Source organism: Schistocerca gregaria, chromosome 3, assembly GCF_023897955.1.
Source record: "Schistocerca gregaria isolate iqSchGreg1 chromosome 3, iqSchGreg1.2, whole genome shotgun sequence".
NCBI classification, from domain to species: domain Eukaryota; kingdom Metazoa; phylum Arthropoda; class Insecta; order Orthoptera; family Acrididae; genus Schistocerca; species Schistocerca gregaria.
Genome location: NC_064922.1, coordinates 467,996,695 through 468,140,873, shown reverse-complemented (window position 1 = coordinate 468,140,873; position 144,179 = coordinate 467,996,695). Strand labels below are relative to the sequence as shown.

Here is a 144,179-nt window from a genome sequence, read left to right as displayed (position 1 = left end):
CCATTTCATTTTCATCTACATTCTCTTCCATTTCCATTTTCCTAGACGCATAGGACATTCCATTTCGGCAATCGGTAGGAAATTCAATATTCCGCGACCCACAGTTTCAAGAGTGTGTCGAGAATACCAAATTTCATGCACTACCTCTCACAACGGAAAATGCAATGGCCAACGGCCTTCACTTAGCGACCGAGAGCAGCGCCGTTTGCGTAGAGTTGTCAGTGCTAAACACAAGAAACACTCAGTAAAAAAGCCGCAGAAATCAATGCGACACGTACGACGAACATATCCATTTGTAGTCTGGTGAAATGTAGCAGAGCTGTAGCAGAAGACGGCCGATGCGAGTGCCTTTGCTGTCAGCACGACGTCGTCTGCAGCGCCTCTCCTGTGATCGTGACAAATGGAAAACCGTAGCCTGGTCAGATGAGTCCCGATTTCGGTTGGTAAGAGCGAGTGATAGGGTTCTAATGTGGTGCAGACCCGACAGAGCCATGGACCCAAGTCATCAACAAGGCAGTGTGTAAGCTGAAGGTGGCTCCATAATAGTGTGGGCTGTGTTTGTGTGAAATTGCCTGGGTCCTGTGGTCCAACTGAACCGCTCATTTACTGCAAAGGGTTATGTTCTGCTACTTGGAGACCATTTTCAGCCATTCATGGACTATATTTTCCCAAACAACGATGGCAGTTTTATTAATGACAGTTCGCTATGTCATCGAGCCACAATTTTTTGATTCGTTTGAAGAACATTCTGGTCAGTTCGAGCTAAGGATTTGGCCATCCAGATCGTCTGGCAGGAATCTCATCCATCATTTACGGGACATAGGCGAGAGATCAGTCCGTGCACAAAATCTTTCATCGTCAACACTTTCGCAACTATGGGCGGCTGTAGAGCCAGCTTGGCTCAATATTTCTGCAGGGGACGTCCAGTGACTTGTTGTGTCCATGCCACGTGGAGTTGCTGCCCTACTCCAGGCAGAAGGAGGTCCTAAACGATATTAGCAGGTATTCCATGACTTTTGTCGCCTCAGTGTATACACAGTGGAGTTCTGGCCAACCGAATTCAGCGATCGCTCAGTAAGAAAGGAATTGGTGGTACGCCGCATCAAAGCAATCAGAAGTCTGAGGGCACTATTACAGGCAGCTCATATTTGACGTAACAACAACTGTTAGTGACTAAACGATCACCCGACTTTTTTTTTTTAAAGTAATGCGTCTTTGGATTGGTCGGATGTCTTCCTCCATCTCTTTTTATTTAGTAATAACATACCGTCTGTATCCGACACTCCCATATTTAACTATACAGGGTGTTACAAAAAGGTACGGCCGAACTTTCAGGAAACATTCCTCACACACAAAGAGAGAAAATATGTTATGTGGACATGTGTCTGGAAACGCTTACTTTCCATGTTAGAGCTCATTTTATTACTTCTCCTCAAATCACATTAATCATGGAATGGAAACACACAGCAACAGAACGTACCAGCGTGACTTCAAACACTTTGTTACAGGAAATGCTCAAAATGTCCTCCGTTAGCGAGGATACACGCATCCACCCTCCGTCGCATGGAATCCCTGATGCGCTGATGCAGCCCTGGAGAATGGCGTATTGTATCACAGCCGTCCACAATACGAGCACGAAGAGTCTCTACATTTGGTACCGGGGTTGCGTAGACAAGAGCTTTCAAATGCCCCCATAAATGAAAGTCAAGAGGGTTGAGGTCAGGAGAGCGTGGAGGCCATGGAACTGGTCCGCCTCTACCAATCCAACGGTCACCGAATCTGTTGTTGAGAAGCGTACGAACACTTCGACTGAAATGTGCAGGAGCTCCATCGTGCATGAACCACATGTTGTGTCGTACTCGTAAAGGCACATGTTCTTGCAGCACAGGTAGAGTATCCCGTATGAAATCATGATAACGTGCTCCATTGAGCGTAGTTGGAAGAACATGGGGCCCAATCAAGACATCACCAACAATGCCTGCCCAAACGTTCACAGAAAATCTGTGTTGATGACGTGATTGCACAATTGCGTGCGGATTCTCGTTAGCCCACACATGTTGATTGTGAAAATTTACAATTTGATCACGTTGGAATGAAGCCTCATCCGTAAAGAGAACATTTGCACTGAAATGAGGATTGACACATAGTTGGATGAACCATTCGCAGAAGTGTACCCGTGGAGGTCAATTAGCTGCTGATAGTGCCTGCACACGCTGTACATGGTACGGAAACAACTGGTTATCCCGTAGCACTCTCCATACAGTGACGTGGTCAACGTTTCCTTGTACAGCAGCAGCTTCTCTGACGCTGACATTAGGGTTATCGTCAACTGCACGAAGAATTGCCTCGTCCATTGCAGGTGTCCTCGTCGTTCTAGGTCTTCCCCAGTCGCGAGTCATCCGCTGGAATGTTCCGTGCTCCCTAAGACGCCGATCAATTGCTTCAAACGTCTTCCTGTAGGGACACCTTCGTTCTGGAATTCTGTCTCGATACAAACGTACCGTGCCACGGCTATTGCCCGTGCTAATCCATACATCAAATGGGCTACTTCCAACTCCGCATTTGTAAACATTGCACTGACTGCAAAACCACGTTCGTGATGAACACTAACCTGTTGATGCTACGTACTGATGTGCTTGATGCTAGTACTGTAGAGCAATGAGTCGCATGTCAACACAAGCACCGAAGTCAATATTACCTTCCTTCAATTGGGCCAACTGGCGGTGAATCGAGGAAGTACAGTACATACTGACGAAACTAAAATGAGCTCGAACATGGAAATTAAGCGTTTCCGGACACATGTCCATGTAACATCTTTTCTTTATTTGTGTGTGAGGAATGTTTCCTGAAAGTTTGGCTGTACCTTTTTGTAATACCCTCTATACTTAGTAGTACTGTCTGCAACGACAGTTTGTTCCTGCACACTACCGCCCTGTTACATGGAAACTGTTCCTTGATGCCTTAGCAGAAGTCCCACTAACTTATATTTGTTGAGAGTTTCTATGTACAGTACTTTTTCCTGTCCTGTTATTATTAGTAGTTGTTTACTCCGTGCGTAATCTGCTGAGTTTGCTTCTTCTTATTCTTTAAATCTCCCATATAATGTTAAGCTCCTTACATATAGCTTCACCCACCTTTTTCTTCAACTTTAATCAATATTTGATCGCTTACGACACTTTCTCATGAAATAAAGCCTTCGCCAGTTTATTTCTGATATATTCCTTGATTCACACATCTTATATTATTTTCAAGAATGAATATTTGCTCACTTTTTCCATTGTATGTTTGCCAAGCGCTCACGCTTTGACCGGGACAGCGTGCGGAGTTCCTGTACTGTTCCAAACTCTTACTGGTCAAGCATGAGACTGGTCTTGACTTTGGATCCAGTAAGTAGCTACATTGATGACGACAGATACTCCGTTGCGAAACAGAAACTGGCTTCCTGATATGGTAGGTGCGACATTTCAGTTCTCAGCGCCGTTTGCAGTTCACTCCTGCAAAATGGGTAAATACTGTTGCTAAATTTTTTGTTTCATTCATTAATTTAAATGTAAAAACGACGTAATACAAGCTTGGAATTTGTTCGCCCTACGAATTTAATTTTTAAATTTAATATACACACTGAACATGAGTAATCTGCTTACCGAAAAACACAAATGTGAATATCTGGGAGTCTGCAGTACTGATTATCACGCGAATTAAAAGCGGAGCAAGTGTGCGAAAATTTCCCATTAATTTTTAATTCTTCACGTCAGTAACATTACATAACATTCTACACACAGCAAGGGCACTCTGCTTTAACTAACCTCATATAGCTCCACATTGAAAATAACGTTAGTTACGCGCAGTCTCAATGAAGTCTGTAAATTTCAGAACAATTATATATTATAAATTCTATAAATTACTCGTCGTTCAGTTATAACTGCTTACTCAAGCCAACATTTATAAATTTAAATGCCTTTTTCTTGCTACTGTTTGGTTACACTCCAGATGGTTTCACTTTTTATGTTAAAGGCATTTTCCGTGGACCCTTTTAATTAGTTTTATACACGTCGAAACGCGGTGGAATGTAAATAAATACTATATTTCAAAAAGAAAAAGACGTCCGAAGTTGTAAAAAAATATTTACATACTTCCAGTGAAAAATGGCCTTCTTAAGACATTTGTTTCAACAGAACATATGCTGTAACTGCACTTTTGGATGTTCGATTTGCTATCTTACCTTATACATTTCAGATGGTATTTATACACAGTTTATCATCTTCAGCTAATATGGATTTTTTTATTTTCTTGTACTTTCTATTAAACGACCTGCTATATTAATTTACTTTTTTCTCACTTGTTATAAGGTTTTACTATCTGTAAAAAATGTGCCTGCTTTTGAGGTATTATGCAGTGTTGCGTGAGTTGGGGTTTGAAAAGTTTTGAGTTTTTTAGTTGTTCGTTTAATTTGATTTTATTGTTGGCGGTGGTTTTCATGGAACCACAACTCTACAAATTGTATTCACAACGTGCACTGTTTCAGTGTTTACTACAGTGACCATACAGCTTTACAGTACTAATGTTTGCAGGTGCAAAATAAATGTTAAGAAAGTAGTAAAATTTCGATCTGGGAGGCCAGCTTCTTCCATTACGGACAACGACAAGAAGGCGGTTAATGATGCGACTGGGGCATACCAGCGCATAACCAAAGGATCTCAGCACCATCTTCGATAGCATGCAGCACATTATCCGATAGCAGTTTGGCTATCGTCGCGTCTGCAACCAGTGGATACCACGGGGGTTGAATGCCAAACAAAAAGCAAACTGGATGACTGTTTGCCTACACCATTTGACGCGTTTGATTGTTGGAAGGCAACACGTTCCCTGAGCATATTGCTGCAAGCAATGAAAGCCGGTGCCACCATGGGGAACCGGAGTCGAAAGCGTCGACGATGCAGTGGTGGCATCCATCGGTCCCTCGTCCCAAGAAGTTCAAGAGCAAGCAGTCTGCTGGAAAGGAAATGCTCATGCTGTTTTTGACTACCGGGGCCAGTTCCTTATTGATTTCAAGGAACCTGGTGTCTCCATTAGTGGCGAATGGTATTGCACAACGGTGGAGAAATTGTGGTGTGCAGTTAAGGTGAAGCATCCGGGGAAAACGCGACAGTGGGTGCTGCTGCTTCGTGACAACGCACTCCTCTTATCGCCAATGTCGCAATGCAGAAGTTACAACACTAGTGGGAGACACTCGAGTACCCGCCCTATAGTCCTGATCTGTTCCCATGCGATTATCACGCCTTCAGTCCCTAAAAGGCCATTGACGGGTCAACGATCGTGTCGGACGAGGATGCGCAGCATGCAGTTGCGGGCTCCTTCATACAGTGGGACACTGCGTTTTACCGAACGGATCTGTTCAACCTGGTGCGTCGGAGGAATGTTTACCTCAATGCGCACGGCGATTTTGCCTGATTGGCGTACCGATTCTGGACCGTACGGTCTTCGAACAGAAATTTTTTGATCGCTCCTTTTAAAACCGAGCCGGCCTGTGTGGCCGTGCGGTTCTAGGCGCTTCAGTCTGGAACCGCGTGACCGTTACGGTCGCAGGTTCGAATCCTGCCTAGGGCATGGATGTGTGTGATGTCCTTAGGTTAGTTAGTTTAAGTAGTTCTAAGTTCTAGGGGACTAAGATATTGGTTTACCGTAGCCATTGTTCGTGGTGGTACAGGAGTACCAAGTGTTGCTGGACTTGAAAGTTTTGTTGACAGAGACGTTATTGCATTTCGCACTTACCATATTTCTGAATTGGCTAATAAGGATTTTGGAAAATCAGCTTATGTTTCTCCATCTTCTTTGTCATTATATACTCGTAACAGGAGAAAAATATCTGTAAACGAATCTGTATTTATTCGGGTTAAAGGCAAAGGTGTATGTGAATATGTAAAGTTTGTAGGTGATTGTACCGTATATTTTCATAAATAAATTGTTTTTTGCAAACTGATCTGTAGCCAAGCTCTCTGAGCACTATGGGACTTAACATCTATGGTCATCAGTCCCCTATAACTTAGAACTACTTAAACCTAACTAACCTAAGGACATAACACAACACCCAGCCATCACGACGCAGAGAAAATCCCTAACGCCGCCGGGAATCGAACCCGGGAACCCGGGAGTGGGAAGCGAGAACGCTACCGCACGACCACGAGATGCGAGCTTTTAAACCGAGTGAACATCCCGACTTGTCTGGTTTTAAGGGTAATTGTCATACGTCATATTTAACACCTGTCAGGTGCATATTTTGCTGTCTTTCTGAGTACGGATCGCCTTGCACGAAAGCTGTACCAGGCAGATGTTTCAATTGTCGACGCTGGGGTCATTCGGCACGATATCGTAGTGAATGAGTGAATGTAGACGTGCTACGATACGCCGCGAGAACAAGAGTAACTTGTATATTGTGTACTCTGTTGTGTGAAACTGGTGTTCATTTCATTTTGTACTGTACATTCTTTTGTTTGGACAGTAGCAGAATGCACAAGACGCCGGCAGAAACACGTTCTGCTGATACGGGTGATTCTGTTACCGCTACGACAGAGCAGATTGTTTGGTAGAAGCTGCTCTTGAAGAGAAAGCTGGTGAAGTACTACATTCACAAGTACCAGGAACAGGTACTAGCGAAGAGTGTGAATATGCTTAATATGATACAGGCTGCGAAGGCACATAATGTAGCTTTAGAGGAGGGAAAAAAAAGACCAATAAGGAGACGAAGTATAATTAATGGTATACTGCAGAAGAGTGGTGAGGAAGAATGGGATGCCTTGTGGATGATACACGCTGATATATATTCCTTACATGGTCAACCTGGAGGCGATCGGCAATGCATGGTAACTGAAGAAAACTTCACAAGCTAATATCGCTGAGACATAATTTTCTTGTATGGCTGTTGCGACAGAGCTATGCTGCCTTCATAGGATCTTATGCTTTAGCATTTTTACAACACTGACGCATACTTTGTTGTAAAAATGCAAAAGCATAAGTTCCGATTATGGCATCATAGCACTGTTGAAACTGGTCATTCAATAAAACCCTTTTCAACGGTATTCGCTTGTGAAGATTCCTTCAGTTATCAAACACGGCTAACCCAGGAGCAAGACACACTACCGTTCTGAGACAGCAGGAGGATTAAAAAGTGATCGTCTGCGTCTAGACCATGTGAAGAGACGTCAGGAATCAAAAGTTGTGAAGGTTCATGTAAGTTTATTTGCGACGCAAGTACTCACGTTGTGGAGGTAACAGAGAGTAGTGTAGAAGTGTCAGCTCCAATATCTCGCGAAAATACGGACTCTAAAATGCCAAAAGAAGTAAATGTGTGCTGTAGGGAAGTAAACGGGTGTTTTAGTGGCAACATGGATGATTTCGAATTAGGTGCGATAGTCTACGCCATTGGGTGACAATGGTTGTTGTTTCGAGGCTGTGATGCCTAGGTCAGATATACAGGGATGTACAAGTGCTACTGATGTTTGCGCAGTGCAGGGTGGAACTGCAAACGACGATTTTAGGGTAGATACAATAGACAACACACAGGGACCTATTGAGGATGTTGAGCTGTTTGTGGCTCCTACAGACACATTTATTTTTGAAAGACACAGTTTCGTCGCCACTTGAAGTTGCAACACCTTCTCCAAAAGGGACGGAGGGAGAAAGGGAAGGACGAGGATCGGGCTGGCAAGACTGAATTCCTTCAGGAATGTGTGCCTGAAGAATAGGGTAACTTTGACGACACCTGCAATGTTACAGGTAATAACGACAAGAAAAAAAACTCCGCGTCATAGTTCTTAAACGGACTGTAATACTCGGGAGACCGTTTAAGCGGAAGGAGATGGATGCTTTTGTTACTTTGTCACAAAGGGTCTATTATCGTGAAAGCCGAACCACATAAACTGCATACGGCATCACTAAGAGTCAAAGCAAAAAATTGTTCAAATGGCTCTGAGCACTTTGGAAATTAACATCTGAGGTCATCAGTCCCCTAGAACTTAGAACTACTTAAACCCAACTAAGCTAAGGACGCCACATATATTCATGCCCGAGGTAGGATTCGAACCTGCTACCGTTGCAGTCGAGCGGTTTCTGACTGAAGCGCCTAGAACCGCTTGGCCACATAGGCCGGCGAGTCAAAGCACAAGGTACATCGTTGAAAAGCACAAAGGAGTTGGTTGTAAAAGGGGAAGGTACACCAAGTCGTGGCATTACATGGTATAGTCAATCTGTTAGTAAATGTGGAATAAGCGAAGTAACTGGAGCTACCGACCAGTATATTGGATGCGGTAATATTATAAGTAGTTGTAGCGTAAGTATAATTTCAGGGATGTGTGTTTTAAGAAAATGTAAGGGAAACTTTTGTTTCGAAGGCGGAGTTCATGATGATATATCAAAACAGTGGGTTAAAAAGCCTCCTGGCAGAATAAGAAAAATTGTAAATTGGTGACAACTGATAAGGACAAAAATGGATACAGCACAGCCGTGTTTCTTACAGCAACTAGTGTACTCTACCTGTGCCTGAGGTGTAAAGCTGTCACTCCTCCGGACCTACCTTTGCACACCCATCGAATGGCTTGATGCTGTAACCAAGAAGAAGAGACTGAAACCAATTGCACCGATACATGTAATTAAATTTTAGCAAGTAGAACGAGAAAGATCATGACCATATTAGAGAGCAAAACCTAGTTTTAAATGGAAACGGGTAAGGTAACTCAAACACGTGATGTAAACCGAGAGTATACAGTATAAACCTGTGTAAATATAATCTATGAAAAGTGAAGGTGTTCTAGGGTGACGCCACGGTAAAACTGTGAATGTATTTTTTTTTTTTTTTTTTAAGATTTCCCCACAGTCGTTTACTGAACAAAGTAAGAGCATATGGACTATCAGACCCTATTTTGTGATTGGGTTGAAGAGTTCCTAGATAACAGAACGCAACATGTTATTCTCAATGGAGAGAAGTCTTCCGAAGTAAGAATGATTTCAGGTGTGCCACAGGGGACTGTCGTAGGACCGTTGCTATTCACAATATACATAAATGACCTTGTGGATAACATCGGAAGTTCACTGAAGCTTTTTGCACATGATGCTGTAGTATATCGAGAGGTTGTAACAATGGAAAATTGAACTGAAATGCAGGAAAATCTCCAACGAATTGACACATGGTGCAGGGAATGGCAACTGAATCTCAATGTAGACGAGTGTAATGTGCTACGAATGTATAGAAAGGAAGATCCTTTATCATTAAGCTACAATATAGCAGGTCAGTAACTGGAAGCAGTTAATTTCATAAATTATCTGGGAGTAGGCATTAGGAGTGATTTAAAGTGGAATGACCATATAAAATTAATCGTCGGTAAAGTAGATGCCAGACTGAGATTCATTGGAAGAATCCTAAGGAAAAGCAATCCGAAAATAAAGGAAGTAGGTTACAGTACACTTGTTCGCCCACTGCTTGAATACTGCTCACTGGTGTGGGATCCGTACCAGATAGGGTTGATAGAAGAGATAGAGAAGATCCAACGGAGAGCAGCGCGCTTCGTTACAGGATCATTTAGTAATCTTGAAAGCGTAATGGAGATGATAGATAAACTCCAGTGGAAGACTCTGCAGGAGAGACGCTCAGTAGCTCGGTACGGGCTTTTGTTGAAGTTTCGAGAATATACCTTCACCGAGGAGTCGAGCAGTATATTGCTCCCTCCTACGTATATCTCGCGAAGAGACCATGAGGATAAAATCAGAGAGATTAGAGCCCACGCAGAGGCATACCGACAATCTCTCTTTCCACAAACAATAAGAGACTGGAATAGAAGGGAAAACCGATAGAGGTACTCCGCCACACACCGTCAGGTGGCTTGCGGAGTATGGATGTAGCTGTTGATGTAAAGGACTCTAGCATTCGCAGGTGCGCATATAAATTTTTAACCAACAGAGAGAATCGTATCCGGCTCATATCGTGAGCCACAGTCGTTACCAGAGGCAAAAGAAAAGTGTCAGTGTTGCAGAAGGCAAGGCGCAGCTCATAATAAATTTCCACACAGACCAGAGTTGTAATCAAGCAGTGAAAACGGTGCAGTAATGCACCACCTAGTGTGTTATTCAGCGAGCCTTGCAATACGGAGCCATAACATGTAAGCTCCGAACTCGGCCGCCCCATGGCATCCTATCACTGACGGAAAATGTAAAGGCAAGTTGAAGGCAGTAATCACGCTGTACCCTGTAGCAATTCGATGGAAGGCTCTGGGTTTCCGGATTGCCTGTGGAATTATACCTGCCAAGTGAGACGCGAATGCGGAAGGATATGAACTCCTTTTACAGCATTATACACTGCATACAGTTGAGGAACAGTTAGGAGACAATAAGTATTTGTGTCAGCATTACAGTGCACCCTGTCATACAGGATGACTCCAATGGACCACCTCTGGGATGACTTTCTAGAACGTCGACCTCGCTCCAGACCTCAGTGCCCAACATCACTACGTTCTCTAGTTGCAGCTGTTGAGAGCTGCCATTTTTCCACAGACATTCAAAAACGTCATTAAAAGCGTCGCCAACAGAATACAAGCCGTTAGAAAGATAAAGGGTGAACACTCGCCATATTAACGTCCACAGTAGATGCCCAGATAGATCAGATCAGATGTTGTAGTTGGTTAGAAATGAATCGAGGGTAGTACGATCGTAAGAGATACCAAACGAAAATTTGAGGCTAGACTGACGGTATCTTGATAGGAATGACACAGCATTTTACCCTAAAAGCTGAGTTATCAGTGTGACATCGACCTGATCTTCATCGTCCCATCGAGCGCTGTGCGCAGCTCACAGCTAGACGAAAGAGACCACTTTTGAATCTCCCCCGGCTCGCTGCAGGTGAGCTTCCTCTTCCATTGCTCACTGCCTCCGACTGGATGCGCCACATGTACACACCACCAGAGGGCGCTAAATTCACATTGCCTCACTGCTTGCTACCCTGATTCGCCTGCTTGTCTTTTTAAGCAACAGAGTTCTGCGCAGACAGTCAGTGATTCTACAGACTTACCAACCTTAGTACGAAAGGCTACAGTGAGTAAAATTACATTGATTTAGCGAAACACTACCGTGCCTTAAAGCTATCAGTGACTCATACACTGAAGAGCCAAAGAAACTGGTACACACTCTTGTAGGGCCCACGCGAGCACACAGAAGTGCCATTACACAACGTGGCATGGACTCGACTAATGTCTGAAATAGTGCTGGAGGGATTGACAGCATGAATCCTGCAGGGCTGCCCATAAATCAATAGGAGTACTAGGGGGTGGAGATCTCTTCTGAACAGCATGTTGCAAGGCATCCCAGATGTGCTCAATAATGTTCATGTCTGGGGAGTTTGGTGGCCAGCAGAAGTGTTTAAACACAGAAGAGTGTTCCTGGAAACTGCACGTGTGGAGTGTTGCATTGTCCAGCCGAAATTGCCTAAATCCGTCGGAATGCACAATGAACATGAATGAATACAGGTGATCAACAGGATACTTACGTATGTGTCACCTGTCAGAGTCGTATCTAGACGTATCAGGGGTCCCATATCACTCCTCCTGCACACGCCTCACATCATTACAGAGCCTCCACCAGCTTGAACAGTCTCCTGTTGACATGCAGTGTCCATGGATTCATGAGTTTCTCTCCATACCCGTACATGTTCATCGGCTCGATACAATCTGAAACGAGACTCGTTCGACCAGGCAACATATTTCCAGTCATCAAGAGTCCAATGCCGATGTTGACGGGCCCAGGCGAGGCGTAAGGCTTTGTGTCGTGCAGTCGTCAAGGGCAAACGTGTGGGCCTTCGGCTCCGAAAGCCTATATCGATGATGTTTCGTTGAATGGTTCGCACGCTGATAGTTGTTGATGGCCCTGCATTGAAATCTGCAGCAATTTGCGGAAGGGTTGCACTTTGTCACGCTGAACGATTCTCTTCAGTCGTCGTTGGTCTCTTTCGTCCACGGTCTTTTTCTGGCCGGAGCGATGTCGGAGATTTTATGTTTTACACTCGTGATATGGTCATACGGGAAAATCACCACTTCACCGCTACCTCGGAGGTGCTGTGTCTGATCTCTCGTGGGCCGACTATAACACCAGGTGCAAACTCACTTAAATCTTGATAACCTGCCATTGTAGCAGCAGTAACCGATCTAACAACCGCTTCAGACACTTGTTGTCTCTTATAGCCGTTGCCGACCGCAGCGCCTTATCTCTGTATTTGAATACGCATGCCTATAACAATTTCTTTGACGCTTCAGTGTATAACAGTATCAGCATTCAAGACTACTTGTTTCTATCAAGAATTGGGCGTTTAAAACTAATTGGCACTGCAGTTTTTTTGTTGACAGGAACTGTTTACTGAAATAACGAATACAGAATATATGACAAATATTGGCCATCAATGTCTATGCGCTTTCGCCACCGTTCTGGCAGCTTCCGTATTTGTGTAACAAACCATTCTTTGGGGATATCCCAGTGTCACCGGTGGACAACTGCATGAAGTTCGTCATTGGTGGTGAACTTCTTACCCCATAAGAGGTCTTTCATTGCATGTAATGGCGAATAGTTTTAAGGGGCCAGATCTATCAAATATGGAGTACGTGGCAGCACAGAAAACCCTAGTTCATGCATAGTCGCAATGAAATGGCAACTGGCACGTGGCTGCGCATTATCGCTTTTGTGCAGGGTGCCATGGACCCATTTCCTGCTGCGGCGTTGGTGCAGTGAACTGCAGAACCGATCACTGCTGATAAGTAGCACGGAGAGGGAGTTGGCCCATCAGCAGCATCTCTTCCTGATTCCAGAACACAGTTTCCATTTGTTTCTGCACAGATAGTCGCAGCCATGACTTCTTGAGACGATAACTCCCAGTAGGTTTCCACTCCACAGAATCTCGTGGAAGAACCATGATTCATCAATGGTGACCCAACACTCAAAGAACTGTGTTGGATCTGCACTGTTATGCTGCATAAACTGTTACCATATTTTCACAAACTTCCGTTTCAGCCCAGTGGTGAGGAAATGGGCACCCACTGGGCACGCGCCTTCTTCATCTTCAAATCCTCGTGGATTATGTTGTCGAGGGTTGCCCATGATAGACTTGTTGCCTTCTCTAAATCATCAAACGTGATTCGCCTGTGCCCTATTATCAAGTCATTGATACTCTCGGTATTGTTTGGTTTCCGTGCAGTTCTCTGGAAGTCCATAGTGTTTGTGTCCTTCAACCAGTCCCTGCACTGTCTGAACTTTGATAGTCAACGAATCTGTGACTTGGTGCTGTTCCCCAATGTATCGCTACTAACCTGCTGTGGATGTCTGAAGCAGTCACTCCTTCCCTCTAAAGAAACTACACTCTCCACTGCTGCCCAAGCTTGTCTGCTTCAATGTCGTCTTATCGATGTCCTCCAGTGTGCTCGCAAGCCGGAACAAGTGCTACTGCAATTCGCCAACTTTTGGAAGCACTAATACCATCTGGTAGCAGTAGATAGTACTACAGTCTATCTTTACGCATACGTTGGCACACATTTCAAGCTGCTGCGTAAGTACCAGTCAGTACTGAACGAACTAAATACATAACTCAGCTCCATTGAAGAACCTACAGCTATACAAAGCTACGTATATCTCTGTTATTATGTGTCCATAAAGTAATTAAATTTATTAACGTGCTACCTTTTTGTAGACGTCTGATTGTCTTTAACCGGCCACCTCAACAACCAACACACCAGACAATAGACATAGAAGTAATTTCAAACCTTTTGCAATGAAGTGTGTTGGGACCCTTGCTGTTTATTTTATAAGTTAATAATCTAGCAGATAATGCTGATTGTAACCTCAGACTTTTTGTAGATATGCAGTCATCCACAGTGGAGCAATTATGTTATATAATTTTCATAAATATCTAGTAATTTGATTTTAAATGTTTCAGCTATGGGTTCTTGGTGAAACATTGTATTTTGTTTAAATTAAACGAAACACCTTTTTTGCTTTGTTTCACAAATCTTAATTTTCGTACGATCTATGTTTCGGTTTGTAAGCCAATTTACTATAGAACAACTGATTATAATAATAGCATCCAAACAAAGATAAAAACATGTCCTCTTCTTCACATATCGCTTCTTGAGTTAAACTATAACATAGATCAGACCTTGGTATGATTTTAAAGTGGTATTAAGATTAGCAACTTCCTTCAAATATTCAGAAACTTACAACTTCGCACTTCACCAAGCACAGAAAAGCACTGTTCTATGACTACAATATCGATGAGTCACAACTGGAAACAGTCAACGCTTACAAGTAACCTTGTATAATAACTTGTGGTCACATGAAATGGAATGATCGCATGACCTCAGTCGATGTTAAAGTAGGTAGCATACAGGGGAGAACCAAAAACATGAAAAGACTAAAAATATAAGACATTAACTTTCCTAAATACGGTGTAGAAATGAAAATGAAATGATCATATGGCATTTATTGGTCGGGATACCACCTTTGAGGTTCGGTCGCCGTATTGCAAGTCTTTTTAGCTGACGCCACTTCGGGGACTTGCATGTCAATTCAGTTCAATTCAATTCAATTTATTAGCATCCTTGTAGTACATCATCAAAATGACATAGGACTTGTCAATAAACATTACAATTTAAATACATGTACATGAAAATTTATAATTGAATTTACTTGTCACTTAGACATTACAATTTTAATAGAACTACAAGAACCTTGACATAAAATATACAAGTAGGATAACAATGTACAAAAAACGCTAGTGATTCTCACATCAAAGATTATTTCCATTCTTACATTAACACTGTTTCACACTTTCTGTGAAACAGTAAATATTTAAATGTGAGCCATTACACATATTTATTATGTCAGGGAAATATTAACTGCTCTTTTATTGTCAACGATTTATAAACTCTTCAATACTGTAAAAACTATTGGTCAATAACATGTTTTTGAATTCTCTTTTAAATATGTGCAGTTTTGGTATTATTTTTAGTTCTTTGGGGAGAGCACTGTAGAGGATTTTGGGTTGGTATAGTACACTTTTGTGATACATAGCTGCTTTATGAATTTTTCTGTGGAAATCATTCCTAGTCCTTGTTTCGTAATTGCGAAATTCTCTGTTTAATCTAGAGAATTCCTCGTGTTCTTTTAAGAAACATATGCTTTCATATATGTATAAGAATGGTAGTGTCATGATTTTTAATTCTTTGAAAGCATGCCTACAAGAGTCTCTACACCCTATACCTTTTATTATTCTGACTGCCCTCTTTTGTAGTCTACATGACTGTTTTATTAGACTGATGTTCCCCCAAAACTGTACACCTTATCTTAATAAACTGTGCATGAATGAGAAATAAACACATAACACTGTTTTAATATTACATGAGCTTTTAAGCATTCTAAGTATATAACATCTTTGACTTAATTTTTTGTTCAATGGTATTACATGCTTTTCCCATCTTAAGTGTTCATCAAACCATGTTCCCAAGAATTTAGTGTATGATGCTTGTTCAATCTTACACGTGCCCAGTTCTACTGTAAGGTTAGTTTTTATTTTATTTGTAATATGTCTGAAGTTGATCCACATTGGTTTTTTTGGCATTCACAATGAGTCTGTTTTCATTAAACCATCTGTCTGCTTCGTCTGTTGCTAATGTGACTTTTTCCTGTAAGTCAGCTTCACTATTAGCTTTAACAAACAAACTTGTATCATCAGCAAACAGTACTGCCTCTGCTTCAGATAGTTGACTTGGTAGGTCATCGATAAATATTAAAAACAGTAATGGCCCTAATACAGATCCCTGGGGTACACCATACAAAACTCTCTCGAATATTGATGGTTGTGTCCTATCTGCATGGCTTATCTCCACCTTCTGATACCTGTCCGACAGATATGAAGGACTCACAACAGCCAGTCGCTGCCAGGAATCGAACCCGGGCCCCCTTGTTTGGTACGTGGTAACGCTACCGCTGCGCTATGGAGGCGGACACGCGAAGTAGAAAAACTGTTGCCACTCAAAACAGTTTCCAGTAGTCTCGGAGTGGAGAAATACAAGTCCTGTATGGTTTTCAAGAGAATCTTATATCATTCTTCCTGCAAAATAGTGGCAAGTTCAGGTAATGATGGTGGAGGACAGCGATCACAATCCTTCTCTCCAAAGCAGACAAAAAGGCTCAATAATATTGAGATCTGATAACTAGTGGAAAGGGAGATGCGACATTTCATCTTCGTAAACACAGAACCAGTCCTGGACGATGCGAGCTATGTCAACAGGGACACTGTCGTCTTGGACTGCATCATCACCATTGATGAGTAAACAGTGTACCATGCGATGGAGCTGACCAGCCAAAATGGTCACATAATCCCTGGCAAAGTAACCATGGGTCCATGGAATACCACCGTATGGCTGCCCAAATCATAATGGAACGCCAGCCATGTTTCACTCTTGGGACGTAAACTCGGTCAAAAGTTGGAAACAGTGTGAAACAAAATTCGTGCGTCCAAGTGATATCCTACCATTGTTCCACAGTCCCGGTTTCTTGACTTAGACACCACGTTATCCTGTTACGGGCAATTGTAGCACTGATGAGTGGGTTTGGAATTCTTATTCGCCCTGTATTTACCCACTTGTAGAGCTCTTTCCGTCTTGTTATGTGCTGCAGGGTTCGCGAGTACGACATTCAGCTATGCCGTGATTTTTGCAGTTGTTGACCTCTACAATGACAACCTGTCACTATCATTCAACACACATTTTCGTCCATGTTTCTCTGCTTTCCTTGTATGCGGTATAAATCTTCGATACGGTGCCTCTTCGAAACACCAAACTCTTCGTTGCCCTTGGTTGCGGAAGCACCCACCATACGAGCTCCAACGGTTTGCCCACTCGTTCAAATGCACTGAGTTCCGACATAATGCACTCACAACTACACAGAACAAGTTTCTGACCACGATGTGTTGAGTACATGGCACAGGGGCTGTTCATGGCCAAATACAACAGGGTAATCTGCACGCTTGGCTAGCCTCTGAGTCATGTATTTATAGCAGTGTTTTCGCATTTTTGTCCACCCCCTGTACTTCTTTCATTGGTAGGATACTGGATAAAGGAGGACTATACAAATGGTCACAGGTTTGTTTGAGGCAAGGGGAGCGTCACGGAAAAGCTTGAAATAACTGAGCTGACAGACGACTGAAGGGAGACGGTGGCTATCCCACCAAAGGCTACTTACGAAATTTTAGGAACCGCTGTTAAGGGATATTCTAAAGCCCGCTAGGTCTCGCGGCCGTACAGGACCACAAGGACAAAATGGTTCACATGGCTCTGGGCACTATGGGACTTAACTTCTGAGATCATCAGTCCCCTAGAACTTAGAACTACTTAAACCTAACTAACCTAAGGAAAACACAGACATCATTTCCTGAGGCGGGATTCGAACCTGCGACCGTAGTGGTCGCGCGGTTCCAGACTGTAGCGCCTAGAACCGCTCGGCCACCCTGGACGGCTTCCTCGAGGACAAGATAAGACTAATTACACTGCACGAAGGGGCGTTTAAGCAGTCATTCTTCCTTTGTTCCGTACTTGGACGGCGAGGGAATAAATCTGAATATGTGATAGAATGCTGATACTCCTTAACATGAATTTCACAGTGGTTTGCACAGTATGAACGTATATGTAGAACTGAAACAATTACGAGCCGCACAGTAAAGTGACATCGCTCTTTCAAACATCAGACCCGAGAGAATATCACGCCCTTCCTGTAGCGCGGATATCTTTCGTTTTCGAACATCGGAGCATGTTTAAATAATTATATACCAAAAGACCTGCGCAAGTCCTAGGGAATTTAGAAACGTATAAACAACTTTCGTGAAACTTCCAGTGAAAATTTTAATTGTTTAGTAGGCTGATTTGGGGGAGGAGACCAAACAGCGAGGTCATCGGTCCTATCGGATTAGGGAAGGATGGGGAAGGAAGTCTGCAGTGCGCATTTAAAGGGATCATCCCAGCATTTGCCTGAAGTGATTTAGGGAAATCATTGGAAACCTAAATCAGGATGGCCGGATGCGAATTTGAATCGTCGTCCTCCCCAATGCGAGTCCAGTGAGCTAACCACTGCACCACTCCGCTCGGTGAAATGTAATTATAGATACCCAGTACCTATAAACGAGCTCAGGACAAAACACATTCAGGCAATAAACTAACATTAAGCTATACAGTGTTTTTAACGCTGACGACGATAAACTTTACATGTTTAAACGTTACATTTTGGAAAGGAAACACTGACAACGATAGACGCCACAAGTTTAAGCTTTTCGTTTTGAACAAAAGAGGAAGCGAAACAGCCATATGCCAGACACTTTCACTACGTGATAATGCAAAGTTTGCGGAAGGCGAAGAGTATACTCTGCCTTGTTTTAAAAGATGAGTTCTGTGCGACATTATAGTATGACATTCAATTTGGTATTTACTTCGATTTTACAAGAAACTCTTTCTGTGCCCATGATTAAATTAAAATTTTCGATGGACCAGATGTAAATTGGACTGTAAATATTTGGTAATAAAGTCGTTTTAAATTCAAGGAAAAATAATTTCCCTTAGAAGGCGTAGAGAACCACAGACAACTATGATAGATGCCTCGGCGCCCTTGCCATTACGTTTTCATAATAACAAGAGATGTTAATGTGCTAAAATATTTTTTTTTTCTGCGGCCAATCACGATATGTTTTCAAGCAAGTCTAAACGTTTACAAAGCTTCTCCTTCAATCTTTCCCACTCTATCTCTTTTTCACTCCTACTCTGACTTCACTAGAATTTATAATTCAAGGAAGCTTATGAAAATAAAATTGTAACAACGAACAGTGAGCAACTGAAATAGAATAGCAAAACAACAGTGCGAAATTCGGAAGGGTTGTGTACTGTCGTCAGAAAGGCGAAGATCTGCTTCGTTTCACTTATATTTTAATTTCTTACTTTTGATATTTCTCGCCAGAGAGATTAACGTGCTTCAACATGCAGACTGGCAACAGTTTAGTTTCTCCTATGCTGAAGCCAAACTTCACGCGCAGCATTCGTTGCGTTACAAAATGATCGCGGTACATTTGATCCTCACCTTCGGTAGCGAAAATTGCTCTAGGATTGCGTTACGGTTTAACCTGTCTTAGAACAGAACGTTCACCTTGTCAACAGCCTGTGCTATCGTGCGGGCCGCTAGCTGCCAACGCTTCTGTGGCACGAACGCCTGCCAAATACAGGAGCGGGCGTGCTCGCCATCTCAAACCGTCTGTGTGCTTCGGACGTTAGCGGAACTTAGTCTGCCGTCCTGTTTCGCAATATCGCCCATGTTTCTGCCTCTACACAACATTCATACTACAAAAATTCTATAGACGGTGTTCCCCGGCAAAGTTAACTGTCAGCGCAGCCGTTGCAGCAACTAAACGTAAGAATGTTAGTCGCCTCAATACGTTATTTAACATCCACCAGGTGAAACGAGGGAGAGCCAGTGGAAAAGGTGACGATGTGCATCTAGTACACGGGGTGATGATTTTTGATTTGTTCGGTCTGACGTTGTTCGTGTGCACTTCCAGCCTTCCAGATTCGTTTAATCGAACGTACTCATGCTTGAACTGAATGACCCAAGTTCCTGTTGAATCTGCCACCTGAAAAAGACATCTAGTTTCCCTGTCAACACTGCTTCCATTGCATTCTAAGCTGTTCCTGAATACCGCGCGTTCTGCACAAAAATCACTGAAAACATATCTTGTCAGTCTATCTATTTAACAATCAGTCCACCTAATTTTCAACATTCGTCTACAGCACCATATCTCAAACGCTTCCATTCTCTTCTTTTCCGATTTCCCCACTGTACATTATACAATGCTGTGCTCCAAACGTACATTCTTAGAAATTTCTTACTCAAATTAAGGCCGATGTTCGATACTAAGTAGATGTGTTTTGGATAGGAATGACCTCTTCGCGTGTGCTGGTCTGCTTTTTATTTCCTTCTCACTTCGTCAGTCATGCGTTATTTTGCTTGCGAAGTAGCAGAAATCGTATACTTCGCTTCCTTTGTTGTCTCCAATTTTGGTGCTAAGGTTCACTCTAATTTAATTTCTCCTTCTCTTCATTACTTTCGTCTTTGTTCGGTTTACCTTCAATCCATATTCTATTCTCTTTAGGCTGTGCATTTCATTCAACAGGTCTTATAGCTCTTGTTCACTTTCTCTGAGGATAGCAATATTTCAGCGAATTTTATCACTGATATCCTTTCACCTGGAATTTTAATGCCTCTTTCGAAATTTTCGTTTATTTCCACCATTGCTTTCTCGACGTATGTATTGAATAGAGGGAGCGAAAGACTGCATCCCTGTCTTTTTAATCCAAACACTTTGTCCTAGTCTCCCATTCTTATTATTCTCTGTTAGTACTTATACACATTGTGTATAACTCAGGTACTTATACACATTGTGTATAACTCACCTTTCCCTATAACTTATTCCTATATTCCTAACAATTTCGAACATCTTGGGTCATTTTACACTGTCTAATGTTTCTTCTGCGTCAAGATAAAACGTAAAGATCATTCATGGGCTGTGCCATATGCCTGTTCCGACTGGCCGAGTGCTGCAAACAAGACAGTATGAGGAGTGGCCTATCATGGTGGGACATGTGATGAGCATGCCGCCAATGCCTCCAGCTGTTAATGCTTTCTAGGTCGACAAGTCTTGATTTTTCTTAACTCTTGTTCCCAATAGTAAGTTAGTCACTTGTTCCACAGATCATTTGAACGATTATTTTATAGAAATGATGTGGAACGAGTCAGGTTGCGGGATATGTAGAGATGACTGATATTAACATTAATAAATACATTATTTTTATGTCTACTCACGTAACAACACTAAAAAAAGTTTTTCTGGCTACCGGTTTTTAAATGGAAATTCGTCCATGGAATAGGAGAAGCTGTCCATAAGAAATGATTTTAGGTTAGATTTAAAACTTCCTTTAGTGGGTAATAAAGGTCATTTCTTCTCCTCACAAACGAAATGATTGGTCAGAGGCAGTAGCACACGTACACTGGTGTTGATACGTTCTTGGAAGTAGGTCCTACTTATGTATTAGGCGTATTATTACTAAGTTAGGTCAAATGAAACTTTAAGAAACTCAAATGTATCAACAGTCATCAACGTTTTTCTTAATCACGCTTTAGATAGGTAGTTTTTATTTCAAAAATCGAGAACAATCGCAGACTCTTTACTATTGTGCTCTGATTGTCACGCCATTAATGCGTAGTATGAAAACGGTTGAGGATGCTTCCCGTTCCTTAGTAATACACGCGCGTGAAACACGGTTAAAATGAGCCGAGAAATAGGTTGTTCTTAATGTTTGTCATGAATTTCATGAATTTAAAGAGATGATCCCAGGACTGTACTACAAACAATTGAAACAAACATTCGTCGTGGGCGTTTAGCGGAATCGGTAACGTAATGCATAGACTTCTGACAGTTCATATTTTGTTGGTTCAAATCTCGTTTGAGTAATTTTATTTCTCGCTTGGTTTGAAATACCTCCCTCACGTAATTGTAAGTTTCATGATCATTTTTTATGAATAATGCACGTCTTCTTGTTTCTAATTACATATTGCGCACGAAATTCCTGTTTTCATTTCAAATATAAATTCTTAATTATCATTGTTTTGTGAAAGACTGTTCATAAAAGTTGCTTAAATTAAGAAAACATAACAATTTAATTTTTTAAGGCAAAATGAAAAACCAATACTCTTTATTTGGACTATGTGCATCGTTTTATACCATGGATGTAGATAAGTGTGGTAGAAAAATGAAAAACAATCATTCTCACAGCATCGAGCACACCACCATACAAATGCTGCATTTTTACATTTGCCACTGTAGCATTACGATATGTGAACCCAACAGAACTGACCTGGAGCCAATTTAAGGGATTTGGTCCGAGAAGTAACAACACTGTTAAGCTGCCATGCGTACTGCAACTAACGCACGCAGCTTCTTCACATGTCACTGCCGAACATTTGCGAGATATAGAACGGTTCGTCATAAGAGGAGAATAATACGGCTCCTGGTTGGCTTCGTGGATTCTGTTGTGGTTGGTTGTTTTGGAGAAGGAGGCCAGACAGCTTGGTCATCGGTCTCGTCGGATTAGGGAAGGATGGGGAAGGAAGTCGGCCGTGCCCTTTCAGAGGAACCTTCCCGGCATTTGCCTGGAGTGATTTAGGGAAATCACGGAAAACCTAAATCAGGATGGCCGGACGCGAGATTGAACCGTCGTCCTCCCGAATGCGAGTCCAGTGTCTAACCACTGCGCCACCTCGCTCGGTCTGTTGTGGATAAGCTCATTATCAACGTAGCAGATGGCACTTCCAGAACTGAAATGTGCTTTCTCGGATTCGGATAAGGAAGGAGCTAAGAGATTACCAGACAGCTGACAAAAATTAATACCTTCAGTGGCTTCAGTATTCAACATTACGGTGAAATCCCTGTAATAAGCATTTACATCACACGCGGCTTGCTCGGAAAAACTACCCAGTGTTAGAAATTTTCATCACTCATTTTTGTAATTAGAATACTATATCAGATGAGAACGAGAGCATTCTATGCTTTACGACTGGCCTCCGAAGAAGCTCGCGGTATTTCATTCTCTTTAAAAATTAAATGATATTCGAAGCTATATTGCTGCTTTGCTCGTCTCTTTTTACACCTGAATTGCAACTGCTCACGTCATTGCAAGTTAGCAACGTCAGACCTGCCTGTGTGGTGCTTTTTACTTCCCCTAAAGCTAAACTGATCGTCATGTAACAGGATCTCAGTTTTATTTTCTGTTGTCTATTCTTCTTGCTAACATCTTTGATGTGTAAGCTGTTAAGCTGATTGCATGACAGTTTTCTCTCTTATTTGCCCTCGCTATCTTATGGACCGTGTGAACGATTTTTTCCCGAAAGTCTGACGGTATTTCTCCAGCCTCATATATTCTAAAAACTAAGCTGAGTAGTCGACTGGTTGCCACTTCACCTAATTCTGAGGGAATTTATCCAACGCTTCTGCCTAATTTCATCACACGTCTTCCAGTGCTCTGTCAAAAGCTGACTATAGTGCATCCACTGTCTTCCATTTTGACTTCTGAGACAAGTCCTCCCACTCATACAGAGGCCTTCAGCGTGCTCTTTCTACTTACTCGCTTCCTCCTTTGTGTTTGGTGATGGAATTCCCACTGCGTTCTTAATATTGACACCCTTGTTTTTAATTTCACCTAAGGTTGTTTTGTCTTTTTTAGACGTTGACTCAGTCCTTCCGATAACCATGTCTTTTCCGATTTGTTCACGTTTTTCTTGCCGGCTTTTCAAAAAAATGGTTCAAATGGCTCTGAGCACTATGGAACTTAACTTCTGAGGTCATCAGTCCCCTAGAACTTACAACTACTTAAACCTAAGGACATTACAAACATCCATGCCCGAGGCAGGATTCGAACCTGCGACCGTAGCGGTCGCGCGGTTCCAGACTGAAGCGCCTGGAGCCGCTCAGCCACCGGGCCGGCCCCGGCTTTTCATTTCCTTTCCCTGCACTTCCTGTTTATTCCAGTCCTAAGTGCCTTCTCTGCTGTATTTCGGTCTTCCCTAATCGACGTTCTGTTTCCCTCTGTCGCCGTTGCTGTATTTCTGTCTTTCCTAATCGATGTTCTGTCGCCGTAAGCTGAAGTATTTTTTAGTTAACTAAGTTTTTTTCGCAGTTACCTTCGTTGTACTTATATTTGTCTGTCCAGTTTCTGTGATTGCAGTGTTTATTTATACCCATTCCCCTTCACCTGAAATGCCTACCGTCGTATTTACTACCACACTGTCTACAGCTTCAGAGAACTTCAACACAAAAATTTTCGTTTGATAAAAACAAAATAAAATAAATATGTCTCACTTGCTTTTATCAAAAGTAATGAACTATTAAAACACTGAGATGGAATTTAAAATTCCAGACCTCGGAAACATATCTGTTTGTTTCAGGTGCAAAGGCAACCAAGCAACACACTCCCCCGTTTCTTGTCTTTCTCTGGCCAGGTCAAAGGTACTCCCCAGAATAACAGTCGCACTATACTGTGAATGAAATCCCGTCTTTTAGGCTTGCTCTCATGTTTCCTTACAAGTGACACGCTATAATACACGCTACAGTATGTCCACTACATTTGTCAACAATTGTTTTAAAATATTTGCATTCTAATATCGAGCAATTATAAAGAATAATCTGCGACACAACTAAGCCGACTGTTACAGACTACCTCAATACTTTTTTTTTCTATGTAACAGCGGTGTGGTTTAAGATTTCAGTAAAATTGTTTTCACGTAATCTGAATTGCTAGCGATTTGTTGGTTGAGACAATGGCTTTGAAAGACGCGGGAGCTTGTATTCTAGACAGAAGGGTTGTTACCGCATTAATAGCTAACAGAAAGAAGAGGGACAACTGCCGGGATGCGTACAGCAAAAACTCTTCGTCGGGCAAAAATTTTCGTCGCTTTCAAACGTTGCCCGGTTACTGGACGAGTGAGCAAAGCTGGAACACCCTATTGATTGTCGCTTCTATACATAATTTCGAATTCGAACGGTTTCCTAGTGGCTATAGATAAATTTGTCATACTTTGTCGTCATCGTCACAGGTCATACCAAGAGGGATCTAAAAACACATTTCCTTGGATTCATTACGACAAAAGAATTGGACAAAGCGTTCTGTAGTGTACGTAAAAACGCATTTGATTCCAGTAGCTATAGTCCTTCCGTCGGCAGTTGTTACTTCCCCAGACAGAGAATCGTGTAACGCATTTGTTGGAAATGGATTTTCCCAGTGGCAAAAGGCAGTTGAACGCTTCAGAGTTCGTGAATAATGTACAAGTCACCGTTCGTCCGTAACTGCTCTCGCAACTACGAAATAAGGTACGAATGATCCCTTGTCTCAACACCTAAATTAGAATATATGAAAAATGTCTGCAAGGTAATTTTAGAGATAATAACGTCAGTCCAATTTTTAAGTCAACAAGGAATAGAAATTCGTGGTCACAACAAATATTCATCAGTTGCTTCTGCTTAGAGCAGAAGATGCTCCTAACTTGAAATCTTGGCTACAGCAAACTTCATATAAGTGGGTTTCTCACAATATATTGAATGAAACTGTCTCGTTACTTCTAGCTATATACAGCAAAACAGTGTGAAATCTATTAAGGAGGCACTATATTTTTCTCCTAGTGCAGATGAGACTTCGGACATGCTAGTGAAGGAACACTCCGTATGTTTGAGATATGTCGACAAAAATCTTCAAGGTGAAGAAGTTTTTACGGGTTTCTATAAAGTAGCTTCAACATGTTCTAGGACATTGTTGGAAGTTGTCCGGGATGTCATTAGGCGTTTATCCCTCGACGTAAAACACTGTCGTGTCCAATGCGCGAGCAAAGTTAGTGGACGTTTAACAGGACTACAAAGTAGGACTACTTAGTTGGAGCCGAGAGCTATATTAGTTCACTGTTCGGCACGTAATTTGAATATGGTAGTACAAGATGCTATACAAGGTATTAGTTAGGTGCGAGACTTTCTGGTGATTTTTCGTTAATTAATATCTTTTGTAAGACATTTGCCAAAGACCCCTAGCGGTGTTTCAATCGCTACAAGAAGACAAGGAAGATAGTGTTGTAAAAAGCGTCCATAGACCGACTTTGCGACCATCAAATCCATCAGCTTGGAGGGAAATGGTTCGAGACAGGAGGTGGCTAACTAGAAACATAGTGTGACACGAAACTATATGCAAGTCTGAAGGCAACGGTGTATTCAGTTTGTGCTGTAAGTAAACCACAGTTGATACCGATGTGTATTCATAACTAAGGAGGTGTGAAAAAGTGTAAAAATAGGTGCTCGAGTTTATTTTGAATTTGACGATAACACTGGAATCCATTAGTCCAGCTTTTTGGGAACATAGGGATAAAATAAGAAAACCAAATACTGGAAACTCTACACCAACCATCAAAATTCTCGCAAAGTGCAATCTGGTATTACGTGATCTAATAAATAAACAAAGTAAGTTTACACGCAAAAATACCTTAGCCCTTCAATTTAAACTGTCCTGGCCCGTGCAGTTGAAAACGAAATTACTAATGACATTAACACTGCCTCATTACATTCTATTACTATACATGCAACATAGGATATTGCAATTAACTCCTTTAAGATATGATACAGTGGAAAGCCTTGTGACGTGAAGATAAATGAAAGCTTTTTAAGATTTCGTGAAGCAAAAGATCAAAGTGCATTAGGAACAGAAAAGGAAATACTAAGTAGAATAGATGAAAAGGGACTTTGTAACCAAATGCTGAGGTCAGGGTTATGACGGTTATGTCTATATGTCAGGCATACACAAAGCTATCAGAACGAGAATTCAACGAAGACAAAAGACTGTATGTATGTGCATTGTGCAGTGCGTGCATTAAGTCCAGCACTTACCAATGCTACGTATGGAATTAAAGAAATCAGGTCCTTTTATGAAGCTGTAGAAATGTTGTATCATTTCGTCAGTCATAAAATTAAAGGGTGGGAACTTTGGTATCTTTCGTGTACCTTAAAAACGCTTGATCCAGCACGTTCATCTTCGAGAGACTAGTCTGTAAAAGCCCTTCGTTATGCTCACGTCCATTAGGCCACTTTAAGGCTCTGTAAAAAAATAATATTGACATCTAAGTACTGGGAAGTAAGAGAGCAAGCTATTGTTTTGAAAAACCATTAGAGAAATGTAATTTCATTTTTCAGATAGCGCTGCTATCAAAGTTTTGCTGTTTAGCATCTCAAATTATGCAACCGGAAAATGTAGAGCTTGATAAAGCGTGTTGTATTGCTCAGATGTAGCTGACAATTTATCTTGCTATAGACACAGCTTTTAAGAAGCAATGTCATCGGTTGCATCTTTGGCAAAGAAATGGGACATGTTAATGGCTGTTTGCATATGATTGTTGCCAAGTAAATGAGCAAATCTGGTAGTATGCATAACGTTAACCATTTCTTCAAAATTATTTTCCCAAAATTTATAAATTCTGCTTCCAACGAAGAGAGTCACATTGTAGTAATAATTCTTCAAAATGAATATGAGGAGGATTTATCCAGTACATTCCCAGACCAAAAAAGCTGTGAAAAAAGAAATGGCCTCATTAGCCTTGGTAGTTGAGTACCAAAATACCGTAAATCAGGGTGACTTTGAACGGCGAGGCGACTTTGAACAGTAATTTAGCATATTTTTAAAGTAAATGCTGACCTCTGTTGTGTAAATGTGGAACTAAGAGCAAAATCATTAAATATTGCCAAAAGTCGATACCTCCAGATGTTATGACAGTCAATACGAAATAACATTGTATACCAATGCCAGACAATAAAATAATTTTCTGGAAATGTAAGTTCCTTCGTAACAACAAAAACATTTGCCTATTATTATAAGCATTTTTGAGTTAAGAATTTGAAATGAGTTTTTATGGGCAAGGGTAACACTTGCATGAACATTTACAGAAATCATAAACACCGGCACGGTAGCTGAGCGTGTTCGCTAGGATGGTTTGCTACCCTCTGTAATAAAAGAACTGAGTGAACTGATTAACGAATAACCTGAACGGGTGCCATCGGACGTCCGGATCGAACGAATTGAACTAACATTATGGAACAAAATGAGATCTACCAACAAAAAAAAAGAAGGAAAGATACCCTCTGTAATAAAAAAACCTGACAAGGGGCGGCCGCCAATTGTGAAATTCAGATTCGATTCATACTGCTCATAATAAAAGCTCATGACCAGAGGTGAAATGTGGCAAAGCAGCAAGATGCACTTCTCAGCCTTTGGCGAGGAAGTCGACAGTTGAAAGAAACCGTTCCGGTGAAATACTCTCTACGATTAATAATGTTCTACAGCGTCGTGGCGCAGCGGTAAGCGCTCGGGTTCGTAACCTGAAGGTCGCCTGATCGAATCTCGTGCCACACAACCTTTTTTTTTTTTTAGTATTTCTTTTTTGTAATTCAAATGTATACACACACACACACACACACACACACACATATATATATATATATATATATATATATATATATATATATATATATAATTCCCGGCAATCAGTTGCAACAATTGTGCATATAATAAGTTGTTGAAAGTCGTTTGTCGTGGAAAAACTGGCAACTTCGAACATCATTATGTTTTCCGCAAACAAAGTTGTACTTTCACAAATGTTATTAATTGTCTTTATAATAATAATAATTCTATTCCGAAACGAATACGTATAGTGTAAGTCGAACATTCGAATTCGAATAGAGACCCGACGAACACAAATTTGCTGTGTCAGCTATGAAATATAAACTCCGTTACTCGCTCGTTACACTTTAAGGACAGATATTGAATGGGCCGAAACGAGGCGCCGCATAACAGCGTAGTTGCCTGCTAACTTCGAAAGAAGGTAGATGCGGTCCCTAGCGCAACTTACAACATCGTCGAAAATCAGTGCGTACGTGAGAACTTTGGTACACCCTGTTAAACCAACGGGAAAATGGAGGCGGTACAATTGGAGAGCGATCCGGGCCCTCCGCATGAAAGTGATGTGATCGAAGAAGATTCTATGCACAGTGAAGTGGCGAAACAACAATTGAAAGATGCGTTGGTGTATTTTGAAAGCCTCCTTCGTAACAGTAATCCCATCGCAGCAGAACCGTCATCATCAATCAACGAAGAAGCCATGGTAATTGGGGAAGAAATGTTCCAGAATATGCTGCAAATGCTCGCCGAAAAAACCCTCGTTCATGATGAGGAACTGATAGACATTAATGAAATCGACGATAATAATGGCTACGAAGACGTTGAAACGAGTCCCATTGCCAACGAATCATCAGACGAATACGAGAGGGACGAGAAAAAGAAGGGGTACGACTATATTTCTTTGGATTACAAAATTAGAGCTGTCAATCTGGCCAAAGAACATCCAGGCTCGAGTCCCAAAACTCTACAAAAAAGAAGAGGTGCTCTCGTTCGACAAATATGGGCTATTTTTCCAGGTGGGAAGAGCAAATCAAACGTTGCGGTAGCAAATTTGATGAATATTGTACCATCGATTCATGGGTGCACGATAGCTTCGTAGAAGCTCGATAAAACTTCCAGCAGGTTACTACCAGCAAAATGCAGCAGTGGGCCTTGGGCGCTGCAAGTCAGTTCCCAGATTTCATCTTCAAAGTTTCGAAAACATGGGTCACCGAATTTAAAAAGAAGCATGGGATTCGGCAACGGAAAATTACAAAATTTTCTCCCGGAAAGAGACGGCTACTCAAGACGAAATTTTGGTCGCAGCGGACACATTTCGGATCCAGACGCGAACGTTGATAACTAACTTCGACAAAGATAAATACTGATCAAACAGGTACGTAAAGAGCTGTTCACAAATGTCATATGACATGATGATAGAATATGATAATCTGATATATGATAGACAACACAGATTTCGTATATTTCTTATATAAACGATATTTTTATATTTTGTTTGTCAGGTTGTCAGTACCAGTCCACGTTCAACAGAACTCTCGCCGAAAAAGGGTCAAAGGCTGTCCTGGTAACCCGACAAGACAGGAACAAGGTGACGCATTCGTATACGGCACAATATTCAATCACGATGTCTGGACGAGTCGTGCCTCCTGTTTTCGTATGCCTCCAAGAGTGCACAGGTACGTTTGGACCCAGAGTACAGAAGACAATCGACGAGTACGCCAAGAAGTGTACCAACGTTGTTATTACATCCTCCAAATCCGGTAAACTAACAACGGGTTTGTTCATGGACTTCTTGCGTAATGCTTTGCAACCATACGTACAAAAGAAAGAATGTCTCCTTCTGATCGACTCTTGGGGTGGGCAAACGAACCCGGCGTTATACGATGAGATGTTCCAGGACGATAAGAAGATACCAACGTGCTCTATAAAAGTCATTCCTCCAAAGTGCACTCCTCTCATCCAACCGTGTGACGTGTATTTTTACCGGCAGATAAAAAAATTTGATCAAGCGATTTCAAAATTGTGCTTCTTTACTCGAGCGAAACCGTGACATCAACTCCAGAGACGATTGTATAAAAATCCAATCCATCGTCCACCACCGTCGTCTTCTCCGATTTTTGCCGATATGATACGATACGCGTGGTATGCATCAAACCTGACGAACGATAGAACAATTTTTCAGAATGTCAATCACGTGTGTTTCCCAAAAGATAATTTAAAAAACAATTGTTCTTGTAAAAACGCATCGTTTATCAGATGTGCTCGATGTCGTGCTGTTTTCTGCTTTCCATGTTTCTATGAAAGCTATCACTCTGGTTCGTGCGATACTCCCGCTACTTCTGGTCACTAATTGTTAATTATGTTCGTGTGTATACCGAACCGTTCAATAAATTGTATCCACTTGAATATTATTTGTGATATTGTGTTTTATTTCAAGTATTATTTTTCGTGTGTGTGTATACGTTTGAATTACTAAAAACAAATAATAAAAAAAAGTTGTAAGGCGCGAGATTCGATTCGGCTGCCTTCGGATTAATTTTTTTTTAATTTTTTTTTTTTAATCCGAGCGCTTACCGCTACGCCACGACACTGTGGAAAATTATTAATCGTAGAGAGTATTTCACCAGAACGGTTTCTTTTAACTGTCGATTTTCTCGACAACGGCTGAGAAATGCATCTTGGTGCTTTGCCATATTACACCTCTGGCCATGAGCTTTTATTATTTTCAGTATGATTCGAATCTGAATTTCACAATTGGTGGCCTCCACTTGTGAGTTAATGGATCAACGATAAACTTAAAGAAGCGTCATTGTATACCCGCCGCGAATAAATACAACGAACAATAATGAACAAAATAGGTGTCTTGAACAGCGCCTTCCGTATTCTTTGACACATCAGCTCAATGGAAAATATGTTTTAGTGGAGTTTCCTTCAAAGGAACGTGTAAAATATTATGTTGGACATGTTCTCACTGAGATGAAATTACATTTCTGAGGAAATGGCATTCCAAGGTGGAATCTGCTAGAGTGGACACTCTTTCCTGGCAGCACCGTTCCCTGTAGAGTGTTTACAAATGTATTTCTTTAAAATGTGATAACTTTTTTCCATTACTTTTATTAAAGTCATACAGACTGTTTTGAAAAGACCTGTTTTTAAATAATTTTCTCATTTCATAAGTAGCTCAGCACTCATTTCCATTACGGTATTAGCAAAATTAAGCTGTAATCACACAAACAGTTTCAGATGATTATAGAAAACTCATAAAAAATACTCAAAGTTTTCTGAATAAGTTACTTTGGAAATTATATTTATATACAAAAGACCATACTGTTTCATTGTTGTTGTGGTCTTCAGTCCTGAGACTGGTTTGATGCAGCTCTCCGTGCTACTCTATCCTGTGCAAGTTTCTTCATCTCCCAATACATACTGCAGCCTACCTCCTTCTGAATCTGTTTAGTATATTCATCTCTCGGTCTCCCTCTACAATTTTTACCCTCCACGCTGCCCTCCAATACTAAATTGGTGATCCCTTGACATCTCAGAACATGTCCTACCAACCGATCCCTTCTTCTTGTCAAGTTGTGCCACAAACTCCTCTTCTCCCCAATCCTAATCAATACTTCCTCATTAGTTACGTGATCTACCCATTAAATCTTCAGCATTCTTCTGTAGCACCACATAACACAGGGTTCTATTCTCTTCTTGTCCAAACTATTTATCGTCCATGTTTCACTTCCATACATGGCTACACTCCATACAAATACTTTCAAAAACGACTTCCTGACGTTTAAATCTATACTCTATGTTAACAAATATCTCTTCTTCAGAAACGCTTTCCTTGCTATTGCCAGTCTACATTTTATATCCTCTCTACTTCGACCATCATCAGTTACTTTGCTCCCCAAATAGCAAAACTCATTTACTACTTTTAGTGTCTTATTTCCTAATCTAATTCCCTCAGCATCGCCTGACTTAATTTGATTACATTCCATTATCCTCGTTTTGCTTTTGTTGATGTTCATCTTATGTCCTCTCTTCAAGACACTGTCCATTTTGTTCAACTGCTCTTCCATGTCCTTTGCTGTCTCTGACAGAATTACAACGTCATTGGCGAATCTTAAAGTTTTTATTTCCCCTCCATGGACTTTAATACCTACTCCGAATTTTTCTTTCGTTTCCTTCACTGCTTGCTCAATATACAGATTGAATAACATTAGGGGGGGGGGGGGAGGCTACAACCCTGTCTCACTCCCTTCCCAACCACTGCTTCCCTTTCATGTCCCTCGACTCCTATAACTGCCATCTGGTTTCTGTACAAATTGTAAATAGCCTTTCACTCCCTGTATTTTACCCCTGCCACCTACAAAATTTGAAAGAGATTATTCCAGTCAACATTGTCAAAAGCTTTCTCTAAGTCTACAAATGCTAGAAACGTAGGTTTGCCTTTTCTTAATCTAGCTTTTAAGTTGTAGCTTTTAAGTTGTAGGCTCAGTGTTGCCTCACGTGTTACCATATTTCTGCAGAATCCAAACTGATCTTCCCCGAGGTAGGATTCTACCAGTTTTTCCATTCGACTGAACAGAATTCGGGTTAGTATTTTGTGACTTATTAAACTGACTGTTCGGTAATTTTCACATCTGTCAATGCCTGCTTTCTTTGGGATTAGAATTATTATATTCTTCTTGAAGTCTGAGGGTATTTCGCCTGTCTCATACATTTTGCTCACCAGATGGTAGAGTTTTGTCAGGACTGGCTCTCCCAAGGTTGTCAGCAGTTTTAATGGAATGTTGTCTACTCCTGGGGCCTTGTTTTGACTTGAGTCTTTCAGTGTTCTATCAGATTCTTCACACAGTATCATATCTCCCATTTCATCTTCATCTACATCCTCTTCCATTTCCATAATATTGTTCTCAAGAATATTGCCCTTGTATAGTCCCTCTATATACTCCTTCCACCTTTCTGCTTTCCCTTCTTTGCTTAGAACTGGGTTTCCATCTGAGCCCTTGATATTCATACAAGTGGTTCTCTTTTCTCCAAAGGTCTCTTTAATTTTCCTGTAGGCAGTATCTATCTTACCCCTAGTGAGGTAAGCCTCTACATCATTACATTTGTCCTCTAGCCATGCCTGCTGAGCCATTTTGCACTTCCTGTCGATCTCTTTTTTTTTTTTTTAGACATTTGTATTCCTTTTTGCCTGCTTCATTTACTGCATTTTTATATTTTGTCCTTTCATCAATTAAATTCAGTATTTTTTCTGTCACTCAAGGATTTCTACTAGCCCTCGTTTTTTTATCTACTTGATCCTCTGCTGCCTTCACCACTTCATCCCTCAAAGCTATCCATTCTTCTTCTACTGTATTTCTTTCCCCCATTCTTGTCAATTGTTCCTTTATGCTCTTCCAGAAACCTTCTACAACCTCTGGTTCTTTCAGTTTAACCAGGTCCCATCTCCTCAAATTTCCACTTTTTTGCAGTTTCTTCAGTTTTAATCTACAGTTCATAACCAATAGATTGTGGCCAGAGTCCACATCTGCCCCTGGAAATGTCTTAGAATTTAAAACCTGGTTCCTAAATCTCTGTCTTACCATTATACAATCTATCTGATATCTTCTAGTATACCCAGGGTACTTTCATGTACCCAGCCTTCTTTCATGATTCTTGAACCAAGTATTAGCTATGAATAAGTTATGCTCTGCACTAAATTCTTCCAGGCGGCTTCCTCTTTCATTTCTTACTCCCAATCCATATTCACCTACTATGTTTCCTTCTCTCCCTTTTCCTACTCTCGAATTCCAATCACCCATGACTATTAAATTTTTGTCTCCCTTCACTACCTGAATAATTTCTTTCATTTCATCAATAATGTCATCAATTTCTTCATCATCTGCAGAGCTAGTTGGCATATAAACTTGTACTACTGTTGTAGGCATGGGCTTCATGCCTATCTTGGCCACAATAATGTGTTCACTATGATGTTTGTAGTAGCTTACCCGCACTCCTATTTTTTTATTCATTATTAAACCTACTCCTGCATTACCCCTATTTGATTTTATATTTATAACCCAGTATTCACCTGACCAGAAGTCTTGTTCCTCCTGCCACCGAACTTTGCTAATTCCCACTATATCTAACTTTAACCTATCCATTTCCCTTTTTAAATTTTCTAATCTACCTGCCCGATTAAGGGAACTGATATTCCACGCTCCGATCCGTAGAACGCCATTTTTCTTTCTCCTGATAATGACGTCCTCCTGAGTAGTCCCCGCCTGGATGTCCGAATGGGGGACTATTTTACCTCCAGAATATTTTACCCAAGAGGACGCCATCATCATTTATCCATACAGCAAAGCTGCATGCCCTCGGGAAAAATTACAGCTGTAGTTTCCCCTTGCTTTCAGTGGTTCACAGTACCAGCACACCAAGGCTGTTTTGGTTAATGTTACAAGGCCAGATCAGTCAATCATACAGACTGTTGCCCTGCGACTACTGAAAAGGCTGCTGCCCCTCTTCAGGAACCATACATTTTTCTGGCCTCTCAACAGATACCCCTCCGCTGTGGTTGCACCTACGGTACGGCTATTTGTGTCACTGAGGCACGCAAGCCTCCCCACCAATGGCAAGGTCTATGGTTCATATGATAGGGGTGTCATTTAACAGTAATTGACATGACCCCCACAAAATAGGCAAATGTTTCCATGTTCAAAGTAACCCCCACTCTGGGGATGAAACGAAACAGTACAAAATTAAAAAACATAAACTAAGCATGGGAGATAAAAATGTATAATGTTTCTTATCATCTTCAGTAACACGTCTTGCAACTTCCCAAAAAGTTTCATGGCAATGCCTTGAGAAGTTTCTGTTTACTTTACAAAAATAAATTTAAAACGTTCAAAGTCACCCCACTTTACAGTATTAGTAACAGAGAATTCAATTGAAGCTTTAGAGTTCCAAATTAATGCACAAAATTTTTCCTGTTTTTAATATCCCTGTTGCTGTTTCTTCATCTGAACACTTATTTTCTAAGCTCATACTTAAAAAAGAACTATATGTAGAAATCTATGACCCAACCATTGATGTCAGTGAAAGCATCAATACCTTTCACCACAGAAGTAAGTTACCGGTACACTGCATGGTCCAATTTCACTAGAGTTCAAGGTGGGTTTCTCTAGGTACAAATCAGTCAAATAACAGATATAACTATAGATCTGTTCTTATTGATAATGACTGTCAATCATTATAATGTTTTTCAGTTTAATAACATTTATCGGTATTAATAATTTTTGTTTAATACTTTGAATACAATAAATGAATGAGGTCTTTGTTTATATTACATGGGATTTTACAAAACAGTCAATTAAATATGTATTTCTGACTGGTGTAATGAAAGTTATGTTAGTTATACATTTTATGTTGGGGTGGGGGGTCAAGATCTTTATTTTTGCACGTGGGTTCGTATCGTGTACCCACCTCTGGCTTAGTGGCCTCTCCCAGTTACATTTGATCCTGAGTTTGATCTCATTTCTGTTGCTTTTAAGTCAGCTCTCTTACTGACTGACCTAGGGCAGTCTCAATGTATGCTTAGAGTACCTGTAGGCTATATTTTACTTTATCACAGCACAGATCTTTGTGACACAAGCAGTGTCCATAAGAGATGTAAAGGAAAGATAATCGTTTTAAAAATATTGAGGCTCCCCAGAAAACATATAGTACATTCCGCCATTGATAGTTACCCACAGAAATTTTGGAAAGTCAATAACCAAGTTCATATCCCACTTCGTCCCACGCTGGTTATTCCAGGAGAGTTTTTTTCAGTTACAGCCTGTTCTTCATCTGTGTCTGCTCCTGGCACATCTTACAATCACATATCTGTTTCCAGAATCACTGCCTCACCATGATCTAAACGAGCTGAAATCTTACCTTATCTTTAGCCTGTTCCCAAGTGTGCCACCTCCTCTTGTGATTTTTGAACAATAATTCTATTTATTCTTTTATATGCAATGCAAAGTACATATTTCTCAGTGCAGATTTGACTGGGCATAAACACATCTCAGTCAGCAGAGGAATAACTATTATATCTTACCATAGGGTAGAGTTAGTAGTACTTGAGGGGTTTAGGTGGATGGTGTGGTGTCACATGGCTGTCAGTCAACAGCTAGCAGCTTGTATTTCTGCATCTCCATCTCTATCTGCATCTCCATGTAACCGCACCTTTATGAAGGACAGTCGGAACATCCTAATGCACTCTCTGACCAATGTTTCCATCTTAATTACTCTCCTGGTAAAACCAACGCCTGACAGTCAGCACTGCACTATTCATCTTGCCCCAGCAGATGTTTGCTGTCTTCTGATGTTCATGTAACTTCTTTTGTCTGTATTATTTTACACTTTTGAAGCAGCCACCAAGTCATATTTGGTGATGTGGGTAAGATAGCAGGAATGCACTTGAATGTTCATGGACCATCCAACTTGGAACAGAAACTGAGGATGCCATAAAATGACAGTAGACACTGGGAGAAATATAGAAAAAAGTCCAAAAACTGAGCACAAAACAGACTTGACATGCATTGAGAATACAAAGTCAGAATGCCATATGTGAAAAAGTGTGCAAATCACTTAGAACGGCGTCAAATGAATTCCTAAATGCTGCTGCTTGAGAGTTTTGTTCTTTCTCTCCCATTCTCATTCCTCAGGACACTGAATTGCTCATTGTATGGTCTTATCATTAGTGGAGTCAGTTTATGATGTTCCCCAATGAACAATTGATGCTGGATAACTCCAGTCTGCCAGACTGGTTTGCAGGCAGTGGTATGTACTTTTTGTTAAGGTAAGCAGTTACAATAGAATTAAGATGTCATTTTTAAATATCTAATTTGATGAATTTCAAAATCATCAGGTCATAAGACTCAGAGTTGAACTGCTCCAGGAGATAGCTTTCAGTTAGTAATAGAACTAAGTTTGTAAGCTGTTCAGAGTGTGAACTTCATACATCTTTTTATCTTTTTGTGGCTGAAAAGTTTCTCTCAGCAGAAGTACTGGATGCTGAAATATCAAAATGAGAACAAAGAGTTTTACAGTGTCATCATACACAGTCTGGAGGCCATTTGACAATAAACTTCAGCAAATCATCAACACTTTTGTGGCACATTTCTCCAGGAATATATGCAATCACTCACTCTGGTATGAAACAAAAAATATGATTCATTGCAGCCTTTCAGTGATTGTAATGCAAGTTCAGGGTAACATTTTTATAATGTTCAAAATTATGCACATAAGTTAAAACAAAAGTGTGTCCAAGTATCTAACTGAATCCATCTTGTAATTAACACATCACTGCATATCAAATTTCACAGTAGATTCTTCCAAACTTGTTTACCAAATTGACTGTGGTATTATTCCTAGGACATTTAATTACTGGTTCACTTGTATACTGACTGTGAATGACTCTTTCCCATATTATTTCAAATTGCCTGACTTGACATCTGTAACCATCGCGCTTGGTTTTCAACATTTACTCAAATTCATTAATTTTGTCACACTTTAGCCAGTATCGTAAGTTCTGTTTCGAAATATATCAAATAAACCAGCAGTGACGGGAAAAAAATGGAATGAAATTTAAACTGGCATCTAGATTTCAAATCCCTGCAGTATTAGATTTTCACCAAACGCAGACCTCCACTGCATAGTGCACACTTTAGGCAGCCATTTCTTTACTTTTTGTTCTAGAGCCAAGTTTATTTTTGTTGACCAGTAAGAAAGGCTGCATGACTATTCAAAGTGAGGAGAAAAATTTTATGTTCTTAGATTATTGATAAGGCTTGAGACAGCACTGAGTTCAGTCTTCGAGCAAAACAGTGCACGAGCTCTGCAGTAGGAAACATTCAGTTTTGACTGCAGTACATTCAATGATTAGACAAAAGCAGTTCCATCGTATCCCTGAACAAGTTCATGAATTTTAGTAACCTTTAATGGATGAGACTAAAAGCTGTGTCTTAGCAAAGTAGTGATGAGACACCTGAGCAATTACACACACCTTTGCTTCATCCAGAACAATCAAGGGAAAATTGGCTTCTCTTTTCTCCTCTCTTATTTTATTCATGAATGTGTTTGAAATCTGGGCAGGCAAGTCATTTTGTATTAAATTTGACACACCTGTAAACACAGAAGATTATATTAAATAATGTTTCGACTTTTCATCACAATCACCGAAAAGTAGTATATGTTCAGCATAATTGTGTTAGTTCACATTTTGCTTATTAGGACATGCTGATAGCCACTCATTCTTGTTGTAAAGTTGTTGAAATCTATATTCAATATTTCTGATTATGATGCATGATTCAATTGTAGGTCTACCCATCCGTATTATGTTCTTCTCCTTTTGGAAAATGTAGGCAGCAAAGTTGTGCAGTGGAGACGAACATTCACACTGGCACCCCACTCTTCTGATTTCCATGATTTTTGTCTCTCAATGATACAATACACCACAGGCCCAGTTGCTTACCTTCCCGCCAACTGTAGGCTGCCTACAAATCGTTTACTATAAACTGTTAAGGCTGTTTATAGCATTGAGATAACATAAAAATATACAGGGTGTTAGGGGTATAAATTCAGATATTATTATTGGTGATGGAGGATGGTGTTGTGAACAACATTGCACAGTATTTACTTCATTTTGCAGTTAGTAACTACAGATATTAGGAGGAGTGTGTTTTGAGATTAGTTAGTACTTCCAAGTACATGTGCCAAGAGCAAGCAATTAATGTTTATTTTCCCCTGGGCAGCAGGCCATATCTGAAATGTGGATGCGTAGGCACAAAACAGTTAGTCTATTCTGACAGCCAGAGTCCACTTACTGGTGCAGTTTCAACTGTGTAGAAAACAACAGATATGAAATTATATGATGTGTTTGCAGGAAGACTGTTATACTCGAGGAAAAACAACTAACACACTGCAGTGAATACATATTAAGGTAGGGGATCACAATATCTGCACTTATACACATAACACCCTGTACGTAATTAGTCATGAGTACATTTCCTATAGCCCTAGAAAATAAATTATAACTTTTAGTTGTTATTACCTCAACTAAGGTCCACAGCTGGTGGCTGTTGTAGCAGCCTGCCTAGCCACCCCTCACAGAGCTCCAGATGCTGCTTGTATAGCCAATTCAGAGATCAGTCCTTGCCTGAATCATAACTCAGAGAATGTGAACTTATGAATTTTGCTGACAATCGTGAAAAATCAGCTGGGCTAATCCAGAAATATTGTATAATTTTGCATTTGTCAGACCATTTAATGATGCTTTTAAACTTCAATGTTTGTATTAGTTTCAGCGTTGTTTCCAGTTTATGCTAGTTAAGCAGTGCTTAGAGTGCATCCATGGAATACACACCTTTGGTTACAGGGTACCAAATGCTTTTGATCATTCTTTGAAAAATCCCTAGACAGTGGCCGACGTGGTGTATTTGAACTCGACAGTGTTTGCACAGTGGTCTCATGCTGTTTCAAGTCATGGTGCCAAACACTGCCCACAGTAAGTTCCCTACAGATACGCATACCAGAGTTTCTCGAAAACATCTGTGAATTCATCCAGGTGTCCATTCACTGCATTCCTGAGCCACCAAGAAAGCTGCATCTTAATCGCAGGTTCATTTGTTTGAAATGGAAAGGCATTTAAGCCTCAATCTTAAATATCTCAGGTTCCCAATCAGGACCTAAGGAATGTTGCTCAGCTGTCAGTCAGTCTTCAAACAGGGCACACTTTTCAGGTATAAACCACACACATCTGTATTCTGTGACTTTAGGGAAACTCTCATGATATCAAAGCATGGCTTAGTTCAGAGCATCAGCACTAAAGTATTACCTTGTTCCTTGGCATGACTTCAACTTTTAGTACAGAAGGTTAAGATTCGTAGTAATGTGACCCACCTATTGCTCACTAGGATCACAAATGCTACACATGACTTACATATGCACTTGACATTTCATCTCTTCACATCCATACTAATACATTGTTTTTGCCATGTATACAACAATAAATACATGCCAACCACTACTATGAGAGGACTTCAAAAAGTAAATTACACATTATTGTTGCAGGCCTCATAACTTTTATTGAATAGTGCACTGTGCTTCAAATTGACACAGATACATGACACTATTTTTCAACAGAATTACCAAGACTCTGTAAACAGCGGTCAGGACATTCTATGAATCGTTTCGTTATGCAATGACAGATGCCTGCTCCTTAGTAACAGAGCCAAATTGTTGGCTCTGTTTCAGTATGGCTGGATACAGCATTTAATTTAGTCTATAATCTGCCAGAATTTCACAGAGAATCTGTGTGCAATTTAGTTGTCTTGCCCAAAATAATGGTAGTCTTCTGCATACTTCAAGTTTGGAATAGATTTCCAGTTGCTATGTCATTTCACTCCCACACTGTGATGCACTTGATAACTGTACCACAGGGGAACTGTGTCTGCAGAAAACCCAAAACATGCACAATCTTCTGATAAAATGCCTTCCTTGTTGCACAATGGTCTTAGCATGAGATGATATGTACCTCCTGAAGTTACCTCATAAATGTAATATGTAGAAAATGCTGGGTATTTGCAACCTCCACAATTATTTATACATCTACTACTATAAATTGATCTACTGAGAGACGTATCATCTCAGGCTGTGGATGTTAAATACCCACACGTTGAGCTTCCCATCATAATGCAGGCATTTAGTAGATCATCCTTATTCTTGCTGTCATCCAACAGGCAATAATCCCTGTCCAAGTGAGATATCAGTAGCTCCTGCTGACACTGACTCATCGAGAAACTTGCTCTCACAACAGTCTAATGTGATCAACATTTTCCTCCATGGACAGATCAACATTGACTTCTATATATACTATACTTTTGAAGAGCACCTGAGAGTGTTTCTGCATGACACTGTGATCTCTCTAAGATTCTCAGCCTTATATGAATGGCTCCACTGTTATGGGTGCTTGCTTCCAATAGTCAGTTTATGAGCTTTTCCCCCCACAATTTGAGTAGCACATACTAGCTTGTTTTTCTTAGTCTGTGGCTTCTGTGTTCACAATAGTGGTGTAGGGTGTCATGTGAGCATACTCATTAATGGCCTCTGGAACTAAAAACTCCACTGAGTGAGGTGGCACAGTGGTTAGCACAACAGACTCGCATTCGGGAGGATGACGGTTCAATCCCGCGTCCAGCCACCCCGATTTAGGTTTTCTGTGATTTCCCTAAATCGCTCCAGGCAAATGCTGGGATGGTTCCTCTGAAAGGGCACAGCCGACTTCCTTCCCTGATCCGACGAGACCGATGAGCTCGCAGTTTGGTCTCTTCCCACAAACAACAACAACTAAAAACTCTTTAAGTACAGATGGAAGACTACTTAGCCATGAGCAGTCACAACATGTCTGTCAGATTTCCCTTCTTCAGTCAGATGTGTGGAACAATCATTGCACCCGCAGATGGTAAACTGGCCTCATCTGGAACCCTTGTTCCATCTAATACAAGATTACCTTTTAGCTCCCATGGCCCATCTGTAACATTTTTGCTTGCCTCTGTACACCACTGCTTGCATTTCATTTGTCTGGATCTTTAAACAAGTTAGTCACAGTTTTTGTGGTCCAGTCCATGACCATTGCTCTGCCCAATAATTGCAATTACTAGAATGTTGCTTCTTCTGTTGCTCAGTGATACAAAGAACTGTTTTTCTATGCATTTATTTTTTGCTCAAAATGTGGGAATCTGTTAGAGCCCTTTAATGAGTATCTCAGCCAATTTACTGACACACTCCACCAGTTTGTAGTTTTTTATTTTTATTAGAAATTTATTTATGAATGATTATGTTTTAAAGAGTTATATTTATGTATTAAGCATCCATTTCTTCAAATCACTGATACATAACATGGCATATTTTACACTTAAATATGCAATTTTAAATACATGATAAATTACAGTAAAATAATTCTAAGTATGTAATATAATACAGTAAAATAGTGAAACAGAACATCTTACAATAATAATACAATCTGTTATGCTATTCAATAGATACCAAATCAATTTCAGATACATAATAAGAATGGGGAAACAATTTAATATGTGCTAGCAGATATTCACTTACAGTATAATAACATAAACATTGCAAATTAGTTTTGGGAGCAATTTTGAATTTTTGGGTATTTTTCATTGTCTTGATATGTTGGGATAGTTTATTGTTACATTTTACCCCAGCTTGCAGTGTTCCATTTTTTCTAAGAGTTGTGTTTTCATACTCATTGTGAAGTGTCAATTTTTGCCATGTGTTTTATACAAGTAGTTTCAAAGTCTTCCCATAAAGTGTCTAGAGATGATATATCGTATCATGGAGAACAACTTTTGTTGGAGACAAAATGTTCCACTGATGACCTCAGATGTTAATTGCCGTAGTGCTTAGAGCCATTTGAACATAATGTTCACTGACATTACCCAACAACACTAGGCACCTAGTATTTGCTGGTCCTGAGACAATGACATATCGTCAAACTATCAGGGTCTGTTAACCAGATGTGGTGCATACTACTTATCTTAGTAAACTGCTAGAGTTATCATAATGAAAAGTGTTTAGGATTCCGGAAATCTGGAGTTTATTTCATACCGTGCAAATGTGGGAAAGCATATGTGGGGCAAACCATTCGCACCGTCGAGGAAAGGTGTACTGAACACAAACGGCACACCGATCTCCAACAGCCTACAAAATCTGCAATCGCAGAACATTGCCTCAAGACAAATCATCGTATGGAATACGAGAACACAGAAGTCCTGCACAACACATCAAGCTTTTGGGACTGTGTACACAAGGAAGCAATTGATATCTGGCTGCACAAGAACCTTATTAACAAGGACAATGGATTTCAACTCAACCAAGCGTGGAATCCAGCAATAAAAGTTCTGCAGGAGCAGAGGAAACGGGGCACCACACCCGCCGAAGGCAGCATGCGGGCTGACGCCCATCAGTCATCTCGCGCAAGCTACCCCCAACACCACAACCTGCACATTCCTCGGTCCATTCGTGGAGTCAGTGGAGGGGAGAGGCGACAGGTATATATACCACACCACCCACTGGCCTAGGACATCAGTCAACAGGAGTAACCTGATGATGATGGCACTTGCACCGTCGAAAATTCGTTCAACAACGACCAGTCAACCCGGCTGCATGCCCGAGAGACCTCCAAGCATCTCATTCGCCGGGAAAATCTACGAACACACATAAGTGATATGCTAATCTACATAATCAGTTCTATCATGAAATATTACACATTATCAAAGAATTCCTGTAAAGAATAGAAAGAATTATCCAAAATATGAAGTTTTAGCTCTGTTTCGAATTTAGTAAGATCCTCAATGACTGATTTGATATGGAAAGGAAGTTTATTAAACACTTTTATACTTGAATAATGAACTCCTTTCTGTAGCATGCTGAGATTTTTTAAAATCTTTGTGAAGATCATGTTTTCTTCCTGTATTGTGATCATGATATGCACTATTCATTTTGTAAATTGCATAATTTTTGCTCACGAAGCACATTAGTGACAAGAGGAATGGACAAGGCATGGTGAGGATGCCCAGCTGTTTGAATAAATTTCTGCACTCTGCAAACTTTATTTGTTTGTAGTTGATTTCCCCAGAATATTATGCCATATGTCACAAGTGAATGGAAATAACCAACATATGCAGTTTTGATTGTTTCCATGTCACAAACAGAAGGAATTGAGCAGATGGCAAATGCTGCTGAATTCAGTCTTTTACATAGGTCAGTGATGTGGACAGACCAGTTTAGTTTGTTATCAATATGTAAACCCAGAAATTTGGAAGATACAACTTTAACTATTTCTTGTCTCCACATTTTATTTCAACATTTTCCAATTTTGTATTTACTGTTTGAAACTGAATGAAATGAGTCTTATTAACATTGAGGAACATACCATTTGCAGTGAACCAATCTAGAACTTCTTGGAATATAGTGGTCACAGTGTTCTCTAGACTGCAGTTGGGTACCTTGTCAATCATAATGGTTGTGTCATCTGCAAATAGGGTGAAGTGTGCTTCTTGGATCACACACCATGGGAGGTCATTTACAAAGATTAAGAAAAGTAAGGGACCAAGCACCGAGCCATGTGGCACTCCACATTTTAATGTACCCCAATCAGAGCTGGCAGGTGCCTTTGCACAGTTGTTTAATACTACCTTCTGATTACTGTCATCTAGATACAACTCAAACCACTTTGTTACTTTATCTTTTAAGCCATAATGCTCAGCCTTTCTTAGTAGATTCTTGTGATCTACACAGTCAAATGCTTTGGCAGATCACAAAAGATTCCAACTGGTGACATTTTCTTGTTTATTGATTCAAGGAGTTGGTTGACAAATGAGAAAATGGCTTGTTCAGTTAAAACACCCTTTTGGAATCCAAACTGATTTTTATTAAGGATGTTATATTTATTCAGGTGAGCCATGATTCTATTGTACATAAGTTTCTCAAGGATTTTTGAAAGGCTTGTTAACAATGAAATTGGGTGGTAGTTAGAAACCTCTGCTTTATCATCCTTTTTGAAGAGTGGTTTAACATCTGCAAATTTTAGTCTATTAGGGACAGTATCTCGATTTAGAGACTCATTAAATATGTGACACAGAACTTCAAGAATATATTTGTGGCAATGCCTGAGTACTTTGATGGATATATTGTCCACACTAGTGGAATTTTTGTTTTTATTTGCCATATCACCTTCTCAATCTCATCTGTGATGTAGGGTACATACATCAGGCTAATTTTTCTCTGCACTGCTTTTTGTAGAAGTTCATGGCTTCATCCATAGACCCTTTACATCCCATTTGATCCGCTGCTGTCAGAAAATGATTGTTGAAGATAATGGCAACTATTTCCCCATCTTCCATGCTTCCATTGTGACACATTTGGACACTGTCTGTATCACTGAAACTTTTCTGTCTCCCTTTTTACCACCTTCCAGATCTTTTATATTTTATTATTTGATCTGTCAATATAAGACTTGATAAACATACTCTTGGATTTTAATAACACTCTTTAGGATGTTACAGTACAATCTGTAGTGTTCCCTAAGCTGAGGTATATCAGAATTTCTGAGTGAAACATAAAACGTACTCTTTTTTCTACATGAAGTTTTTATTCCCTTAGTGAGTCACTGTCTCCTACAATCATTCCGGTTTGTGCTTTTTGAAATTTTCTTAGGAAATACAGCTTCAAAAAGGGTAACAAATTCATTTAGGAAAAGGTTGACTTTATCATTTACATTTTTAGCCTGATATACTGCCTCTCAATCTAACTGCTCCAAATGCCTACTGAAGGTTTCCAGATTCTCGCTGTTGATTAACCTGTATGGCTTACTGATAGAACAGCTCTTGTTAGCAGCGCTTACATCACGAATTTCCAACAGCTGCACATCATGGTGAGAGAGACCATTTAAGATTTTATTACAAACATATTTTCGATTCTGTTATTATCTACACAAATATTGTCAATCAGACTTGTACAGTTCTTTGTTACCCTAGTGGGAAAGTCAACAACTGCCCTCAGATTGAAAAAAATCATTACATTCTCAAACTCTGTTCTATCATTGTTTAACCCGCTTACTGTATTCATTTCTTGGTCTCCAGTTACAATTTTTACTCCCCACACTTCCCTCTATTACTGAATTGATGATCCTTTGATGTATCAGAATGTGCCCTATCAACTGATCCCCTCTTTTAATCAAGTTGTGCTACAAATTTCTTGTCTCTGCAATTCTGTTCAGTACCTCCTCTTTAGTTATATGACCTACCAATCTAATCTTGACCATTCTTCTGCAGCACCAAATTTCAAATGCTTCCATTTTTTCTTGTCAGAAGTCTTTATCACCCATGTTTTACTGCCCTACAGACAAACATCTTCAGAAAAGACCTCCTAATACTTAAATTGATGTTGAATGTACACAAATTTCTCTTCTTCAGAAGCACTTTTGTTGCCATTGTCAGTCTGTATTTTATATCCTCTCTACCCAAGGCATCATCAGTTGTTTTACTCCCTCAGTAACAAAATTCATCTACTACCTTTAGTGTCTAATTTCCTAAAATAATTCTCTCAGCATCACCTGATTTAATTTGTCTATGTTCCATTACACTTTTTTGTTTTTGCTGATGTTCATCTTATATCCTTCTTTCAAGATACTGCCCATTCCCTTCTGTTCCTCTTCCAAGTCCTTTGCTATCTCTGAAGTATTTTGTCATTGACAAAACTCAAAGTTTTTATTTATTCTTCCTGAACTGTGATTTCTTCTTCAAGGATTTCTTTAGCTTATGTTACTGCTTGCCCAATCCACAGATTGAATAACATTGGAGACAGGCTACAACCCTTTCTCACTCCCTTACCAACCATTGCTTCTCTTTCATGCCCTTCAACTCTTCTAACTGCTCTCTGGTTTCTTTACAAGTTGTAAACAACATTTTCCCCTCTGTATTTTACACCTGCTGCCTTCAGAATTTCAAAGAGCATATTCTAGTTAACATTGTCAGAAGCTTTCTTTATTTCTACTTATGTTATAAACATAGGTTTGATAAATGTAGGTGTGCCTTTCGTTAACCTATCTTTAAGAGAAGTCGTAGAGTCACTACTGCCTTACATGTTCCTACATTTCTCTGGAATCCAAACTGATCATACCCAAGGTTGGCTTCTACCAGTTTTTCCACTCATCAGTAAATAATTTGTGACAATATTTTGCAACCATGACTTATTAAACTGACAGTTCAGTAATATTCACACCTGTCAGAACCTGCTTCCTTTGGAAATAGAATTATTACATTCTTCTTTAAGTCTGAGAATATATTGCCTGTCTCACATACCTTGCTCACCATGTGGAATAGTTTCATCAAGGCTGGCTCTCCCAAGGATATTAGTAGTTCAGATGGAATGTCGCTACTCCAAGGGCCCTCTTTCTGCACAGGTCATTCAGTGCTCTGGTCAATTCTTTTCCCAATGTCATATCTCCTGTTTCATTTTCAACTACATCATCTTACCTTCTATCAGCATCAACTGCATAGTACTGGTTTTCCATCTGAGCTCATTATATTTAGACAGGCACAGCTTTAATTTCCCTGTAGCCAGTACCTATTTTTCCTCTCATTATATACACCTCTGTAGCCTTGCATATGTCCACTAGCCCTCACTGCATATTTGTTTTGCACTTTTTGTTAATACCATTTTTCCATTTTGCTGCTTCATTTTCTGCATTTTGATATTTTCTCCTGTCTTATTTTTTCTTCTAGGTCAGCTTCACTAACTCGTTTGATAAAAAGGCTCATATTGTCTGCAAAAAGTACTGATTCTGCTCTTGTTAGATGGTTGGGAAAATCATTAATAAAAACTAAGAAGAGTAAAAGGCCTAGAACAGAACCCATGGGGTACACCACAGTTGACTTTCAGATATGTTGAGTAATATTTTGTGCCATTATATATTATTAGTTCAACATTTTGATATCTGTTGCACATACAATTGAAACCAGCTGTCTGCTTTTCCATGTACTCCATAGCAATACAGTTTCTGTAGCAAAGTATCATAGCTGATGAGGTCAAATGCCTTGGATGGATCTAAAAATATTCCACAGATTAAGTCCTCATTATCCATTGCAGTTAAAACCTGTTCCAAGAAGTGATATACAGCTGTTTCTGTAGACCAGTTTTTCCTGAACCCATTCTGTGCATTGGTTAGAATTTTGCATTTGTTTAGGAAACTCAACAGTCTCTCATACATAATCCTCTCAATTACTTTAGCAAAATCTGACAGTTGTGACAATGGTCTATAATTTTGTATGGTATATGGACAGTCTTTTTCATAAAGTGGCTTTATTATTTATTTTTTTAATTGCAGAAGGGAATTCACCAGTTTTAAATGATGTATTAATAATATCAACTAATTCAATTACTATTTTGTTTGCACTATATTTTATGACCTTATTGGGAATGCAATCACATCCACAGGACATTTTATTTTTCAGCTTATTAATTGCATTTCTTACTTCTGACTGCATAATTGGGTACAAAAGCATTGTCTTTTCATTTGCTGGAACTTTTGACTTACTACCATTTGAGTTCCCCAGGTTCTTGATAAGATTTTGAGCACTGTTAATGTAGTAGTCCTTTAACATATTGGCAGCATATCAAGGGTCTTCAACAACGTTTCCTTCCTTTTTTATGATAAGATTATTGTTTGTCACTTTTGATTTACCAATGTTATGGTTTATGACTTTCCAAACTGATTTGGTTTTATTGCTGCCTTTTCTGATAATTAAATCATTGTTGAGGTTTTTTTTTCTCCATGAATAACTTTTATGTAGCATCTAACATATGGCTTCATGCTGCATTATGCTTTGAATGCCAACCCAGTTCTAAGAGTACCTGCAAATTTCTTAATTCCCGCAGTTAACCATGAATTAGATTTGAGAGAGATTTTTACTTTTTTGAGGGGGAAAATGACATCAAAGCAGCATTTATAATCAGAAAAAATGGCTCATATTTAGAGTCTACAGTTTTCTTTGGGTCTCTGTCCCATTCAACACTATGCAACATGCTATGAAAATTGTAAAGGCTAATTTCATTAATGTATATTGTTTCTATATAGTTTCCACTGCCATGTTTGTTCCTATTCATATTTTTTTTAGTAAAAGCTTGATTGCCATGTGGCCAGAGAAACCAATATCTGTTATTTCAACCTCATAACTAAAGGTCTCTTTGTTAATAAACACCTGATCAGTTGTTGTCTCACACCCATCTCCATACCTGATGATATCAGTTACTGTGGCTTCTAAATTATATGAGGTGAAGAGATTTAGCAATTGATTCTTGTCTGCATTATTATTACTTCTAAAACTGATGTTGAAATCACCCAGTACAACTGTTGATTTTGACCTAAGTCTCAATTCATTCATTAGATCCTCGAGATTTTTTAAAAATAGGGGAATATTCCCAGAAGGTGACCTATACATACAGACAATTACCAAACCACAGTCAGTCAGTTCACAGACACAGTATTCAAATTCTTTTTCTATACACTTTACATTGCTTAACTTTACTTCTTTATGATTAAGATTGTCTCTGACATAAATCCAAACACCTCCACATCTGTACTTTTCTCTGCAAAAACTGCTTATGATTTTAAATTTGGGATGGGCTGTTGTACATATTTGAGAGTTTTGTAACCAGTGTTCACTGATACATACAACAGATACTTGGTTAACACTGTCACTTCACAAGACTTCAAATTCACCCAACTTATTATGTGAACCTTGTACTTTCTGATATAGGACTGAAAAAAACTGATTATGAGACGCAAAGTTAAATAAATTATTACTTATCTTAATGCTGCTTTCTTGAAGCTCTTTGACACTAAAAAAATCCTTAAGGTGATTTTGCTGCCTCACACTACTTCTAATTGGTAGCCCAGAAATTATTGCTACTGCTGCTGCTATAGGTTCCGATGAAGTGGTTACTGAAGCTGGTTGTGGTGTTGGTTGGGCTTCTGCTGTTGTTGCTAAGACTGTTGTGGTGGTTCCTGGTTTACTCACTGCTGACACTGTTGCTACCTTGGTAGGCCATAATAATGGGAAGACATATGGAAAAACATGGAAAAGAATCTGCTTAACGTAGAGGAAGAAAAAAATCATTGCATAACACCTGATTGTTGTTTCAAAGTGAGGATTTCCATTTTCGAAATTCAGTGTTCAGTTATTAGCACATAAATAATTGTGATAATATTGTGTGCTCAACTCATGAGTGTGAATCCATATAATGTATTTTCTTAACAAAATGTATTAAAGTCCGCATTGTCTGAGCCTAAAATTCCTTTAAAAAATTAAAAATAAATAACAAAGTACACCAACAGAGAGGCCAGTATCAACTGGCATGTGTGTGAACATTTATTTCTACGTAGCCTACTTTCGTATGATGGTCAACTTAACATGGAGTACTGGGTTGCTTAAAATATGTTTTCCTCAGAGACAGTGGACATTAATAAAAATAAAATAACAGAAAACAATCCCTTGGTTATGAACTATAAGATACTACTTTCAGATTGCTTTGTTTTTGGAGTAATGTTAAAAAATACAAAGAAAATCTGTCAAATCTGGATTGGTTGATGGTACATAAAAGAATCCCAGAAAGTCAGGTTACCTTCCATTCAGAAGAACTGTATTCAAAGAACTGTGACTGACACTGGAACAACAGGGATTTACATGCATTGAGAATAAAAAGTAGTGCACTGAGAATGGCTAGCTACTAGCTGAAATCTGGATTTGCATAACAAAATTTAAAAAGGACGACTGACTGCTGCACTCTATAATTTATAATTCCAGAGAGTTTAAAAAATATTCAGAAAAATTTGACTCTTGGTTCAACATCTACACCCAAAAACCACCATGAAGTGCATGGAGGGTACGTCCCACTGTACTGGTTATTAGGGTTTCTTCCCATTCCATTCACATGAGGAGCACAGCAAGAATGATTGCCTCTGTGCATGCTGTAATTATTCTAATCTTTTCCTCATAATTGCTGTGTGAGAGATATGTAGGTTGTTGTAAAATATTCACAGAATCATCATTTAAGCCAGTTCTTGAAACTTTGCTAGTAGACTTTCTCGGGGTAATTTAAGTCTATCTTCAAGAGTCTGATAGTTCAACTTCATCAGCATCTCTGTAACACTTTCCCATGAGTCAAACAAACTTGTTACCATTCATTCTGCCCTTTGCTGTATATGTTCAATATTTCTTGTTAGTCCTCCTTGGTATGGGTCCCAAACACTTGAGCAATGTTCTAGAATCAGCCTCACAAGTGATTTTTAAGCAATCACCTTTGTAGACTGATTGCACTTCCCAAGTACTCTACCACTAAAACATAGCCTACCACATACTTTATGCACTACTGAGCCTGTGATCATTCCGTTTCATATAGGCCTAAATCTTGATAAAAATCTAAATTGGAAGATACACATGACTACTTAGCTAATAAACTTAACATCTTAGCATTTGCAGTGGAAAAGCAGGCCAACACAGCTACTTTGAGTCATTTATTCATTATGACATAATCTTGTGGGGAAATTCATCAAATGTAATGTTACTCCTAATATTACAAAAGAAAATAATTGGGAACATGTTTGTCACCATACAGTAGATATCCTGTTGATCACTGTTAAAAGATTTAAAAATACTGTATGTTCCCATTCTTTATATATATGAGGTGTTGTTAATCTTATGTAAAAATCAGTATACAGTAAATAAAATAGAAAGAAACTTCCACATGGGAAAAATATATTAAAAACAAAGATTCCAAGACTTACCAAGCGTGAAAGCGCCGGCAGACAGGCACATGAACAAAACACACAGACACACACACAGAATTACTAGCTTTCGCAACCGATGGTTTCTTCTTCAGGAAGGAGAGGGAAAGACGAAAGGATGTGGGTTTTAAGGGAGAGGGTGTTTTCAGTATACAGTAAACACTTTTTGTTTCGATCACAACTGCAGAATTTATCACAGACAACATTTTCAGCTCCTGACACACCACTTAGAACTCTACTCCCAAGCACCAGATTATTTCAGGTTTAAAATTTACAATAAAATAAAAAGCAGTAATATATTAAACATGAAGCTTGGCACAGGGAAAAGATTACTCTTCACACTTCCAATGGAAAAGTGTTATTAGTCTAGTTAAGAATTCATTGAGGTCAGTTTCACAGTTTAAAAAAGGTAATTATATATTTTATTTTAAATTGAAACTACAGTACCAGTATGTATTTGTATAGTAGTAGCTCAGTAATGTGTGTAAAGTGGTGTGAACTATTTTCTCTTAAAAAATGTTTCTTACTGTAAGTTTTCACTAGTCTCCTATACACCAAATCAAATGATTTGAAAATTGTATGTTAGGAAATGAATAAATCACATTTTTGTATACACTTTATCCACTGTTAACATCACCTTGTCCAAAAAAGATATGTTTAATATGAGGATAGAACTTGTGAAAATCCAAGATGGAATGTAACAATATTATGAAAAGAGTAGTTGGTACTCATCATATAGCAGAAATGATGAGTTGTAGATAGGCCTTGCTGACTGAAAGCTCACTTTCCAACAGTCTTCTTATTGTGCCTATCTGTGACTCAGCATCTCCACTATGCGGTGAGTAACAACTATCCTTTTCATAATACTGAGTACAGAACTGTGCAACAGATTATCCTTATCTGTAAAATCTGTGTGTGTGAGCTACATATTTTAACAAATCTGTGGCATCCTGCCTGATACAAAACTGCTTCAACTCAGTCTCATGACCAAAAGTATACAACTCAACCATGATATCATACACATAAGTTTTGAGTGTACAATGTATATTAGCCAATTCTTCACTCAATAAATTTTAAATGACTCACATCTGCACATTGTATAAGTAACTTCTAAAAAGATTATCTATGCATCAGGTTGTGTAAAATATATACACGAAAAAGATTAATGGACAGACACAAAATAAATATCAAGATGTTTCCCTAAAGAGCCTAAATCACAGGTAACTGAATCCTAAACATGACTTTAAATTGCTGGTTACCAGATGTCATCACTCAAGAGTTCTATTGTCCATATTTCAGTTGTAATCAGCATTTAGCAACAAACCTCATTACTTTTGCTTTTAGTAATATTTGTATTTATACATTATCTTCTGTCTATGCCATAAGTATATCATTACCTGCAAATAAAATACTATTCAATCCATTTGGTGGTGACAGTTATGTATCTTTGTTACATTTTTTCCCTCTGGTATCAAATTATTGTTGTTGTTGTAGTTGTTGTTGTTGTTGTTGATTATGATTATCCATAGACTCATTTGATACAGCTCTCCGTGTTAGTCTATCTTGTGAAAGCCTCTTCATCTGCAAACAACCACTGCAACCTACTTCCATTGTAACCTGTTTACTGTATTCATCCTTTTTATCCTTCTAATGTATTCATCCTGCACACTCCTCTCCATTACCAAACTGACAATTCCTTGGTGCTTGCGTAGCATGTGTCCCATTAACTAAACCCTTCTCTTAGGAAAGTTGTACCATGAATTACTTTTTTTCCCTGTTTATTTCAATACTTCTGAATTAGTTACTCAGTTTACCCATCTCATTTTCAGCAATCTTTTTTAGCACCACATTTCAATAACTTCTTGTCTGGGCTATGTATTATCCATGTGTCACTTCGATACAATGCTACACTCCAGACAAATACTTTCAGAAAAGACAACCAAAAATTTGTGTTGGGTGTTAACAAAGACCTCATTTTCAGAATTCTTTTCTTGCTATTGCCAGTTGACATTTTATATCCCCTCAACTTCAAAGATTATCAGTTATTTTTCTGCTCATATAGCAAAACTCATTTATTGATTTTAGAGTCTCAGTTCCTAATCTAATTCCCTCAGCCTCACCTGATGTAGTTCGACTATATTTCATTACCTTCTTTACACTTTTGTTGATATTCATCTTGTAACCTCTTTGCAACACTATACCTTCTGTTCACTTGCTCTTCAAAGTCCTTTGCTGCCTCTGACAAATCACTATGTCATCAGCAAACCTCAATGATTGTACTGGACTTGAGATCCACCTGCTATGCAAACATCATCTTTTCATATAACCACAGACATGTTTCAGCACTGTTCTGCCATCATCTGTGGGTATTCTTTACTCAAATTTGCAAAATGTGGACATATTTTCAGCAATAATTATTCTACAAAAATTAGGCCTAAAAACAATTTCTGTCTGTTGTTATAATTACCTTATATTTTTACATTATTGGTGTGTAGAGCCTGGTGTACATTATCAGATATTGGTATTGTGTCATCTGCAATTAAATGATGTTAATGTGAGTTTCTTTGGAAGTTTTTTTGTAAAACATAGGTTCATAGCCTTCCTCTTGGTGTAATGAAGTTATCTTGGCCACAAAGAGCCAGAATCCACATTTACTACAGCAAAGTCATTGAGTAATCAAAAAATGTGATTCTTCCTTGAAGTCCCAGGCTCTTGTTCACTGAATATCGAGTCATATCTGTATCTGAACTACTGTCATGGCCTGAGAAGTCTGAATCTGACTCTGGATGAACTAGTTGCTTGACCTGTTTTCTCTTTTTCTGGCATTGCTGTTGTAAAATCTAGTGCATGTCATTTTGTTTCTATAGCACACACTTTTCTTCCTTTGGCATGTCTTTTGTTCCCAGCAGCAAGCTTTTCTCTTCCCATGGATTCTCATTCCATTTGTTCTTTATTGGGTATCGACATTAGAAGCACAGATTACAATGCTTATTCAGAATTTTCCTCTAAATCTCTATTTTAGGCAGTGGAATTATATCTTAAGGTGAAATAATCTCACACCGTGTGGACTGTGTGAGAGTCTCGGTCGGGCACACAGTTTTAATCTGCCAGGAAGTTTCAGTCTTCACATTGTTGGGGCCGTGGAGATTTACTCCAAATACCTGTGGGACCTTGTCTAATTTCGTCTTTTCTGACAAAAAGTGCCATGTTGCTTTTGGGGACCAACTGGAACAATTACTTCCTTGTGAAAGTGAAGCTCAAATGCATTAGTGACAATGAATAGCTTGTCAGTTCTTCTTTTCAAACCCTCCATTAAAAATGTTCAAGTGAAACAGCAGAAAAGTTATATGTAAATGGTATAGGTGTCAGCACGGGAAAGGAGACAGGTGTATGTGCTTTAGGGGGAGGGGGTCAACATATATCCCCTGCCCCCCTCCTGCTGAATATTTTTTAAAAGCAATTTCAATTTTTTAAGTATTAGTTGACAAAAAATGACACTTTTGAATGAATATATTCAAAATTAGCTAATTACATATACTAAGAGCTCTTGTGCAGGAAAAATTAATAGTTTGCAGGATTTACCAACATGCCAGTAAATCAAATTCACTTATATTATTCACTGAAACAACAATGTTTCAAGTTTTAATGCAGTGTGTTTGTACGACTATCAGTGATGAAGGAGGGGGTAGATAAGTGCAAATCTGCATGGTTTTACTGTAAGTCTGTAGGCAGGTGGCCAGGAGGCAGATAGCTAACAATCAGATACCATGAGACTACTTCCAAAGAAAAAAGCATTTTGTAAACAGTTGTCTGAGGGTGCAGATCCAAATGAATTGCTGTTGCTTGAAGAATTTTATATGCAGGAGTATTTTGAAATCATTGACATGGCTGTCATAGAGGTTAGATATAAAAAACTTGAATTGACCAACTGGACTCTAAGAAACAGGTTTCCTCGGCAAAAGTGTCATTGGAGAACAAAGGAGATGATGTGGGTGCTCCATACCCAGAAATTGATGTTCATTCTTTGCAAGCAGAACTTGAACTCTTTCACATACAATACAATGTAAAATGCCTGAAAAACACAAAAGACTTTTGGATTCTATGAAAAAAGAAGTTCAAGAATTATTTACTAATGTTGAAGCCTTGGAAAGACACATTTGTGTGCCCAGCCTTATGCCAAAAAGCCCAACGTAATTTTACTATTCTGTGACAACTGAAGAAACATCTGTATTCAACAGTGATACAGCAGAAGCTCAGTCACACAACAGTTTGCAGTGTGCACAAGTTGCTATTGGATAAAATAGGTTTAAGAAATGTTACTAGAATAATTAGATCAAATTTTTATAACAGAAGAAAATTTATTTGAATTACTGTAGAATGAACTTCGTTAGATTATTTTACTTTATACTCTTGAAATAGCATTTAATTATCGTTACTGACTTTTTAACTACTTATATTTTTTATTCTTACTTCTCATGGTTTTCTTTTTTGGGGTTTTAAATGTATTTTTAATGTGTGAAGAAAACTAAATAAAAATGTGTATGTGATACTGTTTATTTACATTTCCAGAAAGAATCAACTAGAATTTAATTTGAAAATTATTCAATTTGAAATAGTTTTTACATCTATTTAGGACATAATAACCATGCCCACACAGTCAATAAATTAAAATGCTAATATTTTTTTAAATTTTTTTTTATACAGTAATCAAAAAATGTTTCAATTTAGGCTTAAATTTGCAGTTTTAAATGCCATGGAAGTATGTTGTCTGAGGCATCCAAAATTCTCCAGAAGTTGGTTTTAGATCCCAATTTTTCCAATTTTTTTTGAGACCCTTTTGTGATCTATAACCTACCTAATGAGTCATCATGCCTCAATAATATAGTGCTAGTGATACCTGTGGTAAGTAGTAAAAACAGACTTATCTCATTTTCTCATCTCTGAAGCAAACTGGGTCAAACTTCTATGGAATAATAAGTTACAACAAGACAAACCTCCACCTGGTGGTGACCTCCTGAGTTGACGTGAGTCACTTCAAAAACTTAGTGCAGGTTTACTCCAATCTAGCCTATAACTATGATTACTTACATTCAGCTTTCAAAAATCCTTTTTCATCTGCATTCCCATAAGTTGTTGAAAAGCACACACAAACACTACATGTATTTTCTGGAATTGTGTTTGTAAATAACATTTTTCAACTTTACCAAAACACAATGATAACTTTTAATACAGCTGTTGTGTGTACAGTCCCAATTGGCATTCAATTGTTCTCAAGTTAGTTTGATGCCAAATTTTATTTTTTTACCTTCTCTCTCTCTCTCTCTCTCTCTCTCTCTCTCTCTCTCTCTCTCTCTCTCTCTGTGTGTGTGTGTGTGTGTGTGTGTGTGTGTGTGTGTGTGTGTGTGTGCTTTAAAAAGTGTGTTGTGGCACAGTGTGGTGTAGTCTTTTATAATCTGTTTTCCTTCTGCTAATGTCTTCTGTATGTGGACTTTTTCTTGTACTGTAAGTTTCTGGTATAGGCAGTGGTTGCATTTTAATATGTGTAGTATGTGGCCATTTTAACATTAATTTTCTTTCAAATAGTAACAGTCATAAACAACTGGAATCATTGTTTTCAGCTTTCAGTCTACTCCCGGCAGTTTGAATCCCAACAAGACTATATGCACACAGCAAGACCTTGATTGATAAATTACAATGATGTAAAAATCACAATTACAGTGATGTAAAAACACAAGCCATAACAAATGGTTATTTTTTATCATGAAGGTCAACTGACAACCTTAAAACTCACCAGTAGAAAAACTGTAAATGATCACAGCCAGGTTAAACAAGTCAGAGTAATAAATGTGGAATCTACTAGCTTGTTTAGAAATGCTTTACATCATAACCAAAGGGAGGAAGTGCACCAGGCAGTACAATGAGTGAGAAATTCAATTCATTTGTGGACTTATTTCTGAAACATTTTGAAGCCTGCTTACCCCAAAGAGAGATTAAAATGAAATAAACCTGTTGTGGAAGGACAGAGTGGATAATAGCTGACATCAAAATTATCATGTGCTAAAAAGAAAGACCTGTATATAGAACATATTATGCTATTTATGTAGCCAGTCAGTGAAAACTGGGACCTTTCCAGACAGACTGAAACATGCAGTAGTGATGCCTATCCACAAAAATGGTTCAAGGTATATACTACCCAAGTATCAGCCCATTTCTTTGCTGCCAAATGTTCACAAAGGTGTTTGAGAGAATAGTTTATGATAGGATTTATGGCCATATTACACAAAATGGCTTACTGTCATCTACACAGTTTGGCTTTCAGGGGGATTCTCCACAGAGGAAGTTATATTTAGCCTAACAGATGGAACCCTAGATGAATTAGAAGGTATGCAGTGGGAATCTTTTGTGACCTTACTAAAGCTTTCAACTGTGTAGATCACAACACATTGCTAAAAAAAGCTTCCATGCTACGGCATCAAAAGACGGAATTTTGACATGGCTAGAATCTAATCTACATGACAGGAAGCAAAGAATTCTCTTCATGTCGGCAGGTGTAAGAGTAAACTCAGACTGGGAAAATATAAAATGCAGAGTCTCCCCAGGGCTTGAACCTTGGGCCACCAATTTTCCTGATCTACATTAATGATCTACCAGTTACAGAGCAAAAATAGTCATGTTTGTGGATGATACGAGTAGTGTGATCAAGGGTCCCAACTCTACAATGCTGGACACAAATGGTTCACAGCAAAATCTTAACCTAAATTTACGAAAACTAACATTATACAGTTTCAAATAGAAAATAAAATAACTCCAAGTTCCTGAAATGGAGATCAACAACCAAAAAATTTAAGAATTATTAATGGAAAATCGCATATAAAGATGTGAAACAAATACTAACAAAGAGATAGAGGCACTGTCGAGTACTTACCTCAGCTCAGTACAGCCGATAGACACACAAAACAGAACAGAAAATTTACATTCCTAGCTTTCGGAACTTTGTTCTTTCATCAGGGAGGAGAGAGGGGAGAAAAGGCAAGATGGGAAAGTGGATTCAGTTACTCACAACCCAGGTTATGAAGCAACAGGGAAAGGTAAACAGGGAGGGTAGCTACCGATACCCCTCCACTGTGGTTCCACCTATGGTATGGCTCCTATATTATTGAGGCATGCAAGCCAACCCATCTCAGCAAGTCCATGGTTCGTGGAGGACTTAATTCATATACAATGTATGTTGCAAATTTCTGAGGTGATATGGCACTGTCAAATTCATATACTTACATTAACTAGCGCTATCAGTTGATTTCCTTTGCCTATACCGCTACCAGTATAGTCAAATTATCATTTTTAATCATAATATTCCTGAATGGACTGCTGTTGAGGATAGAGAGATAGTGAGACTGTTGGTAGTTGAGACCAACATTGTTGTAAAACTTTCATATCTCTTGATATATCTCTGTTGCAATTTCTTTCCAAACCTAAATTTCATCTCGACAATTTGTCTGATACATCTCTCCTTTACAGTTAACAGTTAAAAACTGTTGTCACACAGTCAAAAGCTGCTGTCACATCTGGAACACGTACCAGCAGTCGAAACTGTAATACTTTATTGCACATTTGTTTAAAGCACCCTTATTTAAAAAATGAGTATGACTTTTTAATAAGCATTGTGCAAGCATGCAGCTAGAATGCAATTTTTTTCTATTCATGTATTTTCTGTAATATGGTATGTACTAATCATTACAGAAATGGTTATATGACTTGTATGGTTGAAATCCCATATAAGTAAGAAACTTTGTTACATAATTAATCACAAAGCGACAAATCAGGAGGAAAAATATATTTCATGACTTTAGAATTGGTCATTAAATTGATTTTCATTGTACATAAAATTATTCAGAATAATATAGTTTATTATGTGATATAAAATCTCCATAATATGCTCAGTATTTAAAACATATGTTTTAATTTATTGCTTAACACGGCTTATGCCTCAAGGATTATTATTTACTTTGTTACTAAGTACTCAATATTTTACAAGAAGATAAAACAAAAAGTTGTAGAGTAGACAGACAAACTTAGTCGCGTAAAGAAATTTATGTTTTCTGTAAACTAAGAGCTGTCAGTTTAAAGACTCTTCATTGTTTATTCATTCACATTCACATTTATCCATATTCCACATGTCCTTTGGCTTAACACAGTCTTCAGGCTTCCTGCCATTAATGCAGTTACACTGACAGTCACTTGCACTGTATTTCTGAAACCATGGAGTGATATAAAGCATTAATACTGCCCATTCATATCAACATAAGGAATAGATCAACATACTGCTCATTTAAAAGTTAATTAGTTGCATGACCCACAGATTATGTTCATGACACCGCACAATAATTTGAATGTCTCAGTTAGTTTACAACAACAACAACAACAACAATAATAATAATAATAATACACATTTTCAGTTTATCTTTATCTTAGGCTGCATCTGAGACAGTTTTATAATTACAGTAAGTTTAATTATTGGTTAATCAAAACACAAACACAAAATTTCTATTTAAATCATTTTAATTTACTGAAATGTGAACTCATGATGAAGCAATTAATTATTGGACAATGAATTATCAAGTAGAAATTACTTTGATTTGCTGTGAACAATATTGGATCAAGAGAGATCATGAGACTGAACACTCATCTATTACAGTCACTGGCTACCAGCACCAAGACAATAGTTTTGCACCTACCTAAGCTTCCATCAGCCTAACCTCACTTTCAGTTCTCATCCTCCATTCAAGGTGACAATATCAGAGTTCAGTCCTGCACACACACCATGACAGACACATAAAGTGGTCAAAAAATTCTTATCCGAGATCCTCATTGCAAAGTACTCAGGCTTTCCGATGCCACACTTTCTCTACACATGCAACTTGGCTCAGTATGTAAAGCAGTTCATGGCACCAAAAGAGCATGTGTCCTTGTGGGTACTAGCTGAGATTTAAGATCCCAAGCTTCATGTAAAAAGTGTCCTCCATCCTCTGAACCTTGCCCAGGCCATTTCTCCCATGAGAGACATTATCAGAGCAGCACAACATATTGGAAAAAAATTGTGTGTCTGCTGAAGAATGCTCAGTGACCAGTTAGTGACTTTCTTCTGTGTCCCAAACTCTTGTGCAGCAACATATGTAAAATGTTTATTTTGTGGCTGCATCACCACTAAGGATGCTATTAATACTGTGCCTCTTGGTGCCATTCTTTTATTAAATGTTATCATGTCAGCAAGTGACTTTCACTAAGAACTATTAAGTTTTGAGACTGTTTCAGTGGTCCCTGGAGTATTTTAGTTAGTTGAATGAACCTGTGCTTTGTCACATATCTCTTTTGAATATTATTTATTAAACCATCACCAAAAGTGATGTCCTCAGCTGTAGCTGATTATCTGTGATTATTTAATTAAGTCAGGTAGGGACACGTTCCTACATTGGTGACATGACAATAAACTCGGATGACTCAGTTTTCAAATTTGGCATGTTGCTGGCTGCCTTGGTCCTAGCTGCTCCATTTAGGCTTGTGTCCAGACCTGTTCTCACACTCACACTTCATGAGCAACCACTGTTTCAGTGCTACAAACTCTGTAGTACTGGGCTACTATTTTGTACTTCATGTGATGAACTGTTTCATGCCATGGGCTATAATTTGTGCTTTGCACCACAAGCTATCTCACTTTTGTGCATTTCATGTGTTTGCCACTGTGCCACCTAATGATCATGGCCTCTGCCACTGGCCTGACCAAAACTTTGCCACCCACAGTTGCCACTCCAGCACCCTCTGATGTTGTTGTCAACTAACCGCACTCCTTACAGAAGTGCAACACTGCAACATCGACTTGTCCATGAAAGTTGGGGCAGCCCTGCTCCTGGCACTGATCCAGACAGATGCCCACACTGGCCTCTGCATCTGCTGCCAACGCCATCTCACCTAGTCTCACCACTCCGACAACCAATACCCTTCCGGCCACCACCACTTTGTCTGGCTGTGGCATGGTTCACCTACCACCCTTCAATCCCTAGGACCCTCATCTGTGGTTTTCTATGGTAGAGGCCATCTTCATTGGCAACAGCTTCATCTTGATGGCACCCATTTCACGGCAGTTCAAGCCAGCATATGCAATGGAGGTCCCTGATGTCATTTTGTTACCTGCAACTGCCCACCACTACAAGACAGTTGGGTGTCACCTCATAAGGCAACTCAAGTCCTCCTAGATGCATCTCAATCTGGTCCTTTCCCTGAAGCAGTGAGAGGGCCGGCAAAGCTTCCCGTTCCTGTGCCATTTACAAAGCCTGACAGAGTCCCACAAGATCTCCTATGGCTTCCTGTATAACATCTGGCTGGCTTGCCATCTAGCCCCAAATAAGAAGAGTGGCATCACATGCTGATCTTTCCCTCACTGCCACTGCCAGCCTCAGTCACAGGGCACATGAGGCAGTGGCCTCCAAACCACCACGTACCGACTACACTCCCACCCAGCACTGCCAGCCAACAATTACACTGACAGCTGCCTCACCACGAGTTCACATTTTTAGCTTATCATGCCACTCCTCTCCCTGCTGGCCCACACCACAATACCCAGCAGCCCAGGATATATGATTTCCTTGTTCACCTTAGTGCTGACTTGGCAACAGTGTAGGGTAGGGTTCTGTTTCCCACCTGGACTTTTACTACCCCTGAGTGCACAGCCCTAACCACTGATGCAATTATGGCTGCCACCACTGAAACTCCAGCAGTTCCAGCAATACCCCTTGTGATGTGGTCGGTTTCTGTTGATACTGAGAGAGCTTCAAACAGTACCGCTGCAACTGCAAAGAGCCCTGCTCTTGGGCCTGAAAGCCCAACAGCTGTTAAGATTAGGCACACGCAGCTGCTGCACAGTCTCTCAGTGCCTGTTTGTCTGTGATTTCACTCAGCTATGTCATTCCTGATCAACAACAGCTGAGACCTGTCTATCTTCTTGTGTCGGCTCATACAGGCCCCTGGCATTACATCAGTGATCCTTCTGATGGTGGTGAACAACTCTACAAATCTACTATCACCACCTATACCATTGCATCTGCAACCTTGACCTGCAATGGGACCTCCCCAACCACATTACGAGAATGGATCTCATTGGGTAGTAATGCCTGCTCTCTGATGTTGGCTGGTACCTTACTGACAGCTGTACTAGGAGATCAACTAAGAGCACCATCCAATTTGCTGTCTTCTTCAGTATGAAGCAGGCAGCTGGCATACTCTGGCCCATATGTTGACTTCCTGGCATGGTTTCCTGGTTTCAAACTTCTGTTCAGTGTACCTTAGTAGGTCTGTCATTCAGCTGCCCATTGTGTAGATACCACACCTGTACAGTCTGTCTTCTGCTGGCTACAATCTGAAGTTCATCAAGGTGGAGTTTCACAAGCTGACTGCCGCCACCATGCTCCACCCTTTGAAGAGCCCATAGGTGTCTGCCCTTCACTTTCTTAAGATGAATGTCTTCTGGCACTCCTCCAGCAATTACTGTGTGCTAAACTCTCTTACCATTCCTGGTTGGTGTCCTGTGCCATTCCTACAATAATGTACAAGCTGGACCTACAATCTTCAGTACAATCAACTACAGTAGAACTTTCACCTAGATTCTTGTCACACCCAAGGACATCCCAAATATTGTCATCATCATGTCCTTCCACTTGTATGAGAGTGGCTTTATGACCTTCAGCCTCTGAGATTGTCCTGGTGTTTCACGTACTTGAATGAAATCTTCATTTTCTCAGTGACACTTGAAGAACACTGCAAGCACATTCACATGACCTTTGAATGCCTCCAGGATGCTGGCATCATTGTGAACGCCGCAAAGCTTGTTTTCTGTGTCAGGAAAGAGATACTCCTGGGTCATACCATGTCCGCTGCCAACTCTCGTTCCCAGCCCAACCTTCCTCGATTTCCCACACCTTGCGACAGTCAAGTACCTCCATCATTTCTGCTCAACTTCTGCTACTGCTAAATGAGGAATTCCACTGCTATGCAGGAGCCACTTACGACTGTCCTTTATAGCATCAAAACAAAGGGGAACAAACTGATAACATGGACGCTACAAATGAAGACAGTGCAACTTGGTGGACACTACCCTGCCTGCTCATCCCACTCCATCCCCCTGGCCCACTTGTCATCAGATTGATGCAGGTGATGCAGCCATCAGTGCTGTCCTGCAGAAGCATGTTAGTGGTACTTAGTATCCACTCGAATTTTTTCACTTGCTAGCTCTCTGCCACTCAACAGCACTGGAACACAAATGGCAGAGAGCTCCTCACCATCTACAAGGAAATCAAATACTTTTGGCTGTTGGTAGAGTCCCATTCTTCACCAACCACAAACCTGTAATGCTGTCCCTCTCAAAAGATATTGACCAGTGTTCCCCACATAAATTCAAGCAATAGTGATTCATCTTAGAGTTTACTGCTGACGTATGTCATGTTGTCGGAATTGACATCATGACCACCAACTATCTCAGCTGCAGCTGCACTGTCGCTTCATCTCTGGACTATGAGGCCCTCAACACTGGCCAGGAGCACAAATTGGAACTCACTCACCTCTGCCTGGTTGCTGCTTTGGACCTCCACTTCAATGGCTCCGACAGCAATACATGGTGCGAAGTATCCACTGGCTCACTGCACCTGTTCCTGCCCACTGCTTTCCACAAAGCTTCAATCGACTCTTATATAATCTGGTTCAAAGCAGCATGCATGCACACTTCCACCACTCTGCCTCTGGTACATATTGGCCTTCATATCACTCACAAAGCTGACCTGGAGATTTCAGCTACTGACATTGTTTATGTGCCAGTCACTCATAGTGCCAGACCACTTCCTGAAGCTCACCAATCTGCCTCCTCCTGCAACCCACCTGCCTCCCTCCAGTAAATGACAAACTCATAGAACATTCACTCACAGTGACCTCACCTCATACACCCATGTCATGCTGTGCTTCAATGTTCAATGTTCACCAGTCCCCATTTTGCCCCCACTACTCCCCCCCCCCCCCTCGGCCCACCAGCTCCTGAGGCAATACTCCAAGAAATTCACCCTACATCTACAAGGCACTCCTACCTGTGTCTCGATCAAATCAATAGCCTGAGGCCTACATGCTTTGTGACCCCACTCAGCCCAACCACCATCCTCATCAACACTCTACAGCCACCCACCAACGATAAAGCCAGCATCAGTGCCAACACCATTCGCAGTACCCCTGCTGCTGACCTGCAGTGATGCCATCCTACTGCACCACTGCCTTGGACATGGCAGCAATTCCACCAAATTATGCCGGTAATGTTCCCAACTCTGTCCCCAACCCACCAGCCACAAACAATGCAGGCATAAACATTATCAATGTCCAGGGCACTCCCACCCCTGTCCCTCTACCTCTCCTGAAGTGATTTCACCTATGCTATATGCTGACTACACCCCTGATGCCACACTGCCAACCTTGCTACATATGTCACTCTCTTAGTGGCATTATTTCATACTTTTGCAGTGCTCTAGCCCAGACCTGCCAGCCACTGTCCTAAATCTCAGAGTGCCCGGTGTGTGCATTTTGCACTGTCAAATGTAGCCTCTAAGTTGTCAGCCACTCCACATAGTGAACTGGCAGTGCCACACTGTTCCTGCATCTACCATCCTGCACTGCCAACATTACCCAGCACCTGCTCGCTGCATGTGCAGCTCCTGAAACAGGCTGCTCTTCATTCACTTTCCCTTCACCTCCTTGCTCTAGTAGACCTGGCTCAGCACCCTACAACCCATGCACCACCAGCTGATATATCGCTCAAGCACTCACTAGCTCCTCCCTGTCATGCAGTGCCCCTGCACTACTGAATGCCAACTACCTGCCTAACTCATGCCCATCGTCCTAAAGTGAGGTGGCAGCCCTGAGCCTCACCATTGGTAAAACACACCTCTCTGCCAGTACCAGCCTCCATCATTGCTACTTTGTTCCTCCTCCATGTGCCATTCTTGTGGGAGTGGGAGTGGGAACTGTGTGATGCCCCTCCACCACACATTGGTCTAAGCAACCCAGCCTAACTCACTAGTGCCATCTGCTAATGCAGCACCTCTGCCTACCTCCACCCAAAGCTCTCAGTTCTGTTGTGCAACTGGACAACCGTCCACTATGGTGGTGGCTATGGGGACCAAGACTATAGCTCCACGACTAGCTAGACTTCTATTGGCCTAAGCTCACTCTGAGTTCTCATCTTCCCATCAAGGTGACAACATCAGAGTTCAATACCACATGCACAATATGATGGACGTGCCACATGGCTGTACCCTTCATATCTGCGGTGCTCATTGCCAAATACTGAAAATCATCCATGCCATGCAGTCTCTACCTGTGCAATGCAGGTTGGTTGTAATGCAGTGCATCACACTACAAGAAATTCCCTCCAGCTGGCAAGTGTGTGTAACCATGCAGGTACTAACCAAGATTTAACATCCCACCCATCATAGGTGGTACACTCATATCAAAAAATTGTGTTCCATTTCCTTGAATCTTGCCATGACCATTTCTTCCATGAGAGACATTACCAGTTCCATGCCTTGTATCAGCAAACATCATGTTTGTGCTAGTGAATATTCAGCAACCAGTTACTGACTTTGTTCTGTGTCCCACACTCAACTGGAACATGAGTAGAGCATTTATTTTCCTGGAAAATTGTCAATAAGGATGCTATTATTACTCTACCTCATGGTGCTGCTCTTTTATTTCATGTTATTTTCTCAGCAAGTGACTTTTGCTAAGAAATATTAATTTCCGATACCATTTCAGTGCTCCCTACAGTAACTGAGTTAGCTGAATAAACCTGTTGTTTGTCTTAAACCTATTGTGAACATAACTCACTGTGCTAGTGCTCAACATGCTAGTTCTCACATCCACAATCAAAGTTTTTTTGTGATTATTTAAGTATATTCCTACATGCTCTTTTGCGAAACAATGTTCTGTATTACTTCCACCTGTTGTGCAATTAGTTGTCAATCTATTACATCCTACAGTTGCTCAATGTGGGACATGTTTTAGTGATTGTTTTCCCAGTTGAGTTGGCAGTTGTATTCATGAGTATATCTGTCACAAGGAAGGTATGTAAGGGATTTGTTTTGCTGGAAGAGAGTACATTTTATATATGATGCTAGAGCAGACTGTGTAATGTTCTGATGCATCCTGAACTGTTCAGGTTTCCTTCGACAAACCCCAGAAGTGTAGAGTTATTATAGACTATTGTTCCCCAGCTTATGTTACCCACAATTAACCCATCACTGCCTATTACACCTTAGTCTGTCCTTTTCGATACCACACTTACAAATAACCATTACAAATTCAAAGAAAGAATCTACTCATCATCATCATCATCATCATCATACTCTTCTTCTACTACAACTACAGTTTCCAGCCCCTGGTTGGGTCTGTTTGGAACATAAGCCTCTCCCATCTTGTCCTGTCTTCCCACCACTAATCTCTCTCTCCATTCTTCTTTCAATTGCGGAAAACCTTGTGGAAACCCTTACACTGTAAGACCTGGAGGAGCACTCAATACATCACTTCCACAAATTATCAAACTTCTTGACAATGTACTCCTGCCTTGGAGCACCACTGCCCATCAACACCAATTCCACCCACAGAGGACACCCTTATCAACTCTTCGTAGCACCCAGACCCTGCATGCTGACCTTGTCAGTTTGTCACATCCTCCAAAACTCCCTTCCAGCATTCCATGAAATAGAGGACTCAGACAAACCCAAAACATTGTTGTTAACATTTCCACCAATCCCACAGAAGATTCAACCCTATAGAAAAGCCTCACCTATAGGCCTGCACACATTTTTAACCACATTGGGCTTGTCAAAGGACTACTTTTCTTCTCTCAATCACTAAAGTTGAAACGCCCTTTTCTGCAAATCCCTCCAACCAGTCAATCTAATATCAGCATTTAACCTTGCCTCTCCCAGTTAGTACCACCATCCAATTGTCACGCCCATCTCATTGTCACCTAACCTCCCCTATTCACCTTCCAGGAATTCTTTGCCTCCAGATTGGCCTCACTGTACTACCCCAGGTCTCTCTGTAAGAATACTAACCTCTTAGTAGAAGAAAGGACAGCCATATACAGCCTCAAAACAGATCCTGATGTAATCATCCTCCCTGCAGAAAAAGGCTCCACCACTGTCATGATGAATCACAGTGATTACCAGCGAGAACACTTCTGCCAACTGTCTGAGTCCTTTAACTACGTGGTTGTCCATAGTAATCCCATTCCAGAAATCCACCATAATAACCTCTAATCCTGAGTGAAAGCCTTTGGCCTATTCCAGAATCTCTCCCCTGAGTCTATCTGCTTTCTCACCCCCAACAATCCCCCCCCCCCCCCCCCTCTCTCTCACACACACACACACCAACCTTCTACATGCTTCCCATAGTCCACAGACCTAACAGTCCTGGATGCCTCAATGTAGTCAGTTACTGTGCTCTTGCTGAGAGGATTTCCACTCTTGTCAACCAGTACCTCCTACCAACTCCCCAAAGCTTAGCTTCTTTTATCAAAGATACTGCCAACTTCCTTAATTAACTCTCAATCATCCCCACACCATTACTACCTGGATCCCTACTGATCACTGTTGATGCCACCTCCCAGTACACCAACACTGCACATGCCCTATTTCTCCTGCTGTCCTTCTGACTCCAAACCCAGAGCCACAGTCCTCATACATCTTACCAACTATATTTGCATGTACAGCTACTACTCCTTTGAGGGAGGTTTGTAAACAAATCTGCAGCACAGTCATTGGCATCTGCTTGGCACCTTTCTATGCTAACCTATTTATGGATCGTCTAGAGAGAACCTTGCTAGCCTCCTGAAATTCAAAACCCCTTGTCTGGTACAGGTTCGTTGATGATATCTTCATGGTCTGGACTTGGGGTGAAGACACACTATCCTCATTCCTCCACAACCGTAGCACCTTCTCTCCCATCCACATCAAGTGGTCCTCCTCAAACCTACATGTCACTTTACTGGATGTTGACCTCAAGCTTTCTGACAGCTCTATCTACATGTCTATCCGTATTAAACCTACTAAGCACCAACAGTACCTAGATATTTGATTTGACAGCTATCACCCCTTCCACAACAAAAACTCACTCTCATGCAGCCTGGCCATCTGCACCTGGAGCATCTGGAGTGATGAGATTTCCCTTGCCCAGTGGCTAAAGGTCTCACATCAAACACAGATTTCTCATGCCATATCCTCATTTACACCTAATCCTCCCACCACCCCCAAGAATCAGCTAGGAAGGAGTACCCCCCCTCAGCACCCAGTATGACTCTGTACTGAAGAAACTGAACGATATTGTCCTCAAGGGTTTTGGTTATCTATGGCCATGCCGGGAAATGAGGGCATCCAACCCAGATCCTTTCCACTCCTCCCAAACTAATACTAGTAGACTTCTCTTGGCCAGGAATGCTTGTTTTGACTGTACCAGTCTGCTTTTTATGTCTTCCTTGCTCTGTTCATCATGGGTTATTTTGCTGCTTAGGTAACTTCATTACCTTCATCTGCTTCATGATTGCCAACCCTTTGGTTATGTTTCTCACTGTTGTCGTTTCTTCTACTTCTCGTTACTTTCACCTTTTTTCTGTTTACTCTCAGTTCGTATTCTGTCTGTTCATTCCTTTCAGCAAATTGTGTAATTCTCCTCCACTTTCACTGAGGATAGCAATGTCATCAGCAAATTATACCATTGATATCCTTTCCCCTTGAATTTTAATTCCACTTTTGAACCTTTCTTTTATTTGCGCCATTGCTTCTTTGAAGTACAGATTAAACTGTAGTGACAAAAGACTACATCCCTACCTTACGCCCTTTTTAATCCGAGGACTTTGTTCTAAGTCTTTCAATCTTATTGTTCCCTCTTGGCTGTTGTACACATTATACATCTTTCCCTAGAGCCTGCCCCAATTTGTCTCGGAATTTTTAACATCTTGCACCATTTTGCATTGTGGAATGCTTTTTCCAGGTCGATAAATCCTATGAAGAGGTCTTGATTTTTCTTTTGTCTTCCAATATCAACTGCAACGTCAGAATTGCCTCTCTGGTGCCCTTACCTCTCCTAAAACCAAACTGACTGTCATCTGACACATCCTCAATTTTCTTTCCCTTTCTTCTGTATATTATTCTTTTCAGCAACTTGGATTCATGAGTTGTTACACTGGCTGTAAGATAATTCTCACTTCTTGTTGGCTTTTGCAATGTTTGGAGTTGTGCAGATGATATTTTTCCGGAAGTCAGATGGTATATTGCCAGAGTCATACACTCTACACACCAAGGTGAATGGTTGTTTTGTTGCCACTACCCCCAGTGATTTTAGGCATTCTGATGGAGTGTTATCTGCCCAGTCTGTCTTATTCGATATTAAGTCTTCCAAAGCTCTTTTAATTCTGATTCTAGATCTGGATCCCCTATCTCTTCTATCTCAACTCCTGTTTTTTCTTCTATCACATCATCAGACAAGTTTTCTCCCTCATAGAGGCCTTCAATATACTCTTTCCACCTATCTGCTCTCTTCTCTTCATTTAACAGTGGAATTCCTATTGCACTCTTAATGGTACCACCCTTGCTTTTAAATTCATCATAGCTTGTTTTGACTTTTCTATATGTTGGGTCAGTCCTTCTGACAACCATTTCTTTTTCAATTTCTTCACAGTTTTCTTGCAGCCATTTTGCCTTAGCTTCCCTGTACTTCCTATTTATTTCATTCCTAAGTGACATGTATTTTGACATTCCTGAATTTCCCTGAACTTTTTTGTACTTCCTTCTTTCATTGGTCAACTGAGTATTTCTCCTGTTACCCATGGTTTCTTCACAGTTACCTTCTTTGTACCTTCTTCTGTGATTGCCCTTTTTAGAGAAGCCCAGTCCTCTTCAACTGAGCTGTCTACTGAACTATTCCTTATCACAGTATCTGTGGCCTCAGAGAACTTCAAGAATATCACTTAATTACTGAGTACTTACATATCCCATTTCTTTGTGACTGATTCTTCCTAATTTGTCTCTTAAACTTCAGTCTACTCTTCAGCACCACTAAATTATGATCTGAGTATACACCTGCTCCTGAATATGCATTACAATTCAGTATCTTATTTCAGAATCCCTGCCTGACCATGATGTAATGTAACTGAAGTCTTCCCATATCTTCTGGCCTTTTCCATGTGTGCCTCCTCTTCTTGTGATTCTTGAACAGAATATTTGCTCTTACTAGCTGAAATATGCTGCATAACTCAATCAGTCTTTCTCCTCTTTCATTGCTACCAGCAAGCTGATATTTTCCCATAACCCTTTGTTCTGCTGCTTCTCCTACAACCACATTCCAATCCTCCATAACTATTAGATTTCCATCTTCCTTTACATACTGAATGACGTATTGAATGTCTTCACACACATTCTCTATCTTGTTATCTTCAGCTTGTGATGTCAGCATGTGTATCTGAACTAACATTGCCATGCTGTTGATTCTGATGAGAACAATCCTATCACTGAACTGTTCACCGTAACTTACTCTATTTCCTACATTCCTGATTATAATGAATCCTATTCCCAATATCCCATTTTATGCTCCTATTGATATTACTCTACACTCATCTGACCAGAAATCATTGTCTTCTTTCCATTTCACTTCACTGACCCCACCATATCTAGATCAAGCTTTATCATTTTCCTTTTCAGATTTCATACCTTTTCTACCTTGTTCAAACTTATGACATTCCATACCCTGACTTGTAGAATATTATCCTTCCATTTGTTACTCAATGTTTTTCTCATGGATATCTCCCCATTGTCAGCCCCTCCTGGAGATCTGAATGGAGATATCATCATGACACTTTTTCAATTACAGGCCACTTGTCCTGTGGATTCACATTGTGTGTCTTTAATGCAGTGGTTTCCATTGCCTTCAGCATCCTCATGTTTTTGATCACTGCTGATTCTTCCACCTTTAAGGGCACAGAGCAAGAGAATGCCCCAGACCTCTGTTCTCTCCTACACCAAGTGTCATATCACTGTGGAGGATCCAGGTGAAGACCCTGTCACAGCCTTGCCCTATCCCACCAGAGGCAGAGCCACCGGTGAAAGTAGCCATGCCATACAAGTTGCATCTGAAAAGTTTGCTGAATAGTCCCGGATGTTAAAAACTACACTGGTTATAATGATGTGCCCATGCATAAGCTCTGAGAAACATGTCAACAAGCGCTCTATCATGTAAATCACCAAAGTGATGCTGTGATGTATATTGCAGCAAAGCTAACAGAGTTTGTGTGAGAACTTGTGTAATTCAAAATGGAGTGCAAAATGCACCAAAGTCTTAACTGAAGTTTTGCTTCAAATTAGGGAATACAGTGAGGGAGACTCATGGAATGTTAGTCTAAGTTATGCTGTTGAAGCACTGAGTAAGGTGTGCTTCAGTAGTTTAAACAGTTTAGAGAAGAAAAGAAGGTGTCAAGGATGAGCTGCGTTTGAGCCGACCATCAACAAGCACAATCTCAGACAACATCAACTGAATGTGACAGATGCTTGCAGATGATCAGCAGCTTTCTGTGAAAATGATAGTAAAAGAATTGAAGATAAGCAAAAACAGTGTAAGAATTATTGTTAATAAACATTTGAATATGTGCCTGATTTGTACCACAAACGTTGATAGATGAGGAAGAGCAAACTCAAATGGAAACATCTAGGACTGATCTGGGAAAACATCATTCCTCATTCTTCAATTGATGATAGTTGCAAGATCTTGTGGCCAACTCTGGTGATAACATAATCAGCTGCATTTGCACAAAGTGGGCCAGATGCTGACAGACTTATCCACACCATTTCACAGACCACAGTAGCTGACACCACTTCCAAGCTCCAAGGGCTCAATGCTTGGAGGCAACAGTGACCATGTGTGTGTGTGAGTTGTAAATGTATGTGTGTTTGTACATGTGATGAAGGATTTCATTCAATAACTGTTAAACTGTTTACTTTTAAATGTCCCTATCTTCTGCTCAACACTTCTTCTATGTGATGAATAGTATTCAATCGAATTCTTATTCTTATTCCATCCCAGAATTTGAAAAGAAAGAATGAGATGTACTGGCATTGAGTAAATGAAAAATTCACATACAACTCCAGATTTCTGATGATAGTGCCACTGAGTAAAATATTATAGCATTTTGGTAGTTGTCAACCTTCCCAGATTGACTTTTCCCTTTGCTGCATGCCTGCTAACATGTCTGTTGAAACATTTATTCACTGCAGGAATATATAATCAATTTATCAGTCCTTCACTTCCCACAATTATTACACCAGTTTTACTCCCGAGAAAATTATCATGCCATCTCTGTAACTCTATTATAGCCAGTCCTTCTGCAAAGTCAAGTGAGTGTATGTCTTCTCTTCAAAACTACCCTGGTCTGAAATGCATCAAGCAAAACTCTCCATCGAAGCTATGATTTCTTTTGGCCATTTCATTAGATTAGGTCTATTCTACTAGCTGTTTGCACTCATCATACAAAATAAGATTTCTGATTTCCTGGTAATTTCATTATTTCCTACACTCCTCAACCTACTTTCCAATATATGGCTTATATCCTTGTGTGTATGCTGCAAAAGTTGTTCTTCACACGAATAAAGGAAAAACAAATATTGTTCTATTCCATCAATATTAGGGAAAGGAAAAATTTCTGCTCACTGTAAAGATGACATATTGAAAAGAAAACATGCACAATGAAAAGACTGTTACACATTATGGCTTTTGGCCAAAGACCTCTTCAGCAAAGAGAGCAAACACACAAAACATACACACATTCAACAAACAACCACACCTCATGCACACAAGACCACTTACTACCAACAGCTCCACCCAGAATATACAAAGGGGATTCAAAAAGTTTTTCACAGTCGTCTATAGTTTTTGTATTTTTTGCAGGAGGAGAATGAAATTTTTTGTGAACATACTTGGAATATTTAGCTATAAGTTGTTGTATAAAAGTATTTTCTTTTATTTACAGGTGAGCCATAATGGACTGTGAAGTAGATGTAAGGTTGTGACAACGGTTGGTGATGGAGTTCCTCTTCAAGACCAGCGATGACTGGTGGTGGTGGTGGTTGGTGTTTAACGTCCCGTCGACAACGAGGTCATTAGAGACAGAGCGCAAGCTCTGGTTGGGGAAGGATTGGGAAGGAAATCGGCCATGCCCTTTCAAAGGAACCATCCCAGCATTTGCCTGAAACGATTTAGGGAAATCACAGAAAACCTAAACCAGGATGGCCGTAGACGGGATTGAACCATTGTCCTCCCGAATGCGAGTCCAATGTGCTAACCACTGCGCCACCTCGCTCAGTACCAGCGATGACTCTGCCACATCGATTCACAGGACATTGCTCCCTATTTACAGGGAGGACACAGTGGATCACAGCAGTATCCAGTGGTGGTTGAAGAGTTTTAAAGAAGGTGATTTATCTGTACTGGACAATCCATGATGGGGTGGACCATCGACAGCATGACAGATGTGTGATGACACGACAGCTTGTTGAAATGACACATTTGTCATTGGGTAATGTGGTATCGCTGGTACAGTTACTAGGGTACAGAAAAATCTGTGCACATTAGGTGCCTAGATTATTGATAAGAGAAATGAAAATGATGAGGAAGAATGTGTGCTAGGGTCTCATGGAGACCTTTACTGAAGAGTGGAAATGGTGTTTTGATGGCATCATTACCCAGGATGAAATACCGTTGTTATTGTCCAAACCTGAGAGCAAACCCATGGAGTGGCATCTTCCGGGTTTCCCTCAGAAGAAGAAACCAAGACTTTCACAAACAGCAGGCCGAACGGTGATGGCCTCCTTCTTCTGGGATCAGTGTTGTGTCATTTTCATTGGCACTTTGGAACCTGGCTCCACAATTAATTGGGACCGTTACTGTTTGTCATTGGACAAGCTGGAACGTGCCATGAAGACCCACAGACCACAGCTTCAGGGTCAGCTCAACAGGCTACACCATGACAATGCCAAACCCCATACAGTCCTTATGGCACAGGAGGAAATCAGGAAAATGGGTTGGAAAATTGTTCCTCATCTGCCCTACAATCCAGCCTTGACTCCATCTGATTTTTAACTCTTTGGTCATCCGAAGGTGCACTTGCACGTTAAAACGTTTGACAGTGAATAAGACCTTATTTCCTGTGTCAAACAATAGTGTAAAAGTGAATCCCTAGAATTTTACCAAAGTGCATTAACATCATGGAAAGAACTTTGGGCCAGATGTATCACAGCTGATGGAGGCTACAATGACTAGGCTCAATGTATAGCTAAATGTTCCAAGTATGTTCACAAAAAATTCTCCACCTGCAAAAAATAAAAAAAAATTAAAGATGATTGTGCAAAACGTTTTGAACACCCTTTGTAACTATCGCATGAATAACAATCTGGAATGGGGCAAGAAAGGGGAAGGGGTAGCAGGGAAGAGGTGGGGACAAAAAGAGCACTGTCTGGCAGGGCATGCAGGGACTAGGTAGCAGCCTGACAAGAATTTAAGGTGCAGTTGGAGTGGGGCAGAGAAGGGGGAGGGGGAGGGGTAGCAGGGAAGAGGTGGGGGCAGAAAAGAGCACTATTTGGCAGGGCATGCAGGGACTATATGGCAGCCTGACAAAAATTATAGGTGCAGCACCAGAAGGTGGGATGTTTGACAGAAACAAAAAGGAGCAGAAAAGGAGAGAATCAGGGAAGGGGTAAGGACAGGTGAGTGCATTTACCAAGGGTGGCAAACAGTGAGGATGTAAGGATGTGAAAAGGGAGGATGTGGTGAGGCAGAGGGACAGAAACCAATCAGTGGAGGGAGTTTGGATAGTAGAACACTGTAGGTTGAGGCCAGGATAACTTCAGGAGTGGAGCATGTGTCGTACGGGAAATTCTGATTTGTGCAGTTCAGAAAAGCTGGTGGTGAATGGAAGGATACAGATGGCCCAGAATGTGAAGCAGCCATTGAAATAAAAAAAATGTTATGTTTAGCTGCATGTTAACCACAGATTGGTCTATTTTGCTCTTGGCCACAGTTTGGTGGTGGATGTTCCAACTTGATACCTGGTTTGTTGTTGTTGTTGTTGTCTTCAGTCCTGAGACTGGTTTGATGCAGCTCTCCATGCTACTCTATCCTGTGCAAGCTTCTTCATCTCCCAGTACTTAATGCAACCTACATCCTTCTGAATCTGCTTAGCGTATTCATCTCTTGGTCTCCCTCTATGATTTTTACCCTCCACACTGCCCTCCAATGCTACATTTGTGATCCCTTGATGCCTCAGAATATGTCCTGCCAACTGGTACCTTCTTCTTGTCAAGTAGTGCCACAAACTCCTCTTCTCTCTAATTCTATTCAATACCTCCTCATTAGTTATTTGATCTACCCATCTAATCTTCAGCATTCTTCTGTAGCACCACATTTCAAAAGCTTTTATTCTCTTCTTGTCCTAAGTATTTATCGTCCATGTTGCACTTCCATACATGGCTACACTCCATACAAATACTTTCAGAAACAACTTCCTGACTCTTAAATCTATAGTCGATGTTAACAAATTTCTCTTCTTCAGAAACGCTTTCCTTGCCATTGCCAGTCTACATTTCATATCCTCTCTACTTTGACCATCATCAGTTATTTTACCCCCAAATAGCAAAACTCCTTTACTACTTTATGTGTCTCATTTCCTAATCTAATTCCCTCAGCATCACCCAACTTAATTCAACTACATTCCATTATACTCATTTTGCTTTTGTTGATGTTCATCTTATATCTTCCTTTCAAGACACTGTCCATTCCATTCAATTGCTCTTCCAAGCCCTTTGCTGTCTCTGAGAGAATTACAATGTCATCGGCAAACCTCAAGGTTTTTATTTCTTCTCCATGGACTTTAATATACCTACACCGAATTTTTCTTTTGTTTCCTTTACTGTTTGCTCAGTATGGACAGGCTACAACCCTGTCTCACTCATTTCCCAACTGCTGCTTCCCTTTCATGCCCCTCGACTCTTATAACTGCCATCCAGTTTCTGTACAAATTGTAAATAGCCTTTCGCTCCCTGTATTTTACCCCTGCCACCTTTAGAATTTGAAAGAGAGTATTCCAGTCAACATTGTCAAAAGCTTTCTCTAAGTCCACAAATGCTAGAAATGTAGGTTTGCTTTCCTTAATCTATTTTCTATGATAAGTCGTAGGGTCAGTATTGCCTCATGTGTTCCAATATTTATACTGAATCCAAACTGATCTTCACTGAGGTCGGCTTCTACCAGTTTTTCCAATCCTCTGTAAAGAATTCACATTAGTGTTTTGCACCTGTGGGTTATTAAACTGATAGTTCGGTAATTTTCACATCTGTCAACACCTGCTTTCTTTGGGACTGGAATTATTATATTATTTTTGAAGTCAGAGGGTATTTCGCCTGTCTCATACATCTTGCCCCCCCCCTCCCCCCCGCATGAACCATGGACCTTGCTGTTGGGGTGGGAACGCTTGCGTGTCTCTGTGATATAGATAGCCATACCGTAGGTGCAACCATAACGGAGGGGTATCTGTTCAGAGTCCAAACAAACATGTGGTTCCTGAAGAGGGGCACCAGCCTTTTCAGTAGTTTCAAGGGCAACAGTCTGTATGATTGACTGATCTGGCCTTGTAACAATAACCAAAATGGCCTTGCTGTGCTGGTACTGCGAACAGCTGAAAGCAAGGGGAAACTACAGCCATAATTTTTCCCGAGGGCATGCAGCTTTACTGTATGATTAAATGATGATGGGTCCTCTTGGGTAAAATATTCCAGAGGTAAAATAGTCCCCCATTCAGATCTCCAGGCGGGGACTACTCAAGAGGATGTTGTTATCAGGAGAAAGACAACTGGCATTCTACGGATCGGAGCGTGGAATGTCAGATCCCTTAATCAGGCAGGTAGGTTAGAAAATTTAAAAAGGGAAATGGATAGGTTAAAGTTAGATATAGTGGGAATTAGTGAAGTTTGGTGGCAGGAGGAACAAGACTTTTGGTCAGGTCACTATAGGGTTATAAACACAAAATCAAATAGGGGTAATGCAGGAGTAGGTTTAATAATGAATAGGAAAATAGGAATGCGGGTAAGCTACTACAAACAGCATAGTGAACACATTATTGTGGCCAAGATAGATACGAAGCCCACACGTACTACAGTAGTACAAGTTTATATGCCAACTAGCTCTGCAGATGACGAAGAAATTGAAGAAATGTATGATGAAATAAAAGAAATTATTCAGATAGTGAAGGGAGATGAAAATTTAATAGTCATGGGTGACTGAAATTCGAATCTAGGAAAAGGGAGAGAAAGAAATGTAGTAGATGGATATGGATTGGGGCTAAGAAATAAAAGAGTAAGCCGCTTGGTAGAATTTTGCACAGAGCACAACTTAATCTTAGCTAACACTTCGTTCATGAAAGAAGGTTGTATACATGGAAGAACCCTGGAGATACTAAAAGGTATCAGATAGATTATATAATGGTAAGACAGAGATTTAGCAATCAGGTTTTAAATTGTAAGATATTTCCAGGGACAGATGTGGACTCTGACCACAATCTATTGGTTATGACCTGTAGATTAAAACTGAAGAAACTGCAAAAAGGTGGGAATTTAAGGAGATGGGACCTGGATAAACTGAAAGAACCAGAGGTTGTACAGAGTTTCAGGGAGAGCATAAGGGAACAATTGACAGGAATGGGGGAAAGAAATACAGTAGAAGAAGAATGGGTAGCTCTGAGGGATGAAGTAGTGAAGGCAGCAGCGGATCAAGTAGGTAAAAAGATGAGGGCTAGTAGAAATCCTTGGGTAACAGAAGAAATATCGAATTTAATTGATGAAAGGAGAAATTATAAAAATGCAATAAATGAACCAGGCAAAAAGGAATACAAACGTCTCAAAAATGAGATCAATAGGAAGTGCAAAATGGCTAAGCAGGTATGGCTACAGGACAAATGTAGGGATGTAGAGGCTTATCTCACTAGGGGTAAGATAGATACTGCCTACAGGAAAATTAAAGAGACCTTAGGAGATAAGAGAATCACTTGTATGAACATCAAGAGCTCAGATGGAAACCCAGTTCTAAGCAAAGAAGGGAAAGCAGAAAGGTGGAAGGAGTATATAGAGTGTCTATACAAGGGCGATGTACTTGAGGACAATATTATGGAAATGGAAGAGGATTTATATGAAGATGAAATGGGAGATACGATACTGCGTGAAGAGTTTGACAGAGCACTGAAAGACCTGAGTCAAAACAAGGCCCCCGGAATAGACAACATTCCATTGGAACTACTGACGGCCTTGGGAGAACCAGTCCTAACAAAACTCTACCATCTGGTGAGCAAGATGTATGAGACAGGGGAAATACCCTCAGACTTCAAGAAGAATATAATAATTCCAATCCCAAAGAATGCAGGTGTTGACAGATTTGAAAATTACCGAACTATCAGTTTAATAACCCACAGCTGCAAAACACTAACACAAATTCTTTACAGATGAATGGAAAAACTAGTAGAATCTGACCTCGAGGAGGATCAGTTTGAATTCTGTAGAAATACTGGAACACGTGAGGCAATACTGACCTTACGACTTATCTTAGAAGAAAGATTAAGGAAAGGCAAACCTACATTTCTAGCATTTGTAGACTTAGAGAAAGCTTTTGACAATGTTGATTGAAATACTCTGTTTCAAATTCTAAAGGTGGCAGGGGTAAAATACAGTGAGCGAAAGGCTATTTACAATATGTACAGAAACCAGATGGCAGTTATGAGAGTCGAGGGACATGAAAGGGAAGCAGTGGCTGGGAAGGGTGTGGGACAGGGTTGTAGCCTTTCACTGATGTTATTAAATCTGTATATTGAGCAAGCAGTAAAGGAAACAAAAGAAGAATTCAGAGTAGGTATTAAAATTCATGGAGCAGAATTAAAAACTTTGAGGTTCACCGATGACATTGTAATTCTGTCAGAGACAGCAAAGGACTTGGAAGAGCAGTTAAAAGGAATGGACAGTGTCTTGAGAGGAGTATATAAGATGAACATCAACAAAAGCAAAATGAGGATAATGGAATGTAGTCGAATTAAGTCGGATGATGCTGAGGGAATTAGATTAGGAAATGAGACACTTAAAGTAGTGAAGGAGTATTGCTACTTGGGGAGCAAAATAACTGATGATGGTCAAAGTAGAGAGGATATAAAATGTAGACTGGCAATGGCAAGGAAAGCGTTTCTGAAGAAGAGAAATTTGTTAACATCGAGTATAGATTTAAGTGTCAGGAACTCTTTTCTGAAAGTATTTGTATGGAGTGTAGCCATGTATGGAAGTGAAACATGGCCAATAAATAATTTGAACAAGAAGAGAATAGAAGCTTTCAAAATGTGGTGTTACAGAAGAATGCTGAAGATTAGATGGGTAGATTGCATAAATAATGAGGAAGTATTGAATAGGATTGGGGAGAAGAGAAGTTTGTGGCACAACTTGACCAGAAGAAGAGATTGGCTGGTAGGACATGTTCTGAGGCATCGAGGGATCACCAATTTAGTATTGGAGGGCAGTGTGGAGGGTAAAAATCGTAGAGGGAGACCAAGAGATGAATACACCAAGCAGGTTCAGAAGGATGTAGGTTGCAGTAGGTACTGGGAGATGAAGAAGCTTGCACAGGATAGAGTAGCATGGAGAGCTGCATCAAAGCAGTCTAAGGACTGAAGACCACAACAACAACAACAACAACAACAACAACAACAACATACATCTTGCTCACCAGATGGTAGAGTTATGTCAGGACTGGCTCTCCCGAGGCCGTCAATAGTTCTAATGGAATGTTGTCTACCCCCAGGGCCTTGTTTCGACTTTGGTCTTTCAGTGCTCTGTCAAACTCTTCACGCAGTATCATATCTCCCATTTCATCTTCATATACATCCTCTTCCATTTCCATAATATTGTCCTCAAGTACATTGCCCTTGTATAGACCCTCTAAATACTCTTTCCACCTTTCTGCTTTCCCTTCTTTGCTTAGAACTGGGTTTCCATCAAAGCTCTTGATATTCATGCAAGTGGTTCTCCTTTCTCCAAAGGTCTCTCTAATTTTCCTGTAGGCAGTATCTATCTTACCCCTAGTGAGATAAGCCTCTACATTCTTACATTTGTCCTCTAGCCATCCCTGCTTAGCTATTTTGTACTTCCTGTCGATCTCATTTTTGGGACGTTTGTATTCCTTTTTGCCTGCTCCCTCAGACAACCATGCCTCCATCCTTGCTACCTTCCCTGTTTTCCTTTGCCTGTTGCTTCATAACCTGGGTTGTGAGTAATTAAATCCACTTTCCCTTCTTCCCTTTCTTTCCCCTCTCTCCTCCCTGATGAAGGAACATTTATTCCGAAAGCTAGGAACTTAAATTTTCGGTTGTTTTTTGTGTTTCTATCGGCTGTACTGAGCTGAGGTAAGTACTGGCCAGCCCCTCTATCTCTTTGTTAGTAATTGTTTCACATCTTTATATGAGATTTTGCATTAATCATTTACTGCATTTTTATATTTTCTCCTTTCATCAATTAAATTCAATATTTCTTCTGTTACCCAAGGATTTCTACTAGCCCTCGTCTTTTTACCTACTTGATTCTCTGCTGCCTTCACTACTTCATCCCTCAGAGCTACCCATTCTTCGTCTACTGTATTTCTTTCCCCCATTCCTGTCAATTGTTTCCTTATGCTCTCCCTGAATCTCTATACAACCTCTGGTTTAGTCAGTTTATCCAGGTCCCATCTCCTTAAATTTCCACTTTTTTGCAGTTTCTTCAGTTTTAATCTACAGTTCATAACCAATAGATTGTGGTCAGAGTCCACATCTGCCCCTGGAAATGTCTTGCAATTTGAAACCTGATTCCTAAATCTCTGTCTTACCATTATATAATCTATCTGATACCTTCTAGTATCTTCAGGATTCTTCCATGTATACAACCTTCTTTTATGATTCTTGAACCAAGTGTTAGCTATGATTAAGTTATGCTCTGTGCAAAATTCCACCAGACGGCTTCCTCTTTCATTTCTCTTCCGCAATCCATATTCAGCCACTATGTTTCCTTCTCTCACTTTTCCTACTCTCGAATTCCAGTCACCCATGACTATTAAATGTTCATCTCCCTTCACTACCTGAATAATGGAGACCTGGTTTGTAGTCACACCAATATAAAAAGCTGTGCAATGGTTGTAGCAGAGCTGATATACAATATCGGTGCTTTCACAGGTGTCCTGGCCCCCAATTTGCCTTTTCCTTTTTCCAGTCATTTGCATTTGTTGATGCCAAATTGATACGTTACTGATTTCAGAGCCAAATGGCCTAATGTCATCAATACATGTTGACAGCAATACATACAGCTGAGTGGAAAAAGGAAAAGAAAAAGAGGGGAATATAAAAACATTAATTTTCCCTCCATTAATGGTAAAGCAGATTTAACAGAGCGGTCACAATGATAAGATCCATGTCACACAGGAATACGCAAAAGAAGGGTGCAGTATATTGCCAGGAGGTTGAGATCATTAGCTGTGTGGAAAACAGTAGGTAATGCAATGGAGACATTGCTTGTTGCTTATCAGATCAGGGTAATATTGAAAGAGAAGAGGTAAATTCATTTGATTTTTAATAGTATTGACCATAATGGAGTTACTCTTCTCTCTTCCATCACAATGGAAATCACAAGATCATTCTGTGTGTACTCTTTACAGCTGCCTACTCCAGTCCCATCATTAGTTAAACCTGCTCGATCAAAGGGCATCACATTTGAGATGATCCTTTGAGCTGTTACAATTGTCACTGATTACTTATTCACCCTCTTCTCCTCATATCATAATTATCACAATTTTCAAATTATGACTTTTCTTTTAATTTTACATAATTTCTTTCCTTAGCTGCTGTTTCTCTACCATTTCATTTTACTTTCATTCTTTCTGTTGCTCCACATTTCCATATAATTTGTGTTTCTGTTGTTCACTGCCCTTGTCTTTTCTCTGACTTTATTCACTGCCCTTCCTGCTGCTTCAAACTTTTAAGGCTTTTAATCTCATTTGTTGCTAATTTCATTTTCCACTCATCCTGTCCTGTTTTTTTCTGTTTAGACTGTGTGTCATAGACAAATCCTCATCTCCCATTACTCTCATTCTCTCCAAATTTTTCTCTTTTGTAACATGTAGGCATCTTTGATTCAGAAAGCTTGTGTTTCTTATTATTCTCAGTTCTACTTACTGCTGCTGCATGATGGTAAATATAATACCTTTTCTGTATAAGTTTCATTTAATTTTCATTATATAGTTTAATCTTCTCACATACATTTTAATTCATTATTTTTATTTCAATCTTGTCCTCTGTGAACTCAGGAAACTTGCATTTTCTTAAGTTCTTACTTTATAATGAGCCATTCTGTAATTGTTACATCAATTGTGTGTACTAATTTCCATTATTAATATTCATATCTTTGACTTTCTGCATAGAATACAGATTACACAAGGTACTTATTTGTCATTTTTATTAGTTTTTTCAACATCAAAACAATAAAAGCCTTGAAAGGACACATTGTCTGTATCTATGTTTAAAACTGATATGCTAATCTTGGTTAAACATGTACACAATGTAATGAGATGAGTCAGGAAACTAATACAATAAATCATTAATAAATTTTGCTATGCTATTCCCTTTTTTTGTTTGCATCTCTCAGAAAAAGAGTTTTCAGCATAGTACAACAGAGCATTCTTCTACATATCATACTGGTCCAAGAAAATGTGAACAGTAAAATAACTAGCAAAATTTAATGAAATTTTCATAATTTCCCTCACCTGTAAGTCATTGCAGTCACCAGGCATTACTGTACAACCACATTTGCAGGAGACATGTTCTTCTATTTGCACGTATCCACAAGTTACATAACCAGTGTTTCGTTCGTTACGTCTTACCTGGAAGTTCACAAATAAAATATTATGAAAACAATTTTAATTTATTAAATATGATGGAACCATGGCCTCTCTCTCTCTCTCTCTCTCTCTCTCTCTCTCTCTCTCTCTCTCTCTCTCTCTCTCTGTGTGTGTGTGTGTGTGTGTGTGTGTGTGTGTGTGTGTGTGTGTGTATTGTTTCTTTTCTTGTTTATATGTCTAATATATTTTAAATTAATAAATAAAAATTCCAAAAGACTTTCATTCTCTCATCATCTCTGTCCCTCTTTAAAATACAAAACACTACATTTTTCACATGACCAAGGTTATGTAGGCTCCATATACAGGGTGAATCATGTAAAATGTAACACCCCTTTCATTTCATGAATGGTTCGAGATATCGAAACAAGGTTTTTGGCAAATGATAGTATGCAAAGGGGCATTTACCTTGGAATGTGATAAGAAGCCTTAACTCCTGTGTCAATTGAGGTATTGAAGCAAGTGTGATATTTTAAATAGAATCATATGCTATATTTAATGACATTGAAAGCTCTTGAAAAGACAAGTACAGTGATAATCCTTGTTAATGTAGAAGCTGAAACTCTTCACAAAAGAATCCAAGAAAAATTCTAAAATTTAAAGGTAAGTCAGCTGAAATTGTGTTGTAAATATGCTCATGCCAATCCACATTGTAGTACCCAGCCTTTTGGCTATTTACTTGTCTGCACTGCAGAACTAGCAGAAACTGTCATCTATCAGCAGGTCATTTTTGCTTCAATATTTCTTGCATGCAGCCATCTACACCAATGAGAAAAAGTTAGACATGCAGGTTTTATACAGGAAATGGTGGCACAAGATGTATTTCCCAGGAACGTGGAATCAACCACAGGAGTACCATTCACATCTTGCATCAACATCAATTCCATCTGTATCATCAGTCACCACATCAGGCACTCCTCAGGATGTAATTTCAAAAGTTGCATAGAATTTTTCTGGTTTGCTCTGCACCAGTTGCAAAATGACACTATGTTTTTACAATGTGTGCTCTTTACTGATGAAACAACCTTTACAAACCATGGTAATGTACAACAACAAAATGATCATGAAGTGTAAACCTATGGTTGGGCCTCATAGGAAATTCCATTTTCGGGCCTTTCTTCATCTCAGGAATGTCAACTGGAAATATGTATAAACACTTTCTTAATAAAACAGAAAGAAACTTCCACATGGGAAAAATATATTAAAAATAAAGATTCCAAGACTTACCAAGCGGGAAAGCGCCGGCAGACAGGCACATGAACAAAACACACAAACACACACACAGAATTACGAGCTTTCGCAACTGGCAGTTGCTTCGTCAGGAAGGAAGGAAGGAGAGGGAAAAATGAAAGGGTGTGGGTTTTAAGGGAGAGGGTAAGGAGTCATTCCAATCCCGGGAGCGGAAAGACTTCCCTTAGGGGAAAAAAAGGACAGGTGTACACTCGCACACACACACACATATCCATCCGCACATACACAGACACAAGCAGACATATTTAAAGGCAAAGAGTTAAGGGCAGAGATGTCAGTCGAGGCGGAAGTACAGAGGCAAAGAAGTTGTTGAAAGACAGGTGAGGTATGAGCGGCGGCAACTTGAAATTAGCGGAGGTTGAGGCCTGGCGGATATCGAGAAGAGAGGATATACTGAAGGGCAAGTTCCCATCTCCGGAGTTCGGATAGGTTGGTGTTGGTGGGAAGTATCCAGATAACTCGGACGGTGTAACACTGTGCCAAGATGTGCTGGCCGTGCATCAAGGCATGTTTAGCCACAGGGTGATCCTCATTACCAACAAACACTGTCTGCCTGTGTCCATTCATGCGAATGGACAGTTTGTTGCTGGTCATTCCCACATAGAAAGCATCACAGTGCAGGCAGGTCAGTTGGTAAATCACGTGGGTGCTTTCACATGTGGCTCTCCCTTTGATTGGGTACACCTTCCGGGTTACAGGACTGGAGTAGGTGGTGGTGGGAGGGTGCATAGGACAGGTTTTACATCGGGGGCGGGGTAGGAGCCAGAGGGTAGGGGAGGTGGTTTGGGGATTTCATAGGGATGAACCAAGAGGTTACGAAGGTTAGGTGGATGGCGGAAAGACACTCTTGGTGGAGTGGGGAGGATTTCATGAAGGATGGATCTCATTTCGGGGCAGGATTTTAGGAAGTCGTATCCCTGCTGGAGAGCCACATTCAAGGTCTGATCCAGTCCCGGGAAGTATTCTGTTACAAGTGGGGCACTTTTGGGGTTCTTCTGTGAGAGGTTCTGGGTTTGAGGGGATGAGGAAGTGGCTCTGGTTATCTGCTTCTGTACCAGGTTGGGAGGGTAGTTGCGGGATGCGAAAGCTGTTTTCAGGTTGTTGGTGTAATGGTCGAGGGATTCAGGACTGGAGCAGATTCGTTTGCCACGAAGGCCTAGGCTGTAGGGAAGGGACCGTTTGATATGGAATGGGTGGCAGCTGTCATAATGGAGGTACTGTTGCTTGTTGGTGGGTTTGATGTGGACGGATGTGTGCAGCTGGCCATTGGACAGATGGAGGTCAACATCTAGGAAAGTGGCATGGGATTTGGAGTAGGACCAGGTGAATCTGATGGAACCAAAGGAGTTGAGGTTGGAGAGGAAATTCTGGAGTTGTTCTTCACTGTGAGTCCAGATCATGAAGATGTCATCAATAAATCTGTACCAAACTTTGGGTTGGCAGGCTTGGGTAACCAAGAAGGCTTCCTCTAAGCGACCCATAAATAGGTTGGCATACGAGGGGGCCATCCTGGTACCCATGGCTGTTCCCTTTAATTGTTGGTATGTCTGGCCTTCAAAAGTGAAGAAGTTGTGGGTCAGGATGAAGCTGGCTAAGGTGACGAGGAAAGAGGTTTTAGGTAGGGTGGCAGGTGATCGGCGTGAAAGGAAGTGCTCCATTGCAGCGAGGCCCTGGACGTGCGGGATATTTGTGTATAGGGAAGTGGCATCAATGGTTACCAGGATGGTTTCTGGGGGTAACAGACTGGGTACGGATTCCAGGCGTTCGAGAAAGTGGTTGGTGTCTTTGATGAAGGATGGGAGACTGCATGTAATGGGTTGAAGGTGTTGATCTACGTAGGCAGAGATACGTTCTGTGGGGGCTTGGTAACCAGCTACAATGGGGCGGCCAGGATGTTTGGGTTTGTGAATTTTAGGAAATAGGTAGAAGGTAGGAGTGCGAGGTGACGGTGGGGTGAGGAGTTTGATGGAGTCAGGTGAAAGGTTTTGTAGGGGGCCTAAGGTTCTGAGGATTCCTTGAAGCTCCGCCTGGACATCAGGAATGGGATTACTTCGGCAAACTTTGTATGTAGAGTTGTCTGAAAGCTGACGCAGTCCCTCAGCCACATACTCCCGACGATCAAGTACCACAGTCGTGGAACCCTTGTCAGCCGGAAGAATGATGATGGATCGGTCAGCTTTCAGATCACGGATAGCCTGGGATTCGGCTGTGGTGATGTTGGGAGTAGGATTAAGGTTTTTCAAGAAAGATTGAGAGGCAAGGCTGGAAGTGAGAAATTCCTGGAAGGTTTGGAGAGGGTGATTTTGAGGAAGAGGAGGTGGGTCCCGCTGTGATGGAGGACGGAACTGTTGCAGGCAGGGTTCAATTTGGATAGTGTCTTGGGGAGTTGGATCATTAGGAGTGGGATCAGGATTGTTTTTCTTCGTGGCAAAGTGATATTTCCAGCAGAGACTACGAGTGTAGGACAGTAAATCCTTGACAAGGGCAGTTTGGTTGAACCTGGGAGTGGGGCTGAAGGTGAGGCCTTTGGATAGGACAGAGGTTTCGGATTGGGAGAGGGGTTTGGAGGAAAGGTTAACTACTGAATTGGGGTGTTGTGGTTCCAGATTGTGTTGACTAGAATTTTGAGGTGTTGGGGGGAGTGGAGTTGGAAGTGGGAGATTGAGTAGATGGGAGAGACTGGGTCTGTGTGCAATGAGAGGAGGTTGAGGTTTGTTGGAAAGGTTGTGGAGGGTGAGTGAGTTGCCTTTCCGGAGGTGGGAAACCAGGAGATTGGATAGTTTTTTGAGGTAATCCCCAAACCACCTCCCCTACCCTCTGGCTCCTACCCTTGCAACTGCCCCCGGTGTAAAACCTGTCCTATGCACCCTCCCACCACCACCCACTCCAGTCCTGTAACCCGGAAGGTGTACACAATCAAAGGGAGAGCCACATGTGAAAGCACCCACGTGATTTACCAACTGACCTGCCTGCACTGTGATGCTTTCTATGTGGGAATGACCAGCAACAAACTGTCCATTCGCATGAATGGACACAGGCAGACAGTGTTTGTTGGTAATGAGGATCACCCTGTGGCTAAACATGCCTTGATGCACGGCCAGCACATCTTGGCACAGTGTTACACCGTCCGAGTTATCTGGATACTTCCCACCAACACCAACCTATCCGAACTCCGGAGATGGGAACTCGCCCTTCAGTATATCCTCTCTTCTCGATATCCGCCAGGCCTCAACCTCCGCTAATTTCAAGTTGCCGCCACTCATACCTCACCTGTCTTTCAACAACTTCTTTGCCTCTGTACTTCCGCCTCGACTGACATCTCTGCCCTTAACTCTTTGCCTTTAAATATGTCTGCTTGTGTCTGTGTATGTGCGGATGGATATGTGTGTGTGTGTGCGAGTGTACACCTGTCCTTTTTTTCCCCTAAGGGAAGTCTTTCCGCTCCCGGGATTGGAATGACTCCTTACCCTCTCCCTTAAAACCCACACCCTTTCATTTTTCCCTCTCCTTCCTTCCTTCCTGACGAAGCAACTGCCAGTTGCGAAAGCTCGTAATTCTGTGTGTGTGTTTGTGTGTTTTGTTCATGTGCCTGTCTGCCGGCGCTTTCCCGCTTGGTAAGTCTTGGAATCTTTATTTTTAATATAAACACTTTCTTACAGACATTCCATCTGTTCTTCTACAAGAGAACCACTGGATAAGCAGTGGTGTATATGGTTCCAACATGATGGCTGCTCAGCTCACTCTTCCCAAGTTGCAATGCAAATACTAAATGTAAAGATTCCTGACCTTTGGATAGGATGGAATGGCTGACCAGGTCTGTTGACTTGACACCTCTTAATTTCTTTTTATGGAGAGCAACTATGCCATATGATATATGCCATCAAATCACCACAGCATGAAATGCCATGTCACTCATTTTACTTTCATATGTTTATCTATCTCTCAAACAGTGATCGTCAATGTGCATTGCAGTTGATAATAAACAGTTTGAGAACATGTTTAAGAAAAGTATAAAACTGCCTTTCATTAAGAAAAGTATTTATTTTGTGGATGACATGTCATCAGTCATTCTGACTAAACTGTTTATTTAAATTGCATCCAATCTAGTTACAATTTCAAGTAGTATTTATACACCCATTTGTCCAACAGCAGGTGGTTTACTTCAGGAAGTATTCAGGTGTTTCCAGGAAAAGACAGGTCAAGTATTTTTTTCCTGAATCTAAATAAGTTATCACAGCAGTTTATTTTTTCCCTGGATTAGGGCTGTTTATCATGAGGAAGTATGAATGAATGATATTTTTGTTTTAGCTTTGACAAGTAAGCAGAAACAGGGAGGGTTTAAATGGAAAACTGCCTGACGAAAAACTAGTTGTCTCCACAAAAACCTGGAGACACAACCACAACTGAAATACTTTTCTCAAGTCTGAGCTGAGGCATAAGAAGCTATCATTTGCTGTAGTTTCATACACAAAAATCATAGATGACCCTGTAACCGTGTCATCTTAGTAGCCTAGATTTGTCTTGCTGCATTTAACTACAGTGCCTCACATGAGAGCTCTTTTGGCAGTCTTTAAACTGCAGGAGCTGACTCTGGCCACATTCCTTTCCAGTTTTAGTACATTTCTCAGATACTTTTGTGAAGAGTTTCAACCTCAACATTAACAAGCATTGTATCACTGTGCTAATCTTTTTAAGCATTTAAGGATGCTGTTAAAGAGAGTATACCATTTTATTTAAAAAATTATTCTTGCTTCAATATGTTGATCACCACAGGAGTTAAGACACTTTATTACATAATGAAGTACATGCCCCTTAGCATACTATCATTTGCTAAAACCCTCATTTCTATACCTGGAACTATTTACTAAATAAAAGGGGATTTACATAAAGTTCAAAGTTCTCGGAAAATGGTAGAACTTTGATTGCACCAAGAAGGGCCCATTGCAGTTATGATTGCTCAGATACAATAAACAGTTATCACCAACATTGTGTTGGCTGGACACATAATGCTGGGATTGCAGTTTTGTAGGTGGCCTGACGTGGAGACTATATCAGTTTGGGTGAGTTGTGGGAGAAAGAGCTGAGAAGCAGGAGGATGGATCAAGGATGGTAGGTAGTGGCTTAGAGGGAGGCAGCAGATGTGCAGAACTGGAATGCAGGAAGGGCTGGTGGCAGGTGCCAGGGCTAGGTATGTGAGACATGGGCGTTGGAGTCTGTCAGGTGGGACGCACAATGAAGTTAGCATGGACTGGGAGGAGGTGGTATGATAGACGTAGGGGAAACTGTTGAGCAGGCGGTATGGGGACAGTATGTTAGCAGAGATAAAGACCAGGAGAATTACAGGAGTGAAAGATGTGTTGCAAGGATAACTCCCATAATCCTGATCCCAATCACCACCAGTCTACTGGCCAACAACCTTTGCCAAACAATTTTCTGTTCGGAACATTTTTAGAACACTGTCCTTGGAAAAACACAGTGGTTGATAATATTATATTAAAATTATTCCAATAAAATAGTCTAGATACATTTACGACTTGCTGATGAGTTCTGGTCTCCTATAAGGCCATTACCAGACCTTTCTTTTTTAATCTTGTAACAAGAGTGTTACATTTTGTAAGTTGTCAAATAATGAATACAATCATAAAAGTAAAATAACCTAAAATAAATCATTGTATACCCTTGGTGACACCAGGAACCAGTTCTACAGAGCAGACTCTCACAATTATAGTTTTTGGCCATTAAGGCCTTCGTCAACAATAGACAAGACACACACACACACACACACACACACACACACACACACACACATACTCTCTCTCTCTCATGCAAACACAACTCACACACACGACTGCAGTCTCAGGCAACTGAAACCACACTGCGAGCTGCAGCAACACTATGATGGGAGTGGCGAGTGTATGGGAGTAAGGAGGAGGCTGGAGGGGGGAGGGGGAGGGATAGTATGGTGGGGGTGGCAGACAGCAAAGTGCTGCAGTTAGACTGAGGGCAGAGGAGAGGGGGTGGGGGTGGGGTGGGGTGGGGGGGTGGGAAGAAGTGGAAAAGGAGAGAAATAAAAAGACTGGGTGTGGTGGTGGAATGACGGCTGTTTAGTGCTAGATTGGGAACAGAGAAGGGACTGTATAGGTGAGCACAGTGACTAATGAAGGTTTAGGCCAGGAGGGTTACGGGAATGTAAGATGTATTGCTGGGAAAGTTCCCCCCTGCATGATTCAGAAAGGCAGGTGCTGGTGGCACGGATCCATATGGCACAGGCAGTCATTGAAATGAAGGATATCATGTTTGGCAGCGTGTTCAGTAACAGAGTGGTCCACTTTTTTCTTGGCTACAGTTTGTCAGAGCCATTCCTGCGGACAGACAGCTAGTTGGTTGTCATGCCTACATAGAATGCAGCACAGTGGTTGCAGCTTAGCTTGTAGACCACTGGCTTTTGATGGGATAGATGATGTTAGTGACCAGACTGGAATAGGTGGTAGTGGGAGGATGTATGGGACAGGTCTTGCATCTAAGTCTATTACAGGGGTATGAGCCATGAGGTAAGTGATTGGGAACAGGGGTTGTGTAAGGATGGACATGTATATTGTGTAGGTTTGGTGGACAGGGGAATACTAGTGTGGGAGGGATGGGAAGGATAGTGGGCAGGAGATTTCTCATTTCAGGGCATGACGAGAGGTAATCAGAGCCCTGCCAGAGAATGTAATTCAGTTGCACCAGTCCCGGGTGGTCCTGAGTTACGAGGGGAGTGCTCCTCTGTGGCCAGATGGTGGGACTTTGGGAGGTGGTGGGAGACTGGAAAGATAAGGCACAGGGATTTTATATAAGGTTGGGAGGATAGTTACAGTCCATGTCTGCCCTGATAGATGAGTGGTCAGCATGACTGATAGCCGTCCTATGGGCTCGGGATCGATTCCTGGCTGGGTCAGAGATTTTCTCTGCTCAAGAACTGGGTGTTGTGTTGTCTTCATCATCATTTCATCCCTGGCAAGCAGGTCACCCAATGTGGCGTCGAATGTAATGAGACCTGCACCAAGGCGCCAGACCTGCCCCGCAAGGGGCCTCCCAGCTAATGACGCCAAATGCTCATTTTCATTACAGTCAATGAAGGCTTCAATGAGACTCTCAGTATATTTCAAGAGGGGCTGCTCATCATTGCAAATGCAACAACCATGGGTGGCTAGGTCGTACAGAAGTGACTTCTTGGTATGGATTGGCTGGCTGTTGTCAAGGTGGAGGCATTGTTGGTGGTTAGCAGGTTTGGTATGGACAACCAGCAATGCATCCACAGCTGCCACCCTTCCCTACTTCCCCCCCTCCTCCCCCAATCCACTGTCCACCATCCCCACCATACTATCCCTCCCCCTCTCTGCCCCAGCCTCCTCCTTTCCCCCAACCCATCGCCACTCCCATCATGCACTGGTGCTGCTGCTCGCAGTGTGGTTTCAGTTGCCTGAAACTGAGTCATGTGTGTGAATTGCCTTTGCGTGAGTGTGTGTGTGTATGTATGTGCGTCTATTGTTGACAAAGCCCATTGGCCAAAAGCTTTCAAGTGTGAAAATCTTTTAGTTGTGCCCATCTGCGACTCAGCATCTTCGCTATATGGTGAGTAGCAACTTTCCTTCTCAGAATATTGTTACATTCCATTCTGGATTTTTCATTGTTTGAATACATAGTTTGTGAAGCATTCACACAAGCATATTTCCCACCCCAAAAGGATGTGCATTTGCAGTGCCCTACACTTCATGTCCTTCTTGTGATATATACTGAAGCTGCACTGTTTGTCTTTGGCATGCTAGTGTAAAAAGGGACAACAAGTCAGCTAAGTTGCAAAATCTGTGCAAGTCAACCATTTATGTACTCATAGTTATGTATATAAGATGACTCCTTGTGTTTCCTTTGTCTTTGAGCTAAATCACATGCATCACACAAATTCATTTTGAAAACTTATGTTCAAAAACTTTACATATAATTTATGCACGTTTTTTCATCTTGACTTTATCAAAACTCATGTGGGTGTCATTATATACTGTATCATATTTAATTGTCAGTTGTAAACATCACCTATGCTTTTCAGGAATGTGATACATTGTGTAGTATTATAACATCAATTGTAAACTTTAACTGTGATTTTCACAAACCTTGACCACAATATCCTCATTCACAACTAACAGTTCACAAATTTCAATACCAGAGAAGGAAAGTTGCTACTCACCAAATAGCAGAGATGCAGACTCGTGATAGGCACAACAAAAAGGTTCACACAATTATAGCTTTTTGGCCATTAAGGCCTTTGTCAGCAGTAGACATACACACACGCACAAACACACACTCACGCAAATGTAGCTTGCACACACATCTGCAGTCTCAGAGAGCTGAAACCTGCAGATTCCAACACACCCAGACAACATTGTGAAAACCATCAATGTTACCCTGTTTGAGCTTTTCAAGTACCTATATATGCCACAGCTTGAATAATGTGGCCCACACATAGCAGTGATTCATTGATGGACACCTCTCTGCCTCCCCCACTGCTACATGTATTTAGACGTTTTGATCTACTCCAGTACCCTCGAAGACCACTCAGTTCATTTAGAGCAGGTCTTAGACACCTTCTGTAAAGGAGAGACTATCATAAATGAGGCTAAATCCCAACTTGAGCAATATAAGGTCACGTTTCTGGGCCACATCTTGAATGGGGGTGGCATCTGCTCCATGGTAGAACATATAGGTACAGTCCAGAATCTTCGTCTACTGGAAACATACCATGACTTACATCATTTCCTTGGTACACTAAGCTTTTACTACCACGTCTTACCACAAATGGCTGCTTCACAAGCATTGCTGACAGACACACAAGCCAAAAAGGACAAACACAGCAAGAGGAAGGTCATATGGCTAGCAAGCATGAAAGAAACATTCCTGACCTCCAAAGAATCACTAGGCAGTGCTATCACACTAGGCCATTCCACTTCAAATATGTGACTCACCCTTACAACAGACACTGGCAAATTGTCAATGATGTACTGCAGCCACTAGATTCATCTCCAAGAATCTTACATTTCCCCTGTCTAAAAGGTCTGCTTGTGATCTACACTGCCATTAAACATTTTTGAGAGGACATAAAAGGGCACAACATAACAGTTTACACTGACCATAAACTATTTATGACCCAATATAAAATCAGCCTCAAGACATCAGCCCCTGCCCTTTCCACCACCTAACCCTTGTTTTGCAGTACACTACTGACATCCGCCACATTCGAGGGGCAGACAACATAACGACAGATTCCCTTTTGCAGATCAGTGCAATTTTGTTACAGTATAACTGTGAACTTATGGCCACAGAGCAAGCCAACAACCCTTGCATAGTGAACTCTTAACAGATATGACAGACAATCTTTGAATAAAATGCCGAATCTTACCCAGTACAGAGCTAAAACTGCTGTGTGACATGTCCAAAACAGAGTATGTCCCCATAGTACCACTCAGTATCTTTCAGGGAATGTTCAACAGACTACAAAACTTAAGCCACCCAGAAATCAGAACATCATAATACCACCATCATGATGGGTTAGAGTGACATGGGGTTAAGCAAGACTGCAGGCACTGGGCACAGTGCTGCCTACCTTGTCAATGAAGCAAAACCTGCTGATTTGCCCAGCTACAGCCATGACACTTTCTGATACCCAAACCATTTTTCAAGCATGTACGTGTCAACATTGCAGGATATCTTCCTCAATCTGAAGGCATCTGTTACCAGCTTTCGGCCATTGATAGATCACTGAGATGTGGTCAAGGCAGTACCCATCCATGATATACAGTAGAAACAACAGAGCACACATTTATAGAGTCATGGATCATGCATTTTGTAATCTCGGAATGAATCACCATAGACCAGGCCCACAGTTTGAATCATCCTTCTTCACAGACCCTATACTGCCTGTGCAGCATCAGTCACACGTGCGCCACCTCTTACTATCTCCAGAGCAACAGTTTGGTCAAGAAGTGGCATAGGACAGTGAACACGGCCCTAATGTGCCATGGTGGGTCCTGCTATGAAGCACTGATGTGGGTGTTCCTTGGCATTCGGACAACACATAGAGACAACATCCATGTGTCACTTGCTGCAATCCTATAGAGCAAAGCCCTTTTGCTTCTGGGAGACTTCATACGACTTAGGTTCGATATAGTGCACGCTGACCTTCATACTATAGGCATTATTATGTTACACCCCATTACATTCCATAACGTAATAGACACATCAAAACTGTAAAATAAGCAGGTAACAAAATACCCTTCACATAGTACAGTGTTAGAAGATGTGTTCCTGCTGCAGCTAGAGTCAGGCTGACAACACACGAACGAACTTCTAGGTGCAAGAGGCTGCCACTAGGGGGCGCTACATACTTAGTATGGAAAATTTACAAAGACATGCAGTTACAAATGTGCCTGTATCACAGTAATGTACGAATGCATAAAAAATGCAAGAGGATTTAATTCATAAAAAATATAAAATAACTGTGGGATAGAGCTGCCTGGATATAACCACAAATGTTGCAAGGGAAAAAAATGTGGTCAACCTCATTACAAAAAACCACAATGATTATTTACCTATTACTGTAGGATTGTAGCATTCCTTCTTACTGTAGGATTGTAGCATTCCTTCATGAAGGACATATTCCAATTTTTATAATATTGCAGCAAATTCATTGGTACAATACACTGAACAATAAATAAAATATCTGATAAAATGTCAGCCACATATCTAATAGTGTGTCTGAACGTATGAAATAAAATAAGAGATGAGACCTATTGCATATTATAAGCTGTTGAAAAATATAAATTACATAACACCTTTTATTTGTAATATCACATAGGGATAACTATATACTTTCTGATTATAAACCAGATATCAGGCTTCATGTTGCATCTAGTTGCGACCTAGACTTGGAGCCAGCATAATTTTTTTCATTGAAAGGCAATGCTCATATGTTTATGCAGTGTTTATAGTCACGTACATAAACATTTCTTAATAAAAGATTTTCATTAAAGTTTTTAAAAATTCTTATGTTACATTAATTTGAATAGTGCACACACACACTTTTCCGTGCTGCTCAGTACTATGCTGTATTAACTCCCGTGATGTGTGGTAATGTGCTGTCTTATGACTTATAATATATTAAACTTCCTGGCAGATTAAAACTGTGTGCCGGACCAAGACTTGAACTCGGATCCTTTGCCTTTCGCGGGTAAGTGCTTACCAACTGAGCTACCCAAGCACGGGCATGGCTCACACCCCGTCCTCACAGCTCTACTTCTGCCAGTACCTCATCTCCTACCTTCCAAACTTATATTGTATAATATATTGTTAATTACTGCAACTATTTCCATGACAGTAAAGTGAGGTGACCGAACAGCAATTGATTTGAACGGCAGTTTAGCATCTTTTTAAAGTAAATGCACACTCTGTTGTTTAAATATGGAACTAAGACTACAGTCATTAAAAATCACCAATATTTGATACTTTCAGATGATGTGACAGTTGATACAAAATAATGTTGTATATCAACTTCAGAAAATAATGTAATTTTCTGGAAATGTAACCACAAACACCTTTTCTTGTTATTAGAAGCATTTTTGGTTTTAGAATTTGAAATTAGTTTTTATGGGCAAAGTTAGCGCTTGAATGGATATTTACAAAAACATAACATGTTGTATTTATACTTTGGTGATGTAAAAAAATAAAATATGAAGGCTTGTCTTTCAAAGGGTGACTGTGAGCAGTGCCATCCATATTTTTTGACACTGGCAGATCAGTTGATCAGTGCTGGCTAATAGTGTAAAATTTTATGTTGGATAACTTATCAGTGATGTAAAATTTTGTTTCTGAAAAACTGCATTCCAAGATGGAATCAGATGAAGATTTTTTTGTATAGCCTAATGTTCCTGATGTGTCAGGTTTTGAGGAAGAAGACATTTGTAGGACGCTATCTGGTCCTAAGGCAGGTAGATGGGGAAGGCTTCATTTCGGGTTTAAATTTGATGGCTATGATATCTCTTGGAATGGACACTCTTTCTCCATGACTTCCTTTGCTGTAGAGTATTTACAAATATATTTCTTTAAAATATGATGCCTGTTTTTCCATTAGCATGAATAAACTCACACAAATAGTTTTGAAAAAGGTCTATTATTGAATAATTTTATTTTATAAGTATTTCCATTATTAGCAAAATTAAACTATAATCATACAAAAAGTTTCAAGTAAATAAAACTGTGAAAAGTAAGTGGCAATCTTACAAGATGTATTCCTTAAACCTACCTGTGTTGTTTTTTAATGTTTTTGCTTTTTTCAGTTACAACACTTTTATTCTGTAACTCTGTCTTATATGTAGGAGTTAGAATATAGTTTTGGGAATTTTGGGTGATTCTGGTAATTAGTCACGCAAATATCCTCCAATTCACATGCTCTACAAAAAGCCTCATGCAAAGCATGCCATAGTGTTTAAAGGGTGCCAACAACACAGTCTGTGAGGAGCATTCTCTCACAGCATGTAAACAGCTTTTATTTTCGAGGTGCAGTTCCCATTAGCTCGATCTCTGTGTTGACATACACAGGTGTACCAAAACATTATGACTACTGTCCCCTGCGAGACTAATTCCCACATGGTCATGTTGCAGGCATGTGACACAGTAAGGATCAAGGGAGTGAAGATGAAAGGGGAATCATGCTAGTAATGATATGGTCCTCAACCAGGTAAATGCACTGATGTAAGTGACTTTGTTATCAAAGTCTAGGTCCAGCACATGGGAATGAGCATCTCATCTCAGAAATGAGATAGATAATCAGCTGTTTCTAGGCTATGGTCATAGCAGCTATGAAAATGACTGGAGGACAGTGATAGCCCAAGTTGGTGATAATGTGTGAAAACTTCATCACAGAACGAGGAGGTCAGAGGCTTGTCCACTCTGTAAAGCAAGATAGGCAGCAGTCTGTGGTAGATCTGATGACGAAGTACACTGACTGTGTGTTCCCACATTGATCCCATGATATCCTTAGCCACATCTGCGGTAGTCACGGGATCATCACTATTGGATTGTGTATCAATGCAAACATTTTGCCTGATCAGATGAGTCATATTTCTTATTACTCTGGTCTGATGGTTGTGCCTGGATATGCCATCATTCGGGCAGATGACTGCTCGGGACATGCACCATGCCATAGATGAAGGCCAATGGGGCAACTTTATGCTGCAATGGATATTTTCCTGGGCTTCCAGGAGACCTGTGATAGTAATCAAAGGCACACTGACAGCAGTGGACTATGTTGTTTGTTGTTGTTGTGGTCTTCAGTCCTGAGACTGGTTGGATGCAGCTCTCCATGCTACTCTATCTAATGTAAGCTTCTTCATCTCCCAGTACCTACTGCAACCTACATTCTTCTGGATAAGTGGACTATATATATGAATAATCTCACGCTCCACTTTCATCCTTTCAAGCTTGTGTCTTCCTTGTCAGCAATGACATGTTCAAGCAGAATAAACTGTCTGTATCACAAGGTCAGAATCATGTTAAAGACATTGAGAAGCATGATAATGACTCATGTTGAAGTCTGCACCATCAAATTTGCCTGACCTGAACGTGGTGGAACACATCTGGAATGCTATCAAGTTCCAGTTCTGCATTCACAAACCACCATCCCATAATTTACAGGAATCGTATCGCCTGTGGATAAGCACCTGTAGCCACATAACTGCAGAAATGCCAAGGACACGTCAGATTCATGCTATACAGAACTGCTGCTGTATTGTGTTGCAAAGATGGTCCAACATGCTATTAAGCTTGTGGTAATAATGTATAAGCTCATCAATTTAGTTCTTCACTTGTTCCACATGTTTAAATATTCTTCATCATTATGCGATTGGTACAGTGTTGTGTTATTTATGGTCGACACCTGTTATCTGATGCCATAAACTGAAGGTAAGACTCAAGATTCCAGAAGTGAGATAAATTTGCATCTACAATTTTGAAAAGCGAGGCCAGGCTTGTGAAATATAGTGCATAACATTTGAACACTGATATTTCAGGAGCTTTGTAGTAGCATAAAGGAAGTATATAGTGAGAAATAATGCTATAAATTTTAGGGTTGCTTATGATGTACAAAATATAACCCATAATTTACTTACTGCAATTGGTGTCATTTTTTTCCTTCTTGGAATACATGTCATGCCCGACATACAATGTCCAGCACATCTTTTCACAGTTACTTTTGAAGGTAAATACTGAAAATATTTAGAAAAATGTCAAAAAATTGATAAAGATTTAAGCATATTTCATTTTATATCTGTTCTCATAAATGTAATTCAACTTACATATATAAATACTTGAAATATCTGTGTCACTTAATTTTTACATGGAGTATAGTGTACTGTTTACTTACAGTGTATGATTTATCTTCTGATAAAATATCAATAATTACATCCTTTGGTTTTCCACACATATTCTTTATGGTAACATCACTTAAGTCTTTCATATGAGTTTTAGTAGAACAGTGTGCTGCACCTAGAACACAATTATAAAATATGGTTGGTATGAAATTTTGGTTTGGAGAGAGCTAAAATTGAATGTATAGAGCAGATAAATCAAACATGTAACTAAAAATTCAAGTTACAGCCATCTTAATAACAGTCATGGGGATGCAGGAGAACATATACTATGTACATAGTAATGAACATATGAATGAACAAAAGATGTAAAAAATATGGTAGGTTTCAGAACCAGGGGTCACATCAGTTCATAAAAGAAGTGATTATATATATGCAATATGATATTCAATAATTAAGAATGCAGAGTTTAGGTATGTGATTGGAGGCAACAAAATAGCGTAGAGAGAATTCCATGGGCATGGAAGAAGAGGGAGTGAGTGGTGGTGCATGTGGAGTAGGAGAGAGGAAATGGCTAACATGGCTGATGGCACATGAAGCAGGCATGTTTGTTGCACCTAAAATTCGTCAAACTTTTCCACCCACTTACAGAGAAGGGTTTATCAAGCTGAGGGAGGAAAATCACTTAGCAATAAATGAATAGAAATGTATACCTGTTATTAGATGTAATAAACTGAAGGTAAGAATGCCAAGTGTAGTGACAGATAGCCAGCTCCTGCTGGTCACAATTTAATGACAGCATAACCATAGGAGAAAGCAGCAAGTAGATGTTTCACTGTTATGCCAACCTTTCTGACTCGAGTACACAGGTATGACAAACTGTTTGGAATCAGTGATATTATCAAGACATGGGATGCCTTCATCACTACAACAGGGAGACAATATGACACCTGGGGTGTCTGCACAACATGCTGGATCATGGTCTGTATTAATAGGTCTGTATAAATAGCCCTCTCCCAGGCCAGGATATCAACTCAGTGACTGCTGTAGACTGAGTTACTGCGTGTGTGTTCCTGAGAAGCATCATCACTCAATCACCATTCAATGGCACAGCCATCAACATCAGTTAGCAATAGTTCTATAGGATTGCTTGTCACATGGTCCTTTATGGAGCACCAATGGGCCCAAGGGCCAAATTGAGACTCTACTGGCAGATAACCTGCTTAGAGACTCTGCCAGACGACCACTGGGGAACGGAGTTTGCTTGCTGGATGACTTCAACTTCACTGCAAATCACTGTTATTCACTGGATACTCATGAAGTATGACTGGAGCACCAACACTGATTCAACATTAGCTGTCATCAAGCTGTCTGCCTAGTGAGAATGCTCTGCTCCTTAGACAATGTCCTGCTACAACAGTGGCCGGGATCCTGGCAATGTATGCCACTGATGACCTTGGATTCTGCAGACACTTTTCCCACTACACTTGTGCCCGAAGCATTGGTGTACACTGTATGAGACCAACAGATGCGTCTGTTGGCAATATCGGCAATGCTGAACTTGCTCCTACTCCCCACTGAGTGAATCTGCACAGTCAGGGTGAAGGAGCTGGAATAGCCATGGTGACAATCTGACACCTGCTCCCCCATCGTCTGAAGGGCTGACACTGCCTAACACAGATGACACTGTCACAGTTTAGTGTCAGAAAAGCTAGCGGGGGTAACACTAAAGCCATGAGACCTGGAGAAACTTTGTTTCTGGCACGCTATATCACATCATAGGGCATCACATCCTGGTGAGCCAACAGCAGTGTGTAATGTAATTATTATTGATTACTGAAACATTTAACAAGTACTGAGCGAGGTGGCCCAGTGGTTAGCACAGTGTACTTGCATTCAGGAGGACGATGTTTCAAACCTACATCTGGCCATCCTGATTTAGATATTCTGTGATTTCCCTAAATTTCTTCAGGCAAATGCTGGGATGGTTCCTTTAACAGGGCATGGCTGACTTCCTTCCCCATTCTTCCCTAATCCTATGGGATCAATGACCTTGCTGTTTGGTTCCCCCCCCCCCCCCCCCCCCCCCCCGCCAAAAAAAAAAAAAAAAAAAAAAAATTTAACAAGTAACAGAAAGAATGTGCAAGATATATGAGCTGCTTTTGTTTGTGGTATGATATAATAGTAATAGAGAGATTTCAGAACCAGTTTTGAAACTGTAAGACATTTCCAGGGGCACATGTGGACTCTGGCCTCAATTTATTGGTTATGTACCGTAGATTAAAACTAAAGAAATTGCAAAAAGAGAGTAAATGAAAGAGATGGGTCCTGGATAAGTTAAAAGAACCAGAAGCTGTTGGGAGTTCCAGAGGGAGATTTATGCAACAGCTAACTAGAATAAGGGGAAGGAATACAGTAGAAGATGAATGGGTAGCTTTTAGAGGTTAAATGGTGAAGGCAGAAGATGATCATGTAGGCAAAGAGACAAGACCTAATAGAAATCCTTGGATAATTCAGGAGATACAGAATTTAATTAATGACAGGAGAAAACATAAAAATGCAGTAAATGAAGCAGGTGAAAGGGAATACAAACGTTTAAAAAATGAGATGAACAGGAAGTGGAAAATTGCTAAGCAGGAATGGCTGGAGGAAAGATATAGGATTTAGAAGCAGATTTCACTAGGGGCAAGATGGATAGCAACTACAGGAAAATTAAAGAGGCACTGGGAGAAAAGAGAACCACCTGTGCGAATATCAAGAACTCAAATGGAAAATCAGTCATAAATGAAGAAGGGAAAGTTGAAAGTTGGAACGAGTATATAGTGGCTCTATACAAGGGAGATGTACTTGAGGGCAATATTACAGAAGTGGAAGAGGATGTAGAACAAGATGAGGTGGCAGATATGATATTGCAAGAAGAATCTGGCAGAGCACTGAAAGACTTATAGTCAAAAAATTGCCTTGGAAGTAGATGACATTCTGCCCAATCTACTGACAGCCTTGGGAAAGCAAGCCATTACAAAACTGTCACATCGGGTGTGCAGTATGTATGAGACAGGTGAAATACCCTCCGATTTCAAGAAGAATACAATAATTCAAATTCCAAAGAAAGCGGGTGCTGACAGGATGAACATTACAACTATCAGTTTAAAAATTCCTCTTTTGTCTTCAATCTCCCCTCAACTATCAATTTAAGAATAATGATACCTTTCATTTCACATCATGTGCCTTAAGTAAGCTTGTTTCTTATGTTGCAATAGCAGTTAGCAGTCTCCTTTTACTATTCTCAAGATTTCTTCATTTGTTTTCGTTGCTGTACATGGAATTTTAAGAATTCTTCAATATAATCACATCTTGAATGCTTCCAACTTGTTCACGGTGTTCACTTTCAAAGTTCAACTTTTCACACCATACAAAACCACTGACCACCCATAAATAGTTAAAAAGCTATGGTTGCAAAATAATAACTCAAATTCTTTAAGGAATAATGGAAAAACTGGTAGAAGGTGACCTTGGGGAAAATCAGTCTGGATTCTGGAGAAATGTAGGAGCACATGAGGCAATTATGACCCTACAACTTATCTTAAAAGATAGGTTAAGAAAAAGTGAACACAAGTTTACAGCTTTTGTAGACACAGAGAAAGCTTTTGACAGTGTTGACTGGAATACACTCTTTGGAATTCTGTAGGTAGGAGGAGTAAAATTAAGGGAGTGAAAGGCTCTTTACAGCTTGTACAGAAATCACTTAGCAATTTTAAGAGTCGAGAGACATGAAAATAAAGCAATGGTTGAAAAGGGAATGATACAGTGTTGCAGCCTACACCCAGTGTCATTCAATCTGTACATTGCAGCAAAGGAAACCAAAGAGAAATTTGTAGTAGAAATTAAAATTCATGGAGAAGAAATAAAAATGTTGAGGTTTGCTGATGACATTGCACTTCTCTCAGAGGCAGCAAAGGACTTGTAAGTGCCATTGCATTGAGGAATCATGCATTGCTCTCTTGCCAGACAAATGCATTTCACTCAGTATGTGTTTATCTACAGCTCTGTGCTTTGTTTGACACCTGTCATGCAGTAATCTTGGTTTCTTTAGAAGTATCAACTTCAGTGAAACAAGGATAATGGAATGTAGCTGAATTAAATCTGGTGAGGCTGAGTGAATTAGATTAGGATTTTTGTTAGCTGTGCAGCAAAGTGACTGATGATGGCCAAAATATAGAGGATATAAAATGTAAAGTGGCAATGGCAAAAAAACATTTCTGAAGTAGAGAAATTTGTAAACACTGAATATAGATTTAAATATTAGGCAATTCTTTTCTGGAAGTGTGTGAAGTGTAGTCATGCAAGGAAGTGAAGCATGGACAATAAACAGTTTAGAGAAGAAGAGAGTGGAAGCTTTTTTAATCTGGTGCTACAGAAGAATGCTGAAGATTAGATGGGTAGATTGTATAACTAGTGAGGAAGTACTGAATAGAATTTAGGGATGAAAGGAATTTGTGGCACATCCTGACTAGAAGAAGGGATCAGTTGATATGATGTGCTCTGAGACATCAAGAGACTGACAGAGAAGGTTGGCGCTCACAATTTGCAGCATTGTCCCCTTTACTTCTGAGTTGAGTGGAAGCACCAGACCAGAGACTGCAAAACATCTGTGACAAGCTAGGCTGCAAATTTCTGGACTTGCACCATAGGGTTGAGAACTGTAGGGTCCACCTAAATAGGCCAGGTGTGCACTACACATCTGAGGGTGCTAATCAGGTAGCTGACTGTGTGTGGAGTGCACACATGCGTTATTTAGCTTAGGCAGCTCTCCATCCAACCCACATAATGATAGGTTAGCAAATGCAGAAGTATCAGTGTAAGTTGAAAAGAAATGCCTCTCATTGGTGAGAATATAAAAAAACTTAACAGTAAACTGCTGAAGCATTCACAATAAAGCACCAGACTTTGATGTGCTCATGGAAAGCAGTGAAGCTCATATAATACTAGGTACAGAAAGCTGGTGGAAACCTGAAATTGATGGCAGTGAGATTTTTGGGGAAAATTTAAGTGTATATAAAAAGGCTAAGCAAATGGGAATTGTGTATTTGCTGCTGTAGACAATAACCTCATATCCCCTGAGGTAGAAATTGAAGCTGCATGTGAGATTGTTTGGGCAAGACTCAGTATCAGGTCTGGCCTAAAATGATATCTGGATCCTCGTTCTGCCCACCAGACTCATCTCCTGATGTAACCCACAACTTTAGAGAAAACATCAGTTCACTTGTATTTAAGTTACTCAATCATACTGTATCATCAGTGGAGAGTTTGATCATCAAACAATTAATTAGGAATATTACAGTTTTGTTAGTGGAGAGTGTGATACAACATCCTGTGAAATTTTACTAATTGCCTTCTCTGAATATTACCTAGAAGAGATAGGAACCCCACTCATGATGGAAATATACTAGATCTAATGGCAACAAATAGACCCAACCTCTTTCAGGATGTCCACATTAAAAATGATGTTAGTACCCATGATGCAGTTGGGGCAACAATGATTACAAAGTACCAACAATGATTACAAAGTACAACTAAAACAAGCAGAAAAATCTATATGTTCAGTAAACTAGTTAAAAATTCAGTAGGGTCATATCCCAATGAGGAACTTGAAAGTTTAAGCACAGGGTAGGACCATGCAGAGGAACTTTGGTTCAGGCATAAAACAGTAGTTGACTATGCATTAGACTGCTATGTACTCAGTAGAACAGTTTGTAATGGGAGGGAACCTCCATGTTTGACAATCACTGTGAAGATACTTCTAAAGAAACCAAGATTACTGCATGATAGGTGTCAAACAAAGCACAGAGCTATAGATAAACACATACTGAGTGAAATTCATTTGGCTGACAGGAGAGCAATGCAAGATTCTTCCAATGGAAAGATGAATGAAATAAGTATTAGTGCCAGTGGTGTTGAGGAACAAGTGAAATCATTAAAATTGCACAAAGCTCCAGGGACCGATGGAATCCCTGTCAGATTCTATACTGGATTTGCAGCTGAGTTAGGTCCCCTTCTAATTGCAATGTATCATAGATCCCTTGACCAAAAAACCTGCCCAGCTCTTGGAAAAATGAAGAGGCGATACCTGTCTACAGAAAGGGTAGTAGAAGTGATCCACAAAACTACCATCCAATATCCTTGACATCAATTTGTTGTAGAATCTTATAACCTATTCTGAGCCCAAACAGCCGGCCAGAGTGGCCGAGCGGTTCTAGGCGCTACAGTCTGCAACCGCGCGACAGCTACGGTCGCAGGTTCGAATCCTGCCTCGGGCATGGATGTGTGTGATGTCCTTAGGTTAGTTAGGTTTAAGTAGTTCTACGTTCTAGGGGACTGATGACCTCAGAAGTTAAGTCCCATAGTGCTCAGAGCCATTTTTTTTTTTTTTTTTTTTTTTAGCCCAAACATGACGTATCTTGAACAGAATAACCACCTCAATGCCAACCAGCATGGATTTCAGAAACATCGCTCATGCGAAACCCAACCTGCAATTTTCTCACATGTCATACTGAAAACAGCCATTTTGCACTTCCTGTCGATCTCATTTTTGAGACATCTGTATTCCTTTTTGCCTGCTTCATTTACTGCATTTTTACATTTTCTCCTTTCATTTATTAAATTCAATATTTCTTCTGTTACCCAAGGCTTTCTACTAGCCCTCGTCTTTTTACTTACTTGATCCTCTGCTGCCTTCACTACTATATCCCTCAGAGCTACCCATTCTTCTTCTACTGTATTTCTTTCCCCCATTCCTGTCAATTGTTCCCTTATGCTCTCCCTGAAACTCTGTACAACCTCTGGTTTAGTCACTTTATCTAGGTCCCATCTCCTTAAATTCCCACATGTTTTGCAGTTTCTTCAGTTTTAACCTACAGTTCATAACCAATAGATTGTGGTCAGAGTCCACATCTGCCCCTGGAAATGTCTTACAGTTTAAAACCTGGTTCCTAAATCTCTGTCTTACCATTATATAATCTATCTGATATCTTCTAGATCCAGGGTTCTTCAATGTATACAACCTTCTTTCATGATTCTTGAACCAAGTATTAGCTATGATTAAGTTATGCTCTGCGCAAAATTCTTCCAGTTGGCATCCTCTTTCATTTGTTAGCCCCAATCCATATTCATCTACTATGTATCCTTCTCTCCCTTTTCCTACAAACGAATTCCAGTCACCCATGACTATTAAAGTTTCATCTCCCTTCACTACAGGAATAATTTCTTTTATCTCATCATACATTTCATCAATTTCTTCGTCATCTGCAGAGCTAGTTGGCATATAAACTTGTACTACTGTAGTAGGTGTGGGCTTTGTGTCTATCTTGGCCACAATAATGCGTTCACTATGCTGTTTGTAGTAGCTTACCCGTACTCCTATTTTTTTTATTCATTATTAAACCTACACCTGCATTACCCCTATTTGATTTTGTATTTATAACCCTGTATTCACCTGACCAAAAGTCTTGTTCCTCCTGCCACCAAACTTCAGTAATTCCCATTATATCTAACTTCAACCTATCCAATTCCCTTTTTAAATTTTTTAACCTACCTGCCCGATTAAGGGATCTTACATTCCACGCTCCGATCCGTAGAACGCCAGTTTTCTTTCTCCTTATAATGATGTCCTCTTGAGTAGTCCCCACCCAGAGATCCAAATGGGGGACTATTTTACCTCTGGAATATTTTACCCAAGAGGACGCCATCATCATTTAACCATACAGTAAAGCTGCATGCCCTCAGGAAAAATTACGGCTGTAGTTTCCCCTTGCTTTCAGCCATTCGCAGTACCAAAACAGCAAGGCCATTTTGGTTAGTATTACAAGGCCAGATTAGGCTATCATGCAGACTGTTGCCCCTGCGACTACTGAAAAGGCTGCTGCCCCTCTTCAGGAACCCACGTTTCTCTGGCCTCTCAACAGATACCCCTCTATTGTGGTTGCACCTATGGTACGGCTATCTGTATCGTTGAGGCACGCAAACCTTCCCACCAACGGCAAGGTCCATGGTTCATGGAGAGGAGATGTAAAATATCCCAAGAAATTCTCTAAATGAAGTTTCAGGAACCAGCTTCAAATGATTACTCTAGGAATATGCTACAACCCCTAATGTATCACTCGCATAGGTACCAGGAGGATAAGATTATAATAATTACTGCACATACATTGGCATTCAAACAATCATTCATCCCATACTCCATACATGAATGGAACAGGAAGGAACCCATATAAATGGTACAGTGGGATGTACACTCTTCCATGCACCTCGTGGTGGTTTGCAGAGTATAGATGTTGATCAGAAATATGGTGAGTCCTATAGTAAGTGATGCATGAATTATGAGTTTGCAGTCAGTACCAGACAGTCTGTCAGGAACATCATTACATGGCTGTACAGGTGTTATGTTTGGTTTGATTTTAAACACTTTGTGTTTGTTAGAAAATTCCAGAACTATTGAGATAATGGGAATACTCTACACCTGAAGACCTTCATTTCTCAGTTTGTCCTCTCACTTCCTTCATAGTGGCCACTCGTGTGCAAACTAGAATTTGTATGTTGGTACCTTGAGGTAAGTGTTGCAGAAATAAGGTATACAACTTTGACAATGTGCTCACTGTACAAAGAGTTTAGGGATGCATCCTTGGTGAACTGCTGGTCAACCAAGAAGAAGGGATTCATCAAACATGAAATCATCTGATCACCTCAAGATTTAAAAGTACTGTCAAATTCTTTGAGGATCTGGTCAAAAAGAACCAGTTCCTTGATCTGTGTAGTGGTGCTTCTGCCATACGAAGCTCCCACCATGCCATCAACAAATACTGATTGGCATATGTGGCAATGATATTGAATCCTTTAAAATATTCTGCAAGAATTCTGATTCATGCTAAGTGAAAGAGCATGACTGAAAGAAGATGCAGACCTGATCACCAATACAACACTTGACAGAAGAGAAACAATTCCAAAGAAGAGCCCATCTAAGCTTAACAACAGTCATGAATAGGGAAATCTGTGGGCATTCACCACATCAGTCACCCAAAACCCTTCATTGGCTAAGATAGTATTAGACCATAGGAATTCATAGCATAGATTACAGTTATGTTAAGCAGGAAATTTTTTGATATTTTTCCTTCCAATCTCTATTACAAATCTTGTGTTTGTGAATATTGACATATGTTTACAACCCACTTAAATAGATGTTGTGTGGTAGCAACCAGTAAAATGTAGGGTTCTAATTAATGTGTCTACTTGTTAGAATGTACCAGGAAGGAATGCCAGCCATTGCTATAAAGAATGATGCAGAAGACATGCTAGCTTACTTGGTATTACAGCAACTGTAAAGCATCTATCATTGAGCTGGATGCAACAATGGGGTGAACCATCTGATTGCTGTAGGTACTACTGATGAAGATTTTTTGTCTACAGCGAGCAGATTTTCATTTTGTTTTCATGTGATGTGGATATCTGTGTAGTGCATTTTCAGGGTGTTCAGTTCTGATATAGGAAAGATCCATGCCACCACTGCATGGACCCATGCCTTGAGAATCGAAATTTTGTTTTGTGTAGTGTGATGGCAAGGAGCATTGGCATTTATCATATATAATAGAAATGAGTTTTACTTCTATTGTAGGAGGAGAGAGTATGCAGTATTGTAAGTAAGAAGAAATGATACACCAATGTCCATATCTGCTTTAATCCAGGAACAGTTGACCCTTTTGCACAGCAGCTTAGATTAAGAAATTTCCTAATGAGATTTTTGACACATGTTCTATTTAGGTTTCTCCACAATAACATCTGAACCAAAGACAAAGCACCAACAAGGTAGAAGAAGAAGATGTGTATTTTTCTGTCTTTAACCACATAACTTTCATTTACAGGACCAAGCTACAATTTTAATTTTACTGGTAATTATTCAAAATATGTGAATTTTTGGATATGTACATGTCTTAGGCAGCCATGACTTAGTTAAGGACATAGCTGTAGAATTAGTAATAGTGATTTTGTTTATGTTAGTTCTAGTGTCTCACATCATGTTGTTGTCTAGTTGTGGAGAATCTAAATGAATAGCTGTAGTATTGTGCAGGTCCAGCCAGACAGCACTGCAACAAGAGCAGTAGTCTGAAATGTGCCCTAATCCAGGTTTTACATGGTGGCAGTGACCAGACAATGGATGGAGCCCAGGTGTGTGCTAACGCCATGCTGGCGTAAATACAAGTGGCAGAAGGGACAGTGCCTTTGGTGGCTGATTAATCAAGGCTACCTGGCAAACTGCTTACTTTCAAGGGCAGTAAATCTCAATTTCTGGTATTGAGGCACAATGCTGGGATCATGCCATTGTCTTTCTCCGTTTGGAGAGTTTCATAATATCCAGGTTGCAGCTCTGCAGATTTGGGCTTTCCAGGGAATCTGCATATTTTTCCTTATGAGACCCCTGCAATACTTACTTCCAATGACAGTGCCTTAGATGGGGTACACGGATGTGGACCCCATTCTACTTAATTTCATATGCTATTGCTCATGAGTTCTCAGCAGTTCTCTGTCTCAGTACAGACATGTTAACTCCACAGATATTGCTGGACTGGGTGAGACCCAGTGTGCTGAGAGGACAGGGACCAGATGATAATCCTATTGTCTGTGCCAGCTGCCACAATTGATGGACGCAGTTGCGCAACTGCTACTGCTGTACATGATAGTGCTGTCCTAGGATGTGCTGCCCATGACTGTTCAGCCCTTTGCACCTAATTCAACAGCAGTGGAGATGATAAGCCTCCTTACTCCAACACCACATACAGCAGTGCACAGCCCTCTGATTCACCACACTGTGAAAAGAAACACCAACCTAAGTGTAGTGAACCATACTCTTTTGTGTGACCATGTGACAATGCCATGCACCTCTAATGTATTTGATATACTAAACAAAAGTCTCAATGTACATTACAACTTTTGTTGTTTTCTTTACAATAGACTCTGCACAACTGCACAATGTCTCTGTTAACAAGAGAAGTAAAATCATTTTAGATATATTATTCATAAATGTGCACATTAGGACATGGAAATTCTCATGTCTGTAACAAGAATCTTGCCAAAGTCAACTCTAACCAGCTGCCATGATAGATAAAATGTGCCCATTTCATATCTACTTGTACTTTATAAACCAACAACTTACTTTAGTATCGTGTTGTTTGCTGTCTCTTTTGAAGTAACATAAGATGTCTTTACAATACTAGTTTAATACTGTCTTATTTACCTAAATTATATATGTGCATAACATCAGTCAACCTAATAGCCACACTTGTGATATTTCAGTGGTACATGCTAGATAATTTGCATGTCATTTACGTGCCCAAAACTTTACTCTCCATGGTGTAACTTGTATCACATTTTCTCAGTAATGCACTTAATACAAACCTGTTTTGTTCCCCTCTTACTTCATTTTCCAAGACTTGTTGTTCATCATGTTTGTAGTAACCAATTTAATGGTCAACTCATCCTTTGTACCTATCATTCCAGTGCATGAGATTATATGCATCACATCTTTGAGTAATCAATAGGTCTTACAGATTATCAGAAAGTTTGTCCATTGCTCTTCTACTTGAAAGAAGCAGAAATTGTAACTTAATTAAACAAGAATAGCTTGGACTGTAAAGCTGTAGGAACAGAACTTATGCCACTTTTGCAAAACAGTAAACAGTGAGGGCAGAGTCCTAGCTGATTAACTCTGTATTGAATTGTAACTCTAATCAATTAGTAATTGACTAGCAGCATTTCCTTGTTCTGTTGGTATTGTTGTACTTGTTAGGTCTGCTGGTGCAAGATACTGTGTACCATCAACATTAGACCGGTTTACACTTATTCCAATTGAGTGCAGGAGAGGGCTATTCTGTAGTTGAAAGTGGAGTGTTTATTCTCCTTCCATCCCTGTTATACCATTCCATGCTACATGTCTTAGTGTTTTATGTGGGTGCCACAACCAGTCATGGATGGCTACAAGCCTTCAGGCTTACCTCCTTCCATTTATACAGGTGTGCATACTATTAAACTGTCAGTTTAAACTTGTATAAGCCTACTTCTGGAAATATCAGTTGGGATTTCAGAAAAATGTAGGAACAAGTGAGGCAGTTCTGACCCTACAACTTCTCTTAGAGGATAGGTCAGAAAAAGCTTTTGACAATGTTGACTGAAATACTCTCTTTGAAACGCTGAAGGTAGTAGAGATAAAACACAGGGAGTGAAAGGCTATTTACAACTTGTACAAAAACAAGATAGCAGTTACAACAGTCAAGGAGAATGAAATAGAAGCACTGACTGAGAAGGAAGTGAGACAGGTTTGTAGTCTATCCCTGATGTTGTTCGGTCTGTACATTGGGCGATCTGTAAAGAGACCAAGGAAAAATTTGGAGAAGGAATTCAATTTCAGAAAGAAGAAATAAAAACTTTGACATTTGCCAATGAAATTGTAAATCTGTTTGAGACAGCAAAGGACTTGGCCAAGTAATTGAATGGAATGTACATTGTCTTGGAAGGAGGATATGAGATGAACATCAACAAAAGCTAAATAAGGGTAATGGAATTTAACTGAATTAAATCTGATGATGCTGACAGAATTAGATTAGGAACTGAAATGCTAAAAGTAACACAAGAGTTTTGATGTTTAGGCAGTAAAATAATTTATGAAAGCTAAAGTAGAAAGGATGTAAAATGTAGAATGGCAATGGCAAGAAAACTATTTCTTAAGAATAGAACTTTGTTAATATCAGATATAGATTTAAGTGTGAAGAGCTCTTTTCTGAAAGTATTTGTGTGGACTGTAGCTTTATACAGAAGTGAAACATGGGCAATAAACAGTTCAGACAAAAGGAATATGGCAGATTTTTGAAATGTGGTGTTACAGAACAAGGCTGAAGATTAGATGGATATGTCATATATCTAACAAGGAGGTACTGAATAGAATTACAGAGAAAAGAAATTTGTGTGTAAGTTGACTAAATACAGGGATTGGTGGTGATGATCGGTTTGTGAGGCATTCAACTGTGCAGTCAACAGCACTCTTACAAAGTCCCAATTTTTTCACAGTCCATTTTTTCACAGTCCAATTTAGCCACTGTCTGTATGATGATGATGAGAACAACACAAACTCCCAGTCACCGGGCTGAGAAAATCCCCAAACTGGCCGGGAATTGTATCCGGTACCCCGTGATCAAGAGGCAGCAACACTAGCCACTAGACTATGAACTGTCCACTGTGGACAAACAGTAGATACTGTTATTCTGAAGTAGGTTGGATTATCCTGACTGAAACCTAGGTAAATTCTAGGTAAACGGTGCAACTGAGACTGTTCATAATTAAAATTAAATACAGGGATTGGTTAATGGGGCACGTTGTGAGACATTAAGGGATGATTGATTTAATGTTGAATGGGTGGAGGGAGGGATAGGAGGGAGGGATAAAAACTGTAGTATTCAGAAATTTAGAGGCTTACACAGGTTAGAGTATCAAGGAGAGCTGCATCAAACCATTCGTAAGACTGAAAAACACAACAACAATAACATCCAAAATTTGTAGAAAGGCATATCAAGTAATTTGTTTACTAATAATATGAATGTTAATTTTCAATAAATTGTACCACACTTTTATTGTGTGCCATGTGTGGTGGAAGAGCAATTCCAGTTGGTTGTAGGCAGTTGGCTGTTAATTTTTCTGTAAATAAATTCTAAAGTAATTGTTGTAAATATGAAATCTATTCTCTCTTAGAAAATTATTTTGGAGGTAAAATACAAAACATATAAGTAAAAAACTTTGTTAAAATGATTTTATAACTGATATTATTTGCATCAGCCACTTCAGTTTATAAAGATAATTGCAGCTTCTTCATAATCAAAACCTAAGCCAGCATTCATCACCCCTGAAGAAAACAATGAAGCCATGATATAATGAGATAAGCATTAGATTGGGAAAAAGTGAACATGTCCTCTGTATGATCTGCAATGATATAACATACACCTTGGAAGGTTACAAGCCATCTGGATTGACTCTTTCTATTTATACTAAATTTATCTGCCCCTTGTCAAGAAAGGTGATAGGCAGGATGCTTCAGTTGCATTTACTTAAAGTCTCATTACATTGACTTATTACGGGGAAATGTATTTGAGAAAATTTTAGTGGTTGTCAGAAAAGGTGCTAATACTTCCAGTCTGTGAATAAGTGAGAAATGCATGGCCTGCACACTGCTCTGAATGCAGCAGGTGTGTCATGGGCACTCCAAGCTTTGTGCTGACTTGCATGTGTCAAGTGGCCACCAGTGAAAGCTCACGGAGCCTACCAGACCTTTTCAGTAAGTTGAGGTTAGCGGCATGTCTCGTCGCTTCAGGTGGCTGAAGGCAACAGTTTCAAGTGCTTGCTTTGCCATCACAATTTATGGTGGAAAAGTAAAGTTGTGGAAAATTCAGAGGTATCAAACTACTCTTTGATTTGTCCCTTGCTGGCTGTCATCAGACAGGAATTTCTAGTGCAAACTAGCAAGGTAGATGTGCTCTGATTGGCCTGTGACATGACATTCCGGGGTGGAGATTTGTTAAATGTGCCACTGACACATTATTGGTGGAAAAGAGTAACATTTTTCAAGATTGACATTTATGGTCAGATTGGTACAAACTGTGAGGTGGTCAAAGAAAAATGGACACTCTTGGTTTGATGATGGATGGAGACAGGTCACTGGTTTGAGATATTGTGGCACTTGGTGTGGTCAAGTCCTGATAAGTGAGATTCTGACTATCCACTATGAACCCACCACAGCTCCACTGAACCCATTTCATGCCTTAGTATCATTTGATATGGTATTCTGGTATTCTCCCAACCACTGGAGTTTCTACATTAATCATTGGGTTGTATTGGATTAAGGATTTAATGTGCAGCTAGGATATGGGAGCCATCCCTCTGTTTGCCTACCTTGTTAGATGTCATCAAGAATTAACTTCCTTTCTTCATAGAATGCTGATACTAATACTTTGGAATTGGTCAGTGTAATAAATAATCTGTATATGTTTCACTTGCACTATTATTAGAAGGAGCATGTAGTTCCCTTCAATTGACTGATTTATTCTATAGATTGAATGGATATTTGTGTAACAGGATTATTGCAATTTTACACCTTATGATTCTACATGGTGAGTCACTAACTGTTGTCACCTAGAATAACTCCAAAAGTATTACAGTAGCTAAAAAGCCTGTGGGACAAATGTTGCATGGGATGCTATAGTTTGGTACTTATTTTCTGATAGCAGCTATTGAGATGAATCCAATGATGTGTAACAGTAAGGTCTTTGAATGTTAACAAAGGTCAAAAAGGTGGCATGAATGTTCATTTACAGAAGGTATTGGAAGTGATGACCATTGGTATCAATGCAGTGTTTCAATCTTCTTATCATGGAATGAGAGGTATTCCTTATCACTTTGGCACTTATCAAAGCACATGCCCACACAATTCTCTCTCTATATTGTGCAAATAGTAAATATTCACTGAATATGGCATATCCACCTAATGTGCCATTGACGTGTAAACACCATTCGATGGTTTTGCAATACAACACTAATGGGAACGGTGAGACTAGTATCGTCAAATAAGGTGAATGTGAAAGACGTATTCCTTCAAAAAAAGAGTCAATATGCTTCTCATTTATGGGGAATGCCAACGAAATTCAGTGAGAGCTAGAGACTTATATGCTGAAAGATATCCTCAATGTACTCACTCTACATGTCATACATTTAAATATGTGTATGATAAACTGAAAACAACTGGATCTTTAACACATCAGAAACATATAGTGCAAAGGAAAGTTACTAATGAGGAAAAAAAATTGGTATTCTTGCCACTGTGGTTTGAGATCCTTGTGTTAGTTCACATCAAATCGTAAGGGAGTCAGGTATGAGCCAGAGTAGTGTTGTTCATGTTTTGATTCACCATAAATATCATCCTTACATCAGTCTCCACCAAGAATTCGCATTGAATTCTCCAATGGGCTCAACTTCAGATTCAGAGGGATGATACATTTATTAATGTTATTTTATTTACTGACGAGGCTACATTCATGAACCGTGGAAATGTTAATTTGCATAACACGCATTATTGGGCAACTGAAAATCCATGTTGGCTGCAGCAAGTTGCACACCAATAACTGTGGTCTGTAAATGTATGGTGTGGTATTCTTGACGACAGAATTATAGGCCCCTATTTCATCGAAGGAAGTCTTAATGGTATGAAGTACATCACATTCGTGCAAGAAACATTAGGTCTGTTATTGGAAGAAATACCTTTAGGAACAAGGAACATAATGTGGTATCAACATGATAGGTGTACGGCACGTTTATTGTTGATGGCTAGAAATGAGTTGCAGAGACAATTCCCAAATCATTGGATTGGACGCGGAGAAGATGTGTCATGGCTGGCTCGTTTGCCAGACTTGATGCCTCTGGATTTTTTCCTGTGGGGATTCATAAAAGACATTGTTTATAAAGACATTCGAAGTACACCTGAAGGTATGTGAGAGAGAACTGTCAAACCATGTGCTTCGATAAGTGCCGATGTGATAAGGAATACCCCTCAATCCCTGATAAGAATATTGCAGCACTGCATTGATACCGATGGTCATCAGTTCAAAAACCTTCTGTGGATGGATGTTTATGCCACCTTTTTGACCTTTGTTGACCTTCAAAGACCTTACTGTTACACATCATTGGATTCGTCTCGATAGCCGCTATCAGAAAATAAGTAACAAACTATAGTATCCCATTTTAAAAAACATAGTTGCCCTTCATATCTCTGAAGTGACCGCGCCTAACAACAACAAACCAACATTGAATTATGGTCCACTTTGTCCCATTCAACTTTTGTCCCACAAACTTTTCAGCTACTATTGTTCTTTTGGAGTTACTCCTGGTGGCAATAGTTAGTGACTCACCCTTTACATTAGGGCATTTCAAGATAGTGATTCCGTTGTGTAATGTGCAGTTAAAATGGCTTCTTGGGGAAGTGTTATGGAGTCTGGGTAGGTCCACTACTTTGATAGGTTTCATAACCTCACACACCATGTGATACTGCAAGGTGAATATTGAAGATGTGTCATTGAAATATAAACTTCAGTTATTTGTTACATTGTAATATGAGAAAGGTGGAAGGAGTATATAGAGGGTCTATACAAGGGCGATGTACTTGAAGACAATATTATGGAAATGGAAGAGGAGGTAGATCAAGATGAAATAGGAGATATAATACTGTGTGAAGAGTTTGACAGAGCACTGAAAGACCTGAGTCGAAACAAGGCCCCAGGAGTAGACAACATTCCATTAGAACTACTGACGGCCTTGGGAGAGCCAGTCCTGACAAAACTCTACCATCTGGTGAGCAAGATGTATGAGACAGGCAAAATACCGTAAGACTTCAAGAAGAATATAATAATTCCAATCCCAAAGAAAGCAGGTGTTGACAGATGTGAAAATTACTGAACTATCAGCTTAATAAGCCACAGCTGCAAAATACTAACATGAATTCTTTACAGACGAATGGAAAAACTAGTACAAGGCAACCTAGGGGAAGATCAGTTTGGATTCCGTAGAAATATTGGAACACTCACCCTACAATGTATCTTAGAAGCTAGATTAAGGAAAGGCAAACCTACGTTTCTAGCATCTTTAGACTTAGAGAAAACTTTTGACAATGTTGACTGGATTACTCTCTTTCAAATTCTGAAGGTGGCAGGGGTAAAATACAGGGAGCGAAAGGCTATTTACAATTTGTACAGGAACCAGATGGCAGTTATAAGAGTAGAAGGACATGAAACAGAAGCAGTGGTTGGGAAGGGAGTGAGACAGGGTTGTAGCCTCTCCCCGATATTATTCAATCTTTATATTGAGCAAGCTGTGAACTCAACAAAAGAAAAATTTGGAGTAGGTATTAAAATCCATGGAGAAGAAATAAAAACCTTGAGGTTCTCTGATCACATTGTAATTCTGTCAGAGACAGCAACGGACTTGGAAGAGCAGTTGAACAGAATGGATAGTGTCTTAAAAGGAGAATATAAGATGAACATCAACAAAAGCAAAATGAGGATAATGGACTGTAGTTGAATTAAGTTGGGTGATGCTGAGGGAATTAGATTAGGAAATGAGACACTTAAAGTAGTAAAGGAGTATTGCTACTTGGGGAGCAAAATAACTGATGATGGTCAAAGTACAGAAGATATAAAATGTAGACTGGCAATGGCAAAGAAAGTGTTTTTGAAGAAGAGAAATTTGTTAACATCGAGTATAGATTTAAGTGTCAGAAAGTCGTTTCTGAAGGTATTTGTATGGAGTGTAGCCATGACGATAAATAGTTTGGACAGGAAGAGAATATAAGCTTTCCAAATGTGGTGCTACAGAAGAATGCTGAAGATTAGATGGGTAGTTCACATAACTAATGTGGAGGTATTGAATAGAATTGGGGAGAAGAGAAGTTTGTGGCACTACATGACTAGAAGAAGGGATTGGTTGGTAGGACATGTTCTGAGGCATCAAGGGATCACCAATTTAGTACTGGAGAGCAGTGTGGAGGGTAAAAATGGTAGATGGAGACCAAGAGATGAATACACCAAGCAGATTCAGAAGGATGTAGGTTGCAGTAGGTACTGGGAGATGAAGAAGCTTGCACAAGAGAGAGTAGCATGGAAAGCTGCATCCAACCAGTCTCAGGACTGCAGACCACAACAACAACAACAACAACAACATGAGGAGTGTCACAGATTTAATTCAAACTGACAATTTTCAATGCAAATGTATCCTGTTGCCCTCATGTGCCATTATCAAACACAACAGAATATATTATTGATCTTCTGCCTTGATTACTGGTTTTAACAGCTGCTATAGAAGATGGGCATGCAAACAAATGTACAACAGAAGCTATTTATTAAACCTTGGCTTTAGAAGAAATGGCTCATGACAAATTTGGTCAATTTGTATTTTGCCTAACTGGGCTAGTGGAGTATGTGGCTTGGGAGACATTGAAAAGAACCAGAGTTTCAGATGAACATTCATCTGCTGGATGCAGGTTAAAACTTGGTATGCGCTGGAAATAAGCCAGAAGAAGTTAAGCATGCATTAATAGCTGACTGGTTACTGTTTGAGCTATGTGTTGTCATCTCAACTGCACTATGAGTAACAATTCTGAATGAGCTGTGTGTGGCTCATACAGAAATTGTTAAAATGAAGGGCATTGCTTGTTCCTTAATTTACAGATCTGGTATAAAAGCTGCTGAAATTTTTTTTTCTATTTAGGTACCAATATGTCTACTATGCAGAAATGTAGAAATTAGCTTCTAATAGATCCAAGCAGAGGGAGAGCTGGGAATCAGTCAAAAGACTTATGATAAAAAGAAGATGATGTCTACTGTATATAATGTTATGCAGCTAAATTTAGTTGAGAATAAAGAAGCATTGAGCTGTAATTACGTCAAGTAGTGCACTGGGTTTACTCTTACACTGTAGCAAGAAATGAAACAATTAAATAAAGGAAAAAAGATTTGACTTCATCAGTACATAGACAGCTGAAAGTGTCTATGTAAAGTTATATAAATTTATAGTTTTAAGTATTAGATAAAAGCAGTAGATGATAGTGGCTTTAAAAAAAAGCTATTGTATTTACATGATTTATCCACTAGTATATATAAATTAATCTAGAAATAATTTTCTTTGTATGAGTGTCAGTAGAGCAGCACTAGTAATGATATATTGTTAGTATACTTTACAGAAGTAGCCCACAGTGCCTGCTTTGTCCTGTTAATGTACAACTTACTCTTTTCACATCCGTGGGAGCACTCTTTCATGGTGGAACTTACAGAGCATTATTATCAATGAATGACTCTCATTACTGAAGCAAAAGTCATTACAGAGAATTATACAGGAATCTACAAGACTTCATCAGGTATTAGAAAATCATTCCAAAGATTCACCAAGGCTGTTAGTGCAAGAACTTGACACTATTAAAGATTAAAGATTACCTAGTAGGCTAAATTACATCTGTAAATTGACAAATAGTATTGATATGCTATAATGTGACAATAATACCAATCAATAGTGAAATTAGTTGGTTATATTCTCACAATGTGCTAACATATTAATACAATATTATACTGCATTGTGTTTTTCTATATTACATGTCATTCTTTGTCTGTTATATGATCCAGCAAATTCAAACAAAAATCAATGTGTCACTTCTCCTATCCATTTCAGAAATTGTTAGGAAATTCATTATTTTGAGATTTGTTTTGTCAAGAGAGTGCCAAGAATACCAAATTTCAGGCATTAACTCTCACCGGATACAACACAGTGGCCAACCGCATTCCTTAATGACCATCAGCAGCAGTGTTTGCATAGAATTGTTGGTGCTAACAGCAGCAATGCTTTTGCAATTACAGATGGCTACAGAGGTAGCATGGCTCAATATTTTTGCAGGAGATTTCCAACAACTTGTTGAGACCATGCTGCTACTCTACGTCACATGTAAGAAGGTCCAACATGATATTAAGAGGTATCCCATGACTTTTATCACCTCAGCATATTATTATTTTTTTCTTTTTTATCTCCTTGTTGTATTTTTTGGCTCCATTGTTTTATTTTACAAACTATGCCTTCTCTCTCTCTCTTTTCCCATTGATGCTCACATTATGATGTCATCTCTACTCTTGCCTTATGTCTCACAGCTACTTCTTGATCTCTTTTCAGTTTCTGGTTTTTCTTATTTTCAGACCTCATCTATATTATCATTTGGTTATTAGTATCTCTCTCATATTATTCTGCTATGCCCATCTTGACCTGTGGTTTTGTGCAGCCTTGTTGCTAAAGTGTCTTGTCCCTTGTATGTATGTATATATCTATTATTATGTATCTGTTAAACTGAGGACCTAGAAATGACTTCGTTCCACTATAGCCCTCAGTGGTTCACAATCCCATAACAGGCCATAGCAGTCCACCCACCCCACCACTGCACCACTCCAAACCCAGGGGTTACTGTGTGGATCGGCCCTCAGTGCCCCCCCCCCCCCCCCCCCCGCCCCTCCCCGCTCCCCGGGAATGCCCCATACCAGACAAGTGTAGCCCCAAATGTTTGCATGGTAGAGTAATTATGGTATACACATATGTGTTTGTGGTGTTTGTGCAGAAATCAGCGACACAGTGTAACTGAGGTGGAATAAGGCAAACCAGCCAGCATTCTCCAAGGTAGATGGAAAACTGCCTTAAAAACCATCCAAAAGCTGGCCGGCACACCGGATCTTGACACTAATCCACCAGGAAGCAGAGCATTAGAGCACTTGGCTAGCCGAGTGGGCTCCTTGCCCCTTTGTCTTTTGCATTCCATAAACTAAAAATACTGACTTTCCCATCCATGTGGACACCAAAAACAATAATTTCATTAGTCAAAGGCACCACATTACTAGAAAAAATGCAGATGTTCATTCCACAAGAAATAAGGTCAGCTGAGAAGTCTAAGCAAGACAGGTTCACGATATGCAGGTGTACAGTTGGTAAAGTTAACGTGCCACAGCAATGCCTCTGCGACGTGCATGGCGTCGTCGCTGGCGGCGCAGCATACCTGTCTATCACAGCTTGAAAGCCATTGATATTGACCTTGCTGGTCAATTTAATAAGCAGCAATTGATTGGAGGTCCAAATGTTTTTCGTGGACTCCATCTCAACTTTACCTGTGATGTACAACCAGTGTTTGGAGGTTCTACTTGGCTTACACTTGCTGTTGTATGGGGCAATCAAGTATTTTAAGATATTAGGTTAAGTTGACCTGTCCTTTATTGCAAGTACACATTCCATACATATGTTCATAGGAATGGTGGTAACAGAATAATATCATCTACAGTTTATCCACGAATAGAGTTGAGATTTATTTCAGGTATGAAGAAAAAGACAAGTGATATCTGAACTGTACTGTTCTATGCCTACATACAAATTTTACCTAGGAATTAGTATCTGAAAGATAAAATGTAATGATTGTACAGCATCAATCACCAGAAGGATGTTCAGCTGCTGAGCTGGAAGTCTTTTCAGTTGACATGACTCTAAGTGACTTGCACACTGATGATAATGAAATGATGATGAGAACAACACAGCACCTAGTCCAAAGTGGAAAAAATCTCCAACCCAGCTGGGAATCGAACACGGGCCAATTGTGTGGGAACCAGACAAGCTGACCACTCAGTTAAGGGGGTGGACATAAGTTGCTGACAATGTCTTTATGTTATTAAAAATAAAAAAATGAGCTACAGCTGCAAATAAAGCATGTGTACTTGTGAAACTTCCTGGCAGATTAAAACTGTGTGCCCGAACGAGACTCAAACTCGGGACCTTTGCCTTTCGCGGGCAAGTGCTCTACCATCTGAGCTACCGAAGCACGACTCACGCCCAGTACTCACAGCTTTACTTCTGCCAGTACCTCGTCTCCTACCTTCCAAACTTTACAGAAGCTCTCCTGCGAAACTTGCAGAACTAGCACTCCTGAAAGAAAGGATACTGCGGAGACATGGCTTAGCCACAGCCTGGGGGATGTTTCCAGAATGAGATTTTCACTCTGCAGCAGAGTGTGCACTGATATGAAACTTCCTGGCAGATTAAAACTGTGTGCCCGACCGAGACTCGAACTCGGGACCTTTGCCTTTCGCGGGCAAGTGCTCTACCATCTGAGCTACCGAAGCACGACTCACGCCCGGTACTCACAGCTTTACTTCTGCCAGTACCTCGTCTCCTACCTTCCAAACTTTACAGAAGCTCTCCTGCGAAACTTGCAGAACTAGCACTCCTGAAAGAAAGGATACTGCGGAGACATGGCTTAGCCACAGCCTGGGGGATGTTTCCAGAATGAGATTTTCACTCTGCAGCAGAGTGTGCGCTGATATGAAACTTCCTGGAAGATTAAAACTGTGTGTCCGACCGAGACTCGAACTCGGGACCTTTGCCTTTCGCGGGCAAGTGCTCTACCATCTGAGCTACCGAAGCACGACTCACGCCCGGTACTCACAGCTTTACTTCTGCCAGTACCTCGTCTCCTACCTTCCAAACTTCTCCGCAGTATCCTTTCTTTCAGGAGTGCTAGTTCTGCAAGTTTCACAGGAGAGCTTCTGTAAAGTTTGGAAAGTAGGAGACGAGGTACTGGCAGAAGTAAAGCTGTGAGTACTGGGCGTGAGTCGTGCTTCGGTAGCTCAGATGGTAGAGCACTTGCCCGCGAAAGGCAAAGGTCCCGAGTTCGAGTCTCGGTCGGGCACACAGTTTTAATCTGCCAGGAAGTTTCATATCAGCGCACACTCCGCTGCAGAGTGAAAATCTCATTCTGGAAACATCCCCCAGGCTGTGGCTAAGCCATGTCTCCGCAATATCCTTTCTTTCAGGAGTGCTAGTTCTGCAAGTTTCGCAGGAGAGCTTCTGTAAAGTTTGGAAGGTAGGAGACGAGGTACTGGCAGAAGTAAAGCTGTGAGTACTGGGCGTGAGTCGTGCTTCAGTAGCTCAGATGGTAGAGCACTTGCCCGCGAAAGCCTATGTGTACTTGTATTTAACTTAGTACATCTAATGATGTGCTTAGGAACTGCACCATAAAGGTATCTTTACAACAGATTTTACTTTATGTCATAGCAGTTACAATGCCAATGTTAGCAACCATTATAGAAAGAATTATCTTAATAGAATGAGAGAATGTCACAATGGTTTCTGAAAGCAGGAAAATACCACAGTCACCCTAGAACAGTTGAGAATATTGAAAACATATTCAGTATTGTGTTAAATGATATCTACGCTAATAGAGAAGTAACAGATTAACACATTCCAACAACAGCAGATCAGTTACTTTTATTTCTATTGCTTCGAGGACAATTAGGAAATTATTATGACAACATAATGCAGGTCATAGGAGAGCTAGAGCTTACCTCTATCTGTAAATTCAGGTGTTTCAGCATACTGCAACAAACAAAAAATTAATGTGGCTTTCTGTTGCTGTGTTTAAAGTTATATGTTTTGTTTGTTAATCTCAGGCAATGTACCATAATGAAATGTAATGTATATCAGTTGACAACTAGGCAAAAGATTTTGAGCCCTGTGAATAATATTGAAAATAGTTTTGTCTTGCTTTGTTATTTACTGTATTGACTGCTGCTGTGCCTGCAATCTTAAATCAGGCATCACTCAGTTGTATGTGTTGCCACCTAGATGGTGCTTCTAAACTGGGATCTGTTTATGCTTTCTGTCGCAAGACCTCTTTCATGCCACCTGCTGCAAGTTATGTCAGCCACTGCAGCTGGTGCTGATAGCTGAAACTGCTTTCCTCTTCTGCAAAGTAGAATGTATATGGACATCATTTTGTTTGTCATGGATCATCAGGGATATGCATCAAATTTGGCCAGTTGTGGTTCAGCAGTTTGCACAGTACCTGTCACCGTTAATCGCCAGCACCAGCTCTACAGTTATTACCTGCTGACACAGATCATCAGTTGCTGCCATTATAGCCAGCTGCTATGAAAGACTGATCATCTTGCTATGAAAGACTGATCATCTCACAGCAACCACTGAGTATTTAAGTGATATTCTCATTCAGAGCCAGACTTATAAACTATTAGAACTGAACTTCTATAGATTAGATCGTGCTCTTTCAATGTGTGACATTGGCTTATCACACTGACTACAGAGCCAAGTAACATTCATCATGCAAAGCTGAGTTTTTCATTCTGTATAAACTATTTTAATAAATGCTATTTAGTGTGTATCACTGCATTACCCATATTATGTATGTTTTAGATGTAACACTGGAAACAAGTTGGAATATCAGGAATATAAGGAAAAGATAAGTTGCTACTCACTGTAAAGATGACACATTGAGTTGCAGACAGGCACAACGAAAATACAATTACACATTTAGCTTTCACCCAAAGCTTTCATCAGAAAAGGAAACACACAAGACATTCATTCACACAAGCAAGATACCTCATGCGCACATGAGTGCTGTCTCCATCAGCTTGTACCAGAATGCCATTCCATTCTGAGCTGCTGGAGATGACAGTCATATATGCATAAGGTATGTTTCCTTATGTGAATGAATGTGTATGTGTTTTATTTTCTGATGAAAGCTTTGGCCAAAACCTAAATGTCTAATTCTCTTTTTGTTGTGCATGTTAGCAACTCAATGCATCATCTTTACAGTGAGTAGCAATATTTCTTTTCCATATATTTTAGGTACATCACCGTGTAAGCACACCTGTTGCCAGCATACTAGTCAGATTACTTGCACAATAACTAGTTTTCTGTAATAGAAATTTCACTTCCTGCTACCATGGATGTTGGGCATCTGACTTGTTTTGATGAATAAAGCAGTTGTAAGCTCCTATGAATGATTTATACACTCCAGGATGTATCAATAAATGTTATATTGGTACTTAAAATCTTCAGAAAATTGCAATTTTTAAGGACTGAGATAAAAAAGATAAAAAGCCACATAATGCCCTTGTAACTTTTTACTCAAATATAACAGAATGATTTAGTGCTACATTTGTGCTAGAAGACAGCACTGAAATTTTAAATTCCCAAAAGTATACATAAGAGCCAGTTTAAAGATAAACACTGTGATTAGAAAGCGATAAAAAAATTGAAAAATCAATCTTTTGAAAAGCACTAAAAGTAACTCAACCAGTTTTCCATAAACACATGATTATTTAACAAGAAAATGTTTAAATCTATACTAGATACGTTTTTGTATATCTGTAAGGCAAGCTTCATTTGCTCGAGCTTCAGAATCTTAGTGGTTACCACTCTTATTCCCTTCTCATTTGTTATTGTGCTGTCAGTTTGAAATTTATTGTAGGAAATATGGTACTCAGAATAGTAGCTACATATCATAACAACTAACAGGTCATACGTTTCCATACACATATATTTTATTGTCCTACAAGATACAAAGCATGTTGTCAAGAATATTGATCAGAGTGAACTAAATGCAGATCCAGAGAGGTTTCTCGAGCTACCTCAGGGCAGTGAAACTGTTCCAGGTGACTCCAGGGAGTTACGTCCCCATAGCATATTTTGCATTTATATAAGTTTTTCTTGAAGCTAACAGATAAATGAAACACACACACACATTGCAGCTTGATGGATGTGTGCGAGTGTGGTGGGTGGAGGGGGTAAGGCGAACAACTAAAGGAGGTGAAGAGAGGAGTGTGGAATAGTTCATGATGGATAGGGAAAGGCAGGCATCAGTGGCTCAGGATAAGAATTTGCCACTGGTGAGTCCAACTTGGCACATGCAAGGGAAGCTGCTTGTGGTACACAGTGAAGTGACCTAAGGGAAACCTCTATCAAATAAATACATTCTTGTTTAAAATGAACTACTATTATTTCAGTTCACCTGCATTAAAATATATTGCTAAAACACAGGGAGAATAGTATGGATATTTAATGTGTAGCTGAATGTGTGATGTTAAACCATAATTTTACTCTACATTTCCTGAGGAAGAAAGATGGTAACTGTAATGAGGCACTGATACCTCACTACCAGGACAAAAGAGGAGTCATAACAATGAAACAAGAAATTTACTCTAACCTTGAGATGCAAAAAAATTAATGTTCACCACACCCAATTGTAAACTATGTCCCCCCCTTAGATCGCAACTGGCCTCATCACTCATGGAATTTGTATGATATAAGAATAAGACACAATAGTGTCAATCTAAAAGTAAAAGATTACTTTTAAATTAAGCATCACACAGAAAATTTCTGGGACCAATTGTACCTTATATATAAAAAGGTCTGAACATATCATAATACTTTCACAAGTAAAGCACTACAGCATGCCTTGCACACTGAGTAACTAATAGATTCAGCATATCAGCTCATGTACTAGAATAATATTCACTGTTTATGTCCATTCCATAATTAGTTTAAGATTAAAAGAAGAATAAGAATCACAGGAATTGATTTTTCTTTTGAATAATTAAAACCAGATTTTAGTGCTTATTCCTCCAGCTTCCTGAAAGAAATCTGCAGCCAGTGTGCACCTTTTACAAGATTAGAAAATGAACTAAAAACTGAAAAGTTGTAAATAAATAAAGAGTACTTTTCAAGAGTCCTTCTTGTGCAAATCTCTCTATCTACAGTTATTAAATGCAGGAAAGCTTTCGAAATGCTAGCTTGAGGTATGTTGTTTTCTGGCCTGATAAAACACTGTTGATTTGTTATCTAAAATAATACACACAGAAGAAGGACCATAAAAGTAGAGAAAGGTGTTTTCAGAAGCCCCATGAGTGGAGTTATCAAAGCATATTATACCTTCAAGTAGTATCATACGCTTTTTCAAAGGCATAAAAAAAGATGTGACAAGCCACTGCGTGGACACCGAGCTCAGAGGGATGCCAGGAGTGACAACTGTAAGATTTCTATACAAGATGTATCATAATTAGTAGCTGCCACTTGTCACACCAAGCTGAGAGGCATGTGCAGGTTCAAGGTTTGCATACAGTGCATATCACAAGAGGGGTACCAAATGGTAAGTAACTTACGTGGAAAAACATTCTCAAACCAGCTCTTCCCCCACAAGCCCTTAGTTGATCGCATCATACATGACATGCTGAACTCAGTTTTCAAATGCTCCTTTACAAAGGAAAATCCAGGAATATTCCCTCAGTTTAATTCTCAATCATTGTAGAGATGAGTGAAATAGATATTAATCTCAGTGGCATTGAAAAACAGCTGAAGTCATTAAAACTGAACAAAGCGTCAGGCCCAAAAGAAATCTCTATCAGTTTCTATGTGGAATTTGCAGCTGAGTTACCTCCTCTTTTAACCATAACATATCATACATCCCTTGAACAAAAAGCCATGCCCAGTGGCTGGAAGAAAACACAGGATACACTTCTCTACAAGAAGGGCAGCAGAAGTGATCCACAAAACACCTGTCCAATGTTCTTGACATCTATTTATTGTAAAATCATAGTACATATTCTGAGCTCCAACATAATGACAATCTCAAACAGAATGACCTTCCTCATGGGAACCAGCATGAGTTCTGAAACACTGATCAAGTGGCACCCAACTCATGCTTTTTTTTCATGTGACATCCTGAAAGCCAGGGACCAAGGCAGTCAGGTAGACACAGTATTTCTTGAATTCAAAAAAATCATTTGACTCTGTAGCACACTACACTTGTTATTGAAAGTACAGTCATATGGAATATCGAGCAAAGTTTGTGCCTATATTGAGGATTTTTTGGCAGGAAGAATACAGCATGTTATCTTGTTGTTTTGGATGGAGAGTCATTGACAGATGCAGAAGTAACTTTTTATGTGCTCCATAGAAGCCATAGAAGAGTGTTGGGACCCATTCTGTATGGTTGCTGCTATTGGCCTTGAAGGCAATATTAATAGTAGCCTCAGACTTTTCATAAGAGATGCCATTCTGAAAAACCCTGTACAAACATTCAGATAGGTTTTGATAAGATTTCAAAGTGTTACAAGAATTGGTAACTTGCTTTAAATGTTCAGAAATGCAAAATTTTGTACTTCAAAAATTGAAAAAACATAGGACCTAATGACTACACAATCAACGAGTCACTGAAAGTTTATTCAATAGGTTTCAAGAACCAACTTTAAGTAATGACTCTAGGAATATACTATAGCACTCCTACAAATAACTCCTGCAGGTACTGGGAAGATAAGATTAGTCTAATTACAGAGAACAATATGGTATTTAAGCAATTATTTATCCCATGTTCCATAAGTCAATGGAGCAGGAAAATGTCTTAATGGCAGGTATGATCAGAAGTATCCTCTGCCATACACTTCACAGTGATTTGCAGATTTTGAACATAGATGTAGACATGATCTGCATATGAATACTTCTAGTAAAATGCTACTTACACAGCTATTTGACAGAAATATCCAATCTGGACAAAGGACTATCCAGCTATGGTCATTTGTAATATTCATATTATATTCTGGGGGATAGAGCTGTAAGTTAGGGTAAATTTAGTTGCAGTTGAAACAGCTGCGAATGTGTTATCTTGCTGGTTGGACACAATCTTGAGCATGAACATATCTCATTCAATATTCTCCATCACATCAGAAATATCCTCATACGTAAAATGAACTCACATTATCAACACAGGAAATTAAAATGGAATGTTGAAGCTGTGTTATGCTCTTCAGGGCATTACTTAGAAATTTCAGAAAATAAAATGGATAAATCTAGATGGATACAAGGTAATATCAACTCTAGAGGTAACATCAATTGTAGAGCTACTATGTAATGTCCACAAACACAAAAAATAAACTCCATGCAATTGTATTCTAGTATTATTATCTGCAGTTTTTTTCTTGAATAAGTTTCTGACAATATGGGAAGTTGATTGTTCTCATAGTTCGTCAGACATTAGAATTGTAGAGGCTCTCCACACAGACATTTTATACACACACCATTTAACAGCAATTGTTCACTTGTAGTATTATTGCCAAGAGGTTTACACATATTAGAAAACTACTTAAAATGACAGTAATATGCAAGGTGATTTTATACCTGTGGACAATGTTGTGCGTAGCACAAAGACCAAAAACAGACAACAAAAATGACAATAGTACTCTGCATGGCTTCAGTAACTATGTGTTGGTCACTCTGATTGAAGTTCTTGCTTTTACTTCACAAAAAAAGGAAACAGGAAACCACTAACTTGATATAAATATCAGAAATGACCACAAGGATGCAGGATGGATACAGTCTGCTGATAACTTAAACCAATAAGAAGGATTACCACAGATTGTGTAATTTAAATACCTTTCATCATTTTTCTAAAATAAACTAAAGTTGCATAATACTGACCTTAATTTAAGAAGGTACAAGTGAACTTTATGTTTGATCATGTTATTGTAATTTACACTCCCCTCTTTATTTGATGATTTAGCAATCAAATGCTTCTGCAGTGAAATATAAATATAATTTTTTAATGTTCTGAGCTGAAACCAAAGTATTGTGAATACTGTTCCTAAACCATATCTTGCTGGATTATACATTTGGGAAATTATAAACTGACAACTTACCAATTTGTTCTCTAAGGAAATGGAGTCTGGATCCAATGTCATGACACTAATTACCTAAAGATATTTATCTATTGATACCCTTTATGTACATCAAAACTCACTGTCTGCATTTTACAGAAGTTTCTTGATCTCTTATCAGCTCTCAATCTGTGTGCAAACTATAAGACAAAATTTTGTATTGTGGAATGATTTTAATATAAACTTTAGGTTACTGACAGTGCTTCTTTGTCTTTGTTATACAAAAGGCCTACATGAAACAAGTGACATACATTTCCTTTGCATATGCAAGCATGTTTTAATAATCAGAGATAATCTCAGAGATTTGCAATTAAATGTGTTTTAGATGTAGGTACTACATGAGACATTTTTCTAAAAACCCAAATGCTTTTCAGGGAAGTTGATAAGTGGGAACTGAGTGGTGAATCTCACATTGCTTGGAATATACTGTAAAATGAAGAAGTCAAACTTAATTTCTAATTTTTAAATGGGAAATAGTGCAAGTTTATTAAATAGAGTTCTCAGATATGAATGATTGGTGTCTCAGTGATTGTTTTTTGCACTGATTCAATTAAAAACTCATTCTGGCTATGTGTCACACAAGCTCAACAGAAGTGAAGGCCAATTGTTGGTGCTAAATTAAGTAAGTTGCATTTCCTCCCTACTATACCACATCTCTTGTTATAACAGTGCAGCAGATCTAGCAGGTAATATAACTGCATGGAAGGGACTAAAATCAGTTTGAATTGGAGGGAATATGTTGTCATAACTACTGAATGGCAGTGAAACAATTTCACATCCATCAAATGTTATTGTAGACTTCAGCAATGTGCAATTAATGTACTGGAATTAATGTACCACTTGATTATGTAGCTTTAACAAAAAATAGCTGTTATCCCGACAGTCATGTCTGAGACAACTTAGAGCAATTTTTGTGTCTCCATTTTCACATGGTGTACCTGCTCTACTACATGCCTGTCTATAACTGTCATCAATATGTCTCATATTTAACAGACTCAGATACTTCTGTTGATGGATTTGTTTCCTGTCGTAATTTGCCCCCCCCCCCCCCCCCCCCAGAACACATAGTGATATTAATTCCAGGCACTAAAAGTATAAATTACTGACAATAAAGGACAATACTGATAGCAGGATTACAAAATAATTACATTGCCACAAACGATCGAGTGGAAAAATATGAAATTTAAAAAAAAGTACAAATTGTTATGACATCCTATGTATGCAATCCGTGTGATTTTGGTGCTTGACAGAAACTGACATTGGCATCTATAGTTACATGTGCAAGACTTTAAAGGCAGTATATGTCTCCAGTAAGTTTCTCCTTCACAAAACTGAGTCAAGGCCCATGCTGGGTGGCAAATTTTATGTCTTTACCAAGATTTAGGTACCAAAAATTATGTCATTCATACAGACAAATATTTCAGTTTAATAAAATGCAGATTGATAGCTGAATTTATAGGGCAGTTAATATTAATAGGGTTAACTGTGTGCTCACACATGTTCAGCCAAGTTGTTGATTCCATTCTAAGACAATATTTTCATGATTGACCCAGTCATCTTCTTCAGCAACTATAAGCTGTATCATTGTGTATACTTGTTGCCTGGACCCCATCTGGACTGGAAACTACTGTTGATTTATAGCTAAGTTCAACTCCCCACAATGTCTTTTGATTTTCATTTGCGAGTGAGATCTTAATAAATTGAGTGCTGGACTGTAAGCTTTGTTTAAATTGAAACCTTCATTCCAATTTATTAGATTTTCTGATATCTTTATTTTCATAGACACTTTAATTATTCTGTCTTATACAGTTGGTATTCGTATCACTATACTAGTCCCATTATATTTCATATCATAATTATATCTGAGGCCGTGTTCAGTCACAGATGTCTGATTTTTTGTTATAGTCAGGAGTGCAGCTAATGTTTCTTGCACTTCTCATTCACAGTTCCAACAGTTTGCCCCATGTAAGACATATCATATGGAATGCAGTACACATACAGGTTTTGGAGGTCTTGATTGTCTTTAACAATATTAAAAAAAGGATTTTCATCTTTGTTGATGGGGGTAAAATACATTGTATGTCATGTCTCCATAGGAATCTACCAACCTTTCAGGAAATTGGGCTGGCATTAGTCTCAGCCCCTACTTATGATGTTGATTTTGTTTGCAATACCCGCTCAGTCTCTTGATCTGAGGAGTCATTCCTTGGGTACACTATACATGTGTTTTATAATTCTTTGACAAGGCTCTCCTTGTATGGCAGAATACAGATATATGTACCATGTCATTAGAACAATGTTCCTTTGTAACAGAAGGTGATGGCTCAAGGCATGAGATACAGATTAGTGAGTATGTATTTTCTACTGCACTCTGACTCGAGGATATGTTTATTCTTCTTTTAACTAACACACTGAGGAAACATAGCTGGCATTCCTTTTGAGTTTCACCATGCATTTAATATTAAATTGGGTAGATCTTAAATGTTCTATTCTGGCATAACCACAAGCAACAGAACAAACAAGCTGCAGAACACAAGAGCAGAGAAGGTGGCGAGGAAACAGCAGCCAGTGGTGCACGGAACTGGACCACAGCATGCCAAGAGTGACACCTAGAAGAAGTGAATATCAACGCCGCTCCTGCTAGCCTCAGCTGCACAGATTAACACCGGATCACAGACATTAGTTATCAGTGATGGATGTCACCTTGCCTGAACAGTTCACATATCAAGGACTATAAATTATATCACATGTCGTCCCTTGTTTGCAACTACTACATGTAAGTCTCCTAAGTTAAGTATTGTCAATTGCTTTATAGAAATAAAACTACTAACATTATTTGTTTGAATTGTTGTATAGCATTCCAAGAGTGCTGGATCTTGTAGGCACCCTATTAGTGATGAGTAGGCAAGATCCCGCATGTTCCATGTGGCCACACAACAAAAGTGTCATCCATGTATTAATAAACCACTGTGATTTGAGAGATCACAATTTATGGATGGTTGGTTTATGATTAAAAGGTTCAGCTAATGAACTGAGCTGGATTCGAGGCTGGTTACTCAAAGTGAATTAATATGTACTCTAATGTTGTAGTGGTTTTCAGTCCAAAGACTTGTTTCTTGCATATCTCTGTGCTAGTTTATCCTGTGCAAGCCTCTTTATCTCTGGAAAACAATTTCCGTCTACATCCATTTGAACATGCTCACTGTATTCATACATGGATCTCCATGTATAATTTTTACCCTTGCCCCTTCTCCCACATTTCCTTCCATTACCACATTAACTATTCCTTGATGCCTCAGGGCATGTCCTTTCAACCAGTTCCTCCATTTAGTGAAGATGCACCTTCAATTTCTTTTCCCAGTTCAACTCACTAGTAACTCACTACATTTTCGTTATGCCCATCTAATTGCAGCATTATTCTACAGCACTACATTTCAAAAGCTTATATTCTCTTGTTTTCTGAACTGCTTAATGTCCATATTTCACTTTGATACAGGGCTTTTTCATAAATGATTTTCTTGCTATTGTCTGTCTGCATTTTATGTAGTCCCTACTTTAGTAATCATAAGTTACTTTCTTTTCCAAATAGAAAAACTCTTCTACTAATTTTAGTATCTCATTTCTTGATCTAATTTCCTATAGATCTCATGATTTTATGATATTCCATTACTCTTGTTTTACTTTTGTTTGTATTTATCTTATAATCTCTTTTCAAGACACTGTACAGTCTGTTCAATTGCAAGTCCTTTGTCATATGTGACAGAATTACAGTGTCATTGGCAAACTGAAATTTTATTTCTTCTCCTTAAACTTTAATTCCCGTAGTTTTCTTTACTGTTTGCTCAATGTACAGACTGAATAACATCATGGATAAGCTGCAATCATGTCTTACTCCCTTATTGCTCCACTTTTATGTACTTTAACACTTATAATTACAGTATGATTCTGTTCAAGCTGTATATAACTTTTCACTCCCTGTATTTTATCCACACTACCTTCAAAATTTCAAAGAGTGTAGTCCAGTCAACATTGTCAAAAACTTTCTCCAAATCTATAAATGGTATAATGCATATTTGCCTTTCTGCAATGCTGTGTGGTTTTACTTGTGTAGACCAGTGTGTTCATCCCTTCCAAATGCTTCTCAGTCCAAATTTCACCTCCATTTGACCATTGCATCAATTTTCAAAGTGCCATCAATGAAGTTGTGTTTTTGCAGTATGTATGAAAATGGAACAGCAGAATTTAGAGAAATATTATGCCATCAAGTTTACTGTTAAACTTGAGGAATCTACAAGTATGAGCTCTGAAAAATTGAAACAGGCCCATGGCAAACATTCCTTATCAAGAGCACAAGTTTCTCACTGGCACAAATCATTTTTGGAAGGCTGAGAACATTTTGAAGATGAACCTCCCTCACTCAGGGAGACTTCGACTTAAAAAGCTAATGAAAACATCAAGCATTTGCATGCTTTTGTGAGATCAGCCAGACTAAGAATAAGGATGATGGGTGACCTATTAAAATACACTTTTACCATACATCAAATTTTGACTGAAGTGTTGCACATGTGAAAAGTTTGTGCCAACAAAATGCTGCTGAAAAAACTCTGAACTGAGCAGAAGGACAATCAAAGAAACATGTGTGTTCTTAAGAGGACTGCCAATGACCATGAATGGTTCAATCATGTGATCATAGGTTATGAATCCTGATCCTGAGGCAAAGCAGTAAAGTAAGAAGTGGCACAAAGAGACATCTCTTCAACCAAAAAAAAGTCCAAATGACCAAATCAAAGATCAAAACAACACTGATTTGGTATTTTGAGAGAACAGGTATCATGCATTAAGAATTTGTTCCTCCAGGACAAACTTTCAACCAAGTTATTTACAAAGATGTCCTTGAAAGGCTCAGGTAAATGGTGAATTGAGTGAGACATTACAGAGAAGTGGCTGCTGCATCATGACAATGCCCCATGTCACACAGCCACTTCCATCATGGAATTTTTGAACTCAAAAGGCATTCCTGTTGTTCCGCGTGGCCCCACCCCTCCCAGTTCACCCAGTTCTTGTGGCTTTTTTCTTTCCAAGAAATTGAAAAAGTCTTAAAATGATATCATTTTGGGGCTCTAATGAACATTCAAAACATTGTGACTAACATGTTAAAAGCATTACCAGTTGAAGAATTTCAGCATTGCTAGCAAGACTTTTTTGTTTGAAAATAAATAATTTAAACCTTTGGTAGATAAAAATCTGTTTCATTTCTTTTCTCACACAACTTGTACCTTTCCCCTAGTAGTGCATGTTTTTACAGTCTTGCATTTGTCCTCTATCCATTCTTCTTTAGCAATTTTGCATTTCCTGTCAATCTCATAGATCAAATTCCTTCTTGCCCCTATGTAATTTTTTTCTTTCACTCTTGCCACTTATCCCCTGTCTCAATTTTCAGTGTCAGTATTCCCTTTCACCTGCTTCACTTTTACATTTTCTCCTTTTATCAGTTAAATTTTAGGGACTTTGCACAATAGCAATATTAACCCCTCTAGAGTGAAGGCACAATGAAGCAGCATAACTGAATTTTTAGTCTGGTCTCTTACCTTGATGTGTGTAGATGCATATATCAAGTGACAGAATAAATCACATGCATTCTAGAGTGTAAGTGTGATTTGACACCGTTACTGATACATGGTGCCAACATTAGTACCTTGAATTTACTCCTCTGATGAGTTTTTGTGACAGTGCAACTTCTGTGAATTTTCTTTGTTTCTGTTTTCGGCAATGTCTAATTTGGTCTGCCTTTTGTACAATAGCAGCATGGATGCAAGAAAACATTCACAAAATGTTTCAAATTCACTGGACAATTTTTTTCTTTTATGAGTGTGCAAACTTTAGTGACTTTCAAGTGCCTATCATGACAGACATTGTGCAATGTAAATCTCAACAACATTTTTCATGTCAGTATCCATTATTGGACTACATTAAGAATGAGCTCACATTAAACACAATAAGTTTGAACAATCACTTCTTGGCAAGTTTCCCCTGTCAAATTCATTTCACGATGACTGCCTCATAGTCGCAAATCTCGGAACATCTGTGCCTTACACACTGTGTCAAGATCCATTCACTCTGGCCAGAATGCAATGTCCAACCATATTGCTTCCCATAGCAAGCAAAGTTTAGGCCAATGCCTACTGACCCTGCATAAGTTCCACCAAACATGGGATTGACCAAATGTCTCCCCTGTGCCAGTCACCATACGTCACACACTGTTGTGTCAAATGGAGTCCACTGCAATAATCAAAAATGGATACAACATGCCTTTTCACAAGGCACACCTAGAGGGTGGCAGGACCTGCCTTCCAATGAAGGACAAACCTCTATAGGTTGCCTCCCTGTAGCTATTACTATGTCTCTGCAGGGATCACATCCTGATACAGGCTTGAACTACCAGACTTTAGTACTGAATTGCTGCAGCTTTACAATGATATAACTACTGGAGTTCAACCTCCATGTCAATGAATGGTTCTCTGCAGTGGAGTTAATAATGGAGCATAATAACATCCTTAATGATCAGGTGAAATTTCTGATGCCGATTGCATACCAAAATGGCAACAGCACTTTAATCAATGATATTGTTCTCCACCCTCCAGGTTGTGACAAGTACATCAAAGTGAAACACACCATATTAGAGTGCTTGTCTCTTTAAACAGGACAGCAGCTGATACAGATCATCTGTTTTGAAGAACTAGGTTTAAAGACGCCACTGCAATTACGGAGCAGGCTCTGAGTAATTGCAAACTGTACTGTCTGATGCTATGTTATGGTCTGTTTGGCTACTTATGCTCCCACTACACATCTTGTCATCATTCCAGATACGAGAAGTTTGCCCCATGACTGAACATATCATTCTCACTGGCAAACTTCACTGTATCAGGACACACAACAACAGAATAAACAAGCCATCATTCTTCAAAGATGCCACACTCCACAGCCAATGGACACATAGTGCAGCACTGCACACACCACCAGATCTCAACTGGCTACCCATACCAGCACCTTCATTAACCACAGCTGACCATCGGCAACTATCTCCAACACTCATTCAGTCTGAATCCAACCAGCAGACTACCATGCTAGGCAGCAAAGCACAGTGTGGACCAATTGACAGTGCAACAAGCACCCCATCCAGCATGTGCCGTTACTCGTTTCATGCATATTTCATGCATGTGCCAGCTCAAATCTGCAAGCCATCATTTCATTACCCAAACTGATATACTAGTCCAATGAGGGCACACCAGGCTCTTGCAACATATCCAGCTACCCAACCTCCACATTTCATGGCACTGTCTTCAATATGACACATCCACTCGCCTCACACACATTATATCTTAAGGATTTCACAACAGTATAGCAGCACCACCGTTTAAGATAGGAAAAAGATAGTTTCAGTGCAATATTTCTGAGCACACAAGTTACAGCCAGGCATGGCTACACACAGCAGCAGATTGGGTAACAGCGTTCCAGTCCACGGCGGGTTGCTGGTTTGACCCTCTGAGGCTAACGTGAGGTGGGGTCCATGGCCAGCCAGTGGCAGGCCACTTGATGGCTCGCTATTGCAGGCAGTCTTGTTGGTTCCCAACACACACTGGGGGCATCACTCACCATTTTCTAATTATTCATTTCCAAAGAATGTATTGGTGTCAGATAATCTGGAGTGAGATCACAGCAGCAGAAAAGTAGGTAGAATAACATTTTTCAAGTGATTAAAGTCAGTTTGATATGGGGTGGGGTGGGGGGATGAGTTGTCATAGCTACAGAATGATTTTGCAAAATTGAACACTCATCAGATGTTTTTGTAAACTTAGAAATATGTACTTAACATATTCAAATTCATGTGCTATTATGAATTAAGATTCATTTAGTACTACTGGTCATATCAGAATCAACAGTGCCTATATGCTCCTGAATCTGAATTCAGTTTTAATGCTAAACTTGTGCATCCATCCCAGTTTGCAGTTAATATGAGAAAATGCTACACACAAGTTATCAGATGTCAAATCAAACATCTTTCAGCCATCTACTTTCCAAAATTATTTTATTTGGCTACCAGTTTCGGCGATTTACTATGCCAGCTTCAGACCCCTGATCAATGTGTAGGGAGATTCCACCTTGGTTCTGGTCAAAACAGGGGACAGCATTCAAATACAGATATGTATAGATTTCTGCATGCTATAGTTTTCACTTCACCCATCATCTGCTGGCCCCCGTTCTGACCAGAACTGAGGTGGAATCTTCCTGCATGTCAGTCAGGGACTGAACATGGCGTAATAAATTGCCAAAATTGGTAGCCAATTAAAATAAGTTTGAAATTAGATAGCTGAAAGGTGTTCGATTTGACATTCTGTAACAACAGCAAAGTCCCGCAAACATTTCTGAAAAGATGGGCATACAGAGACAAAAGTTATCATTTTTTGTTTATGTTGTTGCTGTTGAGGTCTTCGGTCCAGAGATTGGTTTGATGCAGTGCTCCACACAACTCTATACTGTGCAAACTTCATCTCCCAGTACCTACTGCAACCTACATCCTTCTGAATCTGCTTACTGTATTTATTTCTTAGTCTCCCTCTACAATTTTTACCCTCCACTATGCCCTCCAATACTAAATTGGAGATTCCTTGATGTCTCACAACATGTCCTACCAACTGATCCCTTCTTCTAGTCAAGTTTTGCCACAAATTTCTCTTCTCCCCAATTCTATCCAATACCTTGTCACTAGTTATGTGATCTACCCATCTAATCTTCAGCATTCTTCTGTAGCACCACATTTCAAAAGCTTCTATTCTCTTCTTGTCCACACTATTTATCGTCCATGTTTCACTTCCATACATGGCTACACTCCACACAAATACTTTCAGAAACGACTTCCTGACACTTAAATCTATACTCGATGTTAACAAATTTCTCTTCTTCAGAAACGCTTTCCTTGCCTTTTCCAGTCTACATTTTATATCCTCTCTACTTCGACCATCATCAGTTATTTTGCTCCCCAAATAGCAAAACTCCTTTACTACTTTAAGTGTCTCATTTCCTAATCTAAATCCCTCAGCATCACATGATTTAAATGGACTATATTCCATTATCCTCATTTTTCTTTTATTGATATTCATCTTATATCCTACTTTCAAGACAATGTCCATTCCGTTCAACTGCTCTTGCAGGTCCTTTGCTGTCTCTGACAGAATTACAATGTTTTTATTTCTTCTCTGTGGATTTTAATACCTACTCTGAATTTTTCTTTTGTTTCCTTCACTGTTTGCTCAATGTAGAGATTGAATAACATCGGGGATAGGCTGCAACCCTGTTTCACTCCCTTTCCAACCAATGCTTCCCTTTCATCCCCCTCAACTCTTATAACTGCCAGCTGGTTTCTGTACAAATGGTAAATAGCCTTTGGCTCCCTGTATTTACCCCTGCCACCTTTAGAGTTTGAAAGAGAGTATTCCAGTCAACATTGTCAAAAGCTTTCTCTGAGTCTACAAATGCTAGAAATGTAGGATTGCCTTTCCTTAACCTATCTTCTACAATAACTTGTAGGGTCGGTATTGCCTCACATGTTCCAACATTTCTATGGAATCCAAACTGACCTTCCCTGAGGTCAGCTTCTACCAGTTTTTCCATTCATCTGTAAAGAATTTGGGTTAGTATTCTGCAGCCGTGTCTTATTAAACTGATAGTTCAGTAATTTTCACATCTATCAACACCTGCTTTCTTTGGGATTGGAATTACTATATTCTTCCTGAAGTCTGAGGGTATTTCACCTGTATCATACATCTTGCTCACCAGATGGCAGAGTTTACGGCTGGCTCTTCCAAGGCTATCAGTAGCTTGAATGGAATGTTGTCCACTCCCGGTGCCTTGTTTCGACTTAGGTCTTTCAGTCATGTGTCAGAATCTTCACACAGCATCTTATCTCCTATTTCATCTTCATCTACATCCTCTTCTATTTTCATAATATTTTCTCAAGTGCATCACAAAACTGGATTTTTATATTTTTTTCCTTTCATCAATTAATTTCAATATATCTTCTGTTATCCAAGGATTTCTACTAGCCCTCATCTTTTTACCTACTTTATCCTCTGCTGCCTTCACCATTTCATCCCTCAAAGCTACCCACTATTCTTCTACTGTATCTCTTTCCACCATTTTTGTCAATAATTCCCTAATGCTCTTCGTGAAGCTCTCTACAACCTCCAGTTCTGTCAGTTTATCCAGGTTCCATCTCCTTAAATTCCCACCTTTTCGCAGTTTCTTCAGTTTTTATCTACAGTTCATAACCAACAGATTGTGGTCAGAGTCCATATCTACCTCTGGAAATGTCTTATAATTTAAAACCTGGTTCCTAAATCTCTGTCTTACCATTATATAATCTATCTGAAACCTTCCAGTATCTACAGGCTTCTCCCATGTATACACTCTTCTTTCATGATTCTTGAACCAAGTGTTAGCTATGATTAAGTTATGCTCTGTGCAAAATTCTACCAGCCGGCTTCCTCTTTCATTTGTAGTAGCTTACCCACACTCCTATTTTTTATTCATTATGAAACCTACTCCTGCATTCCCCCTATTTGATTTTGTATTTATAACCCTCTATTCACCTGACCAGAAGTCTTGTTCCTCCCGCCAACAAACTTCACTAATTCCCACTATATCTAACTTCAACCTACCCATTTCCCTTTTTAAATTTTCTAACCTACCTGTCCAATTAAGGGATCTGACATTCCATGCTCCGATCTGTAGAACACCAGTTTTCTTTCTCTTGATAACGACGTCCTCCTGAGTAGTCCCCGCCCAGAGTTCCAAATGGGGGACTATTTTACCTCTGGAATATTTAACCCAAAAGGACTCCATCATCATTTAACTGTACAGTAAACCTACATGTCCTTGGTAAAATGATGGCTGTTGTTTTCCCTTGCTTTCAACCATTCACAGTACCAGCACAGCAAGGCTGTTTTGGTTAGTGTCACAAGGCCATGTCAGTCAATAATCCAGACAGTTGCCCCTGGAACTACTGAAAAGGATCCACATGTCTGTCTGGTCTCTCAACAGATACCCCTCCATTGTGGTTGCACCTATGTTACAGCTATCTGTATCGCTGAAGCACACAAGCCTCCCCACCAATGGCAAGGTCTATGGTTCATGTTTATACACTCATCAAGAAACGTTTTGCATCACCTTGATTCCAAGAGTTCCGGAACCTGACCAGAAAATTGGAACAGAGATCAACATAAACATCTTTTCTGCCCTTTTTATTGCTTATGAAAACCACACATTGCATGTTGTACCACGATACAGTAAGACCTTCAGAGGTGGTGGTTCAGATTGCTGTACACACCAGTATCTCTAATATGCAGTAGCAAGTCCTCTTGCATTGATGCACACCCGTATTCATTCTGATATACTATCTACAAGTTCATCAAAGCAGTGTTGGTTCAGACTGTCCCACTCCTCAACGGCAATTCGACATAGATCCCTCATCGTGGTTGGTGGGTCACATCATCCATAAACAGCCCTTTTCAATCTATCTGAGGCCTGTTCAACTGGGTTCATGTCTGGAGAACATGCTGGCCACTCTAGTTGAGCTATGTCATTATCCTGAAGGAAGTCATTCACAAGATTTGCACAATGGGGATGTGAACTGTCATCCATGAAGACAAATGCCTCGCCAATATGCTGCTGATATGGTTGCACTATCAGCTGGAGGATGGGATTCATGTATCGTACAGGCATTACGGCGCCTTCCATGACCACCAGCGGTGTACGTTGGCCCCACTAAGGAAACCTCCACCTTGCTGCACTCGCTGGACAGTGCTTCTAAGGCATTCAGCCTAACCAGGTAGCCTCCAAACATATCTGCAATGATTGTCTGGTTAAAGGCATATGTGACACTCATCTATGAAGAGAACATGAGCAGTCCATTTGGCATGTTGTTGGGCTCATCTGTACCACACTGCATGGTGTCATGTTTGCAAAGATGGACCTCGCCATGGAGGTCGGTAGTAAAGTTGCACATCATGCAGCCTATTGCACACAGATTGAGTCATAATACAACATACTGTGGCTGCACAAAAAGCATTATTCAACATGGTGGCATTGCTGTCAGGGTTCCTTTAAGTCATACTCCATAGGTAGCAGTCATCCACTGCAGAAGTAGCCCTTGGGCAGCCTCAGTGAGGCATGTCATCGTCAGATCCTGTCTCTCTGTATCGCCTCCATGCCCGAACAACATCGCTTTGGTTCACTCTGAGACACCTGGACACTTCCCCTGCTGAGAGCTCTTCCTGGCACAAAGTAAGAACGCAGACATGATTGAACAATGGTATTAACTGTCTAGGCATGGTTGAACTACAGACAACATGAGCTGTGTGTACTCCTTCCTGGTGGAATGACTGGAACTGATCAGCTTCAGACACCCTCCGTCTCACAGGTGCTGCTCATGCATGGTTATTTACATCTTTGGGCAGGTTTAGTGACATCTCTGAATAGTGAAAGGGACTGTGTCTGTGATACAATATCCACAGTCAGTGCTTTCTTCAGGAGTTCTGGGAAGTTGGGTGATGTAAGACTTTCTTTGATGTGTGTACTATTGTGAACCAACTGAAATCTGACAGCTATAAGTCAGTCCCAATGTCTGGCCACAGAGGAGCATTTCCCTTGTAACTTAGTACCACCCATGACTGGAGCAACTGAATTACATTCTCCACCAGTGTGTTGACTACCACTCGTCATGCCCTGAAATAAGAAATGTCGTGCCCACAGTAGTATTCTGCCGTACACCGAACCTACACAATATACTCATCCATCCTTACACAACCCATGCTCCCAATCCCTGTCCTCGTGGCTCATACCCCTGTAACATACCTAGGTGCAAGACCTGTCCCATACATCCTCCCACCACCACCTACTCCAGTCCAGTCACTAACATCACCTATCCCATCAAAGGCAGGGCCACCTGTGAAACCAGTCATGTGATCTACAAACTAAGCTGCAACCACTGTGCTGCATTCTATGTGGGCATGACAACCAACAAGCTGTCGGTCTGCATGAATGGCCACTGAAACTATGACCAAGAAACAAGTGGACCCCCTGTTACTGAATATGCTGTCAGACATGACATCCTTCATTTCAATGACTGCTTCACAGCTTGTGCCATATGGATCCTTCCCACCAACACCAGCTTTTCTGAATTGCACATGTGGGAACTTTCCCTGCAATACTGCCTATGTTCCCATAACCTTCCTGGCCTTGACCTTCGTTAGTCACTGTCGTCACCCATCCAGCCCCTTCCCTGCTCCCATTCCAGCACTACACAGCTGTCATTCCACCATTAAACCCAATCTTTTTACTTCTCTTCTTTTCTGATACTTCCCCAACCCCTCCCCTTCCCCAGCACTCTATCTAGCAATTTTCCTTTTCACAAGATGTTAGCAATATTATTTAAACACAAATTTGAAATTCCTACTATAAAAACAAGTGATGAGACAGCGATTTGTCTGCTCAAGGTATTTTTGTAGTACATTATCAAAGGTTTCTGTGGCAGTCTTTATTGTGTTTATGTTATATGTTCACTGAAGGGGAATTTGACATGCTCATGGTACTTGCTGAATGTTGTCAGAACTGTAGACCAAACATGAAGCAGCATTCAAGAAAACACCCCATCACAAAAACAATGTAAAATTATGGACTTAACTGGATAATAAAAAAAGTGATTAGAGTGTTACATATTTGTCAGTATAAATACATGATGACAGGGATAGAAAAGCATGAATTTAAAAATGAAGTTCTGAGTTAATCAAGTTTGAAAAAATTAAATTATTAAAAAGCAGTCCTAGGAAATCATACCCTGTAATGTGACCTGCATTGATAACTTGGACTAGTTGGAAGAATTCACTTTAAATAATTTTATAAATTTGAGTGTTATGAACTGCTTCTTGAGTTTCAGCCAAGCAATTCTACCACGAATGGGCCCATTTGTATACAGAAATGATGTGATGGAGAGCTTGTGTGGGAATCTGTGGCCGTTTGCTGATGGTGCTGTATTGTATACGGTAGTGTCATCTTTATGTGACTGTAGAATGATACAGGATGACTTAAACAGAATTAATATTTGATGTTTTGAATGGTAGCTTGCTCTAAATGTAGAAAAAGCTAATGCAGATTAGTAGGAAAACAATCTTGTAATTTTCAACTACAGTGTTAGTGATGTGCTGCTTGGCACAATCATATTGATTAAATATCTAGTTATAATGTTGCAAAGCGAAATGAAATGGAACAAACATGTAAGGTCAATAGTAGGGACAGTGAATGGTCAACTTTGGTTTTTTGGGAGAATTTTGGGAAAGTGTAGCTCATCTGTAAGGGAGACCACACACAGTGGCCCATTCTTGAGTACTGTTCAAGTGTTTGCAATTCCCACCAAGTTGTATTAAAGAAAGAATAGGCATTCTGGTAGATTTGTTACTAACAGGTTCAACATGTAAGTTTTGTGGAGGTGCTTTATGAACTCAGATGAGGATCTCTAGATGGAAGACACCGCTCTTTTTGCAAAACACTATTAAGAAAGTTTACAGAACTGGTATTTGCGACTGACTGCAGAATAATTCTATTGCCACCAATATACATTTCACGTAAGAAGCACAAAGACAAGGTAAGAGAAATTAGGTATCATTGGAGGTATATAGATAGTTGTTTTTCCCTCATCCCATTTTCAGTGTAACAGGAAATGGAATGACTAATAGTACAAGGTACCCTCCACCTTCCATCGTATATTGGTCTGTGGAGCATGTATGTG

The 144,179-nt window shown here is 39.9% G+C and overlaps 1 protein-coding gene across 1 annotated transcript; it reads right to left on the bottom strand.

Moving 5' to 3' along the window:
- Nucleotides 1-59,302: 59,302 nt before the first annotated feature.
- Nucleotides 59,303-128,917, bottom strand: LOC126353894 (vascular endothelial growth factor A-A-like). Its single transcript, XM_050003117.1, has 6 exons — nucleotides 128,805-128,917; nucleotides 123,179-123,209; nucleotides 99,251-99,372; nucleotides 98,997-99,092; nucleotides 83,419-83,535; nucleotides 59,303-59,734 (listed from the first exon to the last, which is right to left on the bottom strand). Exons 1-6 carry the CDS (start codon nucleotides 128,871-128,873, stop codon nucleotides 59,627-59,629), a joined length of 543 nt encoding a protein of 180 aa, XP_049859074.1. The 5' UTR covers nucleotides 128,874-128,917; the 3' UTR covers nucleotides 59,303-59,626.
- Between the last annotated feature and the right edge of the window lie 15,262 nt (nucleotides 128,918-144,179).

Bases quoted from the DNA above. Each gene is read 5' to 3' on its own strand.
- LOC126353894 (XM_050003117.1), bottom strand. From the start codon at position 128,873: ATGCAGAGTACTATTGTCATTTTTGTTGTCTGTTTTTGGTCTTTGTGC. The intron at 83,536-98,996 runs GTAAGTAAATTA...GTGAACTTCCAG, and splicing joins AAAAAATGACACCAATTGCA to GTAAGACGTAACGAACGAAA. The intron at 59,735-83,418 runs GTGAGGGAAATT...CCATGGTTTCAG, and splicing joins GTGACTGCAATGACTTACAG to AAATACAGTGCAAGTGACTG.